Source organism: Vidua macroura, chromosome 17 (assembly GCF_024509145.1).
Source record: "Vidua macroura isolate BioBank_ID:100142 chromosome 17, ASM2450914v1, whole genome shotgun sequence".
Classification (NCBI taxonomy): domain Eukaryota; kingdom Metazoa; phylum Chordata; class Aves; order Passeriformes; family Viduidae; genus Vidua; species Vidua macroura.
Genome location: NC_071587.1, coordinates 6,425,330 through 6,561,750, shown reverse-complemented (window position 1 = coordinate 6,561,750; position 136,421 = coordinate 6,425,330). Strand labels below are relative to the sequence as shown.

Genomic DNA, 136,421 nt, shown 5'->3' with positions numbered 1-136,421 from the left:
GCTCCGCGGGATGCGGGGACGCAGCGCCCGGGGCCAGGTCACTCACACCCTGTGTAACTGGGCAGAGGTAGAACAGGGAGTTAGAGCACAGCAAACAGCTCACTCAGCCCCTCTGCTACTTCCGAAAGTGACCTCCCAGAGCTGCCTTAGGGCAATCAAAGAAGTTCAGTAGTAGTCATTTACCCCTCTCTCCCAAACAACAAACTTCCCAAATTTCCTTCTGTTTAATAGCCAGCAGCATAATTCAGTCTGTGTGGAAAAGATGGTAGACAGCTGCAGACACACGGAGTAGTGACAGGACACCTTGTGTGTAAAAATGTCATCAAATACAGATGGCAGAGGACAAGGGCTGAAAGACCAGGCTAATCCAAGCCCCCTCTTCTTCCAGCACACCCATCCCACTCCTAAAGACACTGTCCCAGCAAGACCAGGGGGAAATGCCCCTCACTTACTGACCACCACACTGAGAAGCTGCAGGAGCTGTGGGGTGTTATCAGCCCTTCCAGGGGAGATCCCAAAACCCCACCAAACTCTGGGGCAAAGCTGCCACAGACAGTGGTGGGTTCGGACTCAGTTTTTCAACTTTCAACCTCCACATTGGCATTTCTAGGAAGGAAAGGCACAGAGGAAGCACACAATATGTAACTGCAAGAGAAGCTCTGTGTAAGGACAGCACATAAACACAGAACACCTGCAGGCACAGGTGAGAAGGACCAAGTTAGAAAGTTAATTACAAGGGGCTTCACTTTTATTCAGCCACAGGAAGGAATGAGCTCTTTGGTAACGGACTCCAACATGACTCAGAAGTGCCACTTGGCAGAACCAGCCCTCTAAAGCCTTCTTTAAAAAAAGATTTTGAAATTGGCTCAAGTTAAATTTTTTTGTTGTTTTAAACTAAGTTTTTGGACTACTTAGGCAAGTTTTCAAGGTTCTTGCTGCATGATTAAGGGCCATAAATTCACATTTTCTCAAAGCAAAACCAGAAGGTTGTGCTTTACGGTTTCTGCAAAGACCAAAACATCTGAAAACAACTTGTGGTAACAGAAGAGAAAGCGTTAAGGCAGCGGTTGCAGCAACTCATGGTCTTCTATTCCACGGTGTTCCAGCACTTACAAGCCCAAAGATGTTGTAACTGTCCCAAGAGGATGCCAAGTTCAGGACTACGTAATTATTTACTTAGCAACTTTTCCTAATTACACAGCACAGTTGTGAACTGATTGCACACTTTGTTTAAACATTAATAACTTATGCAAATTTTGGCATTTAAAGAGCTTTTGTTGACCACCAACAAACCCACACAAACTTCAGAAAGCACTGATAGTCTGTGTGAACAAAGGCACCACACAGAAATAAGAGGCACCACACAGAAATAAGAGCTGCTCTTATTTCTTGGTTTTGGCAGAAAAATTCCCATTCTCCCCAAAGATTGAGCCTGCTGCAGCAGCCAGCCCCAGCCTGGGGCTGACCTCTAGTGGCACTGCTCATCTCCTTTCTCAGTCAGCACCAGCTCACATTTTTCTACTATTTTTACATCTCCTGGATTTCAATCCACTTTAATGCAGTACTGAGCAGTGGACAATGCAATCCTAAACCCTGCAGTACAGGTCTGTGGTCACTAAAGAATGAAATGGTAAAAGCAGTGCAGTCTTGAAAGGCACTTTCAGCCCCATGACAATGCTGTGGTTGGAATTTGCATTTGAGAACAGTTAAGAATAATTATTTGAGAAATAAAGTCATTCTGCACTTTGTAGCCCAGTTTTTTTGACAACAGTTACCAAAAAAATTGCCTTGAATTCAGAACACAGGTGGCAGAAATGCAGCTATTGCAGAGCACAGAAGGAGATGTGGGACACAGGTACATTCTGCATGGTGTAGGTGACACTTCAGAACTGGCAAAATAGGTAAACTTACATGGCCACCTGTTCTGAGACACCAGGTGCTGCCACAGAAATTGCAAAAAACCCCCAAGAGAAACACCAAATGATTTTGCAGGAAAATGTTGTCTCCATTCCTTCTCCACATCTTACATGTCAGAAAGTTGAGGTACCACAAATAGTAAAGACAAACCAAATGCAACTTTTCTCACCCTCAACCAATTATATTATTTGATGGGATGCTCCTTTGCTAGACACTCATAAAAGAGACACTGTGTTGATGCACACTGTGTCTGGAGAGCTGCTTGCTTCTGAAGCAGTAAATGCCAGGAGAATGCAAAGCTGGACAGGGCAGCTAAAGTGATGATGGTTTAGCAAGACTGGAGTGGAGACAGTGCTCAAGATTTCCCTACAACTGACAACTGTTCACTCCAGTCTATGGGTTTTAATGCCTGAAGGAAGGGTAATACTTGGTCCTACAGAGTAGGCTAAAAAAGAAGCTAAAAAACCCCAAAACTGATAGGCAGTGTATGAATTAAGACCACTGAAATGAGCAAGTTCTGGTTTGGTCACCATAACAAATACAGTGAGCAGAGCCCTTGCCCTCACTTTTCCTTTGGTTAACCACAGCAGCAACTCCCCTAAGGAATGCAGGGTGTTTCTCTTGCACACAAGGCTCTAAGGCCTGTTGGAAATTCAGTGAAAGGTTTGCTTTCCACTTTTCCAGTAATAGTACCTAGGGGAGGATAGGAGATGGTCACACTCCTTTATGAAATAAAATCAGAGGCACAAACATCCAAAACCACAAGCCTGAGTCTTACAACCTGAGGTCAAAGTGATTTCAAAGGAGCTTAATGACACCAGGTGTCTCACAAGAAGAGCTCTAATCACCAAGCAATCTAGGGACTCCTCTCCAACAAAGCAAAAAGAGGATTTTGGAAACAAAGTAGAGTTAAGTGTTGGGTCTCTCAAGTACAGGCAGATAGGCTCTAGGTTCATTTACCACATTATCTATTCCAAGCTTAAATTATAATGCTGAAACTAAACTGTTTGTCCAGCTTAAACAATCAACATCAGCTGAGATGCAAACAAGTGTTTTTATTGCAAGCACAGTGAGCAGGGAGTGGGTTGCATATTCACATGATGTGCCTGAGGGCAGATTTAAACCAGCTGCCCTTCTGGTTTTAGTGCTGTTGCTGTCAGGTGTACATCATTTCTGCCATGTGAGACATTTTCTTTGGAATATACAAGTAATACTCCATGTATCCCGAAAGATCTTCGATTGTCACATCATCCACAAAGGCCCTGGCTTGCTCAGAGCAAGAGCGTGGAGAACTTGAGGGAGTTCTTGATGGCAAAGGCTGGGAGTGATCCTCAGAAACCATTCTAGCAGGTGCCAGTGGGAGGGTGTTCTGCAAGCCAGAGAATTTGTACACTTCCATATCTTGCCACAGTTTGCACTGACAGGTTTTATCTGCACATGCACACGGCTCACTTGTGTTCAGCTTGGACATAGACTGGAAGTCAGAAAGCTCTGTAGTCTTTAGGCCTGTTTTGGATACTGGAGAAGCTGCAGCTGGAGAGCTCTCCTGTGTGTTCTCTGATGTCAACTGTGCAGCAGAAACTCCCAAAGACTCCTCAGCTCCCTTCTGGCCAACGTCCGGAGCGACGCTGCAGCGTTCGTGTGCACAAGCTTCCTTTGGGACTGGCATCCCAAACCCACTGCTGTCCTCCTGGCCATCAGCCTGGCTCTTCTGCACCAGCTGGCTGCACGTGGAATGTGATTTTGTGCTGCAATGGATAAACTTTGGGGGATGAAGAATTGGAGACTTGGAACGCCTGCGACGCTGGGTTCTCACAACTCCTCTTGAGGGTTTCTTCACAGACCTGCAAGGGAAAGACACAAAGGGAATGAAGATTCATCAAAATACTTATTGCTGAGTTAAAAGTAACACTGGGCAAAATCTCTCCTGCATTTATATTGCATGCATGAGCTTTAGGTTTGGAGTATTTGCTCAGATTAGTCTGCTGTCTTGGAACTTGACTTAGTTCTAGACAAGCAGTTGTATAAAATATAAAAGGAACAGCACAGAAATGCATCCGAGAGAGTGGGCTTTAAAGGTCAGAAAATGAGTAAAGCATGTGAGACATGACAAAATAATCACTACAAGAAGGACAAAGCACAAGAAAAGAGCACGAAACTAATGAATCAAGGGTAGAGGATGGTTTTGTTTCAGATGAGCATGAAGTTCTGCAGATTTCTCTAGAAATCAGTTCTTTATTTTAATCTAGTTTTCAAGGCACAACGACAGCTTCTGCAGTGTCAAACAATGATTGAAAGAGATGCATTCATGATTGTCTGATTCAAAACCAGCAGCTCACATTTGCATTGAGAAATATCTACAACGTTTAGCCACCTATGAGTGACCAGCATCTCCTTTCACTTCACCTAACTTAAAGAACTGCAGTCATATATGAAGTGAAAAAGCTGGTGTGAGTATTTTATAAAGTTCTTTGCTAAAGACAATTCAGGTCTCTTGTTTAGAGGGGCACCAACTAGAAACTGTCTACTTAATATTCCTTTTCAATGCAGTATCGTTGGAAATAGTCTGATAATCCCAAGCTTCTCTTACCCATGCCAGGTTTCCTTAGAAGCACATACATTCTTAGGTTTGGTTTCATCTGCCACTGTTCTAACTATTGCTCTGGGACTTGTCCCATCACCCACAGAGAGAGAAGTGGTACATCTGTGAGAGACAGAATGAAGAGTTAACAGCCTACACTGGTTAGCATTATGATTATGAAAATAAACCTTTGTGCATCTTATTTCCCAGAAAATACTGCTCCAAATCATTTAGAATACACCTTCAAAGACCTGCCCACAAAGACCCAAATCAGAAGGATGAGTGTTGACACGCTCCTATGCCCAAGGTTTGTGTAACAGACCCTTCGACCGAGAGATGCCGTTCACAGCTCCGCTGCAGAGCCAGCCCCACGTGTCAGTGACAAACACACACAATGGCCAAATCTCAGCTTCCCAGGAGAGGGAAGGCAGAAACACCACCACTGAAGAAACACGTCTCTTTTTCCAGAGACAAATAAGCCATTCTTTCCTAAAAATAAATGTTCTTTGGACATAAATAGACTTTGTTTAGCTGAAGAACACTTAAGCCTCTGTCTAACATAGCCTGTCAACATAAGCTAAAACTCTTCATACTCCTGCAAGTTGAATCATTTGAGCCACAGAGTTGTGTCAGACCTTCAGCTTCTATTCAAGGCAGGGGCCTTAGTAGATTTACTAAATTTTTTGGGGCTATGAATTCATTCCACATTCCCATTTTGAAGGACTCACAATAACCCAAGAACAATTCTTTCAAGTTCTGACTTCACATATTAGACTGGAAGTTCCAAGAAAATTATTTTCCAAATCCTATGCTAAATCAGTTTGTACACAGGACGGATTCCCTGAAAAGTGAAAATGAGTTCCCACACACTAATCTAGGACGGGGTTAAGAGAATCCAGACTATTAATAAAACTAATTTCCATTTAAAGGACAATGAATACAGAACATAAGATGAAAAGGACCTAAAAACTCCAAAGTAATCAACTATGCCCAGCTGGAGGATGGTACTAAAGATACTGAAGAAATGAGAGGTAATTAATTACTAATGAGTTTAATTAATATAAACAAAAGATAACTTTAGAAGCCCATCTACTCACAATCTCAGCTCTGTGCTAATTCCAGTTACCACCTTGATGCTGCCTTACCTACCCTTTCATTTCAGTGACAGTGTAATTGCATCACTAACAACAGCTTATGGGATCCCAGATTCTACAGGTAATATGCAATGGTGCACATTTGTCAGCAGAAAAAAAAGCATTATTATATGGAAGCCTTCCTTTATTGAATTTCCAGTAAAAATTATCATTACCAACAGAAGACACGTGGTGCTTGTGTTCTGCCACCTGGGACAGTGAAGGTGAGTGCCATGTGTCATATCTCCACAAACCATGACAACACAAAAAGCATTCCTTCCCATTTAGTGATTCTGATTATAAATAGAAATTTTGTGACAGCAATGAAAATAGTTTGTGTGGGAATCATGCACTGAATCTAACGCTCTCCCTTACTGACATGGAAAGAAAGTTTCTCTCCTGGGAAAAGATCTGATTTTATTCTCATGACAGGCCTTCAGAACCACGGTAATAGCCTAACTTCAACAGCAGAGTTCTAGTCCTATGGACTCTAGTACTGGTAACCTCTGGCAGCCAGATTCATGCCAAAATTCATTTCAAGCACATTGTCAGCTGATCATGATTGTGAGGTTTCTTTCAAACCTGCTGCAAGCTGACAATAACCAAACAATTTACAATTCCTTAAGAAGTGTAGTCTGCAGGTAGTGAATTTATTTCAGTCTGTTTAACTACAATGAAAGCTTTCTGTCCCAAACCTTTTGCAATTACCTCATTCCCTCAAATTTCACAGCAAGGGTGTTCCCTTTGAGTCCATTTGTAAGATGTTAGGTCTGTGTCTCCCTGTGGTGTTACTCACCCAGCTGTGTCAACTCTCAGCTTTTTGAATGCTGTCTGCAGGCTTTCCTCTTCTCCATCCTTAGCTTCTGATTTCATCATTGGGATGGCCAGGAGGTGATGGAATTACCATGTACTGCTACAATCAGAAAAAAGACACATGAAAATAAGGGCCAAGTCCTTGTTAAAAACATTAGTTGCCCAGCAGCACCATAATACATGAAAATAAACTCAAAATAGCACACTGAGCACACAAAGCTGAGGTCATTCTAGTAGAACATTTTTGAAAGCTGACTCAGAACAAGCTTTATGATACCCAAGAATGAAAGGAACAGTCTCTTGTACAACTGCAGGTGAATTAACAAGTCAAAGTCAAATTTAGTGTCAACAGCATCTTGCACATACATTACAGCCCAGCCAGACTCTTCCACTTGTCTTACAGTGCTACCAGAATAATTGTAGAAGAGGTGAAAGTGAGAAGCAAAAACACTGTTAGAAACAATCAACCTTCTACAACTCTTCTTTCCAAATTTGGGACTCAGTGTTACACATGCACTTTAAAAAAAACCCAAACCAAGAGATTTTTCTTAAAACAAGATAAAGTTTTAAGCCAAACAGAAGTTTTTGACCTTATGTCTAGGTCCCAGCAACAGTTACACAGTCCTATCAGAACATGGTTACAAATAGTTGTTAAAATTTTCCAGTATCAGCTTGTGAACAAGTACAAATGCAAACAAATACAAAAAAAACAATCAGAAAGCCTTGCTTTAAATAAAATAAAAAAATCGGCTGATGTATTTTTTTTAATCTACCTTGGCCATCATTTAATGTAGCTACAAAGGACCTCAAATCTTTCTAAATTTGATGCTCTTTGGGTTTGCTGGAGGTCAGGCCCCAGTGGTGTATCCCAGGGACAGGACTGTCCAGTCCTGTTTAACATCTTCATTAACATCTGGATGATGTGGCAGGGTACCCTCACCACATCTGCTGATGCCACCAAACTGGGATGAATGGCTGAAACACCAGTGGGACCTCAACAGGAACCTCATGAACTCCAGCAGAAGGAAGTGCAAAGCCCTGCACAAGCTGTTTTTGCAGCAAGGAAAAGAACTCTCTCCTCACTGAGTCCGTTTTTGTCGGCAGCTCTGCAGCTCAGTTACTCATGCAGAGGGATGGGGATCATCTCTGTTCCCTCATCCTCTCATTGCAGCTGGGGTGGCAGCTCTCCCTCTCACTGCTGCTCTGCTGTGATTTCACCTGGCTGCCCTGGATTGCACACAGCTATTAATGACACAGAAGGATAATGTATCATAACAATTTCAAGGCACATGGTGTCCAATGAGTCAGACAGGGAGTAAACAGGAGAGGAAGCTTAAACACTGACAACATGATGCTCATCTGAGCAAGTTACTATTTCATATTTTCCCTTAGCCAATTATTACTGCTCTGGTGAAACAGATGGTCTCTACTTCACTTTTATTCCTTGGCCCCCAAGTCATCCTCAGATAATTCTTTAAAATGAAAAAAAAAAAAAATCAGGCTATGTAAGTTTGGTTTTTTTTTTTAACAGCAAACTCCTGTATTACATAGCCTTACCAGAAAGATGAAAGTAAAAGTTTTAAAGTCACTGTACATTACTCAAAATAGAGTACCAGTTTTTAGACTAAGTATTTTATTGTGCTGCCCTTCATCACCAACACTGCAAACCCTCAAAACAATGCAGAATTTATTTAGATAAAAGTCGCACTGGGTGACAACAAAGTATAAGCTTAAGCATTTTAGATGCACGCGCCAACGAGCACACACGTAAAAAAATCAATTACTGTGAAAACCAGCTAAAGCTTACCGTGTCAAAAAACACACTGAAACTTACGGTTTTTACCTGCCAGGAAAAGACACATCTTTCCTTTTCCATTTTATTTTCGGCTGTTTCCCAGCACCACCGCACTACAAGCCCAGCGGAGCGCGGTGCGATGGGACGAGGCACGGGCACGGCAAGGGGCGGCCACGGCCCGGGGGGCAGCACACGGGCCGCGGGACACGAACTTGTGTATGTTTAATTCTCGCAGTATTTTAACTCTGCACTTTTAACCGCTCGGAGTTCCCTCCCCAGCCCTTCCCGCCCGCACCCCGGCCAGCCCCAGCAGCCCCCGCCGCTGCCCCGCGGCGCGGCTCCGGGGCTCGGCCGTGACTCAGCACCGCCCCGCGCCCCGGCGAGGCTCCCCCAGCGCCCTCCGCCCTCACGAGGGGACCGGCGGCGGGAACCGCGCGGGAAGGTCTCGCCGCGGGGAGACGGGACGGCGCTTACCGGCCCCCGGCGGGAGCAAGGAGGACCCGCGCAGGGGACTGGGCTGAGGACGCGGACGGGATAAGGAGGAGGGCGGGCGCAGGGACGGCAGCGGCACTCACCGCGCTCCGCGGGCCGGGCCCGCCGCCTCCCGCCGCCTCCCGCCGCCCCCCGGAACCGCCGCCGCTCGCGCACGCGCACCCGGCGGGGCGGGCGGGGCCGGGGCGCGCCCCCGCGGCGGTGACGTCACGTCCTGTTGTGGTGCGCGCCCCGGGCAGGCGGCGGTGGGTGAGTGGCGGCCCCGCGGCCCGAGGGCAGCCCGGGGCAGCGGAGGGGCCGCCGCAGCGCAGGGGCCGCCGCGGGTCTTCCCGGCGGGGCGGCCGGGGGAGGTCCCGGGGCGGGTGGCGGAGCGGGGCCGGCGCCGGGCGGCCGCGGCTGTGGAGCCTCCGGCGGGCGCGGGCAGCGCGGGCCTGGCTCGGGCCTGGCGCTGGTCCCGGCCCCGCGCCCGTGCCAGCGGGGGTGTCACGGCGGGCAGTGCCCGGCCGCCCCCGCGCTGCTGCCGGTGAGAAAGGGCTCGGGAGGGATCTCAGCAAGGTGCGAAATGCCTGAAGGGTGGGCTCGGAGGGGAGAGTCCGGCTTTGCTCGCTGGTGCCTGGGGACCGGACCGGGGGCCGTGGGCACACACTGGAACGTTGTCTGAGCATAAGGAAACGCTTTTCTCTGAGGGTGGCTGGGCACGCGCTGTCCAGGGAGTCCTCCTTCTTGGGGTTATTCACAGGCTACCTGGACATCGTCTGGGAAACCAGTGTGGGATGGCCCTACCTGAGCAAGAGAGTGGCACCTCCAGGGATCCCTGCCAGCCTAAACCGTCCTGTGGCTCCTGAAACCTTTCTAAAGCATTGCTGCAGGTGCCATGCTCACAGCTCAAAGTTACGCAGGTTGCCAGGATCTGTGTTCACCCGTTGATAAAAAGACACTTTGATATTTCTGACACAGGCTGTGCTTGTTCTGAAAAACTCAGACTTTGGAGTTCACAGTGAAAAGCCCAGGGTGGGTCTGGTCAGAAGGCAGTGACACTGCCCACAGAAGAATGAGCACCCATCACGCTGTCAGTCAGTTTTGTACAGAGCACCTGTGTTCAGACCTCAGTATCAAATCCCAATGTCTGTGTTTCAGTTTATTCTATATGGCACGGTTGGTTACCCACTGAGAGCACATCCATGGACTTGGAAGCTAAAGATGAAGAGGAGGAGAGTCTACAAACAGCGTTCAAAAAGCTGAGAGTGGATGCAGCAGGGTAAGTGAGCAACAAAAAAGGCAATGTAATTCGTCAGGTTTCTATTAAATATTTGTATTTTTTCTATTATTTTACATTTCAAAAAGTAAAAGCCATTTGGTGAAAGGTTCTTTGCTCTCTCTGAACTGCATCACTTCAGATGAAATACAGTCATTATAACTGTCTAGTATGCAAAGCAGTATTTTATTACAGAGTAATTTTGACTAATATCCAACTGAAATCACACAGTGGCTGCATGGAAGCATGAAAAGACTCACCTAAAGCAGTGAACCCACTTTTAACTGTCACAGCTGTAGTCACCTGGTGTGATACAGGATTTGTTTGTCTGTCCCTCTAAACACTGGTGTGTGCAGCCACATTATAAGCCTTTATTTAGTGCACAAAATTTTGCTTGGAAGGCATCTGGACAGCAGCACCAACACCTCAGAGTGTGCTGGGGTGCCCAGCACTGGGAAGGGTCAGGCTGAGTATAAGCTCTGAGCATTCTGATTTCAGGGGTCTTTGTGGAGTAAAATGTTTGCAGACATTCTTACAATAAAAATTTACTCAGTAACATACTGGGTGTGTGATAATATGTAGTGTAAGAGCTGATAAAATTATGCAGTCTAACACTCTGAGACAGTTCACTTGAAGTCTTTTGAGAATTTACAAACACAAGAGGAAGTTTTATGTCGACAGTGTTACATTGTGAATTCATCCCCACCACCATCAACACTGTGAATTCAGGCCTTCCTCTGCATGTGGAAATATATTTTGCTTTGCTGCTCCTTCCCTCTACTTCAGGAGGTCTTCTGAGCACTGTGAAAAAAATAGCTGTTCTCTATCAAGGAACTGTGGTTATTAATCATAACGCTTTTGATGTAGTACCACTGGCAGACTGTGTGGGCTTTTGGTTGATTCCTGATGACATCTTAGGCATGAAAAGATCTTGTTTTTCAGGCATGTGTTGTGAACAGCTCAGATCTTGTGACTAATCCGTTAAGATCAACTTTGGGCAGAGTATTTGGGTTCTTTGCTAGAATTTCAGCCTCATTTCTTACAATTTCCCGTGTTCCAAATCACACCTGCAGCCACCATAACTAAAAGCACAGATTCATGTGCTGAGGCGTTTATGTTTGTCATCTAGACCTCGAGGGTCAGATGCTTTTTTCATCCCATGCTTATCTCAAAAATTTAACGAGAACTAAATAAATCAGCAATCTGTCCTTGCCTGTTGTACCTCCTCCACTTCTCCACGACTCCCCCTCAGCCTGCTGCTCCAGGTGCCTGACTTAGCATTTCAGAGGAGTAGGAGGCTATCTTTAATGACTATTGTCTGACAAGAATGTTTGGAACCTGAGTTTACGTTCCTTTAATGCATCATTGTAGTACAAAGAGGGCATGACATCAACCTCTGGGCATTTTGGCTGCCTTTCATTTCATCTCACCTATCTTTAGCCACTTGATGAGGCCAGTATAGTAAGAGGGGTTGTATAAATCGCTCTAAGGCCCTGTTTCTACCCACTGACCACAGAGGGAGTAAATGCAGCAAATTTGATGGGCTTAGCTGAGCATCCAAAGCACATAGGCTGAATGTGGGCCTCTGGAGCCGTATGTTCAGGCATTTCTGTGATGTGGCATTTCCCTTTTTACCCAGATGTATTGCAGCTCTGTCCGTGGGCGACGGGACCATTCTCAGAACAACGACAAGAGCAGCCATGGATGGAGCCAAGCAGCAGACTGTCAGCTCCAAGGAAGCATGGCATGGGTAAAACATGACACATTGAACAGTTGCAGGCTGCTTTCAGTGCGAATTGTTAATTAGTTGCTTGAAGATATCTTTCCTTTCTGTCACAGAATGTTTCTATAACTGATAAGTTGTTCTTTGATTTCAGCAAAGTTTTTAAAAACAATATTGCATCTTCTCTTAGAGAGGGTTCCCAAAACTTTCTTTTCTGTTGATATCATCAGTAGTACTTTTCTGCAAGTCTTAAACCTTTGCAACCCCCTCTCACCTCACTCTTGGGTTCTTTTATTGCTTTTGAAGTACCTGGATATTCAGTGTGACTCTGCCAGCACCTCCAACTGACCCAGGTTCTGCACTACAGTTCAATTTGGGATGACAGAGTATCATTTGCTTAAGGCAGAAGACTTGGGGGGAAGCACCTTGGATAAGAAGACTTGGGGGGAAGCACCTTGACTAAGGGTTCCTTGTATGTATCTTTCCCTTGGGGGAACCCGAATTTCTTCAGAGTCCTCCACGTTTTGTGTCAGAGATTGTAAGTGTCCAGACATCTGGTATTTCCAAGCAGAAAAATAATCTTGTAAAATGTTTTTAATCACATTTTAGAGCTTACTGAGCTGTTGTGTAGATTCTGGAGTTACCCACTTGCTCACCTGTTGAACCCTGCAGGTGTGTGAGGAAGCCTTCCCGAGGATCGGCGAGGGTCCCGCGGCGCCGGCGCTCCAAGTCTCCGGTCCTGCACCCTCCCAAGTTCACCTATTGCAACATGAAAGCCAACAGCCAGCTGAAACACAAACCCCAGGCAGACACTTCGAAGGGTGTCATCAGCTCAGATGTTTTTGTCCCAGCAGAACATGGTACGAAGGACGGGCAGGATTCTCACCTTGAGGCCAGTAACGACAGAACTGAACCGTTGGAAGCTTTCACCGCTGAAGAGCCTTTGCAGAAGCTGGAGGAGAATTGCCCTTCTCTCTGCTCATCCTTTGAGAACAGCTTGTGTTCTAAGCAAACCTCAGATTTCCAGTCCTTATCCATGCTTAGCAACGGCAGGCAGTGCCCCTGTACGGACAGGAAGTGCCAGTGCAAGCAGTGGCGCACCATGGAGGTGTACTCCTTCTCCGGCCTGCGGAGCGTCCTGTCCGAGTGCGAGAAGGCAGTCCTGGGGGTCCATGCCCACTCCCTGCAGAACAGATCTCCCTCTGGGACAGCCTCAGCAAGCTCTCCCAGGTCTTGTTCTGAGCAAGCTCGAGCCTTTGTGGATGACGTGACTATTGAAGATCTTTCGGGATACATGGAATACTACTTATATATTCCCAAGAAAATGTCTCACATGGCAGAGATGATGTATACTTGACTGTAAGCAATAGAGAATCCTGAAGCAGAGTTTGATACAATGGTTGGGCTAATTGCCTTGTCAGTGCCATGTTTTCACTGTTGTGTGTTTGATTAAATGTATCTTTGCCTCATACAGTTTAGTTTTCTAATAAAATGAAAAATTAAATATAGTTTCTGAGCTTAGTTCTAAAAAGAATGCACTAAAGTCTCTGAATACCTTAACAAAAGCACTCTAGATCAAATGAGCTCTGTTTGGTTTTTGGTTTGTGCTGTGGATATTGAAGCTCTGTATGCTGTTTTCACTATGTTTTGGAAAAAAACAAACAAAACCAAAAAAACTTTTAGTTTTTTTTCTGATATTTTGACGTGTTTGGAATGTTCATTCTTAATGTATCTCTGTACTTAGAGAACAGTTTCACAGCTACAGCTCCATCCTCTTTATCCTGCTCTAGAGAGAAGGATGAGAAGGCATTCAGCATTTTGGATAGGATGAATCTCCTTTCCTTGAACACTGGCTGGCTCCTTTTTTAGTTGGATCAAGTTGTGAATGCTTCTTCCGTACAATTTTTTTGGGAGGTCCAGAACGTGCGGGTGTGTACTTGGACCCTTCCTTAATCTAACTCGCTCACTCTTAAGCAGTTCTATTTTTCTGCAGATAAGTGAAGCTCTTAGAAGTAAAAATATATTTTGTTATTTGTGCTTTACAGGTGGAATAATTTGGGGGGGAGCGAAGCAGGCTACCAGGTTTTTTGGGCTGTGCAGTCTCAGAAGTGTAGAGGGTGGAACCATCTATACAGGATGTTTCTGAGCACGTCTGATACACAGAGTGGTGTGGAAAGGGGGTGAACAGGACGTGTGTATCATCCTGGCTTTGTGCTGTAGAGCTATGACATTCCTGCTGGTTGAAAATACTGCAATAAAAAATTCTTTTGCCGAGACTTGCATTAATAAATGTTTGTCAAAACCCAGCAACTTAAAGTCTGAATAATTTGGCACATATTCATCTTCCCTCAAGACCTTTTTAGTTTAAAAAAACCTAACAAAGCTCTGGTTTCAGTGTCAGCTGTACATCCTCAACAACCATGTCTGAGTAAAGTACTGTAACTTTTACTTACATGCTGAAAAATGAGTGGTCAGCAAGCCAAGGAGTCACAAGCAGTTGTATAAAAATGGATGAAAAGCAGATGTGAATAGTTGGCCTTGTATTCTGTGCTGGAGAAGGCTCAGACATTCATCTCAGATGATAATCACTGTAGATTTTCTTCTCACCATTCCTAAAATTTACAAGTCCAGGAAGCGGAGATTTAAAATCCAAATAAATCAAAAAAACATAAGAATACAACTAAAACTCATTTTGCTCTTAAGTTTCATGTGTATATGTAGCATGCAGCATTTGCTCTTACTCAAATTAAATGTAACTGATTTCTACATTTTCTCATGCCACCTCCCTCTTCCAGCTCTATCCTGCAATACCCACACACGCTTCAGGTTTTTCCACTTTCCCTTCTTTCTCCCTACAGAAAATCTGGTATCATATGTACTTTGCTTGTAAACATAAATATTTAGTACCAGCTATCTTTGCTGCTGCTATTTTTTGGAGGGTGTTTCTGCTTCAGCAGAGAGTATCTGCTCCTATTTTTATTCATGTTTTGGTTCTGTGCCCTCTAACACCATGGGAATGGTTGTTTCCCTGCCTCTTGGTGAGCACTGATCCAGAGTCCATGTGTGTGAAGCTGAGGCACAGCTCTTCCACGTGCACAAAAATGGTTATTTAAGCCTGGTATTGGTTGTCCCCACTCCTCTCTGCACCTGGAGCCTAGTGAAGGGGCACAGCAAGGCCCTTCTGTAGAAGTGTGCAGTGGCAGCCTGCTCAAGTCACCTTGGGGCAGTTTCTGCTGTGCTGCTCTTTAATAGAGTGTGCAGAACCCCGAGAGGTGTCTGGACTGGTGTTACATAAACCCAGCACGGATGGACAGCGTTGGAAAGGCATGTTTTCAGTTGTGGAGCAGGACAATGTGCCACAGACCTGCTGTGTCTAGGGAGAGAGAGGAACTGGCCAAATCTTGTCAGTTAAACTAGTCCAAGATACACCCTGAAACTGAGGGATGAGAAGTGAATTTAGGTTGCCAGAACACCAGATGGGAGGGAAAGCCTGAGAGCAGGTTCTGAGGGCACACCTCCATTGTGTCCTGTGGAGGACTGGAGTAACTGCTAGTGAAGGAGGAAGGAAAAGGGCAAAAAAGACAGTAACTCAGTCATTTTGTTTCCTTCCTGAACCCCTGTTTTTGCTAGTGTTTAAGCACATCTAGTGCTGCCTGTGGCAGAGCAAGGGCAGATATTTTGGTTCTTCACTGCAATTGTAAGGTTTGCAGCAAATGTACTGGAACATTGCTGGTGACATTTGCACAGCACAGACCAACCCCTGGGGGTGAATGATGGGCCCTAAGAGAGGCCCAAACTTATGGTCTCCATCAAAACCTTCTCAATTCAGCTCATCCATATCACTTTGATAATGCAGTGATTTATTTTTGCTGCCTGCTTGAAACCTCAGGATTTATTGCAAAACTGCATTTTCTCTGGGAATGCCTGCACAGCACCTTTAGCCTGATTGATGAGTAGAGATGCCCTGGTACAAACAGTGCTGAATGCAGCCCTACTGCTCCCAGCTGCTGCTGTTCCTGCCCCAACAAGCCTGGGGGATTTTTTTCTGTGTGTGGATGCTCTAGGATCTGTTCCCAGTCAATCTACAGAATATGTCTGAAATATTCTGAGAAAGCACCAGTGGAATTGCAGTGCTCCCAGGACTTTAATCAGATCCCAACTCTCTACTTCCTATCTCAGCAGACCCAGCCTGGGTGTTTTCCAGCAGCACAAGTCCTTGTCCCTCTAGTTTCTGGACTAGTTAAACTGAAGCAGGAAGCAGAAGGGCACCCTGGATCAATGACATTTCTTTCTTGTCTTTCAGAAGCTAAATCAAATCTGAGCTGAGCTTTAATGGCAGACACTGAATCAGGCCACTGGGAAAAAAAAAAAAAAAATCAGTGGAGCCATTTCTAGACCCTGTTTTCCACCCTCTCCTTCTAAAACAGGGAGGGGTCTTCTGTGCCTGCGAAGTCCCATGACCGACTCCATCCTCCTGTTCTCTCATCTCTGTAACCTTTGCATCAGCTCTGAGATGAGACCTTCCCCTGGATTCAGTATTCCCAAACTGCCAGCAGCCACAATCCTGCTCCGATGGCACCTTGTGCCAGGGCTCTGCCAGTGCCGAGCGTCCCATGGGGCAGCCCCGCGCCGACCCCCTGGCACTCAGGGAGGCTGTGTTGAAGAGCTGGGGATGATCTCAAGGTCACACAAGGTCAGGGCACCCCTGAAGGGGGCTGGCACCCCTCGTGCCCTACAAGCCTTGCTCAGTTTAGCAAGCCAAAACCCAGCTAAATAAGTAGGGCCCTACAGAGGCACCGCGTACCGGCAGGACCCAGAGGGATGCAGCAACCTGTGATGTTTTACTCCCCACGGCGCAGCACTAATTCATCACAAACTGTGCCACTAGATGGGGCCTTCTGGACAGCGATCCAGGGAGAGCAGCTGCTGCCTGGCCAACCTGCTCCCTGCCTTTTCTACACCACCGTGTCCCCTTCCAGTGCAAGGAGCCCCCAAAGACGCCTGCAACGAGGGGAGGCTGTGGAGCACAGGGCAGGGTGGTGCTACATGGGGTGCCAGCTCTTCAAAGCTCAGTTTTCCCTCTTTTTTACAGCCCCAAAGCAGAGGCCAAGCAAGAGTCTGTCCCTGTGGGTGACCCCGAGGCCAGTTCAGGGACTTGGGAAGACTGGGAGATAAGTTGCTTTTAGAGGCTGTTGTCTGTGAGGGGGAGAGGACAGGAAGGAGCCAGGGCAGAGCCCAGCACTTCCCAGCTTCACCCCTCTCATCACCTTCCTGCACACCCTGAGGAGCAGAACATCACAACAACCAAAAAATTCATTTCATCTCCCAGTCCCTAGAAAACTGCTCCTTGCACTATATTTATGCAGCTGGGTACCAGTGTGGCCCTGCTCCCTCCCAGTTTTCCTGGGTGAAGCATGCCTCAGTTTCCCCACTTGAACCAGCTCTTCCAAACCTCCCTGTTTCTATCCGCCCCAGTAGTTCACAGTGAGAGCTCTCACACAGCCCTGAGACACAAGGTGGCTCCCTGTGCCTGCAGGGCCTGTCCCCTACCCTCACCAGAACCGGCCCCTACAACACCCCTAACAGGACTGGCTTTATCCCCTGGCACTGGCAGTAGTTCCAAGGGTGGGAAATTATCTCCAGGCTCCCAGATTGCTGGAGATGGAGCATGACAAAGCCAAGTGTCATAAAGCACAAGTCCAGATGTCCAGGTCACTGTATCCAGCTGCCTACACGCCTGTGCTGCAAACCTCTGTGTGATGCTCACAGGGCTTGGGGAGCAGCAGCAGCTCCAGACGCCCCAGTGCTTCTGAGTCTCCTGGCCAGTTTGGAATTGTGACACACATTGCTAATTCTGGAAGTGATGCCCAGCTGTGCCCACTTTGTCCAGTTTGGGCAGGCACCCTGGGCTCTGGTATGCACCACAGGCTCCTGGGCTCTGCCCCTGTATGGGCTACATTATACCCAATAGGCAGAAATTAATTTGTGCACTCCTAAAATAATTGAATACCTTTAAAGAGCCATTGCTGCTTCTTTCCATGAAGGTTGCAAGGCAGGCACGACACCTTCTAGGCATTTTAAAGCCAGTGTCCATCACTGTGGCTATTTATCACGCATCCGCCATATCTAAAGCAGTCAAAAAAAAAAAAAAAAATCTCTGCTGAAAAATGTTCTTAGGAAGCCGCAGGGGTTGGAGCTGCCCCGGATTGCCGAGCTGGCAGGCAGCAGGCAGGCAGGAGCCTCCGCTGCTGACTCCTCTCTTGAAGCGATGCCTGCACGTTTCCGTGGGAGCCCCGCCACGCGCGGGGACGGGCTGCGAGCCCAGCCACAGCCCCGGCGCCGCCGCCACCAGCCGGTGCTGTGACCCCGCGCCCACCGCCCCGCGCTGCCCACCGCGGCCGGGGAGCTGGAGCTGCCCGGAGCGATGGGCTGGCAGGAGCCCATGTGATGCTGGGCTAGCGCCGCTCGCTCCCCGTCCCTCTCCCGCTCGCTCGCTCGCTGTCATGGCGACTCCCAATAATGTTACTCCCACCAACTGCAGCTGGTGGCCCATCTCGGCGCTGGAGAACAGCGCGGGGAAATCCACGGAGGGGGAGGAAAATCACGACCCGACAGACCCCGCTCTCAAATCCCAGGACAGATTGGTTTTGTACCACTGGACCCAGTCTTTCAGCTCACAAAAGGTAAAGAAAACCGCTCGGCCGGGCTCCCGGGCGAGAATCACCTCCAGGTCCCAGAGCATCCCTTTGCCTCGGGAGGATGGATGGATGCACTCGGGGGAGAGCGAGGGGCTCAGCCCCGTGGCTGGCCGGGGCAGCAACGTGAGGCCAGGCAGATCTTTGTACCTCTTAACAGCATCTGCCCGGGGAGGGCATGGGGATGGCATGGGGATGAGGATTGGGGGGGGGGGGCTCGGCCAAATCTTGCCTTTGCTTTGGTATCACGGCTTGCGCCGGGAGCCGCCTCGGTGCTTTTGTGCTCGCTCCCAGCCCCACACTGGCGCGGCCGGGAGCGCAGACAAAGGCAGAGCCGGGCCCGGGACCACCCTGCTGCTGCTGCGGGAGGAGAGGCAGTCCCGAGCCGGGCTGGTGCCCAGGAGAGGATCCCGGACCCCAGCACGCAGCGATGATTCACCCCTCACACTGCAGCAGTGCCCTGGAAATTCTGTTCCCGGATTGCCCCAGCAAGAAATCCCGCTTTCCAGACAATAGTAAATGCTCATTTCGCAGCACGGCAGCTGTGTAGCAAACCCAACCTTCTCCCCCGGCCCCAAACCCCCCATCATTCCTAAGCCATTAACACCATATGGAGAATGGGCTGTTCGGAGGGGTGGGTGGTGGAACACCAAGCTCCCCGGTGCCAGGGCCTCCCCGAGCTCCGCAGCCCGGCGGGCAGGCCGGGGCAGAGGTGCCCGTTCCCGCGAGCCGACACAAAGGAGGGAGGATGCCCAATGCAGCAGGGTGGCTGCACATGGTCGGCCCCGCCACCGTCGGCAGCACGGGGCTGACGGGCTCGGGATCCGCACTGGCGGGGGATGCTCGTGCCCGGCTCCCCGCGGAATTCCCCAGGAATGTTTTGTCACCCCAGTCTGGGATCCCCCTTTTGGGGTGCTGGCAGGGGGTCCCCATGCCTTCAGGCACTGGGGTACCCTGGGACCCCGGGTTGCCTCATGCCCAGCAGCTGCCTCCTGCCAGGCCATCAGCTCCTGAAAGCAGCACAGGGAGCTTGGGGCTGGATACCCCAGGTGGTACCGGCTGAGGTTCATTTATCAGCTGGGAGGAAAAGGCCAGGAGCGAGATGCAGTTGAGGAACCCAGGCTTTCTCTTGTTTGACTTTAAAAGAAAAAATTAACTTGCCAGTCCTGTGAATAATTAATGACTAATTCCCCGAGAACTCTGAAGTACTCACAGAAACGGTTATATATGTTAAATTGTATTTTTAGCTGCTGCCAGTTGGGTGAAAACAAGTACTTTTGCCTCATTCAGTGGTTCTGTAAATCATGGCTTTCTCACATCCCCCGTGAGTTGTTGTTTTTTTTTTTCATGTTTGACATACTTAGTTCATAATAGTCAGGTTTTATAACCCAGAAGCCTAAAATGCCATCCCTGAGTGCATATTAACACCGCCTCATGGACAGAGCAGAGCAGCAGGATCTGCCCTGAGGGCTGGTGATTGGGGTGAGGATGGTGATGGTGTCCCACATCCAGCCTCACTCCTGCCTCCTCCTGCCCCTCCACAGGACTGGACTCACCTTTCCCACCCCTGAGATGTGTGGGTGTCACGCCCGCAGTGCTGCTGGTGGGCCCAGGGCTGGAGGAGGGCAGGGGAAGGGGAAGGGGGAGGCAGCAGGTTTGACACAAGAGGTGTGAAGGTGCTGGGTGATGCCCTCAAGCTAATGTCAGCATGGAGGAAGACGAGGAATGCTGTGCAGGGTCACAGGGGCTGGCTGGAACTTCCCACAGAACAGAGCCTTCATCTGGTAAAGGCAGAGTCCACTCCTGGGAGTGGGACGTACCTGAGTCAGCATCCAGGTCTTCTTCAGCCAGACAGCAGCACTCACTGGGTGCACGTGTAAGGCATAACATTGCTGCAGCCTTGCTTCCTCCTCTTCCTCATCCTTTTCTTCCTCAGGTATGTGCTGGGCCATTCTGGGATCCACAGCAGCATCACTCGCCCAGCTGGACAGCTCCTGCCTCCCTCCACCCACTGCTGAGGGATTGGCTCTCAGCCCTCCAGCTCCTCTGCCTGTCATACAGGCCACCAGGACCAGGGAGGATGGTCCATGATTCTGAGAAAACAGGATGGGTTTGGGTATCCCCTCTTTGCCAGGAAAAGAAATTCTTTTGTGGCTGCCTGGATTTTGCAGCTGTCCCATGGCAACAGCTGCTTGGCTTCTTGCAGGGCAAGCCTGTGATCATGGCATGTCACTGTGTTTAAGTTTTAGGGAAGGGTCTGGGGGTGTAATGGTGTAGGGGGGACTGGAGACCAGCTCGGTGCGTGGGGCTGAGCCCTTTTCCCTGGCTTCTTGCCCCAGGTGCGGCTGGTGATCGCAGAGAAGGGGCTGCCCTGCGAGGAGCGGGACGTCAGCATGCCCCTGATGGAGCACAAGGAGCCCTGGTTCATGCGGCTCAACCTGGGCGAGGAGGTGCCCGTCATCATCCACAGGGACAACATCATCAGCGACTACAACCAGATCATCGACTACATGGAGAAGAACTTCACAGGAGGTAATGCAAGGCTGGGCTGTGCCTCAGAGGAAATTCGTGTCTAGTCCACATTCTGTTTGCTAAATGAATCCACTTTTTTCCTTTAAAGTTTCATCTTCACCCCAGAAGATCAGCAAGCCACCAGCCCTCTTCAGAATTTTATGTTTTCCCATGAAATTGAAGAATTTCCAGCAGAAACCCATTGCTGGAGGGCTCTGGGGGGTGTGGTAGCTAAGTGCCCCCTTTTCTGTCCTGGAAGTCACGCTTCCAAACCAGACAATTTCTCTCAGTCCCCATGGTGCGTGGTGGCATTTCACCAGAGTCCCCACTGGGGCACAGCTCATGGAGCACTTCTGACTTTAGGCACATCTGCGCTTTGTCCCTGGGTAATTGTATAAAGGGCCTCTGCTGAGAGAATGTGGGTGTAAGCTGTTTGCTGCTGCTCCTCTCCCTGCTTCCTCCAGGATTCCTGGGCCATTCCATGGGCAGGGGACCCTGCTGTCCCTGCTGCTGCTGTGGCTCAGAGAAAACAGCCTCTTTAAAGTCAAAAACAGCCAGCAGTGCTGAGGACCATGGGAGGATGATGTGACACAAACCCAGAGGAAGGGACAGCCAGGAGAGGGAAGCTCATATTCCCTCGGAAAAGGGCTGCAGGCCTGCTGAGCCCAGCACACCGGGATGCTGAGACAGAGCTCAAAGTCAGCTTTGCTCGGCAGCTGTGGTGAGCAGCCTCTCCCTGGCATCTCACACTCCTTCCCCCAGTCCTGGGGGCTGCTGGGCTGGGACACCCACCGGGCAAGCTTCAAAGCTGAGCAGGGATCTCAGGCTTTGCCATCACGATGTTTGCCCCAGCATCCATCCCCTTGCAACAGAGACATCAAAAACATCTCAAAATAGCTCCCGAAGCAAGGGCGCCTTGCCAGCTCAGCTGCTGTCCTCTCCCGGCCCCGCCACTGCGCTGCTGCTCCGTGGAGGCACACAGCTCACTCCCCAGTGGGGCAGCAGGGATGGGTCCATCAGGAGAATCCCACACCAGCAGCACGTCCTAGGGAATGGCAGCTGCTTTCCTGCCTGGCAGCAGCCCCAGCACCAAGGGACATCAGGGGGTGTCAGACCCTGCACTTCTCTTGGTCTCTGCGAAGGGCAGGTGGTCTGACATATGTGACAACAGGCTGTCCCCAGCAGGAGGGGGACACAGAGCTGTCCGAGCGCTGGGAAACTCCTGTCGTTGAGATTTTCCAGCCAGGTGCAGTTTCTTACCTTTTTGCTGGGAAATGGAGAGGGGAAGCTCCAGGAAAGAGGGCCCAGAGCAACACTCCCTGCTCTGTGCTCTGCTCCATCCTATCACCCCACAGTGCAGCTGCCAAAAGCATTACCAGGATGTGGCAGTGCTGATCTGAGGAGGAATCAACCACCTTGCAGAAATGTGTACAGTTTGAAAAGGCCTTTACAAGGAATTTTTACTGAGCTATGTTTTCCCCTGGGCTAAGGGCATGACCTTTATCAGCTGCTCACACACACTGGGGGCCAGCTATCAGTAAAGGGTAGTATGTGGAGAAATGTTTTCCTTCCTCCCAAAATAGCAGTGAATAGTGCCAATAAGCCACATTTGAGGATGCTTCTCCCTAGGACACTGCCCAGCAGTGCCCAGAAACCACAGATCAGGGCAATATTTCTTCCACGCAAGAGTGTCCTCCAAGGTCTGCACCCTCTTGCACAGCCATAGAGTGCATCAGCAGCCCCTATGTGCAGGTTGCTGTGGCACGTAAAGGCAAGTCAGGCCATCCCAATGAAAAACCTCCCTGGAACATGCTGAAGGACGTGGGCTGGTGGCCAGCATGCCGCTATTTCATTGTGGTTGCTCCATCTTCCTGCGGGATGGAGCAGTCCCCCTGGTTGTGCTGTTCCCAGCCTCAGCCCCAGCCCATCAGGTGCTGGCCAAGAGCCCTGTGGAAGGAGCACACAAGCTATAGGCCAGTTATTGTTTCACTTATCTGGCCACTTTTCTCACTTTTCCTGATTTTCCACGAAGTGGGTGGAAAATCCCCACTTGGAGAGTTGGAGCCCAGGCAGTGCAGGCAGCGAGCCGCCCATGGCAGGGAGGAGCCACCAAAACCTCCCTTTGCTCAGGGGACAGTGACACTGATGCCTATCACTGGGAACAACTCTGTGGAGCCTTCCAGCAGGGGCAGTCTGGGTCAGAGCCACGAGGAGATTTCCAGTACAGGAGGTACCAAAATTTGCCTGGTTCTCATCCAGCCATGGGCACCAGCAGGCACGAAAATGGCACGGCCAGATCCCTGCCAGACTGCATTGCCTGCAGCAGGGCTGGGCAGAGCACAGCTGTCACTTCAGGCCCTGAAACAAGGGGCTGCCCTGCTCACATCTGCCAAAGTCCTTCTGCCAATGTGACCCAACTCAGGTGGGGGCACCGGCACACGGAGAGTCCAGTGCTGCAGACGGGATGTGGGCAACAGAGTCCTGGTGGTGGATTTACTCACTGCCTCTGAACTGCTTTCTGCAGACACTATAAACATTTATGATCCCTTAAAAAACTGGGAGAGTTAAAAATCTTGGGGGAGACAAGAGCAAGGTTTTGCTTCTTCTGGTGTCACCTGCCATGTATTTCAATCTGACAGTTAATAAAAGGCACGATGCAAACCGCCGTCCATGGAAAGTGAATAAACCCAACAAGGCAGGGAGGAGCAGAGCCAGCCAGGGCAAGGGATGTTTCTGCAGCTGAGACACTGGCTGAGCATGGAGGGAAGATACACTGGGCTTCTTTGGTCATCTACTCCTATTGCCCATTTTTGGGATTTTCAAGGAAGCCCAAGAAAATGAGGTACCTCACTGCCACTGGCGTAAAGAATACGTAACTCATCCTAAACTCAAATCCCCATCTTTTAGCTCTTTTCTGCAGACCAGGAAGATTTTCCTCCCATTCTAAGAGATGTGAAATTAGAGTGTGGAGACTCAGGGCTGGCTGCACTGACCCCAGGGAACATGAGGGCTGTGGGGCTGGGTAATGACATCCATACACTCCCCTGTGATCCCGTGGGTTTGCCCATCTCGGGGCATGGGCTGGCTGCACTCCTGACCGGGATGGGCAGCAGGGAGGGCGAGGGCAGAGCGTGACAGGTTTGAGTGGAAGCTCTGCCTCAGCCAGCCCCTCTGTCTCAGCAGGATTGCACCCTGCTGTCCGGAGCAGGCTGAGGAGCCCTCCCAGGTGCCGCTAACACCTTTGCCTTGGCCCTGCAGAGAACGTGCCGCAGCTGATCCCCGAGCCGGGCAGCCTGCTGCACTCGCGGGTGCTGCAGTACCGGGAGCTGCTGGACTCGCTGCCCATGGACGCCTACACGCACGGCTGCATCCTGCACCCCGAGCTCACCACCGACTCCATGATCCCAAAGTACGCCACCACTGAGATCCGCAGTAAGTCGCCTTCCCAGCGGGGCTGCCCAGGGCTCCCCAGCTCCTTTGGGCTCCACAGCCCAGCCAGCCACCGTGCCCCTGCTCATGTTCCCTTTCTGCCAAAGGACAGGGGCAGAGCTGGGAAATGGCAAAGCACAGCTTTGGGAATTGCAGGCATCCTAGAGAGACTTCCTAACTCGGGGGGTGCCCAGGCTCCCATGGGCTGTGCACGCTTCTCCTCAGCTCTTTCTGGGGCATGGGAATTTGCCCCTTTCCCTCCAATAACTCTAAGGGCAAAGGCAGGGGAGAGCAGCCAGACTGAGTTGCAGGCAGTGGATGAATCCGCATAAGTCTGTGTACCCGACCTTCAAGTGCTCATGAAACATTGACAATGCTTAATATAACTCAATGGCAGGGATTGCTCCTGGAGAGAATTCCTCGCCAGAAAAGTGACCTTGTCAGGAGGGTATTGGCATGCCCCAGGTCTCTCCCTTCCTTTCGGCTCTGGCCCCAATTTGAGCCCGTAGAAAACAGTGTTCCCACCTCCATCCGTTTGGTGTCCTGGGTCCCAGATGGTCCTGCTGAGGTGGGATGCACTTGTGCACAGAGAAATAGGCAGTTCCTGAGGTGTAGCTTGTGGTCTGCCCTGCCTCTGCTGACACCCGTCACAGACAGCTTTCCCCATGTCACCAAGTGTCACCTCCACCCCCAGACCTTGGGCTGACATAGGCCAGAGCCCATCCCTTCCCCAAAGGGTGCTGCTGTGATGGCTTCAGCCCCCATCTGCCTCACATCACCTCCCCAGCACTCTGCTGAGGTCTCTGAACACATCTCCTTGTCCAAACCTCAGCACTGGTGGCATTTTTCCCAAGCCACGGGAGGGGTACGAGCAGGTCCATGGGCTGATGGTGTCCTTCCTCCCCAGCCCATCTTCTGCACTCAGGCAATGGCTCAGCTGCCCTGCTGCGGTGGGTGCTGAGGGGAATCAATGTCGTTGTGTCCCACGGAGAGGGTGAACCGAGGTTTCCTTCCCAAGGGGAAGGAAATCAGGATGATATCCAGGTCTCCATCTGAGTTGCAGCCCCAGGAGAGCTGGTTGGCAGCCTTAACAAGCACAAGCTCACAGCAGAAAACAGGGGATTTCAGCATTCTATAGCAGTGCACAGCCTGCTGCTGGCTCCCACCCCAGCCGGCCCTGGCACCTCCTGCATCAGCACACTGGCAGAGCCAAGGCCTCCCTTGTTGGAGGGAACAAGGAGGGAAAGACAGATGGTCCCTGGCAGGAAGACATTAGCCCAACTTTGGGTAATTTATGCTATCCCTTAGGTGTTACTCTGCCTCTAGGATTCCTTTCTTCCTCTCACTCTGCTACTTTCCCTCCTTTAGCTCCTTTGCACAAAGCCCTTCCCATCCTCCCTATGCCCAGAGAGGCAGAAGGGTGAGCATCTCTCCATGCTCATGATGGGCCCCACACTGTGGAATTGCAGCCTCAAACACCAAGCCAGGGAGGGACAGCTTCAGCCAGGAGGGAGCACCCCCCCTGTGCCCCTCCCTGCCCCACTGCTCTGAGTGTACACCCAAGTGTGGGCAGCCAGCTCGGACATCCCAAAGGTTCAGCCTGCTGGGGATGGAGCTGCAGGAGCCCAGGGCTGTCCTTAAAACAGCAAGCAACAGACTGAACTTCCAGCAGCTCTAGTATGAATCCAGCAGGGGAAATGAAGAGCTGAAACTCACCCTGAAACTCCCAGGGAGGGGGATTGGCCATACCTTGGAGCCAGCACTGCCCTGTGAGATCCCTGTGTGCAGGGACAGCTGACGGAGCCACACGCCCTCAGACGTGGAAGCACAGTGCCAGCAAGCCATGCATTTGGCCCATTTTAGCTCTCTGGGATGTTTTTTGTTGGTGCTACAGCAATATTTTGGCTGCAGGATGAGGTGATTTGCTATCAGACACTGGTCATCCCAGCCTTTCTGTCTGTCCCCCCCCAGGACATTTAGCTAACGCCAGCACGGATCTGATGAAGCTGGACCATGAAGAGGAGCCACAGCTATCTGAGCCTTACCTCTCCAAGCAGAAGAAGCTCATGGTGAGTGGGTCAAAGCCACACACATCCCTGGTGCTGGGGGAACACGACCCACAGACCTGACATGGGCACCTGATGCTTTATGTCCCTGCATCCATTTATTCCACATTCTAACCCTGCTCTCCACCCAGGCCAAGATCCTGGAGCACGATAATGTGAACTACTTGAAGAAGATCCTTGGAGAACTTGGGATGGTGCTCGACCAGATTGAGGCTGAGCTGGAGAAAAGGAAATTGGAGTACCAAGGTAGGCACTGGGCTGTGTTTATGGGGTGTTTTTCCACACGAGGCTGAGGTGCAACACCAGAAACAGCCAAAAGCTTTGCACCTGATGAACAACTCCCATGGAGCAACCACTGGTGGGTCTGGGGCTGCCTCTGGGCTCTCCTGGTTTTAGGTACACTGATGTTGTTGCAGCCATGGTCTTACTAACCTCTGGCAAACCACCCCTGCACCCCTTGCCACAGGGAATAGCAGGACCCCTGTCCTCATGGGTGCTCTTTGGGAGCCCCAAAGTCATCACAGGGTGATGGCAGGAGCCCTCTACCCCAGCAAGGGACTGACAGTGACTGTTGCTCTGTCTGGTTTAGGAAGGAGCAGGCTGGCCCCAGGCACTTGCACCACGAGGAGCACTGGCTGCTGAAAGTGCACAGATGGGGACACGTGCCACAGCCAAGCCCTCACATCACCAGGCTGTGGCACATCCCAGAGGAGCATGGGCAGGGAAACCCAGCAATCTGAGGGGCCCTGGAGGGGAGAGCCTTTATAGAACTTGCGTCACATGCCAGCAGGTGGGAGAGAGGGACACCAGCCATCCCTGACAGCAAACACACGGTGCTGGGAGCCTGCCGAGAGCAGCCCTGGCAGTCAGGGGTGCCTGGGCACAGCTGGGCAGCCTTGTCCTGCCATCACCCCTGGATGACGCCGTCCTTCCTCTTCTCTTCCTCACTGCTGGCAGGGCTCAGAACCCCGGCCCTGGGAGGGCTGCCAGCACCACAGTGCCAGGTGCAGAGCAGAGCCCAGACACAGTCAATGGGGATGGTCCCACAGCTGCCCCTGCCCTCGGGGCCAGCCTCGGCCCCGGGGAGCCGTGCGTCACTCTCGGGGCCACGCTGGAGGGCCCTCGGAGGTGCCAGGGTCAGACCCTGCAGGGCATCGGGCTGGGGATTTGCCAAGAGCCCTGGTGTGCTCACAGTGGCATCCTGCCTTGCCCTAATTTCCTCAAACACCCTCATTAACCAGCGTGAGGGCTAGGACAGCAGAATTCAGCCTAATGAGGTGCCTGGAGGACATCCCAGGTGCCTGGAGCAGAGGGATGGCTGCTGCTGTTGGTGCTCCAGTGCCTTCAGTCCTTGTGTGCTGTCCCTGCCCTCTGCTCCAGAACCCCAAACTCCCACACCGTGCCCATGGCCTGGTGAGGATCTCAGCTGTGGGCATGATCACCACTTTGGCAGCTTCCCAGGAGCTGCAGTGCAGCAGCTCCACTCCCACGCAGCCCAGGCTGCCGGCGGTGCAGGCAGGAGGAGGGTGGGAGCTGCTGCAGGAGCACCAGGGGACCCCTGCCACAGGCACCCCGTTCAGCTGGGACAGGCTGATCCCAGCTGGGGCTGCTGTGGATGCAAAGGGAAGAGCTGCCTTTGCCGGTGCTTCCACCCCACTCAGTGCTGGGCAGGCGTGCAAGGGGCTGGAGCAGCCACATTGGGCTCCAGACCTCAGCAGAGGTGCAAGCCCAGGGCCAGGAGAGACAGGGATGGATCACAGCTCTCTCCCGAAGTCACCATCCTCACATGTGCCTTCTCCTTCACCTGCAGCAGTGCCTGGAGCGAGGCAGCTGCCTCAGCCCTGCTCCCCTCACCGCTCAGCAGAAGCACCCACAAGGTCCCCACCACACCCAAGAAGCTCTGGCTGCAGCACCCCCACAAGCCATTAGTCACTGAAAATATTTGTTGATTAATTAGGCACAGGCAATCTGTCCACTTGGGCAGTGCCTCCAGCAGGATTAGGCAGGCTGCCAAGCAGCTACAAATGAGGGTTGCTAATTACCCATAATTGCCCCAGCCTGGTCCTGCAGGCAGCCCTGCAGCAGCAGTGCCTGCCCTGGGGTGCTACACTGGAGCCTCTCTTCTCTTTCCTGGTACAATAGTCACAGGACAATGAAGAGCTCCAGAATCAGGAATCTGGAGCAAAGCTGACTGAGGGTGGATTTTTGTGTCCCTTCTGATGTTCTCTACCTGCACCTTCTTTCATCTCCCTCAGCTCCATCCCAGCTCCTCTGTATTGAAAGGGCACTGAGGGAGTGCTTAACAATATCCTGGCCTGAAACTGCTTTTTCCAGCCTAACAGCAGCTGGGTTTATTTTTGGATGTCTCTCTAGTGGGGTTATTTCTGGGATCACCCATTATCAGGGGCTCTCAACCCTTCAGTGTCTTTCTTCATGTCCTGCACTCACACTGAGCTCTGTCTCCCCAAAAGCCTGGCTCTGGCCACAGAGGTGCTGCCAGTTTTGGTGTCCTGGAGCAGGGTCCATGGTACAGGAGAGAGAACAAAGGCAGAACCTCCCCAGCAGCACACAAGGGAGAGCAGCCAGGCCATCCAGCAAATTGTTTTGATTCCTGAGGATTTCTCACATCCCTAAAATAGGCCAAGTTGACGTGACACTCCTGAAACAGCTCCTGGTGCAGCCAAGGGCAGACACTGCTGCTCTCTCTGCACTGGCACAGCAGAAGGGGTCACTGCACAGCATCTTCCTTCAAGGCGGGCAAAGGGCTCTTTTCCAGGGACCTCCTGGGTACAGGAGGATGCCATTTCCTGCTGCTCTTGACTTGGGGGAGAGGCAGCAGAGCTGCTTTGCAGCCAGAAATTTGTATATTCACCCAGGCTATAAATCATCATCTCATATTCCCAGCTTTTGGCAGCCCCGTACTCTCCATCATGTAACCTGGTAGATGGGCTCTGAGCTTCTGGCCCATCAAAGAGCTGGGAAAAAACACCCCAGATCTACAAATGCTCCTGCCTGTGTGGACCTTTTGAGCAAGATTTTAGTGCTCACCCAAGGCATTCTTACCTTTGCTCTGTCTCCTCTCTCCAGGGCAGAAGTGTGAGCTCTGGCTCTGCGGATGCGTCTTTACTTTGGCCGATGTCTTGTTAGGAGCCACCCTGCACCGCCTCAAGTTTCTGGGACTCTCTAAGAAATACTGGGAAGATGGCAGCAGACCTAACCTACAGTCCTTCTTTGACAGGATACAGAAACGCTTCGCCTTCAGGAAAGTTTTGGGAGACATCCACACCACGCTCCTCTCTGCAGTGGTACCCAATGCCTTCAGGCTGGTCAAGCGGAAACCTCCCTCCTTCCTTGGAGCCTCCTTCCTGATGGGATCTCTGGGGGGAATGGGATATTTTGCTTATTGGTACTTAAAGAAAAAATACATCTAGTGCTGGCTGCTTGGTGTTTAGTTTGGTGTCTCTGTGCTGTGTGAAATTATGATGAAGCCTCAGTAACTGTAATGAAATTTGAAGCAAGGTAATGAATAATTATATTGTTTAATGTAACATTCCATAGTCTAGAAGTAGAAACCTATACTGCAAGGAAATAAGACAACAACAACAACAACAAAAAAGCGTCAACTTGTAAATGCCTTTTTTAGGTTTAGGTATTCAACTCCAGCGAGAGCCTCAAGGGTTCACAGGCTCAGCCGTGCCCACCGGGAAGTGGCACTGCCTCCAGCACCAGCCAGCTCCAGTGGGACAGACAGAATCCCAAGAGGCTTCCCAACACCCAAGTTGACTACTGGGACTTGGATACTTGGTCCTGTGCGTTTGTGTTTCCAAATTGTTCACTGGCCACATTTCACACATGCAGGTAGTGGGGACTTTCTTCTTCTAGAAGGCGTTGTGTTGTCGTGCTCGGAGGCTTTCCTGAGAGCAGGGTGCAGTAGCTGGTCACAGTCAAGGTGGATTTTTGTTCTTCAAGTATCCATTTTAAAAATTATTTTCATTAAAAGGAATATTTTTTATTGAGCTGCTCTTAGAATGTATCCACTTTCTACGTCTGGTTTTGGTGGGCTTTTTTTTAAAGAATTTAATGTCTGTCTTTAACTGCCGCACTTTTTTCTTGAGATAAATCATTTTGACTTTCATCCTGAATTCTGGCACATGAAGGAGATTATTGTTTTAAGCGTTTTGGCTCTGTCTCTTGAGTTTTCTTTCACGGATTTGCAAAGCATCTTTCACCAACTGAGCATATTTGGACTCTGAAAAAGTACAACCATTTTCAGAACTTTTCAGCACTTTCCTGAAGGCGCTTTGGCTTTCTTCCATTGGGGGCTCTTTTCTGTCATTTCCTCGCTGTGTGTTTTCTTAGGGACACTTTGCACAGAATCACATTGATGACTTTCTTGTGCCTTTTGCATGCTGGAAAGAATAACAGGCCTCACTGCTACTCATGCTTTGGAAACTGAGATCCTCAATAAACCATATGGGAGGAGTAATGGCTTCGCATCTCTAAATGTGTTCCACATCCTTCTGGTCCCAGTGCAAGGCATGCCCGAGGGCAGTGGGATGTGCAGGTGGTTTGTGCTTTGCCTCATGTACTGCAGTGGTATAAAACTTGCATGGAAATTATATGTATTCCTCTTCCAATCACTAATTTCTGTCAGTGCTCAGCCTGCTGGCTTTCCAGGCACTCCAGTAATCCCTGGGAGCCATGCTGCATCTCGGGGCTTGGGAATGAATGCCAAGTGTGGCTGAAATAACAGGAATTGCATTTGCCTCTGATTCAAAGGTTATCTTTATGCACTTGAAAGCAGCAAGCTTTCCCAGGACCTTTTGATACAACCTGGCAGCCACAGAATTGGGAATATTTAGCAGGAATTAGAGGGGATGAGCACATTGAGAGTGCACAATGCACACATTTGTATGGTGCTTGTCATAAGGCTGGTCTGACAGGCTTTTGGAATACAACAGGCTGCATAGCTGCAGAGGCTCTGTCTTATCCCTGTTACCCCCCCCGTGGATGGGGCCACACTTAAAATTGGTGTGTGAGAACCCAGACCCACCTGGCTCCTGCAGCTGAGGCTTCTGAGGGAAACCTTGCAGACACACATTCTCCCAAATACATTCAGTATTTGCTTCATGGAGTCGGTGACTTCAGAAGAAATAGTTGTATTTTCCTTCTTTTTGAACAGGGAGGCAGGAGGGTGCCCTGAGCTCCTCCCTTTTGCTGAATCTGAAAGGTGTAATAAGATGAACTAGGGGTCATCCTCTCTTCAGTCAATCAATCTGGTCAAACCAGTCAATCTGGTGATAAACCCCCCAGAAAGATTTATGAAGGTATACCAACATAAAACCCTTACCAGGATTTCAGCCTTTTCCCTTTGTTTGTGGTCCTACATGTACATTCCCTGGTGATCTCCAAAAGCTGATGAAATGCACACACCAGGTGTAGAAAGGAATATTAATGGGTTACAAGGCCAGGAAACCTGGAGGGAAGGAGAACAAATACTTCCTCCATTCTTAGGATTTCAGTCCAAGAAAGATGCAAAGGAAGCTGCTTCGCAAGACTGCTGCTGGTTACTTTGCTCCTTAATTTTATTTATTTTTGTATTTTAAACCACAGAATAAATTTAAAGTCATAGAGCAAATTGGATCTCTAAACACTGGAAAGAATAGGTGTGTGTTTTGTTTGGAGTACACTGTTAAAAATGCAGCTGTTAGGAGGAAGCCGGGCAGATCCAGCAGCTGGAACAAGGCATGGACAGGAGCTGTCACCAGTGTTGCAGTGTGGGCTGCTGAGAAGCCACTGATGCTGTAGTGGTCGATTTTTTAGAGGTTCTCAGCTAGAAATAGTGAATAATAAGCCTTTGTTCTGGACCAAATTAAAAAAAAAAAAAAAATGGCACCACTCCCTGTCACTAAGCCTTGTTTTCCTGTCCTGGTAATGAAAAAGTTGCAGGACTTTGCTCCAGGGAAAAGCAATTGGCGAGAGTGATAAAAGACAATGACTGTGGCAGGCAGAGGCTGGATTGATGTGTGAGATCCCTGGAACCAATGTCAGAGCCCCGATCAATCCCGGTTTGGTCCGTGTCTGTAGCAGCCCTGGGGTGATTACAGGCTGTCATCATAAAAAGTTGCTCTTGCTCTGACTGATCTCTGCCTGATCAGACTTTTTCTGCTCCAGTTCCACTGCAAAGGGGAGCTCACTGCACGACCTGGCTGTGAGCCAGGCACTGGCCTGTTCTCTGCCCAGGACATGCTCTGTACACAGAAACATGAAAATGATGGCAAAAATCTGTTTTCTCACTCCAGGACTCTATGCTTTGCTCTCAGCAAGGTGTGGGGTAACAGCAGCACCCAAGGGGAAAGGCTGGAAGGTGAAGCACCTCAGAGATGCTATTTTATATTTTAGACAAGAGGGAATGGCTCCTGCTGCATCCTGCACCCAACACTCCTGTGTGCCTGACCCAACCCCAGCCAGGGTCCTCCTTTACTCTAGATGTACTCATTTACCCAAATTTTTATCCTTCAAAATCCTTGTGTTTTAGAGGCAAACATGCTTTGGCGCACCTCAGTGCTTTAAAATCTGTGTCTGTGCTGAGGTGTGGAACTTCTAAGTATCAGAGGGATGAAAATCAGGGGCTTTATGTCAAGTCCAAGCACCCCTGAGATGCAGCTTCATGACACAGTCTCTTCCTCCTGCCTCCCAAGCCTCTTGTTTAACAGGCTCCCAGTGGTCACATTTGCAGAGCTACAGCTTCTGAAATCTTTTTACTCCTACGGATTTGCTCAAAAGACTCGATTATGAAAATTGAAAATGTACATGTCAGCCTTACTGCTGGCTGGCAGCGTTCTCCTTTGCTTGGCAAGGGATGGAGAAGACCTCTCCATGCAGAATAAAGGATTTCAACACCAAGCTGGCCAGAGGACAGGGAACACACCACAGAGCCTCTCACAACTAGCCAAAGAAATCCAGTTGAAGAGCTGCCTAAGAATGTCTAGTGACCATTTGGTGGCCTCTGTCAAAAATTATTTGCCAAGTGTTCCTCTGTTTTTGAATAAAAAAACCATCCTTACCACCCAACTGCAATTTCAGAATCCAGGCTACAGAGTGAAGAGGGATGATATAAGAGCTGCCCCTTCCTTCCTTTCTTCTGTGAAAATAAATGAAGGATTTCCCCACATAATACCAAAACATTAAAGCTTGTGAAAATATTTAACATCAAGTTGTGTTTGGTGGCATTCACTGCCATCATTAGGATCAAAGCCAAAACCACCCAGACTGGATCCACAATGCAGGCAATGACAGCAACTAAATCCCACAGGCTGCTGAAAGGTATATGGGATTGAAATAACATGGGATAATATGAATAGAGTATTTTGAGATGGCTAGGGATAATATAAAATATGATAATATGAGATTAAAACCCCAAAGAAATAGGAAATAATGCAAAACCTAAGAGCTTGTAACCCCAAACTTGAAATTACCTGTGGCATAGCTGAGGATAAAAGGGCAATTTCTATTCACAGCAAAGCTGCTCTTGCTACACTGTAGAAAAGCTCCTTCTGCCATGGTGGCATAAAGTCCCCAGGTCAGCAGCAGTGCCCAGGGAAAAGTTCAACCCCACAGATGTGAGTGAGAGTGAAAACATCTCTGTATGTAGTGAACAGGAACAGATTTTGTACGCCTGAAAGACTTCCCAAAGCACGGCCTCAGTGGCCAAACCTCAGATGTTTCAGACCCAGCCATTTCTACTGAATCTAAAGTTACAAGCAGTAATAAAAACACACAGGAACTTTGATTCTCTGATAAAGCACATTCATGACAAATACATTTCCTGGTTTTCCCCTGGTGCTGATCCCCAAATGTGCCCAAAGGACATTTCACTGTTATTGTCTTTCATTCTTCTTTTAACTTGCTTTCCTCTGGAGGATTAAAGAGAGAGAAAACAGCCTGCACTGAACAGCTCTCAGTGGAAGAAGGAATAGCAGCTCTGCCATAAATAATGAGGATGAAGAATTGCTCTGTCAGAACACAGGTGTCCACCACTGCAGCAGTACCTGTGTGCTGCTGGCCAGGCTCTACCTGCAGAAAGGAGACCATTTCCATTTCCATGTCGCTTTGGTGCTGAAGAGCTTCAATAAGCAAAATGTCAACCTCCACCCCACTTCTCAGGAGCTCACAGTATTTTTTCTTCCTTTTTGTTCCCTCTGCATAATGATCTACTTTCAGTCTCTTTTTTTTCTTTACCTCTCCCTGCTGTCCTACCCCTTTGCTCTTTCCTGGGCTCCCTGGTGTCACTCTCCTGTCGCAGGCAGCAGGCCATGCGTGACCATCCCCCAGAGACATTCCTGTTGTCAGGAGTCCCTGGGTTGGCAGGCTCTGCATCACCTCCCATTCCCCCTGTCTGAGAAAGAACTGCTGAGAAAGGAAAGAGATGGAATCTTGCTAAAAATCTCTTAACAAACAGCACAGATCAATGACTTCTAAAACATTCCTTTAAAAATAACACTATATATATATATATATATTTATATATTTATATATATATAAAATAACTTTAAAAATAACCCTACTTGCATTGCCTCCCTTCTCAGCCCTTTCCTACCAGTGCCTCATCTCTCTTGCGACCTAAATCCTTTTTAGCTCCAGGAGAGTTATCCAAATAAAGCTACTTTGCAATCAGGACAGTGTAACCAGATTTGAGGGTGCTGTGTAATGCTGCAGGCAGTTCTTGACACAGAACCAAGTATCCTGCATAGTTAAGTGCAGTTTTGCAACACGCTCTTTACATCACAAGGTCATGTCACTCCACCACCAGCCTCCTTAACACTCTTCTATTTTTGCTTACCAGAAGCAATTTCTTTCCATTCTGTGCCCTTGGATCCAAGCACTACACAATAGCAATAGGTTTTTCTTCCCTTAGCCACAAGAAAAAAGCCCAAACAAAATAACTGAGAACAACAAAGAAAAATCCCCTGTAAACAAAATAAACCAAAAGCCGTTTTTTTTCTCCTAACTTCCAAACTATAACAATCAAGACAAAAAATACATATATTCTTAAAAACCTCAAACCTCTATCACTCCTATTCTTCTAAAAACTGAATCAGGTCAGGCTATGACAAAGCTGAAGCACCAGAGCCGTGGTCTAGAGTGACACTGTACCAAGCCCACACCAGGTCCGTGCTCTCTGCCATCACCTGTAAAACCTGCAGAGGGCAGGCCCAGGGTGCCATTCCCAACAGCACAATCCTGCTAGGTGTAGGAACAACAATTCACACATTTGGATAAGGCCAACAGGCTCTGTGGGCTGAGCACCATCCTTATTTTCCACCCCTTTTGCATGGCTTTCTCCATCACAGTCGGCTGTTGTGAGGCACAGCTATTAATGGGTCACGACGTTAAGGCTGTCACGGACACGGCCACACCACGTGTGACCTCTTGGCACAGAACCCATGAGATGGGAAGACAGGGCAGGATCCAGGGAAGGCATTTCAGAAGAGCTGACATTTACACTGAGGATGTGTCCAGTTCCTGCTCTGACATCAACTGTGACTGAGGGAATGCACAGCCCAGACCTGCAAAATTAACCCGGACTGGACATGGGAAAAGGCTTCGGAAATGTGAGGAAAAAAGTAATTGTTTGCATTTATTCTTGTTGCACATTTTCCTTTCTTCAGCCTTCACCACCAGGGAGATCCTCAATTCTGTCACAGGTCTCCTGCCACAGCATACATTGTCAGGAAGAGCACAGCAGGGAAATGGCATTTTTCCAAGGGCTGCTTTCCCGTGATATCCAACCCTTCTGAAAGGCTGGTAAAGCTCTTCCCCTACTGTTCATTTTCTGTGCCATCTTTTAGTCCCAAAGCTTTACAGAGGAGTTATTTGGCTTGTTACAAGCACATGACATTGTCTTTTGTTTTGTGATGGACAGGGGGTAGTTTAAAAATAAATAACCTTTCAGACCAACTAATACAATTATGTAATTGCCTGAGATTTCATGGACTGCACTCGATAGCCATTTCCATGTCTGCTTTTTCAGCCTTTAAACTTTATGCTCTCATTTCATCCTTCATTTAAGCACTAAGGGACTCTTCCCACATCCAAATTATTTGCTGCTAAGCACCTGGATGGAAGTACCCTCTACTGAAGTGAGCACTCGGTCCCCAAGAGAAGGACACAGGTAACTCTCCTAATGCATCGAGCTCTGCTGTCACATCACCTTTTTCCTTCCCTGAGCTCAAGCACATCAGGTGCAGTTCTGCTTAAATTAATAAATCATGTGCTTTTCTCCAGGTTTTCCACCAGTACAGTGTCAGAGCAGCTCTGTTTAACAACAGTTAAACATCAGTTCAGAGTCACAACAGCATTTTTGTGTCTATTAATTACTTTCACCTTAAGCTTTGCAAAATACCTCAAAGAAGGGAAGGCAAAATACTGAGAGAGCACACATCCAGCAGAGGTGGAGAGCATTTATTACTAATCTGTGCTCCAGGAGGGGAGATGAAGCTATGAAAAGAAATAATCCCAGGAAACAGGTTTCTGAGCTAATACAAGGTGATCAAAGAGCTGGGGAAGGCCAATTGCAGAGAAACTGTAGGGAGCTACTTTAAGTGTCCTGGTTTGAGGAACATCAAGTTACAGTGGAAAAATCAGTTACTATTTCATGAAGTGACCACAGACTTGTGTTCACAACTAAAGACTGATTTCCCAAAATATTTAACATATCACAGCAGTTTCTTCCATTAAAGTGCACTCCAGGGCATAACTGGGTGTTTCTCACTTTGTCACCAATTGCCACACACCAAAACAGAAAACAGAATTCTTTTTTTTTTTTGCAGCCACCCACAACCCAAGTTTCAGCACACACAAATAAACTGGGAAACCAGGAATATAATTTAGCACCAGTGAAGCATTCTTGGATGACATTTGCTTTGAACAAACTTGGAGGAAGAATCAAACCCTGAGTTCAGACATGTTTAAGGTCTGAACTGCACACATGGCTCTTATGAAACACCTCAACTTTCCTGTTTGCCTGATCTCGTCTGCAGGGACACCAACATTTGAAAAAGTCCCAGGTTAAGTGAAGAGTGAAATGAATCCTAAGGCAGTTTTCTCTTCCCACTGTGCTCTACCTGTTCCCAGCACAGGAAAATGTTTTAAGGCACCAGGAGCTGCCTTGGCCACACAATCAGGCCAAATGCTGCTCCTGTGAAAGAACTGTGAAACAGGGCCCACAAAACAACTCAAACACAGGAAATGAAAGATTAGCAGACAGATGTTGAAATATGTTACTAAGATGTTGGAGACAAAAATTCCCTAGGTAATTCTACAGATAGAAAGACAGCTCTGTGAGAACAGGAATACTTTAATGCAGAAAAAGCAAAAAAATCCCACCCCAACACTTGAGACAAACCAGTAATACCTGTTGACAGCTGATTTGTTCCTTTGGCACAGGATACCAAATGCAGCTGCTCCCAGCACTGTTTCTCCTTGGCTGCAAACCTATTGTGGAAAGGCTGCAATTTTTATTTTAATAATAAAATTTGTGAGAGAAAGGGAAGTCAGATAAATGTGATGGCAAGTATGTGAACAAGAAATTTGCAACCTTAAGTTTCCAGATAAAGCACAAGGAAGCAGATTCCTACTCTGGAGTAGAGTCAAAAAGCACAAATAATGTTTGGAGCACAAGGGAACCTTCTGAGACAAGAGCTGGCCCATGGAATCTGGGCACTGAAAAAGACCCCAAGATTTCCAAACTCACAAGGACTATTACAGCCTATGGGAGTTTTCCATACATGTCAATGGATTAGGCTTTCCCTCTGCTACAATAAACAAATCTCCATGCTTACAAAATGAACTGCTTGGTACAACAGGCACACATTGGGAAACCTGCTTTAGTCAGCCATGAGTTTTGTTTGGTTTTGTTTCTTTTTAAAACCCTGCACTCCTTAGAACCCATCCTCTGTTAACCTTTTCAAACAGTGCAGAACTTTCAGTGCCAATTTGATCAGACATATCTCAGTTGTCACACAAACTCTGTGGGGCTGGGTCATCCAGGGATGTGGAGAGTAACAACAGCATCTTTACAGATAGCAGGAACAGATTCTCAAAGACACAAACACTGATAAAGTTTTCAAATGTTTTTCTTTCATTGTTTAAATAAGAGAATAACCATATCCTACATTATTTCCATAAAAAAAATAATCTGCATGACATTGGTTAAAGTGGACAGAAATATCCACAGTGATTGCACAAAACATTTGTGAAAATGAACATCATTTCAGCAAGTCAGTTGGTTTAAGTAAACAGCATTTCCTGTTCCAAGGGCTTGTCTATACAGCAAAGTTACATAAAGATAACCTAAAATAGGAGCTTAATGAAATTAATCATAAAACCTTCTGGGTATATAATCCTTTTTCATGGTGAAAGTGGCTTGCAGTCTAGCTTAGCTCTATTGGGAGTAGGCTTAAATTACATCAAAAGAGTGTCTGCAAATACATTTGCATTGTTTAAACAAATTTAGTTAAACCCAATATGAGTTAACCAGTGCAATTTTCAAAGAGTCAGCTTAAAAGGCAATTTAATACAAAACCAAGAGGAGTTTGGCAGAAAATACATAACCCCGTGGACAGCTTCTTTCTGAGAGATGAATTGCTCTTTGTAAGGACACACAACTCCCACCTGCCACCACATTCAGTGGGAATTCCAGTGAATGTAGCTCTCCTCAGAGGCAGGCCACAGCATGGAACTAACACTGCTGGAGGAACTGCAAATGCTTCCACTCTCTTGCTGGAAGAGAGACATTGAGCTGGCAAAACGTGCCAAGATTGCCTGATGGGGCATCACACCCTGCCTGTATCCAGAAAAAGTCACCCTGCAGTCTGAGTGACCCCACTGTGGGGTCAGAGGAGGTGACCCACAGCCTTGCCCACAGACCTTCCTGGCTGTCCTGTCATCACTGTCAAACACACTTCATGCAACTGCATCATGAATGAGCCTCTATGAAATAATTAAAAGCTTCTGGAGATAAAAACTATGCTAAATATCTGACTGATATGATGGCAAACCCATCTCACCCCTGTTCATTATCTAATAGCAGTGTTTTGTTCAGTAGTGGGTTTACAGCCACATCAAAAGTGGCCACAGCCTTATGTGCAATCAAAATTAAATAGCTTATTGGTATTGCAAGAATAAATATTGCTTCAAGCACACTCTGCAGCTCCCAGGATAAACAATGCATTTCACTCATTACCAAGCAGACTATTTGGGAAATAGCAGGATAAGCTAGCTTGTTCACAACACCAGAATTCCACTGTTGTTCTAGAAGAAAGAACAAACCCAAGGAATTTGTTGTTGCAAAGGGTGTAGTGGATTAGATTTTTTAAAAATTAAAACCCCAATCCTCATACTAGACTTTTTAGCAAAACAGAAAGGAGTTTGGGTTTTTAGCATCAAGAATAAAATGACATCATATTATTACATCTATCTCACCTAAGGAGAAAGTTAAGGCTTGTTTTTTCAAGAGTTTCCTTTTCAGACATGGCATGAATTGAGAGTCACAGTCTGCTTCAGACACTGCACCTCAGATTTACTCTCTGTTGCAGAAGCAGCTATGAGGCATTTCTGGCAAGTTAGTGTTTTAAACACTTGAGAACATGAGATGTTCCAGTTTCACAACAGAACTGCTTTCCACAAGAATTGGTATTTTTGCAATGGTTAGTAGTGATGTGATTATTAGAGCTTTCCCATAAGGCAATACAAATAGGAACATTAAAAAAAAACCTGAGGTTTGGATCATCCACAGTATCTTGACATAATTCAAAAAGGAAGAGGGAGAATTAACTGAGATAAATCACACTATTAAAGATCAAAGGCCTCTTTTAGCCTTGGGTCTGCTTCTCCATTTCTTAGTAAGAGAAACAGATTCAGCTTCTGATTTCTTTGCTGACAATCCCAGTTGGCAGCTCCTAAACAAGAGCAGACCTCTTCCAATCCTGATTTTTTTTCTTCTCCCAGGGAAGAAGCTCATTACCACCTGCCAGCCAATGGCTAATACAGATTTGGTTTTCTCCAACCCATCACCTTGTTCCTTACAGTGGAAATACAGTAACCATTCCTACGCTCAACTACTCCAGTACTGAAAGCAAAATCCAAAACATTTCAAACCTTATTTTATCTGCTATAGCTGTATTTCTTTGAACTCAAAGGTATATTTGGAAGAGGCAGTCCAGGAGAAAAGGGCTTTAAATACCAAAACCTGTATGTCCCGTACCAAGCTGACAGACCTATCAGCACACCGAGAAGCTTTTGGCTGAAGTCATGGAAATACAGGGCAGTACAGAGGAACATGAACACCCAGATCACGGTGAGGAAACACAGGGAAACAAGCAGGACGTTGATCACCACACGCAGCTTGGAGCTGTGGTCTATGGACAGCGCTTCCAGCACGGCCAGCTCCTCCAGGATCATCATGGCACAGTAGGAGAGCAGGAAGCAGTGCCCCGAGATGTCGAAGCCGTTCCAGATGCCGCTGTCCTGGTGGCACTCGCGCTTGGAGGCGTAGAGCCGGGGGGGCTGGCCAGGTTTGCCCTGCAGGGAGCACTCCCCAGTGAGGTTCTCCACGTAGATGAAGAGCTCCGTGCACAGGTACCACACGGCCGTGCCCACCAGCAGCGCGCCCAGGCGCCGCAGCACCAGCAGCGCGCTCTTGGTGCGGCCGTACAGGAACTTGCTCCGGGCCAGCTCGTACGTGGTGAGGGTGATGAAGGGCAGCAGCAGCCACAGCGTCCAAGCCCAGGCCACCTTCACGAAGTATCTGCCAGAGGAAAGGCAAAGGAGACACCAGCATGGGTGAAACGCCACAGCAGCGGGGCAAGTGGTGGAGTAAGTGCTCAAGGTCAGTGTTCAGAACCATCTAAATTAGGGATTTGTGCCCTCCCCTCAAAATACAGCTTAGCTATGATCTTAACCCTCTCCGCAGTACTTCCCTCAAGCCCAAAACCTGAATACTTCCTCAGCCAGGTACTTGTTCCCAAGGCAGCATTGCCTTGGACCTGAGCCCTCATTCATTGCAACAGGCTTGCAGCTCAGCTTTGCAATCACTTTTACCCTACAAACCAGCTCACCTCTGCCCTACTCAAAATGCAGCTGCAAATAATGTATTTTTAGCTTGCCACCCTGACCACAGTAACCCCTTCTCTGACTCTTCCACCATCTCAATTATCCTTGCTTACAAAGCCTTTCACAACCTCAGCCTCTGAAGACAGCCAGGAGGGCTGGCTCTTTCCCCTCATCAGCCTGAGAAGCTTTTCCTCTCTCATGTCCTTCTAAATAAATGAAGCAGCTCAATGTTGTTCCTTTGCTGTCCTTTCAATTTATGAGAGCCTTCTTTAGCCATACACAAATCCTTCCATCTCTAAATTCACTCTCTGCCCTGAAAACTTTTGCTGTGATGCCCATAAAATCTTGAAACCCAGCTGACAATGTGTTGATATCTTGTTTAACAGAAAACAGCACTGTGTTAACTCATTCTCTTTTCAAATCTTAAACTGGAGCACATGTAAGTGAATTTATGAATGAGTTAAGGAGGCCACAGTCCAGGATTTTGCTTCTTTCATCAGCACCTTCCAATGGAGCTTGCTTCCTATCAGCTGGTGGGAGAGGGGAATTGTGCAGCCCCTTTGTTACGCAGAGCCCAGTTTGAAAACAGAGACAGCTGAACTCTGCTCTGTGGCTGAGCTATGGACAGACACACACAGTCATCATTTAATCCTCACCTGAGCATCAAAGGCAAAGCCAAACCAGTCTGGAGTTCTGCATCTTCCTTATGACCCTAACAAACCTGTCAGGGCCTTGCCCAGCATTTTGAGGAGTACTTCCTTCAGTCTTTTAATTTTACAGAAGTGATGCCTGCGTGGTAACTACAGCTGCTACCATGAATCAGTAATTGAAAATAAACCCCCCATTTTATTTAAAAGCAAGAAAGGCTACCAAGGTTACTTCTGACAAGTCAGGAGGCAAGTAATTTGGAGGGAAAAAATACTTGCTTCAGGAACTGTCAGTATAGATCACCTTCCTCTATTTAAAAGGGAGAACTGAACTGAAATATGCTTTTACTGTAAGATCAATTTCTCTCTAAGTGCTTCCTGTCAATGCTCTTTCAATCACACTAAAAAATGCTCCTCTCCCATGTGACCAAATGACAAATTTGAATCAGTAAAGTCCAAAGCTCCCCAAGTCACAGAGGAAAACAGCAATTTTAGTTTTTCTTTCAGACCTGTAGCAGGACAGCTCATGTGCTCCAGCCCAGCTCACTGCTTCCTTCAAAATGCTCAAACTAGTTTGACGGAATGACTAAGCCAGTTAGCTCATCACCCAAGTGCTAGAAAAGGATGGCAGCCACTCTGCTTTTAGGAAAGATGCTAAAAGACCTATTTCCTTCAGCTGGGTTTAGATCAGCTCAGTAACTATCACACACTCACAGAATATGCTGAGTTGGAAGGGACCCACAAGGGTGATGGAGTCCAACTCCTGGCCCTGCACAGGACGGCCCGAGAGTCACAGCATGTGCCTGAGAGCACTGTCAGAATGCTGTCAAAATGTCAAAATGCTGAGCCCTGTCAGCCTTGGTGCTGTTACCACTGCCCCGGGGAGCCTGTTCCAGTGCTCAGCCACGCTCCCGATGAAGAACCTTCTCCTAATACCCAGCCTAACCCCCCCGGGACACAGCGCCAGGCCCTGCCCTCGGGTCCTGTCAGTGCCTGCCACAACAAGTGAAATCAGTTTACTCAAATACGAGGAATTATCTGCGAAGTTAAGAAGGAAAAAAAAACAATAACAAAAACCTCCTTTCCCCCCTTCCAATAAAGACCGAGCCATAAACTCCCGACATTCTGAAACCTTTGAGTCAGGAAGAGGAAACCTCATCACCTGAAGCAGGGAGCCGCGGCACACGCGGCCAGCACCGACCCCCGGCGCCCTGAGGGCACCCCCGCCCGCCCGGCCCCGTCCCTCCCGCTCGCTCGCTCGACCCCCGGGCCCCTCCTCACACGTTGAGCGGGTTGCGCTTGTTCTGCAGCGGCGTGTCGGGCACCAGGTCGCTGTCCTTGAGCGCGGAGCCGAGCAGGGCGATGGCGAGCAGCAGCGCGGGGAGCCGGCGGCGCACCCGCCCGCGGGCCAGCGCGGCGCGCAGCCAGCGCCCGCTCCGCTCCAGCCGCTCCATGGCCGCCGCCTCAGCGCCCGCCCGGCCCGGCCCGGCCCGGCCCCCAGAGCGCCCCCGCGCGGACACCGCCGGCACCGCCCCGGAGCGCGGCCCCCACAGCGCCCTCTGCTGGCAGCACGCCCGCAGCGCCGCGGGGCCGTGAGCGAGGATCCGTCCGCAGGGATCCATCCAAAGGGATCTGTGCACAGGGATCCGTCCAAAGGGATCTGTGCACAGGGATCCATCCAAAGGGATCCATCCAAAGGGATCTGTGCACAGGGATCCGTCCAAAGGGATCCATCCAAAGGGATCTGTGCACAGGGATCCGTCCAAAGGGATCCATCCAAAGGGATCTGTGCACAGGGATCCGTCCAAAGGGATCCATCCAAAGGGATCTGTGCACAGGGATCCGTCCAAAGGGATCCATCCAAAGGGATCTGTGCACAGGGATCCGTCCAAAGGGATCCATCCAAAGGGATCTGTTCACAGGGATCCATCCAAAGGGATCCACCCAAAAGGATCTGTGCACAGGGATCCATCCAAAGGGATCTGTGCACAGGGATCTGTGCACAGGGATCCATCCAAAGGGATCTGTGCACAGGGATCCGTCCAGAGGGATCCATCCAAAGGGATCCGTGCACAGGGATCCGTCCAAAGGGATCCATCCAAAGGGATACACCCAAAGCGATCTGTGCACAGGGATCCATCCAAAGGGATCTGTGCACAGGGATCCATCCAAAGGGATCCGTCCAAAGGGATCTGTGCACAGGGATCTGTGCACAGGGATCCATCCAAAGGGATCCGTCCAAAGGGATCTGTGCACAGGGAGCCATCCAAAGGGATCTCTTCAGAGGGATCTGTTCACAGGGATCCATCCCCAGGGATCTGTTCACAGGGAGCCATCCACCAGGATCTGCAAGGATCCACCATCCACATGGATACGTATGGATCCATCTGCATGGAGCCATCCACAGGGATCCTTAGATCCACCTGGACCCATCCACACAGTTCCAGATGGATCCATCCACACAGAGCCATTTACAAGGATCCATTACAAGGTTTCACATGGAACCACAAGGATCCACCTACAAGGATCCCTGCCCACAGATCCCTCCCCATGGACTCATTCCCACAGGTCCATTCTTACAGATCTATCCACATGGATCCACACACACAAACCCATCCACGTGGATCCATCCATGCAGAGCCATCCACGTGGATCCACGCAGACCCTTCCCCACAGACCCATCCACAAAACCATGTCCCCAAGTGCCACATCTGCACATCTTTTAAATCCCTCCAGGGATTGTGACCCCTCCACTTTCTTGGGCACCTTCTGCTAGTGCTTGTAACACTTTTGGTGAAAAAAATCTTCCCTAATCTCCAATCTAAACCTCCCCTGGTACAACCTGAGGTTGTTTTCGCTTGCCCTATAAAAGAGCAAGCGCTACTTTTAACTAGGTTACCAGTACGTCTGAAAAGAGGGTCTTACCGTGATACTCACGAGAAAATCTGAGAATTTTCTCAATCAGAATGATTTTAATTTTTCCTAGGGCTTAGGAGGGAGGGAGAAAGTATTTCTGGAGCTGTTAAGGCTCTCATGCCTTTTCACTCTCCATGTCTATGGCTGAAAGTGGTGTCCAAACACTGGCCATCACTGTGGTATTTGAGACCTATTTCATCTATTGAACAGCTGCCGCTGTCATTTCAGCTTAGTTTTTAAAATATAAAAAATCATCGGCAAGAAAAGAAACGGCTCAATGAACAAAGAGCCTTTATTCATCCCAATGGCCTCAGTAAGAAAAATGTGAGAGTGGTGGTGGGGGGGAGAAGCAGATCCTATCTGAGACAGGGTGGGAAAGTATTTCTTGCCAGAGTATTTCAAAGCTGTTTCACCGTCATCGTCAGCAAATCTATGACAACATCTGGGCTGAGAGAGCAGAACAGCACATCAAAGCAGCCCCAGCAGATATGGAGGGTTTGGGCTAAGGAGGTTATCCAGGGTAAATGGCATTTGGCAATTTATTAGCTGTTGTTTTTAATAAGACTGCCACGGCCATGTCTAGCACTCCCAGCCCCAGCATTGCACCCCGAATTAGAAACGACAGGCAGCTGCGCTCACTCAGACGAGTGAGGACAAGTGGGGCCGGGAGCAGGTTTCACAGAGTCCCTCATTGTCTGCCTAAATCCCCTCTGCCTTTGAAACCTCGCCTCCTCTGCTTCCCAGGTTTGGGGCTGTGATCTGCAGACTGTTTGCAGTGCGGCGCTGGAGGTGGGAGCTGCTCGGCTGGCTGCTAATGAAGCGTGCTGCCGTGTCTGCCACACGCGGGGGGATTTCGTAAGCCTGGCACCTGTTCCAGATGAATGCAGTTGATGGCATGGGCTGGAAATGTTGTCTATCCTCAGCCCAGCTTGAAATGTCTGAGGATTATCTCTGTAAATCACGGATTCTCGCAAGTGCAGTGAGCAAAGCTCACTGGGTCCAGGTGTTCTGCAGATTTAGAGAAAATCTCTACTTTCAGGCCACGTATTTGCTGCCATGAGCACCAAGCCAAGGCCAGTGGACCTTCTGAGGAGCCGACTGCCATACCTCTGTAAAGAATCAGAGAAGCAGAATTTAGGTCTTTCAAAAGAGCAGATAAAGCTTTCATTCATAAACAAGGACTAAGGTTTGTTCTAAGGGAATTGCAGAAGGCTCCTAAAAAGCTCTCATGGATACTTGGTCAAGGTGTGACAGGTATAAACCATAATAACTAAACTGAGTTAATTTGTCAGGTACAGCAGATCTGGCTTTTTTACCTTCTTCCTTAACCTCATCAAATCCCTGCCTGGTTGAAACTGAAAATTTCAGACTATTTGATTTTAAAAGCTGCTTTGGGAGTAATTTCTTTTTCTGGTTTATTTTGAACCAAGACCTCCAACAAATTGCTTCTCTTTGAGAAATCCCATTTGACCTCTAAAATCCGCAGGGACAGATTCATCAGGAGCTGTAGAACAACTTCCAGAGCTGAAGAGTGGTTGCTAAGCCTTGTCCCTTCATGGCTGGTCACCCAAAACTTAGGACACTTATTTGGACAGGTAATGGGGAGATCCCAGCTCCCTGAGCAGAGATTTGAAATAGAATCCAACAGAGCTGGGAAAAGCATCCTTACTCCTGATCTGCAGCAGGCTGGGGGAAAATCTTTCCTGTTCATAGAGTTCACGTGGTATCAACTATTAATTAGAGAAAGAACAATGACACTAGGAGTTGTTAATTATTTTAAATAATTAAGTTGCTTAGAAATTTTATTTGTCTTGTTTTGGTGATTCTGCTAATTATCTGCTAATCATTTTGAGTGCAAAGAAGTCTGTCTCCTTGATGTGAGGCTGTGGTATGGATACCTTCTGCAGAACTGAGGCTCCTCATATTGAAGCAGACACCCCAGTTTCAACATAATCAGTGGAAAGACAACCTTAGCAGCCCTTTCCAGGAGCCCAGGGCAACTGTTCACCTAATTTACACGCTTAAATTTATCTGTGTCAAAATTCAGACCTTGCAAGACAGTGGCATTTTGCTCAGGTGCTACATTTGTGATCTGCTGTCCCCTCAGTGCTGAGAAAATGATGCTGCAGTGGGGTCACAGTTTCACTCCTCAATGTCACGAGACCCCTGCTCACAAGTTCTTCCTGCTGATCACTTAAAAATATTACAGGCCAGAAAGAGGCAAGATTGTTACTGAAAAGCTGATTATGCCTTAAAGCCATGACAGGATGTGTTACTGGAGTTTAATTCTTCAGTTCTGCAGGATGTTCAGCTGTCTTGAGCGTCCTGACACTTAAAAATAAATTGGCAAAAGTTGGGAGGTTTGCTGTAGAACAGGACCAAGACATTTGAACTAAAATCTCAGCTCAAACAGTCAAACTAAACCTCTTGACTGTGCTAAATAGGAATAATTTTATTTTATGAGATTTCTGGGTTCACTGCTCTGTGTTGTGGCCAGGGAGGGATGCTGTGAGGAGAAGGAGAGACAATTACACAGTTTGGTTTTTTTTCTTTTTAACAAACTCAAGCAATGGTTCTTCTCTGACCCACGTTTGGGGTAAGGTGGGCTCTCACAGCCCAGTCAGCCCCAGAGGGAAGGCATGCTCCAGGGGCACCAGGAGCAGATGGTGGGTGCCCATCCAAGCATCCAGCCTGCTGGGGCTGGCAGAGCCATCTGCCTGTGTCCCCACACTCGGTGGGGATGAGTTACCCCAGTGGTAACAACCCCTTTGGATCTGGGAGATCTTCTGTCCTCCCAGCTCATCCTCCTCCCTCCCAGCAATTCCCACAGCCTGCCAGCACCTGCCTACCCATCCCTGCCTGCCCGGGGCCCTTGCAGCCCCCAGCCTTTCCCTGGGGGAGCCAGGTGCTCATTCCCCTGCTCTCTGTTTTCCTTGGTGAGCACTGCTCACATCTCCATGATTGATTGTGTTTGAGTTTGATCCTGGAGTGTCTGGGGATGTTTGCATGAGAGGTGCTACATAAGCATAATTTGGGCCGTATTTTCTTTGCCTAATGGGAGCTTAAGCTTGAAGTTAAGATAGTTTTGGCCCTTTGCTGAGACACTGTCCATCAGCCTCAGTGCTTTGAGCTCCGCAGCCTTCTCTATTCACTGCTGGCTTAGGAAAAGAGATTTAAAAATAATATTGTGCTTTGTTCCCTTGTGCCAGTGATGCCTTTGAAATGCAGCCCAGGGTGGAGGCGTAGCAGCCTTTCTCTCATGCTGGCCTGGATCTTTGCTGCCCATCTCTGATGCTCTTCCTATCAGCCCCAGCCTTGCCATCGCTCCAGGCAGAGCCAAGGCTGGCCTGAGAGGGGATGTGTTGTTTGCAGTGGAGATGCTGAGCTGGGAAACAGAAGGGAGATGTTGGTAACTCACCTGTGTGGCTGCCCAAATAAATGGGAAAGGTCTTTCCCTGTCCTGAAACCCCAGGAATTTTAAAAAAGGTGTGGAAATTACCCCAGGGAATTTAGACAGGTTGAACCCGGCTGGTTCAACCTCTGCAGGTCACACATTTTCCCCCAACTCTCCTCAAGTGAATAGGAAGGGTATGATCTGAGCTGCAGGGAATTTGCAGTATGTTTGGTGGTTACATCCAAAGATCAAAATATTTTGGTGTATGGGGCAAAGCATAAGAAAGAACCAATTCAGTTTCAGTGGTGCAAACTTTATTAATGCTAAAAATTAATACCTCTTGCTACAAAATATTTACATTTCTTGTTTGGCACAGCTAGATCACAGCAGAGCAGACAAATGACAGGGTTTGATTTACAGGAGAGAATGGTCTTGTGACAAGCATGAGGAGCTGAGTTTAAGTTGTGGCTCTGACAAACTCCCTCCCCAGCCACAGACCCTTCGGCTCTGTATCACCACAGCCTGTGCAGAGTACAGGAGAAATTCTGTTCTTGTCCCTCCTAAATGTCTTTCAGAGAAAATGTTGAGGTTGCAGAGGGCTGCAATAATGGTCTGAAGAGCTTAAAAATAAGCAGAGTTCACAAAGATGTGAAATAGCTACTCTGCATAGAATAGAGATTAAGGAGCCCATTAGCAGATGAAGTGGGGATGAGATTACATGTGAAAAATTATATAATTCGTGTGATTAAGGGTACATGTACTTGGGCATAAAATGAGCTTAATTACTCATGTTTATCTCTAATTGTCTGATTTCCTTGAACAGCTGTGGTGGCTGCACTTGCAGCTCCTTGATGAAATACTCCTTTTTTTCCACAACACATAATTCCCACCTTCCATGTTTGCCAAAGAACCTTCTCATCCCCACACCTGTGCATTTGAATTAATTTGACTCTCGATGTGTTTTCTTTCAGGGGTAGCTGCTGAGAAGTTTTTCCCTGTAGGCTGAGTGGGCAGTGCTCTCCCAGCAGCAGTTATGGGGAATTAACTCCTGCCCAGACCAATTAACCTTCCTGTTAGCCATGCACTAAAAGTGTTATTTATTGTTCCCATTTATTCCCTTTCTATAAGGATTATCAACCATGGATTAAAGATCACACAAAACTCAATGACAACTTCCACGGAACCATTTGCTGGGTGGCCCTTGAGCTACTATACCAAAACACTACTTTTTTTTTTTTTTATTTTTAGATTAAGAGACTACCGTTTATTGCAACTGATCAAACATGGGAAGGAAACAGTCTGTGCTTATTAATTCAAATTCAGAAATATGGACTTTTCAAAATTCACTGGTGCATTTTTAGCTCATATATTTGCAGGAAAGAATCAGAGAGTAAAATTTGGAAGTGACTTTGTGTTGATTAGCTGCAGGACCACAGTTCACAGTCCTGGTTTCTTGACTGGATACCAGGTACAGCCAGCCACAAAACATGAGCTATTTCAGTCCAATATATAATTATAAATATTTAAGTATAAATCTAAAATATATACATACATAATATTTAATCTGTGCTTTACTGGCTTGGATAATGATAAAAGTGTTGGCTGGAAATGTGATTTGGAGTTTTCCTGACCACAACGACCATTGAAATGCTCTGCAGACAAAAAAAATAATAATTACAAAGACGTTCAAAGGGTGTGCTGAAGAGCCAGTGCACTCTGTTCTATCAGAGGCTTAATTTGGATGCCCAATATTATAAATTATTATTTTTTAAAGTTATTTGTTCGGTTTTTTACCTATGCATTTCCTGTGTTCAGTGAGCTCAACATCTCTGCTAACCTTGCCATGCTTTCACCACAGGCCTGCCCCATATTTCAACCTTTGGCAGAAGGAACCAGGATGCCCCAGGCCATGGGATTTATTGTTGTGGTCATCAGCCATGGGTGGCACCCGAAAGACAAGAGGGGCAGGAAGGCACCGAGGGGAGAGGATGTGTCAGTGTGAGGTGCTGAGCAATGCCCAGCTCAGCCATCCCCAGGGTGAGGGCAGGGAAGGAATGAATTTGCCTCAGGAAGAAGCTCAGAGCTGCTCTGGTGCCTGGGCTCTAGTTTTTCACACTTTTCCCCATCCAGGACTCTTCCCTTTATCATCTGCAGGAGTTTTGGAACCTCATGAACAGAAGAGTTGCCAGTAGGCTTAAAAGCTCCCAAACATCAGATTGAGCCTGAAGTGTCTGTTCTTGAGCTTCTGAACCTTCTCCAAGGCATCTCCTGGTGTTTCACTGTCAGGCTCGAGGGGCTGGCAGGACCATTACTGCTTCATTACAGTCTGGCCCAGACTTTCAGTGTGAGGTGCCCCAGCCTGGCTGCTCTTGGCTTTCACCAAGGAAGCACAGCCCAGTCTGCCAGGCACACAGCATCTCCCAAAATACAGCAACTCAGCCTGCACCTTACCAAGTGGAAGGAAGGTGTGGAGGGTGGTGAGCAGTGCACAGAGACCAGCCCCTGTCACCAACATCCCAAGGAGGAAGAGGTAGGTGATGAGAGTTGTGCTCCTCCTGCCTAGGCTATACCTGTTCTGAGAATAAACACCTTTTTTTTTTTTTCCCCTCCTCTAGCTTTAATTCTGGTGAAAAATAAAATTAAAGCCATATCCCAGTGCTTTAACTAAATCAGAGCATTTACCAACTTCACTTAAAGAAACAGGATTCTTTTCACAAGTGTTTATTTGTACAGTTCAAACAAGATATTTTTTTAAATATAAGCCCACCACATATGTGCGACTCAGCCCAATCTCTGTTGACACCACTCGAAGGTTAGGAACAAAAATACATGTGTAACATGTTCTGCCTCTTTGCTGGAACAAGGCCTTTCTTTGGGCTGATTATTTAATGTAGGCCCCAAACAAGTGGCAAAGCAGATCTTGCTCTGGGTGGGAAGATGAGCAGGACCCTGTGAGATGATGGAAAATGCCAGGACTGCACCTGGTGCCCGAGGAGGAGGATGGGGGGATGTGTTTCCCTCCTTTTAGAGGAGAGTTTCTGCATGCTGGGGAGAGCTCGATCCTCCCAAGACGTCAGCATTGCTGGGGCTTTGAACTGCACTTCAAAGCTGGGGCTGGAATGAGGTTTCTGCAAACCCAGAGGAACAGGTAAATATTTGTCAGAGTCAATTAACCCCCCTCATCACCTCAAGGGCATCGGTGCGAGACGGCTGGAGGGGTTTCAGCAGGCACAGAGGGGAGCCTTGTTGATTTACTGAACCACTTCAGGAGGTGGGCAGACACAAAACACTGCGGCCAGGAGACCTGGAGGCCTCCCCTCAGCACGGTCCATGAACTCCTGCACACACCTCATCCTTTCCATCACTGGAGCAGGCAAAGGAAAATCCTTTTCTTGTCTGGGGATAAGACCAGTCCTGCTCCCAGCACTGCTGCTGTAGCTTTATAACAACTTCATTGAAGCCAGTTACTCCAGATGGGCATCAGCTGCTCATTGTATGTCCCACCTGCTGCTGCAGGTTCAACCATGAGCACTGTGAGTCACCTATTCCAGGAGACACAGCATCACGTAACACTCCCATGTATTTATCAAGGTCTGGCTTCTGATGTCCCACCAACCCATTGCAGAGGGACTCAGGGTGTTTGTTTTGGAAAGAGGGCTTTACTGGACCACTCTGCCCAAGATGTCTGTACTGCAGCAGCTGGTGGAGGGGGAAACTCAGACACCCAGAGCTACCAAACCACCCACCAACACCCCCAGGCTTCTTCTTGCTTATCAGCACAGCATGAAAATGCAGCTTCAATAAGAAAAAGGGAAGGGAAAATGTAGAAACAACTGAGCACCAGGTGAGACGAATACAGATGGATGGGGCTGGGCTAATTGCTCACCCCCCTGCCCAAACCTGACCCTGTACCTTCACTGCTCTGACATGGCCCCTGGGGAAATGCCACCCTCCCTTTCTCTCGGCCAGAAACCCTCAGCTGGATGTTAAAAACACAAAAGGAAGTGCAGGAGCTGTAACGGGGTCCAGCTGGGTATATGCAAACCCCTGAGGGTGTCTTTGAGGGACACGGGCCGGGAAATGCTGGGGGAGGCTCTGGGGGTGCCCCCTCCCCATGCCTGGGGCACTGTACTCTCATGTCCCCTGGTTTCAGGGCAGGGGAAGCACAGGAAGGGCATCAAGACAGCATGAACCTTATCAGCCCTGGTCCTCACGGGCCACCACAAGCCCAGGTGCCCGTGGGATGCGTGCTCCTGGCACTGGGGTGTGCCCAGCTCTGCTGCTCTTTCCTCCCCGTTGCTTGTGGCTCACAGGTAAGGTCAGGCCAACACAGGTGTGTCAGCACAAGCCACTGTCAGGCCTCTGTGTCACGGTGTGGACACAGCCTGAGGGATGGACAGAGATGCCAGTGAGTTGCAGGAATCCCCCACTCCGCTCCTTCTGTCCTTCTAAAGCTGGATGCAGGGACAGTGGAGCTGCCAGCACTCACACCAGCCTCAGAGCACTTATCTTCAGATGAGGTGTCCCACTTCCAGGGCTTTCTGGGACTCACATGTCAGCATGTCCTCTGGTCAGGGAGGAAAGACCCTGAGAAGTGTGTCTCCCTTCTCAGAGAGATGTAGAGATAATCACTTCCATTTTGCAGAGCATCCCAAGAGTCTCAATTTCTGCTTTCCCAGATTTTTTCCAGCTTTGAGCAAAGTGGTTCTTGCAAACTTCTCAGCTTCCATGGTTGAACCTGAGAAATTTCATGTCTAGGCAGAGAGAAATCTGGTGGCTTGGATCCAGCCATCTGGACATGGGAAAGCTTGGAAGTTCCACGAGAAAAAGGAGATTTCTGGGCAAAGATTCACAACACATCTTTATGGGAGAGTGGAGGAGAAATATGCCCATCAAACTTGTCCATCAAACTTCTCACTTTCCGTAGGCAGAAGTCAGGAAGCCCCAAGATGTGCAGGTACAGCAGGAGACTTTAAAAGTGAGGAAAAATATCATAGGCTCCTTTCAGCTTCCATGGCAGGAGCTGGCAGATGTTGCAGAAATCCTGCTTAGTCCTGCCCTGCTCACCTGGAAGGGCAGGACTGGCTCTGGTGCAGGACAGGTCACAGGGACCCCTCAGAGCCCTCTGGTAGGTGTGAGAAATCAAGACAGGAGAGTATGGGCAGAGAAATATGTAGGGAAAGTGGTTTGCTCAGTGTCACTCGGGAGATGGAAAACTTCCAGATTTCATCCCCGTGTCACCTGTCAGGTGCTCGCTCTGCTTCAGCACTGCTGGGGAGAGCTGAACTGCTGCTGTTTCCCAGCCTTGTGCCCCGTCTGGGGGCACGTCCTTCCTGCCCAAAGCCCTGAATCACCTCTGAGAGTTCCCGTGCTCCGTCTTTCCTTCTGCACCACCTTCCTGCGCTCACCAGAGCCTGCTTTTAAATCCCCCCGGGCTTTGAATGATCATCACCCACCTAAGCTGCATCTCCACTTTCCCGCCCCAGGCAGACCCCGGGGAGAACTTACACCCATCCCAACATCCCACGGCAAGACAAAACACTGCAAACATCGCCCTCTTCCTTCAGAGGCAGGGAGGAAAAGCAGTATCTCTTTTAGCCCTAGTCATTTAATCTGAGCCAAACAAACAAACACTGGCAGCGTTTTTCTACAGCAAAAACCTTTTTCAGCTGGAGACAAGGACCCTTGCAGTGGTGGGATGGTCAGAGGGTGTTTTCTGGGGCCCCAGTGGAGTTATGGGCATGTGAGTAGTGGGGCCACCCCAAGAAGAGGAGCAATGGGAACAAGACCTCCCTGTGCAGCCACGAAAAACCTGCCTGTGAACCAGTGCCAGGTGCTCAGTTTCTATCTTAATTTTGGTCTTGGAAAAAGAGGGAATGGAGTGAATACACAGGGGCTGCAGTCAAGCCGTGGCACACCCCCGTCCAAGCAAGAAAATTACACGGTAAGGCTGCCAGGGTGTCCTGACTTCACTTCCCTGGGTCTGGGCTTTCGGGGCTGGGATCCACTAGCCCCCATCCAGCAGCTGATCCAACCCTTTGCTGGACCACTCCCAACCACTACACAGTGGTTGTGTCAGATCACGAGGAAAGACATGATCTCAGCTCACCCCAGATGATGAATTTTGTGCAGGCTGGTGAGATGGGAAATTCTCACCAGGACTCCTGGGTGTGAGCTATGGGTTTCCCACCACTGAGCCTGGAAAACAATCATGCAGAAATCTGGCAGGAGCAGAGTAAAAACCCCACCAGCACCGTGTTTACAGGGCTGTTGGTTCTGGCAGGTGTCTGTGGGCACAGCTGTGGGTGTGCAGTGGGGATGGGGGGTGGGCACAGCACTGCTGTGGGGCAGGGGGCCTCAGGCCCCAGTGTGGTTGCAGCTGGTGAGGAGCTCACAGCTGATGTTCAGCTCCAAGGTTTGGGTCTGTCTTGGTCTCAGCTGACTTGGGGTGTGATGGGTCCCTCTTCCCACTGAGCTGAGAGTTTCTTCTCACCTTGGCAGTGTGCAGTGAGACCATCACACACCCACAGCACCAGGCTAAACAACCATTTGTTAGCAAGCAGCAAATTAATATCATCCAAATTGTGCTGAGAGGAGCTTCCATGTTATTTAAGTGAATTTCTAAACTTAGCCCAGTTACTGTAAAAAAAATACCTTTGCGAGCAACTGTCCACAGAGCTTGACTTCAGAGATGTTTATTTCTAGAGCTAGTGGAAAAATTTCTCACCCTTCAAAGGTTCTAAATATATCTTGGTGCTGGCTGGAGCCATTGGCCATCAGAGTTCCCTCGCAGGCAGTCACAGGCTGATGGTGGGGCCACGGCTCTGACAGTGCCACAGGTGTTGTGGGGAGAGGTGGGGGGCTCACACCCACCTCTTCACCAAGGAGCTCATGGAGGATCATGTCAGCCTTGTTAACCTTAGTTAACACCCCAAAACAAGTGGTTTTTACTTCAGGACTCAAAAGCATTAGTCCTGGCCAGCTGCATCACTAAAAGGAGCTAATTGCAGTGCCCAGGTCGCTTTTGGAGAGGGGTCAGGAGCCAGATTGAGGGCAAGGCTGCTCTGTGCTACCCTGCTGAGCCCAGCCTGGGTGGTCAGACCCACACGTGCAGGCTCCTGCCCACACTCTCGACTGCTGGCTCCCTACACCATCACTACATATAAAATGGGAAAGGTTTTTTCACCTTAGCAAATACACAAGCAGGAACTGTGGGTTATAAGAGGACATTGCACCTGAAGCAGAGGGATGTGCTGGGCATTGTATGAAAGGCTCCAGGAGAATTCCTGTCCCTGCTGATGGTCACCTCTCCAGTGTGAGGTCTGACAGTAGCTCTTCCTCCAAGGTTCAGCTTAGCTCAGGAAGGGATTCAGCATTTACAAGAAACTGCTCCTAAATAGGAAGAAGGATGACTTTGGAGTCTTCAGACTTCAGGACTGATCTCAGTTGTGTTACACCTCAGCGGGTGTTTCACTCCTGGAAGATCACAAAAGAACATACAGGAGCTCAGCCTGGGTTTACCCAAGTCACAAGATGTGGAGATCAAATCTTCCAACCTCCAAGTCAGAAGGAAGATCTCCCTTCATGATGTGTTAGGAGGAACCAAGCTCTGGATATGTTGGACCTCTACAGGGCTCCAGAAATAAAAACATCCACCAAAAGCCCCACTTTTCTTCCCTGCCAGGGTGGGCACCAAGGTAGCTGAAGCTCTTGTTGATGTTTTGGGGTCGGACTGGGGGAAAGGAACATCTTTCTGCAAAGATGGAAAATGAGCCTTTCTGTCAGTTGATAGGAGGTGAATATTTTACTCGAGCAACAGAGTTTGTGCATTGCCTGGGGAAAGTTTTGTTCAGACAGAACCCTGGTTTGATTGTATTTTACCCCAGTAAAGAGAAGGCTCCTGCTATGGAAATCCACATCAACCTGCTCCAGGCATCAGGACGCTCAGGGAGCACAGCAGATCCTGACGTCAGCAAAGGGCAAAGCCCTGCTCAGTCCTGTATGGGCTTGTGTCACCGTCTGCCACCTTGGAATGTGGGTGATGGGTGATGCCCAAAGCCAACAGATGGGAGAAATAAACATGACAGAGAAATCCTGCAAGTCTTATTCTGGAGCAAGCTGCTGTCTGTTGGTCACAAAAGCATCAGAGGCTGTCTCTGCCAAGAGAGTGCTTGAACGCAGTGATTTATCTTTTTTGTTCCCCCTGATGCTCATTAAAATGGGAATTTGCCGGCTGTGGCTGTATCCAGCTGAATGCATGTGCTTCTTGGCTCCCAGCGAGGTCCTCGCTGCAGATACCGTGTGCTTTGGCAGCCGGGCCAGTCTGGGCTGCAGGATATTACGCCTGGCAGGGACACAAACCCCTTCCAGTTCCTGGAATTTGGATTGTCTCGCGGAGTGCTGATTAAGCAGTGCTCTCAATCTGCACCCAAGACAAAACCCTCGCCTTGCCTCTGCACAGAGGCTCAGCTGCTGCGTGGCAGAGGGAGCTGAGGTGGGTTCAATCTCCCCGAGCCCCCAGGGAGACAAAAACTCAAAAAAAATTCCCAAATTAAAAGCTTTGCAGTTCACAGTGTTGGATGAGCATTTGCTGCTCAGGGCTCTGTCTTCTGAGAAATAATAGATCATTAAAAACCACCCTCTCCACAGCCCCAGTGTCCTTACCTCAGTGTGCACTTGGCAGCAGCTGCACCTCCCAGTCTGCCCAGTTAAGATCACTGCTGCATGTCCCCATCTGCCTTTTTAATCTGCTGGGAATGAAACTGCCTTTACCAGCCTCACTAATGAGAGATTTGATACCTGGGTTTGAGCGGAGGGAGGCAGCACCAGTGCCTGCCCCCCTGGTGCAGCGCAATGTGCTGTCCTGCCGCTGGTCCCTGGAGCTGACACACCTGTCTCCATAGATGAACATAAAATAGGGGTGTCTGCAGGGCTGGCAAACTGGGGATGGCACTTTGCCCAGCACCTGCGGAGAGGTGGCTGGTGTTTTGGGGTGATCTGGTGCTGGAAGGGGAGGCTGAGCTGGTTAGACCCCTACAACCGGCAGCCCGGAAAATCAGAGGGCTATGGGAGCCACCCTGACACCCTGGCATTCCCAGTCCCATCCACAGCACAGCCCCCCACAGGATACCCAGCCCTGCTGGTTCACAGGGTGCTGCTGCTCTCTGCACTGAGGGATCCCCTCCTGCAGTGCTGCAGTGGGGGCAGAGATGCCCCAGCTGTGTTTCCCCTGTCTCCTTGCTGGCACAACCATCATCCCACCTGCTGGGTGCAGAGTGGGTGGAAATACCCCTCTGGCACACACCTCTCAGCAGCTCCCCAGGGCCCACAGCATCTTGAGTAGCTTTATGAGAGAGACAATGCCAGGAAAAATGTACAAAGGGGTCTCTTTTGTTGGAGGCTCCCAGCAGGGTGAGGCTGTATTGGTACAGCACATCAGCTCAGCACCTGGGTTATTCCTGCTCCATGCTCAGGTCTGTGCCTCCCTGAGCTCCTAGCCAGCTTCTGCTGCACAGCAGGTCTCTGGGCCAGTTGGTGCAGCCAGCCAGGCTCTGGGACATGCTTTCAGCCCCTGCACAGGCAGCAGTTGTGGGTCTGGGATCCTCAGTTCTGGTCAGTCAGAGCTGTGGGCATGAGAAGCAGTTTCCTGCTGCTGCTCTGGGACTGCCTTCTCCTCCCTGCACAACATCTCTGTGCCCCTTGCCAGCTCAGAAGTGGGAGTTTGGCCTTGGTGCTCCTCTTCATGCAACTAAAGAGCCAGATCCTGGCTCCAAAGCCACCTGTGGTGAACCCAAACCTGGTGAGGCACAGGGGGACCAGCACCTTGCTTACCTGGGGCACTGTAGCATGGCAGGATGACAGCAGCAAGCCCTGCTGCAGGTCACACATGGCCACCCGTGCTGGCTCTGAGCACGGTGGGATGAAGAGGTGACAGGCATTGCAAGCAGCCCCTCCAGCTGGCCAGGTGTCTCTGTGACCTGCAATAACTCAGTTGTCCCCTGGCGTCGTGACTGCGTGGGATGTTGTAGGGAAACACACTCGATGCTGCAGGATATGGCTTTCAGATGCTACAGCCATTTCCCCTCCCTGGGGACAGACACATGGACACAGCGGAGGGAGCACAGCCCACTGCTTTCCCCTGAGATGACCCTGGTTGGGCACTGCCAGCTCAGGTCAGCGGTGGGGCCATGGGCAGAGTCCCTGTGGGCTGTGACAAGCCCGTCCTTGGGTTACACACAGGCGGCAACGCCCAGCCCAGCAAGTGGCTCCATCTATAACGGGGAGAGCTGCTGACCCAGGGTCGTGTGTGGCCACCAGGTCCCCTCCCAGCCACCCCCATAAGGGACATCTCTGCCATCTGCTAAGCTTGCACCAAAGCGGGGTGACCCTGGGGCTCCTGGCGAGTCCCAGCCCTGCTGCTCCTTTTCCGGGGCAAACCCCCCTCTGCATCCCTCACCACCTGGATCCGCTTCTCTGCCCACTGCTTCCAGCAAGATCCCAGCTAGGGAATGAACAGGAAAGAGATGACTTCGGGAATCTCTCCCTGTGGGTAGCCTGAACAAATCCCCAGCCAGCAGCGAGGATCAGCCCCTCCGCCCGCCGAGGCACCGAGCCGTGCTCTGCTCGCTCCCCCCGGCCCCGTGCGGGGCTCCGTGTGCCTGCGTGAGCCTGTGTGCGCGGAGGCATTCACCAGCCTATAAATCTCCTGGCAGGGCTCTTTCCAAACTTCAGGACGTTCCCCGGGGGAAGAGTTAAGATGCAGCTTGTGCGTCAGCGGCCGCAGCGGGCTGCCCGCCGGGGCTAAGCCGAGCCTCCCGCATCTGCCCCAGCAGGTTGTTCCCGCAGGTCAATCCTGCCGCCGCCGGGCTCCGCCGCTCCCAGCTCAGCGCTCACGGTACGTGGTCGCGGGGACATCCTCCCGCTGCTCCGGGAAGGGCTGGCAGGGATGCTAGGAGGTGCATCGGCTGACGGATGAGGGGATATTCCAGCGTTTTCCCTTTTTTTTTTTTTTTTAATAAAATACTCGGCTTTTGCAGTGGCAATTTTTCTTTTCCACCTAAATCCTAAAGAGTCGTTAGGATTTCTCGACAATGCTTTTAAGTCTTGAGTTTCTTTATCTGTGTGAGGTTTCTGTTTGTGCTGGGGATTTATTCAATAAACCAAACTCCTAAGAAGTCACAGGGCAAGCGGCTGCAGTGACTCTCAGCATTCTCCTAACTATCCCCTGTGCCACAGGTATGTGCCATAAATGAAAAAATGGGGGAGACTTTCTATTGATTTTATCTTTTTTTAAAACAAACAAGAAAATCAATTCCCCAGGCATATCCCTGACAGTACTGGGGAATTTGTTCTGATAAATAAAGTTATTAAAGAGATTAATTTTAAATATTACTATTTTTAATAGGGGAAAACTACTATAATTAATAAGGAATAAAAAAAGAAAATTTGTTTCCACCTTGTTTTGGGAAATGGTACTTGCATGGTGTTTGCAGTCCTGAGTGGTGCCTGTGTTGTTTTCTCTCCTAGATCTGCACACCAGCAGCAGGGTCCAGCAATCCCCCTTGCTTGACTCCGTGCAGGAGCAGAAATCTGCCAGCTGATCCCACCGGGCGGGCTGGCATGGCTGTGCTCCGCTTGCACCTGTACCTCACAGCCTTGGGCTGCTGGGTGACACAGCTGTCCAGCTCCTTCCTGCTGCCCAACGCCACCGAGCTGCTGTCCCCGCCCGAGGGCACGGCCGCGGGGCTGCTGTGGGGCGAGGGGCTCCCGCGGGGCCGGCGGAAGCGCTACCTCTCCCCCCATGACATGAGTGTGATTCTGGACTATCACAACCAAGTGCGGGCACAGGTGTCCCCTCCTGCTGCCAATATGGAATACATGGTGAGTTGGGCTGTGGCAGGGGAGTTTTGGGTCCACAGCTCTGGTGGGCTCAAGGGGCTCACTTCTGATGTGGGAGCCCCAGCCGAGGAGGGATGTCAGGGTGCTGGCCAGATTCCTGGCTGAACACTGGGGGATTTTTTCTGTCCCAGGGGTTAGGCAGACCCATGCAGCCTCTGTGCAGGAGGGATGGAGTCCCAGCACAGAGACAGTTCCCCATGAGGGCAGATTTAGGATCTGTGGGCCTGTGTCTGGGACATCTGGGAGGTGGCTACAAGCATGAAAAGCTCAGGTCCCAAACCAAAGCCCAGGTAGGAGCCTCTCCCCTGATTGCATCTGTAAGGGATGATCCCATCACAATCTCCAGGGTCCCTTTCGAGTGTTCCAAGTGGCACCAGCTCCCAGAAGAAGAAACCCACAGTTGTGAGTCAAGGAGGGGATGCGCAGTCTTGACAGGCTGGGCAACTCCAGATGAGGGTTACCCTGGGCAGAGCTGTCCCCAGGTTCTGTCCACCGTGCTTGGAGCTCCTAACCCAGCCCTAAAGGTCCCCCAAGAGGAGCTATTTCCAGCCCACACAGGGCAGGACCCTCAGGGCAGGAGGTGCCACATGCTGCTCTGCTCCCAGGAAAGGGACCAGCTCTGAGGGAGCAGCTGGGTGGTCCCTGGATGTGGTTTGGAGAAGAACAGAGCAGCCCAGCTTGCTGGGGACCAGAGCAGGTCAGACATGCCCGGGAGCATCCTGCACTGCTTCTTGCTTGGCCTAAATTCCTGCCTTCCAAAGTAACTCACACAGGCATCTCCCCAGAGGCGTTCAGGATGGGTGAGGAAGCTTTAAATAATGCATGAAGGAACCAGCTGTGCTCAGCGGTCAGGCTGTGGCCAGGGCTGCACTGAGGGCTGGGACAGCTGTGAGCTGCAGCAGCAGCACAGGGCTGCAGGGTTTCACCCCTGTGCTCAGCTCCGCCTTGTGCAGGAGCTCATTCCTGGAGGGAATCACACACACAGGGCTTGCAGCGCTGCAGGGCATCCCTGCTCTGCTACACTGTGTGTCCAGAGCTGTGGCAGCAGCTGGGGAAGTCCATTCCTGCTGGACGTGCTGCCGTGTTTCCTTCCCCTGGGCATTTTCTAGCCTGATGCATGAGTCAGTAGTTTTTTGACACTCAGGGGTGCTCAGAAAGCCACATAGCACAAGGGAGCAGGTTTCTCCTCTTCCCTCCTCTGGGAAACCAAAACTCCTGCCTGCCCTTTTCCTCTCCCGTGGCCAGGTGTGGGATGAGCGGCTGGCCAGGGCAGCGGAGGCGTGGGCTGCGCGCTGCCTGTGGGAGCACGGCCCCCCCGAGCTGATGAAGTATGTGGGACAGAACCTCTCCATCCAATCGGGCAGGTGAGTGCCCTGCAGGCACCTGGGAAACCCCCACACCCCACAGTGCTGCAGGAGGAGCAGCAGCAGCCCCTCAGCCAAGGAGCAGAGGGGCCCTGAGCTGGCATTGCATGGGAGTGAGCTAGAGCTGAGAGGCACGTCAAGGACCCCAGGGTGGAGGAGGAGGGCCCAGCTCTTGCAGATGGGTAAATACAGGAAAGCAGAGGTGCCTGCTGCTCATTTGGGAAATTTGCCATTATTCCCCTCTCTGCCAGGCACCTGGATCAGGGGGATATGGGTCCTGGATCTCCTCCACGTGGCTGAGTGCTCATGTGTCTCCGGTCTTCTGGCCTCGAGCACAAGTGGGCTTGGCACAAGGATGTCCTTACCCCCTTTTTCCCAGGAATGCTTGTTCCCAATGGGCCCTGGCTCCAAACCATTTCTCTCCTCCACCTCCTCAGTGTGGAGCTTTCCTTTCCTTTCTTTCACCCATGACCTCTGATGTGGAGGAGATCCACCTTACCTGTAGCACCGTTGCAGGTACCGCTCTGTCATGGACATGGTGAAATCCTGGCACCAGGAGAAGCAGCACTACTCCTTCCCCCACCCCCGCGAGTGCAACCCCCGCTGCCCCTCCAAATGCAGCGGCTCTGTCTGCAGCCACTACACGCAGGTGAGAGCTGCAGCCCCCCGGGATCCAGATGCAAAGGGGGGGGCTTTGTGCAGCTCACAGCTCTTCTCCCAGCAGCAGCTGGGATCCAGGGTCAAACCCTGGCAGCTGCCAGCTTCAGGCAGCGGTCCTGGCAGCTGGCAGTGTGACTGCTGGACGGATGCCAGCAATGCCCTCCCACCCTGGGCTTTTCCAGCATTTGGGCTGTTGCAGGGAGGTCCCAGGGGTTCACAACCCACTGGAGGAGCAGCTGGGACCTTCTGGCTAGTTAACAAGGAGTTTTCCATTTTTAAAAAGCTTTTTTCCCCTCCTTTGGCCTTTCTCTCCTCACTGCACCTCTGAAAACTTAAAGGTGGTGAAGAGAAAAAAAAAAGCTTTGTACTTTTGCCAAGCATGAATCCTCTTCTCTGTGATGGAACAGCTTCATAGCACCCAGCTGTTTCTGGCTCCCTGGGAATGCAGCCCCTTCATCCCCTGGCACATCCCCATACAGCCTGGCCAGCACAAGGTGGAAAACTCTGTTTCTTTGCCTAGCAGCAGAGCTGTGCCAACCCCCAATTACCTCTTCTTCATGGCTCCAACCTTTACCTTAGCATCTGCATCCCCATGTGGCTCATCCATGATGATACTCAGGGATGCTCTGGGTTGCAAAAGGGCAAAATACACTTTTTATGGAAGAGATTTAACCTGGAGAGGCTTTAGGAGGAGCTTTTGTTTTTGCTCGACCTCCCTGTGTGCAGGGTAAGCTGCTGGCCATGATTCAGTGTGAGGTTTAGGAGCTAATTTGGGTAAATTGGAGCAGTGACCCAGACTCTGCTGCTTACGGATGTGAGCTTGGCAAGGCAATCCTGTGCAGGGCAGTGCAGGTTGCAGGTAGGAGAGGGAGAGCAAAAAGTCACCCTCTGGTAAGAAAGCACTGCCTGTGATGGGACAGCATCCAGCCGAAGAGATTGGGGCAGCTGGGATGAAATTCCCTGGGGGGACAGAGCCCTGTACTGGCATCCTGGGGCTATCAGCTGTGGGATGTCTGGGTGGATGCACAACAACAGTGTCTGTTCTCTGTCCTGGCACAGATGGTGTGGGCAACCTCGAGCCGCCTGGGCTGTGCCCTGGGCAGCTGTGCCAACGTGCGGGTGTGGGGCAGCACGTGGCGTCACGCCATCCTCCTCGTCTGCAACTACGCCATCAAGTAAGTGACTGGGGGAGAGCCCCCGTGCCATCCTCCCTCCCCACAGCAGTGTCACAGTGGGCTGATGATGCTCAGAGGTGACGCCCTCCTCTCTTTTTAGGGGCAACTGGCTGGGAGAAGCGCCCTACAAGGTGGGGCGGCCGTGCTCAGCCTGCCCCCCCGCCTACGGCGGGGGCTGCTCCAACAACATGTGCTTCAGCGGAGTCAAATCCAACCAAGTCAGCTGGTTCTAGGGCTGCAGCCCCAGGAGGAGCCCTGGGAATGGAGATGGGGTGAACAAGAATTATTTATAACACTGACCCCCTGGCAGCCTGGCTGTCCAACCTGCTTCATCCTAATGCCACGTAGGAAAATGCTTTTCTAACACACGTCTCCAGCAGTGTTGTCTGGCTGCTTCCCACTTTGGGGGAACTACGGACAGTTCAGGTCCCTATTTTCTGAAATGGGGATGGTTTAGGGATGCAAGGAAGGAATGGGGTTGGCTAGCATGGTCGCTGCTCTGCAGATTTGGGGGGCTTTCCCCATTTTCCCCCCTGGTGCTAAGGCAGAGGCTGGTGTAAGTGAATACCAAGATGTTCCCCTCGTGGTGAGCAGCCGGATAAGTGGGGAGCCCCGAGCATGCTCTTGCTTCACAGCAGCCCCTCTGACTGTGGGGCCCCCAGCTCTTGAGCCCCCCAATAAAGCAGCCTGGAGACCCCTATGTTTGTGTTGGTTCTCCCTCACTCGCAGCCTGAAGCCTCGGGGTAACACCGAGCCAGTGTCTTTGCGCTGGTTTTGGGTGTAAGCAGCAGAGTGGGGGCAGAAGCCCTCAGTGGGGCCACGGGCTACGGGCACAGGAGATGCCTGGGTGCTTTGCTCCATCGTGTGGGAGAAGCCAGCACTGCTGGGACACGGGGTGATGATGACGCTGAAGGACCACAAACTCACTGTCCTGCCCATGCTGTCCCACACCATCCCACTACTCTACCTCGCCCCGAGTGCCACGGAGCACCTCATTATCCACATGCCCTCTCTTTCTAAAACCTCTCAAGCACTCAGCAAACTCAGGGATTCCTGAATTACAAGTCCTTGGATTTGAGCATCCAGCTGTGGATTCCTGTGCTGCAGCCCTCTGCATCCAGCAGCACTGCATACTCCCTTGGAATGTGCTTTTCCATTCCAGAGGAGCAGATATCCTTAATTTGGCCCCCTCAGGGCTGCAGGGTTTCAATAGCTGAGGTGTTGGGAGGATCCTGAGACTGGCAAGGACCCCTCTGTGCCTCCTCCAGCCTGGCCTCTTCCTGAGATGTACAGGAGATACAGAAGGCTCTGTGCTGATGGATAATCATTTTTTCAGCTTCAGCTCTGGATTCCCCATGTACTTGGTGTCCTCTCTCTAACACTTCTTGCACACGGCCCTGCTGGCCTCAGCACAGCCCCTGGCAGCCCAGACTGCTCCTGTCACGGAGCCCCCAGCGGCACAGGGGCTGCCACAGCCTCACGGGGAGCCCACCTGCACATCTGCTACCACGAGGTCCTGGATGCAGCAGTCCCAGAGGGAGCACAGATGACCATAAGTGGCTGTGGAACCTCATGAGTACCCCCGATTTGGGGAACAGAGAGAGACAAGGAGGAGCTGCAAGCCCCCTGTGCCCAGTCCTGTGCTCAGAGTATCACCCTGCATCCACCACAGCATCCCCAAGCAACCTCTCTGGTTTGGCACCAGGTGGACAAGCCCCGACTCGTGGCCTGGGCATTTTGCCTCCTGTGCCTCAGTCAGGCTCTGCTCTGCCCTTGCCAGTCCCTACATTATCCCACCGCCCCTGGCCCCCCATGCTGTGTTTGCCCTTCGCAGTTCACAGGCTCAGACCTGGTTTTCCCATCGTGGGTGGGCGATGGCACAAAACCCGGCAGCACCTGGGGCACTGCAGAGCTGGATCCGGCTGCCCCGACTCCCCGTGGCCAGGGGTGAACCCCGGCCCGGCGGCTGCCCCGGCCTTGACACCATCTGGAAGCGGGAGCCCCAAAAGAGTCCAGTAAAAGCCGTGTTTGAGTTTCTAGCTTGGCAGCAGTTACTATAGCTACAGCAACGGCACCTTGCAGATTGGTTTCCATAAGAGCTTGGTTACTATTTAACATCTCCACCCACATTAGCCCTGATTAAGCGAATCAATAAGATAACAGGAGAGGCAGGTTTCCTCGCCCTGCCTCTCCGTGCTCCCTCCTGCCTTCACCTAGTTCCTTAGTGAGAGACATTTTTATTTATTTATTTAGATTTCTTTTTTATTCCTCTACTTCCTCTGGTTTTCGCCCCAAGTCCCCATAGCAGTAGCCGGCGAGACATGGTCAATGTAGGCACCCAGCTAAGCGCTAAGATGGAGGCTCCATATGGTGAGTACAGCGTTCCCACCGCCCGCGCTGCCGGCCTGGCGTCGCTCGCGGGAAGCGGGGCTGGCAGCGGCCAGCAGCCCCCAGCCCCACGGCCCAGCCCCGCCGCGCTCCCCCTGCCTCAGGCATCTGCAAAGGCTGGAGGTGGAGGCAGGAGAAGGGCTCTGGTTGATTTTGATATGATGTAAATCCTATATGTGTGTTTTCTCTCTTTCACTCTGCTTGACCCAAAGAGGAAGGCACGTGCCTGAGGGAGCAGAGCGGCCCCACGTGCTGGCAGAGGGGCTGCTGCTGCTGCCGGGCTCGCAGCAGGAGTGGCAGCAGTTTAGAGGAGGTGAAGCTGCCCTAGGACACACAGCCAGCCCCGATGCACAGGCTGCAGGTGGCCCGTGGCATGCCCGGGCTGTGTGAGTGGGCACAGCGGGCGCCTGCCAGCGCCGCGCTCCTGCCGAGGGCCGGCGTTACGGCTGGGCAGGTTTCCCAGCACAGTGTAGTGCCTCGACAAGCAGCAGCCTCCAGCCTCTGCGGGGCACAGCATCAGGTGGCACAACGCTGCCTGGTCACCTGGCCACAGCGAGATGCCTGCCAGGCCTGTGTCCGTGCTCCCGGCGTGGCACAGTGGGCACCAGCCTGGAGCAGTCCCGTGTTGTGCTCCTTGGCTGTGACAGATGCCAGCTGCCAAGAAATACACGTGGACCCCAGGGGACAGATGCCCTTGCCTGGGCTGACATCAGCCCATGGTTATCCTCAGGATGGGACAACTGTGCCTGTGTTGCAGCATCCCTACACAGCTGGTTGTGTCCCGTGTGTTTTGGGAGCCTTGGTTCCCTGGGCTTGGCCAGGTTGTGGAGTGAGATCCCAGCAGCTGAGGTCTCACAGTTACGAGGTTCTCCATCACATCCTCGTGGCTCTCCAGCACTTCCTTGTGGCTCTCCATCAGATATTCATGGTACTCCATCACTCTCAAGGGCTCTCCATTGCTTCCCCTGGCTTTCCATCACACCCCGTGGGGCTTCCATCATACTACTTTGATTTCCTCACTCTATTTTTCATGTCCTGCTCCTCTTCTCTTTTACAAGCATGCAGCCCCTGCCCAGCCCACTTTCCAGGTACTATGTGTGCAAACCCAGGTCCCAGGAGGGCTTGTGGTACTCCCAGAACACCCTCTTGCACTTTGCTCATGACCTCTCTTTAGATGGTTGCTTCCCTTGATCCAGGCCTGCAGCCTCCCACGGGTGTCACCTCCTGCCCTAACCCACTTCTGTTGTGGCATTCATGCTGCCTTGTGTCTCTTTGCCCCAGCCCCCAGCACTCTAGAACCCTGCAGATCACTTTATTTCAGGTCACATCACCCCACAGTGAGCCATGGCCAGACAAAGGGCATGTCAGCATTTTGGTGGGTCCATGGCCTATGGCAATGGAAACGTGTAGGAATTGTATAGGATCTGCTGTAGTCTCACTGGAGCAGGCAGTTGTGATCAAGCAGTTACAGAATGCTGAGTTTTAGCCTGCTTTTATCAGGTTGTGCATCCCCAGCCCACAGGAGCCAGGTCTCTGGAGGAGCTCTGTTCACTCCTGCCTCTGAGCTGCAGGAGCCAGCAGCAGGAAAATGCCCAGAAAACTGTCCAGGTTTTGGTCTGTTTAGTGCAGGTTGTGTCTTTGTGTCCAGCTGGTGCTGCTTGGACAAAGTGCAAGGAGCCACGTGGTGACGCACACGTGTGAGCTGGTGAAACAAAGGATTGATACCTCTGAGATGTGCAGAGGGTCGGATCCTGGAGCAGGAACTGGCCCAGGAGGAGCCAGTGCTGAGCATCCTCCACGCTGAAGCCCCTGTTGCTGGTGGGAGACGGCTCCTGACCCACCGAGCTCACAGGGACTGACTTGCAGCTCATTTGCAGGAGAAGGGGAGGTACAAGGGATGTTCCCATCAGCCTGGGAGCCCTGGTGGTGCAGGGTGGCAGGTCTGGCTGTCCCCACATCCAGGGTGCTTGCATCCAGCTTTGACCCAGGGTGCAAAGCCAACCTCATTTCTGCAGTGAGCAACCAGCTTTGCCTGACACATGCAGCACGAGGAGCTGACCAAGTCTTTAATCTCTTAGGATAAAGTTATTCTGCCCACTTGCAGCTGGCTCTAATGTGAGCAGCCACTTGCCAGCCCTGGCACATCAGTAACCTTAACACAGGCAGGTAAACATTTCTGACAATAATTTCTCCTGATTTTTTAAAATTATTTTTATTAATTACGATTTTTAAAGCTGTTTTTGTTTTAATTTTTCAGTCTGAGAGTCAGTAACTGAGCCACATGCTGAGCTTGGGCAAGTGCAGGCAGAGCCAGGTGCTGTCGGGTGGATGGGGAGGAATCACTGCCCATCCCACCTGCGGCCGCTCTCCCCATCTGCTCCCGTGGCTGAACAAAAGCAGGCTCTGGCCAGCACCCGCAGCAAGCCTGGGGCCAGGCAAGGGGGAGAGAGAAATAATAAGAATAAAAAAATGAGATGGGCCTCCCAGACTGAAGTGAGAGGAAACTCAGAGTGTTGGCAGAAGGAGGGGAGTCCTCATAAATAAAACGGGTGAAAAAGTTATCCAAATAGAGGTGAGGAAGGCTTGGTGGGATGGGGACTGGCTTCCCCAGCTGCTCTGTAGGGTTAGGTTGGGGCTGGGCAGCAGAGTGGGCACAGCAGCCAGGATGCAGCATCCTGCAGACGGCAAAGTGGTGGCCAGACCCTTCCCAGGGTCACTGGGGAGTTTATTCCCTTGCAAAGCAGTGGGGGAGCTCACACAGCAGTGGTGGTGCTGAGCCCCAGCCCTGCCCATAGTGATGCCCTTGCAGCCAGCAGCTGCCAGCCCTCAGCAGGACAGGCCACGGAGCTGGCATGCCTGATGGAGGCACACCTGGGTCCTCCAGAGGAGCCTTCAGCCTTGGAGTGGGTCACAGAGTTATTTTCAGTTTCTTTTCATAGATGGAAGGATTTTTCTGATTTTCCCTTCTCCCCATTCCTCTTAGGAGCTTCAGGATTTCAGCATCCATCTGAAGCCAGGGATACATTCTAATGGGGAAGCTTGGCACTGGCATTCAGCCTTGGGACAGCCAGCAGGTGTGGCCCTCTCTTGGCAGTGGTGGCATCAGTAAGACCATCCCCCACTGCAGTTACTGCAACCCTCCCCAGCCATCCCTGCCCCAGACTGTCACCAGCATTTTCCCTAAACAACACCTTGGGGGCACTTCTTTCCCTCCCATCAGACCTGTGCCTTGTGTAAAGGACTTGGAGGATGCCCTGCCAGGCAGTGATAAATCCGGCCTGTCCCCAGCACCCTGGGTGGGTCCCTGGGGAGAAGGGAGTGATGCTGCAGCTCTGGAGAGACGTGGAGGCACATTTGAAATCCTCACCAGCACCTGCTGAAGACAGGCTGTGAGCTGGAAAGGGCTCCACTGGTGTTAAATCCCTACAGGAAGTTGCAAATAGGTGTGTGAGAAGGTGGAGGATGGAGAAGGGACAAGGGGAACATCTCCTCCTGGGCAGCGAGGAAGGGATGAGCCCCTTGATCCACCTTTATCCTCCCACTGAGACTTGGGCAGAATCTGGGCAATTGGTCTCAATCCCAGTGCAGGCAGCACCACCCCTTCATATTTTGGATCTTCTCAGAGCCGGGGATCCCCAGGGCTGGTGGTTACAGCAGGGACCAGTGCTTGATCAGGGCTGGCCCTGATCAGTAAAGCAGCTTTGGAAAACAGCTGAAAAATGCCAGACGTCATTGCTGCTCAGGAGCTCTGGTCAGATGTGGGGAATAGTTTCAACTGAGAAACATAAGAGGGCGGCAATTTTCGGAGTATTTTTAATTTTCACTGCCAAATGCATTGAATTTTTTACAGGTTTCCTCTAGATATGACCTGAACTGAGCTTTTCCTCCTCAACTGCTCCTGTCAGCTGCTCTTTAATTCCTGTATTTACTCCTTGGCTCTGTGTCCAAGGCCTGGCAGCCATCAGGGACCGATGGTTCTTAGGACACTTGGCACAGCCCCCTCCCTTGTCCCCACTCTGGCCATCCCTGCTGGGTGTTGGGGTGGCTGTAACACTGGTGCTGGCAAGGGCAGCACTTTCCAGTGCCTGAGCAGGGTATTGGTGCAGCCAGGAATAAGCACAGGTATTTGCTGGGATGCAAAAGGGACAATCACTGTGTTAGCACCTTGGCCTGCTCCCAAGAGCTGTTTGCTGGTGATTGGTGAAGGTTTCCTTGGGGAAGAGCTGGGGATGCTGCTCAGTGTCACAGGGTGTCTGCACTTACCCACAGGGCTGTGACTTCTCCCACCTCATTTCAGCCATTTATGGGGCCAGCAGCACACCCTCAACTTCGGCTTTGCTTGAAACACAGCGGTATTTTTATAGGGGGAGTGAGCCCAGAGGGCTGCTGTCAGCAGGAAATGAGCTCCAGCTCTGGGAGGTGAGCAGCAAGAGACTCAGGAAGTGCCTGAGAAGTGCCTGAGAAATGTTCTGAGCTCAGTAGGGCCAGTGTAGGTCTGCCAGTCATACTCTGTTAGTCATCTGCTGACATTTATTAAATGGCATTAAAAATGTTTACTTAGCATGAGTGCAAATGGGTGGTGAGTGATGGTGGTCCCACAGACAGCAAGGGCTGGGTGAGTTTCTTTTACATACAGCACTATTTGCAGCAGGACCAGGGCCAGCACTGGGGGACAGCACACAGGGCAGAGCCAAGGGGAACATCAGGGGATGCCTGCAAGTATCTCTGCTGGCAGGCTTGGGGTTAGAACAGGGCAAAGACTGCAAAAAAACATCCGTGACTGTTTGTGTTCAGGCTCCTTCTTTGTTTGCTTTCCTCAAATATTCAAGCAAACAAGGTTCCTGGCAGAAATGTATGTGGAAATGGCAAATGTTGCAGAATTTTCACAGAAGGCGAATTTCAAGGTAGCGGTTGTACGGTGAACCCGGGGCTCAGGGCTCTGCTCTCCTGTCCTGGGCAGAGGCACTGGGGCTGCTGAGCAAAGCTGGGTCCCAGAAGCAATTACTCCCAGAAACAGCCCCTGTCCAAGCTTCAGCCTGAGCATCAACAGAGATTACTCAGCAAATCCCTTCAGGAAATACATGTCTCAAAAAATAAAGGCAGGCTCAGGATGCTGCACCAAAGCAATGGGAGGAGCAGCTCAGGCAGAGCAAGTGGCTGTGAAAATCCACCAGCAGTCAAGGAGCAGATTCTGGCTCTGCAAGGCTGGACCAGACTTTCTATCCCAAAATCCTGCAGTCACCAGAGGGATTCCAGCTGCATCCCCATGGTAATGGAGCTCTGGTGCTGAGATGGGGACCAGGACCATCACTGTGAGCTCAAGCCTTCTAAGCCTCCAACACCAAGGTGTCCCTGAGGGATAACTACTGCTGGCAGCTCCTGCTGGGAAGGGGATTGGAGGTAGGGAATGGGTGATAGTGTGTGTCTCCATTGTAGGTGAGCAGGCATAGCCCATATCCTCTGTGATGGTGCTCTGGGAGCATCTTCTCCTTCTCTGCACATCCAAGTTGGTTTGACAGTCTGATTTTCATCACAGCCCTACAGACCTCAGACCTTGCTCACTCCACTCCAGAATTCCCAGGGCAGCACCTTCCCTGCAGCTTTGCTCATCTATCTGTCAGGGTGGGTGGCTCATCTCCTGTCACTGAGCACAGGGAATCCAAACCCACCAACCAGTGGTGGGGACCAGCAGACACCTTTCACCTGCCTCTGCACCAGAAACCTATCCCAGCCATGGGTGTGTGTGAGATTTTATAGGTGATAACTCCTGGGAAAGTGGGAAATACAAGGAGAGACGCACACTCAGCTTCCTGGCATGGCCCAACGCTCTGCTTAGGAGAGCCAATGTCAACAGATAGACCTGAAGGAAGGAGCAAAACCAAATACATGGGCACTTCTCAGAACAAGAGCTGTAAAACCTGCACAAACCTGAACAAGTGCCACAACACTGGTTTATACGGTCAGAATCAACAGTCGAGCTCACTCAACATGTTTGCCAACACACAAACCTCAGCCACCGGGCCGGGTTTATGGCCCAGTGCCCTTCATGGAGGCAGAGCCCAGCTCCTCCTGCCCCACTCAGCCACTTCTCTCCCCCTCTGTTCATGAGGGATGCTGATCATTTTGCCACACAGTCCCCAAGACCTTCATACCCCATGGTAAGAGGCTGCTGCTTGAGCAGGTCCTGTGCCAGGGACAGGCATGCTGAGGTGGAGGTGGCCCAGCAGGGAAGAAAGGACAAAGCACTGATGGATGCCTGAGGGAACCAGCTCATGCAGAGTTTCGTTGTTGGCAGGCCAAAGGCAGCAAAAGGAAATGAAGAGTGGAATAAGAAGGCAGGAGGGACAAGGGGACAAACAGCCAGGCTACAGATCCACAGCCCTGCTACCACCCCTGCCTAGAGTCTGCTGCCACCAAGGTGGTGGGACCGAGGTGGTGGAAGCAGAGCCGAATGTTGCCTGTGGCTCATCCATGGGTGTGTGCCTGGAGGCTGCCATTGTCTGGGAGGAATGTCTGTTGACTTGGGTGTGTTTCCCTGTTACAGCCACTAAAACCTGTGTGGCAACACAGGGGTGCAGGGAGGTGTCACGGGGTTACACACAGTTCAGTCCCAGCCCTGCCCTTGATGCTGCTCCCTGCTCCACATGGGAATGTTGGGCCCCTGTTGCCAGCATACCCCTCCCTGGGCACAGAGCTGAGGGACAGAGCTGCTGCTCACTCCCCATTCCTGACCCACCAGGAGCATTCTGGAAGCTGCTGACTGTGGGCACTCCAAATTAACTCAAATATACCTCAGGCAGGCCTGAGTGGAAGCAGAAGCTTGTGGAGATAGGACAGGAATGGTTTAGGAATGCTTTTGCTCCATTAGACTAGTGCCTTCGAGGTGCTGCTTGGGGCCTGATGTTTAGAGGGCAGGAATGAGCTCTCTTCTCCTTGGCACAGCAAAAGTAGAGGTGGGCTTGGCAGGAAGAGTCATCCGAGGAGGAAGGAAAATGCGGGAAAATGGGTATTTCAGATGGGTTTGTCCCTGAGTTGGTTCTTCTGGACACAGAGGCTGATGAGACCTGGCCCTAGCTGGGTCACAGCTATGCAGCCCAAGGCTGAATTCAGAGGTGCCCCGGTCTCCCTTTCAGCAATCCAGTCACTCAGTGCCTGTGAAACCCTAGTGAAGTGCCACTCTATTCCCTCACACGATTTTCCTCCTCCATTATAAACACATATATCTTCTCCTGCAGAGAAGAAAACTCTGGGTGCTCAGCAGCCTCCCTGCTCCCCTCTGGACTGAGTCATCCTGCGCTGTGATGTTAGCTGGGAAGGGAGACCAAGGTTGTTGCTCAAGGATGTGGTGTTCTGGTTATTTATATAGAAACACTTTAAAGCAAAAGCAGTCAGCTTCTCCCTGAGGAGCCAGACCCACTCCTGCTGTTAGACACACCCAGGCACATTTTCTGGATCAGCCTCCAGGGCTGCACATATTGTCAGGTACCCCTGCCCTAAAGAAACCCAGTGGCAGGCCAGAGGGCAGGCTGAGGGACCTCAGAAAGGTGGCCCAGAAAGCAGCAGGCATTGCTGCGGGCACTGCAGCGGGGCGCAGACCCAGAGCCACCTTATAATTTTCCTCCGGGTAGTGGCCAGAACCCTTTAAAACCTGCAACTCTGCAGCACAAACTCCTGCTCCCCATCAAATCTCATTGTGACCAGCATTAAGGGATTAGCCTGCCCCTGCTTCTGCGCCACAAGCAGCTCCTGGGCATGGCTCGTGCCCCGCTGTCCACGGGGGGCTCGCCGGCTGCACAGCCCCATCCAGGGGTGAGACTTCCCTAGCTCTGCCCACGGAGCTGAGCGCCCCTGGAAGATGAATGGCAGCAGATACCACCTGTTCCAGGAAACACCAGGTACCCCCCCTGCTCCCCCAGCACTTGCAGCAGGGAGAAAAGCAGCTGCGGAGTTTATGTGGATGAAGGGCATTGACAGGGTCTCCAGTGTGGATTTGGAGCTGCTGAAATAGGCTCATTCCCACTGATATTGCTGGTTCCCAGAGGATGGGACCCCCATGTCTCTGGTTTCTGTTTTGCTTCATGCAGGGTGCACATACCAGCTTTGTGGGTGGTGATGGCTTGTGTCCACAAGCTGATTCTGGGGCTCAAGAGAGAGATATCCCAACATGGGCAGCATGGTGGGTGCTGTGACTCCTGGGGAAAGAGGTGGTAGAGTCAGGCTGGCACTCCATGGATACCCCAGTGATTGCCTGTGCTGCCTGGGAAATGATTCAGTCATTGTCAGGCCAGTTCCCAGTGCCTGGCATTACTGCCCTGAGCTGGCAGGGGACAGATCCTGCCACTTGCAGCACAGCCTCTGCTCCTGAGCCAGATCTGCAGCAGGACTTCCCAGCCCTCAGAATGAAAGCTCAGAAGCAAAAGAAAAACACTTCCAGTGCAAACTTTACTGGTTGCACAGAGTCCTTACCAGTAAGGTTTTTAGGGTTCCCCTTTGTGGCCTCCTCGAGCCAGCTTTGTGCTCAGCCCCTCAGCCCCAGCACCCATGGGGACCTCGGTGTGGAGGCCAGGAGGCTGGGTGGGCTTAGAATGCACTAAACATGTCCAAGTTCCTGCAGACTACTGCCAGCACTGTGAAGAACTTGGACATGTTTGGTGCTTCCTGAGCCCTGAACCCCTGTGCCTCACACAACCTCATCCCCAAAACACTCCAACAGCCTCCATTCCACTCCAGGACTCAGCAAAAATTGAGCTGCTCCTCTTGCTTGAGCAATTCCTCCCAAGCAGGGTTTGTGCTGGTGGTGGGGTTTGTACTTTCTGGGGTAGCCTGCACCCCCAGTCACGATCCCACAGGACAAGCTCCCCATGCCAGTGGGGAGTCACATACTGCTGGGGGCTGCTCCCAGCAGTACCTGAGCTCTTTATCAGCTGGAAATCATTTTAGGAGAGTTCATGGCTTCAGCATCCCATGATATGTTTACTAGAAGTGGTTCATTTCCTCAAATGATGTCGTTTATGGTCATAATATACTTTAATTTCTTTATGATACAAGAGGCCAATGGCACCGGGACTTACAGGAATGTAAAGGGACAAACAATAGTGTTATCCAGTCAAATGTTACCTAGATTGAATACTCACAGGCTGATCAGCAGTTCCCATGTTTGTTAGCTGGGAGCCAGGCAGTTGTCCCTGCAGTGTCCTGGCTGTGGGTTTCTGGAACTGTAGGGATGTGTGATCCCCTGCCCTTCCTGTGTTCCCATGTTCCCATCCTTTGCTTTCTGCTGTGTTTTTGTTTCTCTGGCAGTGGACAGGAGGGCTGTGTCACACAGGAGGGTGTGTGGGGGGCGTGCAGCTGCTGTGGACGTGGAGCTCCTGAGTGTTGTCTGGTTCTCACTCACTCCTTGCTGTGCTGTGGTGATTGAGGACACTGGGGACATGACAGGTTACTCAGGCACTCTGCACACTCCTGCAGAGAAAAAGCATTTTGCACTACCTTGTTTCCTTCTGTCTTCAGAAACTGGAATCTCCCAAATTTTAACTCACCACCCCTTTGTGTGGGTTTTTTTTTTTCCCATGCCCAGCCTACCTTTCCCAATTCAGACCTGCCAGTGCTCCCACCTGCAGCAGCCTCCCTCCTTCCTCGTGCTTCCTCCCATCAGGCACACATGGCCCTGTCCTGAGATGTTCCCCCAAGTCCAGCTCCCCAGCTGGGGCTGACTTTTCCAGCCCAGCCCGGGGCAGGAGGGCAGCCAGAGCTGTTGGGTCCAAGAAGATGCTTTTTGCCCATGAGGTGCTCTTGACTTGCCTCCTCCAGGGCCATGGGCTCAGACTGTCCCCTGACACCCTTGTCCTGCTGTAGCTCTCCCTCCACCCCTCATCAGCATTGCAGTCTTTTGCCTTAATTTTGAGGGAGGGCTGATCCCAAGAGCCCCAGCAGCCACTGGAGGTCACTTCCAGGCGTGGCTTGCTGATGCACCTAGCTTTGCAAAAAGATATTAAAAAAAAAAAAAAGGTAAAACTTGATGTGTAACCACTGTTGATTTTGGCTGTTCTCCTCCTTCACCTATTGCTCCACAGCTGAAACGATTCAGGGGCTGTTTCATGTGTGTATAATGAATGTATAAAGTCAATGAAACGTAAAAGGCCTGCAAACAGCTGGCAGGGCTGAAGGGAGAGACTCACTTGCCTGCCAGACTGTGAGCTCAGTAGGGATCCTTTTCCTTGGAAGCTTCAGGATTACTTCAGGCCCAAAGGAATCACATCCACCTGCTAAACAAGTTCTCCCCAGGTCCAGAGCAGGCTGGTGAGATCCCTGCCTCACTAAATGTGTGAACTGGCAAGGCACAGACAGCAATAGTGTCTGTTGCTGGCAGCAAACCCTCTCTCCAGTGCTGCTGCTCCCCTGAGGCTCCTGCTCCCCCATTTCAATGGGGCTTAAACCACTGGATTTCAGCCAAGCTTTTGCCAGTGTAGTCAGTGAACCTGGAACAGCACATGGCAAAGTCAGAGCTTTTCTGAACTTCTTCCAAAATTGGCAGGGGAGTGTTTAGCAGGAAAGTGTCCGGGTCTCCGCTGGGTTGGGGTTTGGATGGAGTGCAGTGCCTGCGGTGTAGGGTTTGAAGGGGGCAAGTGGGATCAGTGGTGGGAGCTGTAACTTGGGCAAAGTTGCAGCCTGTGGTGTAATGGAAGAAGATTAATCTATTCCCCTTTCTCCCTTGGGCTCGGGCTCATTGCTTGATTTTATATAAAAACAGAGCAGACAGATTTCAAGAGTCACAACTGCAAAACTGCAGGCCCCAGAGCCAGATGCTGCTTTCAGGGGCTGCAAGGCAGGCAGAGTGATGGCAAATACACATAAGCAAATGCCCTGGCATTTTCAAGTACAGCCACCCTTCTGGGAACAGCTCAAATTTACTGTTCTTGCATAATAACAGCTCCCAGGAGAAATAATAATTACTTCCTCAAGAGTTCAGAGCCCTTGTTAGGCAGGATAATAAACCCCTCTCCAGTCCTGGGATGAAAGGCAAGCATAGTGTTATCACCAGAGCAGTATATGCTGAAATGGTTTGTCTGTCCCCATGTTTGCAGTTCTTTCCCTACCACTTTTAGAGAGCAGTTACTTATTTTAGCTCAAATAATTGCCTCCAGGTCCAACATCATCCCAGCTTCAGCTGAAACACGCATGTTGCTTTTGGAGAGGAGTTCAGGCAGAATCTTATACCTTCTTTAGAGTAACTCTTACCCCATGCCCAAAAGCTGCCTCGATTCTCCATATGGGGATTTTGTGGTCTGGGGACCAGGACAGTATTGGTTGGTTTGGCTACTTTTTGATAACTCTGTTCAGAAACAGCCAAAGGTTGCAATGAAGCTGCCTCTGTCACCCTGAGCTGTGCTGGGGAGCCTGTGGTGCCAGCAATGTCACATGCTGATCAGTGACAGCGTGGCTGGGCTCTGCCCAGGGTTTGTCTGTCCTGGCCATTGCTCCCAGCTCCAAACAGCAAATCTGCCCCAGCCCCAGTGACAGGCATTTCAGCCCTGGGGAAAGTAAATCACCAAGAGTGATTGCTGTGGAACAGGATGATAAAACTGATCGCATCTTCCCCAGGCACGGTCTGGCACATGGCTGTGGTCTCCTCCTGCCTCTCATTGCTGGATCTTTCTGATCCACCTCCCTTGATGGAGCTAGTGGCTCATTTTCACCTCTACAAAGTGTTTTGCTCAGGCAGGGATGTGCAGTGTGCAGCTGGCAAGGGGCAAACAGGCCCTAAACAACCTCTGCTGAATCATCTATTTTCCTGGAGGCTTCTCACAGCTTCTGGGGATGTTCTGGAGAGGGACACAGGAGCAGACCCCCATCTGTGTGTATGTCATATGATTGCCCCTAGCAGAGGCAAAGATCTACCCCATGAGCTGGGGGCTTGTGCAGCTGCACTGACCTGCAGCCTTCCAGCCCCAAAAAATTCCTTGGAGCTGCTTATTAACACACTGACAACTCTGCTCTGGAGTCACAGCACGCCGAGGTAGACGGCAGGAGGGTTTGACAGTATGGCCTAAATACCCCTGTTTACAAAAAGTCTGACAAAACACAAGCCCTTGGCTTTATCTTTCCCATTTGGAAATAGTCACCGAGCAAATATACTCAAGGCATGAAAAGAGGGGGGTTTATATTGACTTTAGAAAAAGCTGTTCTTTAAAAACAGGAAAAAAAGCTCATCCTCGAGCTGTGCAGACTGGCTGCGAGACCCAAAAGAATCAGGACAGGGGCTTAAAGCATGCCTGCTAATCTGTAGCAGTTCTGTGTGAGCAAGTCATGCAGTAAACTGCTCTCTGTTAATTTTTTAATGCAGAATAAACAGGTCAAGAAATGATTAGCATGAGAATAAGTTGAGCTTAATTGAGAGAATCAGAAAAGATGAGAGGGAAGAGGCAAATTGGAGTTATCAGTTAACTATAAAGAGTAGCTCTGCCTCCACAAGCTCATGTTCCTCTAGTTTATCATCCCCTCTGAAGCTGCTTTTTTTTTCCCCCTTCCCTTACTTAAATGATGAGCTAAAATTGCTGGTACAAGCACAATGGAAGCCCTTGTTTCTCCTTCTCCTTTTCCCTCTGCAATGGCTGGCCAAATGAATTGTAGGTGATAAGGCTCCTACCTGGTTATTCCCGAGGTTCTTCCCAGAAAGGAAGCTGCTGACATGAAGTGCAAAATCCACTTTGTGCAAGTACCAGTGCTGTGCTCCAGTGCAAAATTTTCTGCATGATCCTGGGAGATCCAAGGGCTGAGCAGACACGTCCGTGGGCAGGGGGAAGAGCAGTCCTCGGGACTGCTTGAAGTGGAGTTTGGTCAGTGGTCGGAGATCTATATTCTCAGATAGGCAGGACTTTGTCCACAAACTGGAATTTGAAATTTCAAAGGGGAAAAAAAAAAAGGCAGAAGGGACCTTTGCATGTGTGGAGATGACTACGCTGGTGACGTTCCCCTGGGACTTTTGTTCTTTGTCTTGTACCTGGGCTTCCTGCTTCCCCACAGCTGGCTCGTGAAATGGCGTCGGGCCGAGCAGGGCCCTGACCGTACTCAGGGCTTGGCTGCTCTGCGGAGGTTTCACACCTGAGCCCTGCTTCGTGTGCATGTGGGGAAAAAAAAGGCCATGTGAAATATTCCAGCTCTACAGTGGCCTTGGAGCTGCGGGTGACAGGGAGCAGAGCTCTGGAGTCAGCACTGCCAGGCCAGCGATGGCATTGCCAATGACAGCTGAGGGGGGTCCTGCTGGCCCTGGGCACTGGCTTTTCTGCCGGGCACTTCTTAAGAGTGCAGAGCTGTGAGAGAGAAAAACAAAGGGCAGGAGGGCCCCTGGTCATGGTCCATGCTCAGGAAGTCTACAGGCAACCCCAGACTGGGGTGCCTGGTTGATCCACTGGCAGGCAGGGCTGTGTCCTGCGGCAGCAGGGAGAGATGGGCCAGCAGGAACTGCAGAAGCATAACACACACAGGGGCATCAAAAAGATGGGCCCAGGCTCCTCCCAGGGTGCATGGCTAGAGATCAAGGGGCATAAAAACTGGAGAGAGGTTCAGCCAGTGTCTAACCATGAGGACAGTCAAGCACCAGCTGGCTGCTGAGGCTGCTCTCCATCCTTGGAGGTGTTCAAGACCCAACTAGATAAAGCTGCAGGGAGCCCATGCTGCTCTCACAGTTGGCAGGAGTCTTGGCAGAGACTCTGAGGTCCCTTCCAACATAAATTATCTTCTGATCCTACAACACCCTGTTCAAGAAGCACCAGGGAGGAGCCCCTTGAGAGGAGCCTGCTCACCTGCTGGACATGCAGAGTTGGCAAGCACAGTAGGTGACAGCATCCTTTCCAAAAATGCCCTATTAAATACTCCATTCCTGATCCTCACCTATTGAGAAGCACAGATCTAATTTTCAGGCAATCCCCTTTAGGTTTGCATAAATTTGCCAGACGGGAATAAACAGATAAGGCAGAATTAGTGCCATGATGTGCCAGTGTGGGAAAGGATTTACTGCTCAACAGATAAAAATTAAATCATCACTTGGCACAGAACAGGTCAAACCCCAGAGCTGTCATGGTCTCCTTTGCAACCATGTCCTGACATAGAAAACAGTGGGTGGAGCGTACAGAGAACGAGGACAGGAGAGAGGAGCAGATCTGGGAGCTGAACCTTCACCTATCAGTGGGGGTCTTCCAGCTATGAGTTGTCTCTCTGTGTGCAATAAAAATGGCAAAACGTCTTCTGTAGCCAGAAGTGTTTGAAACAGCCTCACAAGCAGTTGCTCACTTGAACATCTCCCACCTAAAGCAGCTACAGAGCTGTGGTCCTGTTGGCCAGTACAAGCCTGTACAAGCAAGCTGTCCCAAAACTCACCACACAAGGATGCCAGGGGGAAACATGGACTTCCCTGGCAGAAGACACCAGGGGAGACATCATCTCCAGCAAGAGTGCCCAGGAAGCAGCCAATGCTTCCACCAGAGCCCATCTCCAGGGCAAAGGAAGTGCGTGGTGTCCTTGGCTGGTCTGGCCCTCGACCTCCACACCAACATGAGGGATTTGGGAGGGACAACTGGTGACCCACAGAGGACACTGGCAGTGAGAAAACAACAGCCCTGGGTGGAAAACACCACGTCCCATTGACAGCCCCAGCCTCGTGAGCCACCTAATGCTCTCCAAACTTCCCTGCTCCTTATCTGCCGCTCTCCTGCACACGCTGCCCCTCGGATTTCTATTCCTGGCCCTTCTAATCCTTCCTGCCTGGGAAGTAAATGGCCTTTGCAGCCCCCTTGCTCAGCAGGCTATTGAAGCAAAAGGTTTGTTTTGCTGAGCAGAGCAGAACAGGTCCTGCTTTTACGATATTTTACTAGACGCTGCGGCAAATCCTGCACATATTTGACCTGGTGTCTGTAGCATTTATCTAATCAAAGGGATCACCCTGGCCTGGCCAGGATTGAGACTGAGGTCCCTGGGATGAGGCTATGGAGGGGGCTATGCTCTACTCTTGCATCTCCATCCCAGTCTGCACATCATAAAACAAATTTTTGGTGAGGACTGTATCTGCCTAAAGGAAGAGCCAACAGCACATGAGCTCTAGCCGGTCCCTCAGGAGCACTGACAGAATGACTGTTTCCCCTGCAGCAAAGGATCATTTATCACCATTGCCAAGTGAGAAAGCAGGGGCTCTCCCCTGTGCTCAGATTGACTCCGGCAGAACTGCAGCCTCAGGGTAGAAGAGCTGTTTAGAAGTGCTATGTAGGTCATGGTTTTGGGGGGCAAAGGGCTGCTTGAACAATTCCGTGTGCTCCTAAAATGTGAATAGAAAATCATCACTAGCACAACTGCCCAAAGGCATGCACTGGTATGGAGCCAGAGACCTTGGATTCATGCTGTGGCAGTGATGGCACTGTAGCCAGGGCAGCTTGTGGTGCCAGTGGGGTTGGGGCTGCATTGGGGTGCCTGGGAAGAACAAACACAAGGCACTGGGAGCCCAGATCAGCAGCGTGTGGATTCAGTTGCTGCTGGTTGCGAAACCACGGGGCTGTTTTCAATGCAGAACAAACTGATACCAAATCATTAATTGCTGATTCTCTTGCACCATGAGCTGGTGCCATTCAGAGATCGATTAAATTCCCACTCAATGATCTTGCAATTGCACTGAAAAGTCTCAGTTCTGGCTGAAGTGAGGAGTGATGTCCCACAGGGCAGCCGGGGAGGAGAGCACAGGCAGCTCTAGCTGCCCTGCCCAGCACCAGTGGGGTCAGAGCCCAGGTCTGGGCGAGGCACAGAACCGCTGCTGGTGCTGACAGCAGACAGTGCACCCACAGAGGGAAAGCTCCTGCTGCTCTGCTGTAACCTGTCTCATGAAACTTTTATAGCAGATCAGCCAGTACCCGAGGCTGGGGGTGTCCAGCACAGAGTGATTTCAGCTGTGGGACAGGAGCCACCCTGGCCATTCCCAGGGTGTCTGTGCCACCCCTGAGCCCCGCTTGCTGTTTGGGCATGGCTGCAGAATGGGATCTGTTTATAGGGCATCCAGCCCCCTGTAAAACTTGGTTTATAGGGAAGTAAAAGGAGTCATACATTTCACTTTACATAGCAACGTGTAAATTTCCAGGCAGAAGCTGACCTTCTCTGACCATGAGGGAGAGAAAAGGAGAAGGAGTGGAAGGGATGGAGGGAGCAAGAGAAGGGAAAAACAGGGGTGTAGGCAGTCAGTGCTGAGGAGAGGAAGACAATGACAGAAGTGGCGAAGAACCTTGTACTCTTGGTAGGGTTTTTTCCAAGTTTTCCACCCCAGGTATATTTAAGAGCAACAGCAGCAGCTCAGCATCAAGGTCAATAGCCCTTGGCGAGTGCCTGCTCCTGTGGTGCTGCCTGCACCCAGGAGCCAGGATCAGAAACGCCTTGAGATTCAATAATAAACAGTCAACAAGAATCACTGCTGCTCCACCAAAAAAAAAAAAAAAAAAAAAAAAAAAAAAAGCTTAGCAGTATTCGGCAATGGGTGAGATGATTAAAGATTAACCCCCTGCCTCCTGCCTCCACCCCTCTGGGAGTATAGGCCTTGCGGCTCAGCAAATCCTTTCAGAGAAATATCTGAATTAAAAGACAACAGGTAGGGGACGCAGTGAAGGCAGAGGGAGGCAGGAGGGCCAATAGCCTGGGACAAGGGAATCGGTACAATCTGGCCCGTGTTTGCCGAGGATAATGCGCCTTTCCAAAGCCCTCATAGACATGGAGATGGCAGATTACAGCGCAGCGCTAGACCCGGCATACACCACCCTGGAGTTTGAGAACATGCAGGTGCTGGCTATGGGCAATGGTGAGTCTCCTCCACCTTCTCCCCTCTGCTGGGTAGGATGAGCTGGGGGCTGCAGGAGGAGAAGTCCCTGGGGTGGCCACAGAAATGTTCCTGGGGAGGGAAGGGGTGTCAGATGGGGAGCTCCTGGGTGGGGGAGGGAGGGGGGGTCTGTTTCCCCAGGGGAAAATAGAGGGGAGAGAGCAGAGCTGTGTTTGGTACAGGTGGGATGGTGTCCCGCAGCCCAGAGCCCCTGGCAGCAGGCACACACCAGGAGCTGGCTGGAATGAGAGGTTCTCTCCAGACATTGAGCCCAGGCAATGGGGATGGAGCTGAACTGGTGGGGGTCTCCCAGACAAAAGTTTCTGCGTGAAGTGCTGTTGATGGTTCAGACAGACAACTGACCCTGTGTCTCCAGAGCTAAGAGCCAGTCCCTAGAGCAGAAAGGCATTTAGCACCTGGGAAGGGTAAAAATCACTGTCAGAAGTGATTTAGGCACTGCCACTGCAGCTGCTGTGAGCCACAGCCCTTCCCCAGTGCAGCTCTGGGGTGTGGGGTGGCACGTCCTTTCCTGCCTCAGCCCCCAGTAAGAGGGACAAGGGGACCTTGAGAGGATAGACAAATGGTCCCATCCCTTCAGGAGGGTAGCATCACACCTAACCCTCCAGAATTCACAATGCTGGCCCACCCATTTGAGGACCAAAGGATCTTGGTGATTAAATGCTCAGAGATAACAAGAGATTCCTCTCTAAGTCCCCCCTAAAGTCTCCCTAAATATGAGGTTAATGACTAAACGAAGCCACAGAAAGTGGCCCTCTGAGCCCTTTCCTTCCAGCCCAGGTCTGCTGGGCACCTCTGTCCCAGAAGGGCTGTGCTGGCTCTGTGGACTCTTCCATCACAGCCTGTGTGGGTCTTCCCTGGGTTATGGCTCTGCTCTGTCAGGGATGGAACACTGTGATGCCAAAGTGGCTCTGCTGTGCAGTAACCCCCCACCACTCTGGGTCCCAGCCCCTTCTCCACTCCTGGGGGCTGGTCCTACCCCTTCAGGTGCCTTAGGGCCAAAAGTCACCCCCTTTGGCTCTACTGATATCCATCTGGACACTCTGGGACAAGCTCAGGCCCTGCTCCCTCCCCGTGCCCCTCTCCCATCCAGCAAGCATCTGCACAAGGGGCTGTGATTTGCCCGCCCCAGGCCCAGGGCTCCATGGAGCAGAGGGACAGGATAATTTCCTGTGACAAGATCCAGTGTGCTGTGACACTCCCGAGGTGGATGAGTCAGCTGGGGCAGGCAGCACCAACTCCTCTCCTCCTGGGCCCAGCTCCAGGCCAGGCACAGCCCTTGCCTGCAGGGCTGTTTTGGCACTGCAGCAGCTGCCCTGGAGGACACACCTCCCGCAGGACCTCCACCTGCAGAACCTGTGCCGCTTTTTCTGGCAAAGGACTGCCCAGAGCCCAGCCACTGCCTGCCACAGCTCTGCAGCTCAGCCCCAGGGCTGCTGATCAGCAGGGACCAAGTTTGCCTCTCACAGGCAAAATGCATCCTGTGCTCAGACAGGCTCAGGGACCTCTTGAGCAGCTCCTGTCCTAACACAGGGCTCAGCTGTGAGGTCTCAAAGTAGCATTTTTTTCTTTCTTCCATTTACCTTAACTCCAACCACTTGATTGTAGCAGCCAGAGCCCACATTTTTGGCACATATTTGGCAGAATAAACTTAATTGGAAAATTATCCATTAGGCAATAATTTCATTGTTGTTGACTATTAGACTGAGATGTTGCAATTTCTTTGATAAGAGTGCCAGTTTTTCCTGCTCTGTGTTCATCTGATTACAGCCTGATAGATTGCTAAAAAGGGATTTATCTGGGCTGCCACAGATATACAAGTAATGGGATTACAGGCAGATCAGCTCTTCCTCTCACATCTAAGTCCTATGTTTAGCTGGAACTGAGAATTTGACTTTCCTTCTGGAGTGAGCTGCATTTAGCTGAGCCCTCAGGATATGCATGGAGGAAGGTTCTTTTCAAGCTGCTCACAGGAACAAGAGACAGCCAGGACAGCCTTGGGAAAGCTCAGAGCTCTGGGAGTGGAGACAGGAGCTTTGCACTGGTGCTGCTGGAGCTGCGTGACAGGGTGTGCCAGGCAGGGACACAGAGAGGCAGCAAAGAGACTCACAAAGAAATACAGGAGCGACACGAGGAATTGGAAAGACAGAAAGCAGGCAGGGAAATGAAAGATGCTGCCAGAGGTAGGGAAGGCTCAAGAATCCCTGTGCTGGCTCACTGCTGGTCCTGTGCCAGTTACTCCTGCTGAGCGGTGGCAAGAGCAGGATGTGCAGCACCTGCTGAAATTCCCCTTTCTCTGCAAAATAGAAGCTAAAAATGCAGCCCTGCCCCAGCCAGACTTGCCTTGGCCCCCCACAGCACTACAGCTGGGCTACCATGGGGAGCCCAGCTGGGACCAGCCCTTCTGCTGGGTGCCAGGTGGGAACTGCTGTGGTCCTTCCAGGGTGAACCTTAACTGAGTCCCTACAAAAACCCAGAAATCAGGGGCCAATAGACTCAAACATTAAAAGTCCCAGCAGGTTTCTATGGCTTTGTAGATCCTGGGTATGATTTGTGACTGGCATTTTCACTCAGGGAGGGGGATGTGCCTGTGCTGACACAGAAAGACATACAGGGGAGGGGACAATTAGATCAACTGAATTAAGGGCTGATCCCTTCAGCCTTGAGGTTTGTTTGGCTTGCTGGAGGGGTTTAGTGTAGCCCTTGTATGGTTTTTAGCCTTTCAGATGTCCTTTCCTCCAGAGGCTGCGGCAATTCCCTATCCTCCAAAAAAGTCCTGCAAGCCCCAGTCCCCCTTGGTCTGCAAGGACCGCAAGACAAATCTATTTCCACTGTGATCCTACCAGACTCTGGAAGATACCCAGCCTACAGCCTTCTCCATGCCAGAGTGACACCTTTTTTCTTTAATCAGTCCTTCCTTGCATGGGTAGTCTTTGCCCACATGAGTTTTCCAGCTGAAGTCATTTGAGTTTGCTATTTACCTAAAGTCTTGTTTTCCCAAAGAAGGGCTGTGCAGGCTGGAGCTCCATGTCTGGACAAGGGAACTGTTCACCTCATCTGCTCAGGGCTGTCTTGGGCTCTTTCAGTGCTATAACACAAACACCTCCCTAACAAATCAGCGGCTTACCCTGAGCTGTAATACCTCTGCTTTAACTCTGCATCAGCTTTTTCTCTGGCCACACTACTGCAGCCCAAAGTGTCTGCAAATCCCCGAGGAATTTTGGCTCTGCCCTGTGACTCCTGCAAATGGGCTTCCACTTTATCTGAAGGCATTGCTGCAGCCAGGCCTTTGGGAAGAGGGGTCTCACCATGGAATACAGGGAGTTTTAGTGCACCCAAAATGCAATCAGTTAAACACTGAGAGCTTACACACTCTCTCCTTACACACCTCTCTGACTGACCCCTTCCACACAGCCAGCCTGCAGCTGCTTGGTTTCTCCAAGAGAATCCGACTGGTAGCTGAGTTAGCAAACGTTGGCTGGCTGTCTCACTGTCTTCTTCTTGCTGTGTCCTTCCCCAAGCAGACACGTCTCCGTCAGAAGCAGCCAACCTCAGCAGCTCCAGCAGCATTGGGGTGAGCACGCTGTGTGCCATCTGTGGGGACCGCGCCACCGGGAAGCACTACGGGGCCTCCAGCTGCGATGGCTGCAAAGGCTTCTTCAGGAGGAGCGTCAGGAAGAACCACATGTACTCCTGCAGGTGAGGACAGTGGGCACAGAGACCCGTGGCTCGGACAGGACAGCCCCTCACAGCTCAATGGCAAAGCCCTCAAAGTGCAGCAGCACGGCCCTTCATCCTCTTCATCCTCCCTGCATCCTCCTCCACTTTCCCTGAGCTAAGCCCTCAGCTGGGAGGGGTCAGTGAGTGCCCTGACTTTGGGACTGCCCTCCACTGATCCCTGGGGAAGGACCCTGGGAGGTCTTGCCCCATCCTTTAGGGGCCAAGCACACGTTCTTACAAATGTGTATGGTGAACCATGGATGTGGCCAGCAAGCAGCAAGATGCCAGGGGAGAAGCCTCATTTCAGGGGCTTAGCACCTCACTACTCAGTGCAGCACAAACCTTGCTCTCCCTGGGGGCAATCCTTCTCCATCACCAGATGGATGTGTGCCTGCCATCCAGCTACAATGCTGTCACTGCCTGTCACATGACACAAGAACACCCGGGGAGCACCATGAGGGGCAGCATAACATGCACTTTTCTGAGGATGAGGCACTTGTGTTGCTCCTGAAATTCATGCACTGCACCTCGTGCCACTGGGGGTAGCCCATGGCTCCCCTGTGCCATCAGCAGCTGTGACCTGCCTGCTGCTGGCTTTGAGCAACTCACATGTAGAAATCACAAAGGAAACTGAAGAATCCTCAGTTCAGTGTCTAAATCCCTTGGGCTTTTTGAGTCAGTCACTCCTGATGGCCTGACAGCCGCTTGGAGAGCATGAAGAGCAACATGACTCTAAAACCTGAGTGACAGAAGGAAGCCCCAGGTTTATGAGTGCCTGTGAAGCACACCATCATTTGCACCCCAGGGTTATTTAAGGTGGCTGCCCAGGGAGCCCCCTCCCCACAACTCCATCAGAAAAGCCAAGGTGCCCAGTTCTTTGGGAGCTGAGGCTTTTATATGCACTACAGGAATATTTTAAGAGCTGCTTTCAGGCATCTATTTGGGCAAATCATAGCTTGGGGACTTAAAATAGCACAGTAGAAGGAAGCCTTTTCAAAAACTACAGAATTCAGCATGGCTGGGAGCCCTTCTCCAGCTTTGTACTCCTTTGTCTTTACTCTGCAAATTGGATGAATCTGCTGTAAATTAAAGCAAATTTGCAAGTGAACTTCACGCTGCAAGTGGCCACCAGGCTTGTGAGTTACACACATGGGAGATCAGTTTTCCCCACCACGTGCAGGGGATTTGGTGACACAAGCCTGGAGGGAAGGAGCTGGTTCCTTCCCAAGTCCTCTCTGAAGTGCAAGTGGCAGCAGAGCAGTTTGCAGAGCAGCAATGCTGTCCAGAGGTCAGAAACAACCTCTGAGAATCCCAGACACAGCCCTGGAGAGATGCAGGGACTTACACCAACTTCTTAACTTCAAAAATGGGCTACTATAACCTTCTACCTCTTTTTAAAATTCACAATAAAGGCATTCTTCCTTCCATTCTACTGGGATCTAACTTACAACAGCAGCTTCCAAGTTGGTTCTGACCCTCCTAGATCCCACTTTTAACTTCCCTGGGGTTTGCTAGTCCACTATAAACATCCTGTCCCTAATGGTTAACGAGCAGGACCAGAAGCCTGAGCTCCTGCATGTGACTCAGTTCTAGTCTGTCCTTATTGACCATCCAGAGGCAGAGGGGAGAGCTGAGATTTCGGTGCAAAAAAAGAAACCACAGGCTAAAGCAAGAGTGGAAAAATCACAGACTGGGGCTCCTTTCTCAGGGTGAGCCCCTGGGAACCTTCTCTGAGCATGTCTTGGAGCTTAGGGCTCTGTCTTGTCCTGCCTTCAGGCTCCGTCTTGCTGGTCCTCACACTTTTCTTTCTTTCTTTCTTCCTTCCCAGGTTTAACAGGCAGTGTGTGGTAGACAAAGACAAAAGAAACCAGTGCCGGTACTGCAGGCTTAAGAAGTGCTTCCGAGCAGGAATGAAGAAGGAAGGTGGGTGGCTCTGCCTTCCCCCAGCAGCAGTCCCTCACGCTGCCTGTGTATGTTTGAGGCAGCCCTTGCAGCCAAGGCTGGTCCCTGCCAGGTGCACACTTGCCCAGCCACCTGAGCCCTGTGTTCCCTGCACTGTTCTCTCCTGGGCACAGATCCTGACCCCCGGCACAGGGGATTTAGGGAGGGTCCATGCCTGTGTCTCAGAACTGCCCGTGCTTGTGCACACAAATCTCACCCAGGGCTCTTCAGCTCATTCTTGCTCACACACAACACCTGGGCTCCTACACTGCCAGTCCATTGGAGGGGTTTGGGAATGCTCCTCCACATCACTGAGGAGCAGAAACTTCAAAGAAGGCCTGGCAATTTGGAAATACTTTGGTAAAACTGCTCCAAGTGCTGTTATCCCAGAGTGGCCACAAAACCCACAGCTGGCTAGGTGAGTCCAGCAAAAGTCACACTGACATTTTACACCTTTTTTTCCTGATAGATATATAGGTTCTTGCTGACCCTCTGCAGAGAGGCAGTGAGTTTAGTTTAGTTTCAGCCAGAAAGGATCTAGAGTAAAGTGGAGCATTTTTGCTATTTAACTGTTCGAAAAGAGTAGAGCTATCCCTGCATGGCCCATGCTCACCCCTCAGCTCCCCTACCTCCCCTGTCTCTGCAGCCCTTACAGATCCCATTGGCAGGATTCTCCCCTTGTTTAGCCCCGTTTTGAGAAGGGGCAGGAGAACCTGGTGGCCTTGATAGTGCTTCTGTTAGTGGAGGGACAAACTGCCAGGGGCAGAGGCATCCCACAGAGCTCACCCCACTCATGTCTGCAAAGGGACAACTGGGAGGCATTTGGCCCTGTTATTCCATGCAGGGAAATTAAACCCCATGCTCCTCCCAGTTCACACCACCTCAAGGAGAAACTTTGGAGTAAAAGGCTCCTTGAAGACAACAGGGAAGTACCAGTGGTACGTTGGTGGCTGCAGGAAGACTTCTGAGCAGGAACATTTATTCCCTGTAAAAGGAGATGAGGGATCACAAACAACTTTTCTTGACTTTTCCTGAAGAATATAGGAATCCTCCTCTCCATGCAGCTCATCCCCTGCCCAGAGCTGTGCTGTTGTCTGTTAATATTCAATAGAAGTTACATTAGGTGCATGACCAGCTAATACTGAGCAAACATTTGGAAAACATCGTGGCATGACTGAACTCGGGGGCCTGCTACTGATAACAAGCAGCATAACCTTGAGAGCTCCTATTTACAGCCGCTGACTGCAGGGCTTTTCTCCTGGCCCAGCCTCATTATTGCTTTTTATCAGGTGGATTTATACATTGAGAACTTATCAATCCAGAGAGCCACCAGCCCAAGGCAGGGACTGTGCTGTTTCCCCTGCCATGGATCAATAGCTTATTTGAGCAGATGGCTTTGAGTGGCGTGGCCAGGGTGAGTTACGGCCAGCCCAGGCCTCGTGACAGACAGAGGCAAATCCTCCCCCTCAAAGCCCTCAAGACTAGACCAAACAGGGAGGCACACTGGGGTCAAACCTGTCCTGGGATGCTTTTACAATAAGGTATGAGAGAGCTCTTTTGCTCTGGATGGATAAGCAGGAGCAGTTCTGCACTTCCTTATTGTAGTTGAGAAAGAAGTTTTCCAACTACACCTACCCAGTGCAACAGCTTTTCTGAATGGAGCTCACAGGAGTCATGTGGGCAAGGAAACCTCGCAGATACTCCTTCATTTCACACATCAGCTTTGGGCTGCATACATGAGCATGGCCACCATTTCAAACCCCATATCATGAAATCAAAAAACTCAGATCCTTTCCCAGGAAATTTTCCCCACTGAACTCTACAGGTGTTTGGGTTCTGAATAATCCCCATCCCTAGAAAGTCTAATAAAGCAAATAAGAAATCAGATCCACTAAATGCAGTCAGCTCTCGCTGGCATCCGTCCCAAACCAGACACAGCTGCACCTCCACCCTGCCTGGCAGGGAAGCTGGGAAACTGCAGCTAAGGAAGGGGAACGCCAAAAGTCTGTGCTAGTTTTCAGTGTGCATTGCCATGAACGACCTGCAGCTCAGCCAAAATCCTCTCTTGCAGCTGTACAAAATGAACGGGACCGAATCAGCACCCGCAGATCAAGTTACGAGGACAGCAGCGTGCCCTCCATCAATGCCCTCCTGCACGCAGAAGCCCTGGCACAGCAGGTACCTCTTCTTCCTTCTCTATCAAATACAAAAGCATCAGGCACTACCTGGCGTGTAGAGCCAGCTGAGTATTTAATAGCCAAATCTTCAAATTATCACCTCTTTTCTAAGTGGCTTATCTGCCAACTCAACACTGATTTTTCAAAAAGCATTTGTTACCTGAAACCATCCCTTTAAATCTCCTTAAAGTCCAGAAGTCAGTTGCAACAATATGCAATGATTTGTTCTGCTTTAATGGGACACAGGAAGGCTGGAGAGCCTGATGGAAGAAAGTAGGGTAGAATTATTGCAATCCAAAGAGCTGTGGCTGCCTAAGCCCATGAGGTGCTGGCCTTGCATGAGCAGCCTCCCTTCCCCATGAGCTGTTAGGAACTTTGGATTCCTGCACAGTTTCACGAGGAATCGGTTTCCTGCTTGTTTCATGCAGATACCTTTTCCAGTGCTTGCTTGAAATTCCCTGTTTCCACTTGCATACTGCCAGGATTCATTTCCTAGAGTGTTCACATTGAAAAGATGACTCTGATTTAAGAGGCTGGATACTGCAAATGGTGTACACAGCTCAGCCCTCTCTGGGAGGACACAGGAGAGGATGGGCACACACAGCCTGCAGGGAGGGTTTGTCTGTGAGAACCAGTGATGAGGATGGAGCTGTGCTGGAGGCAGGAGCTGCCACTCTTCATGGGAGCTGGGGAGAACAGAAGTCTGTGTCCTGGGGAAGATGAACAGGGGGCTGAGTTGGCAGTCCATGCTGCTTCAAGGGTCACACTGCCCTGAAGGCTGCCCTGGGAGATGCTCCAGGACAGGATGTGCTGTGCTCTGGGCTCCACATTAGGCTCAGGCTGTAAGGTCCACTTCCCCAAGGAGGGAATATGCCAGAATGGCCAAGGGCCAACCCTGTACACGAAAAGCACATCCAATCTCATCCCACATCTCACCTTGTCCTGTGCAGGCCTGAATATATTTACATACCCTATAAAAATAAGACTGATGCTGCTCCCAGAGGTGTGAGATAATGGGGTCTCGAGTCACCAAATCTACAAGGGAAGGACATTTCTGGGGCTCAGAGTCCTGCAGTGCCATCACATGAAAGCAGGGTCTGCTGATAAAAACTACAACTATCGACAAATCCAGGGGATCTCCTGCTCTCCCACAGAGCACAGAGAGATTCATTAAACAAGGCAGGCTCCAGCACGGTAATTGGTAACTTTTATGTGCCTTGCTAATTAGAACAAGATACTGCTGAGGAGCTGCTTTCTCCAAGATCTAGGGTCACTTACCCAGAGGTCTTTATTTATTTGCTAAGCCTTCCGGGCCCTCTGATTAGGGTAATACATGGTGAGATTTTTACAATCTTATTTATTCAATAATAGCTGGTGAGCTGGAAAGCCTCCAGGTAATGCAACCTGAAAAAAAAAATAAAAATGCAGGTGGCATTTGAATTCCATTTCCTTGGGGAGGCCAGCAGGGTCCGAGCTGAAAATGCTGGCAGGAATGGGACAGGAAGAGCTGATGTTGTACAAGAGCACAGAGGGCAGGCAGAGGGCAGTGATGGGGTTGAGTTAATTGCTTACAGAAGCATGAGGATAAAGTAGTGACTAAGGGCAAATTTTTAGATGACCTGGGTGAGCAGCTATGCATGAGAACCAGGCAGGAGGTTGGGTGCCTGGTTTGGGGGAGATGTTCTGTCCAGCTCTGTGTGACAGTACTTGCAGAGTTGTCAGGGTTGTCCTTTGCAAATGAAGTTGCAATCACAAATAATTTGCCATGTAACAAATGCCGCCTGTGTTGTGGGCATGTTTGCACTTGCCCAGTTTTGCCAAAAGGACCTAAAAGCCAATGGGAGGTGGGAGACTGTTATCTTTAAAGTCTGTCCTTAGCTATTCAGAGTGGATGATGTAAAATGTTAATGCCCTGGTGCTCACAGAAAGCAATGTCAGACCTAGAAAGCTGTGGCCTGGTGAGCTCATGATGACTCAGGAGAGGAGCAGAGCCTGCTTGCCCCCTGTGGAAAGCAGACACGGCAGCTCTGGCCAAGCACTGCCTCTGGAGCAGGCTGGAAGGGGGAGCAGCTCCCTGCACTTCGGTGGGACCAAGTGGCTTGTGCAGCAGGACTGGGTGGACGTGTCCTTTCTACTGGTGAGGCTGACTGCCACACAAGCCCCTCTGTTCCCTCCTGGATCTTGACTGAGCACACTTGTTCAGTGGGAGGAAGATCCTGGCTTTAGGAATGTTTCTTCTGTGCTTTCCAGTCTATTCAAGGTATTACAGTTTACCAAGATGATCCACAGCTTCTGCTCTGCAGCGTTTCATGCTCACAGACCCCAAGCTGATCTGAGTTTAAATGAGCCTTGCTGGGTCACCTGTTCTGAGAGCTGGGTGTGTGCAACAGAAAAATGTAATTGTAATTTCTGGAGTCTGCATCAACACAACCCATGGGCTGGGGATTTTCCTCTCTGTGGTTCCTCTGTGGCGCTGAAAGCTGAAGGATGGCTTCTCTCCTTCCAGATATCATCCCCAGTTCCTGTGCTCAACGGAGACATCCGAGGCAAGAAGATTGCCAATATTTCCGACGTGTGTGAGTCCATGAAGCAGCAGCTGCTGGTGCTGGTGGAGTGGGCCAAGTACATCCCCCCTTTCTGTGAGCTGCCCCTGGATGACCAGGCAAGTTCCCCCATCCACCCCACCTTGCTCTGCCCTGGAAAAGGCAGCGGGGAGCCAAAGCCAGCTGAGACCTTCAGAGAAAATGCTCATTGTGCACTCTGTTATCCTGACTGCTGCAGCTGATTGGGAGCAGCATCCATACAATGCCAGCCCGGGTCAGGCATCCATACAATGCCAGCACGGGCCACTTGCATGTGCTGCTAATCAGCCCATAAGCACAGCCAGATAACACTGAGCTTGAATTAGGTCATTATCAGATGAGCATTTTGGGGTCAGCCAGTCATTTATTAATTATGGTTTGTGCAGCATTTTGAAAACCTGAAGTGATATACAAATGCTTGGGGTAATCAGAATTAGCAGGAGAGATTTCTGGCCTAAGGTCTGCCCAAAACCTGTAATCAGCCTGTCTCTTGCTGCTTCCTGCCTAGGGGTATGTTTGTATCCATGCTCCCAGCGTGGAATTTTGAAGCTATACACTAGTTTGCTCCCAAGGCAGTAGAAAATCTTTTTCCAAGATTAAAAAGCAAGGATATATTTGCATTTAACAGAAATTACTAAAATGGCATTTGTGGGTTCCCTAATGAAGATAGGCACAGTGGGTTTGGTGTCCTCTGTAGCACTGCAGGATCTCAGGCAGCCTCAAAGAGGTACAAGGAGAGGCCTCCCGTGGATGTCTAAATATCAGAGGTCTGCAACAGGTGTTGAAGGACATGGTGTGTGCCCAGCCTTGAGCAGCACACGTGGCTGGGACAGCACTTCTGGCAGGGCCAGCACAGGTCCTGTCACAGCTAGGAAGGTATTTCCAGTCTGTCCAGTGTACAGTCACAAAACCAGCATGTGTTCTCTTCAGCTAGGACCAGTCTCCAGCCCTATTGACCTACAGGTAATTTTTATATAATGAAGAAAAAGGATATCCAGTTGAGAGTATCCAGCTGATCAAAACCCCCTAAATCCTAAATCTGAGCTCTTTATTAGCCCCCCAGCAGCACCCAGAGCTCTGGGGAATTCAGTGCTCTTAAAATGGGAGCATGTTTCCTTCTTCTCTATTGTGTGTACGTGCTAAATTGTTTAAAATTCTAAGAAATCTGTTAAATTGCTAAAGAAAATACAATTCATAATTTATGGAAACCACAATGGACTCCAATGGCAAATGCCATTGACACAGCAAACAGGCTGCAGCCCAGCACAGACCTGGGGCAGCTCTGCACAGCCCATCACATCCTCGTGCCATCTAGAACAGAGGCCCTAAACCTGGCCAATAACTCTGCAAAATACAGCAACTTCCACATGAGCTCATCTTACAGTTGGGGGGCTGCAAAGTTCCTCAAAGGAGAAAACAAAGCCAAAGATGGCACAGTTTGAGCCCTGCGTTCCCACAAGGGAGAGGCTGCTCCATGAAATAGATCTCCTTTTGTAGAAAAGATCATACCCAACCCCTCATTCTCCTTCTGCACCAAAATGTCAAAACTACCATGTTTGGTGAGGCAAAGATGTTTCATCTCAAAGTTCAAGTTCTGCTTTGTTGTGTTACAACTGTATATTTATCCTAGTTCACAATGGAATGATGAATCTTAGGTTCATCACTGCAAGAACAAATATCAAATGAGATGGTTTGGCCTTCTTGAAGTAATTCACTTTAACCCTGCTCAAACAAGGAAATTCTATGGACACAAAAAAAGGTGGTTACAAACTGAACCTTCTTGAATTTGCAATAGGCAGGAAATTTTTAGGTGAAAGCTTCACTCTCCCCTGGGACTGTTTTTTCCTTGTCAAAGTTTTGTCAGGTAGGAAAGCTCAGTTTTGTGCAGCTCTGGTAATTCCAACAGCTCAGCTAACATATCCACCCATGTTTGGACAGTGATAGGCTAGATTTTGGCATCTAGATAAAGATTCCCCAATATCATGTGTGATATCACAGTATCACAGTCTTTTTGCAAGGATCTCTGTTTATTTTGCATAACCTTTTTTACCATCTGGGGTATTAAAAAAAATAAAAAAAAAACCAACAAAAAACCAAAAAACCTCTCCTAGACATCAGCATCTTTCCTAACCAGAGCACTCTTCTATGGATGATATAATCTCCTTGCATTCCTGGTAGGGTAAGACTTCTCTTGGCTTTGACAGATGCTGAGGATAACACACTGGAAAAGGGGACCATTTCCATCAGGACATACTTTTCAGCATTTCTCTATTAATATTTAATGATTGTTTTCTCCAGCAGAAGGTCCTGGCTGGACATTAAGATGTTTCTGTGTCACGATGTCCAATTGTTAACTTCTCTTTCTGCCTAAATCTCTGAAATTTTTAACTGAAGGAGGGCAAAAGATTCAGAACATTCTCAGGAGCCACTGGAGGGTGTAAAGTGAAACACTTCAATCATTAACATCAGGGGAGAAAAACATCCCTTTGGCTTCCCTGTGCCTGGTTCCTGTGGCTGTGGAGGGGGTGAATGGCTAGGGGCTGACCCCAGTGGCCAGCTGGACATGGGTCCCCGTGGGTGTGACTGCAGTGGGAGGTGGGCACAGCCCAGAGGGACAGCAACTGCCCAACAGCAGGGGATTGTACTTCCCCCTCTTCCCTGGATGGAGTGTGGTCCCTGGTTCTGCACTTGGTAGGAGTTGTCTGCAAACAGCCCACACTGGTGGAAGGTCCTGGGACAGTCCAGCATGGTCCTGCTCACGACATGTGTCCTGAATATGGGATATTTCAGGTGCTGTCTACTACCTGCTGGTTCTGCTGGATTTATAACTGGTTTAGCACAGACCATTATTTAATCTCTTTCTCTGCCTGTGACTGAAGAGGGGCCCTCATTCCCATCCTTGAGTGCAGTACAGGAATGCTGAGCTTTCCCTCTTGCTTACATAAAATCACAGCTTTGTCTCAGTCTCTGCATCACCCAAATAACTTTTCCCTGCCCTTGCAGGTAGCACTGCTACGTGCACATGCAGGGGAGCATCTGTTACTGGGAGCTGCCAAGAGGTCCATGGTGTTCAAGGATGTCTTGCTGCTAGGTAAAAATTGCACTTCTGCTCCCAGCCCATCTGCTTCTGTGAGGCTTCCCTGCTGGGGTGAAGGAGAGGGTGGTTCAATGTTTGTGGACATCCCTTTTGCAGGGTGGTGGCTTGAGCTGTTCTGTATTTTAGCAAGTCCAGCAAAACCTTTTGGTGCAGCTAGGCTTGGCTGACATTGACATCAAGGCCATGAGGTGTGGCAAAGTTGGGGACTGTGTGAGCATTCATGGTGCACCCCCAGGTTGGTGTAAGCAGGCTGTGGTGGAATTGAGATAAAAGCTCTCACTCCTTGGTCAGCTTTTCCTCACCTGAGTGGCTCCTGTGTAATGAGAAGCTGCTCTGGCAACACAGATCAAAATTTCTGGTGTTCTGAGACAGGGTAGGGGCTGAAGGAGGAACTTCTTAACTCCTCCACCCCCAAAATTATCTCAGCATTAGTTACCTGCATTTTGAATTCCTTGTCATCCCGGCTAAGTCTTGAGCAATGACAAAGTGATGGTCTCTGTGCTGCTTGTCTGAAGGGAATGATCACATCATCCCACGGAACTGCCCCGAGCTGGTGGAGGTGAACCGTGTGGCCATCCGCATCCTGGACGAGCTGGTCCTGCCCTTCCAGGAGCTGCAGATAGATGACAACGAATATGCCTGCTTGAAAGCCATCATCTTCTTTGACCCAGGTATGCCCCAGCTTGGTGAGGGTTACCATCAGAGGGGCCTTGTCTGGATTATGCTGACTAACACTGGTTCTGAGTGGTGGAAAAGCTGCCTGGTCTCCTGTCTGGGCCAAACTGTTCTTAAAGAGGGAAAAGAGAAGTCAAAGAAAAGAATTGTCCATTGCTGCAGATGATGGGGAATCAGAGGCAGCTCACCTCAGGCTGTGCTGTCACTGACAGGCAGCCCCAGGGCAGCAGCCTGGAGGGTTTGCTGTGTGGGTCGTTGCAGATGCCAAGGGGCTGAGTGACCCGTCCAAGATCAAGCGGATGCGGTACCAGGTGCAGGTGAGCCTGGAGGATTACATCAACGACCGGCAGTACGACTCGCGGGGCCGCTTCGGGGAGCTGCTGCTGCTGCTGCCCGTGCTGCAGAGCATCACCTGGCAGATGATAGAGCAGATCCAGTTCGTCAAGCTCTTCGGCATGGCTAAGATTGACAACCTGCTGCAGGAGATGCTGCTGGGAGGTGAGTACTTGAGGGTTTGACAAGAGGCCTCTCGGCGTTCCCTGACTGGTGTCCCCTTGAGACCCTCCTTAGTCACTGCTCCCTATCTGGAAAAGTTAGAGACAGCCAGTCTGCAGGTCAGCCCTTGACTCACACAAAATCATCTCCCCTGTCCTTGACAGGGGTAACCAAGGGTCCTCTACTTCTTCTCACCTAAAGACATGCATCAGCTGTGCCTCTGTTTACAGAGAGGCATCCCCAGCCCTCTGCACACAGACAAGCTTTGCTGTGCACCTCCCAGACTCCTACCTGGCAGCCGTTTCACCAATCCTCCTCTCTCAGAAGGGACTCATCAAAACAAAAAGGTCTGAAAGCTGTGGTTGAAAGAACATCCTAGATTTTCTAGTGGGAGCATCCAATGGGACAAAACAAAACAAAAAGTTCCCACTGTGCTATTCTGCACGTGGAGGTGTGACTAAGGAACATAACCCTGTATGAGAGGACATGCAGGCAGCAGGCAGGGGTTAGTTAGTTCAAGGCATGCATGGAGGAAAAAGGGAAGGGCGTGCTCCAGTCACCTGTGCACAAGGCGATGGTGCACAAAGCCTTGGACATTTGGGTGCAGTGGGTCTGCCCATCTGAGCTGTCTCCTTCTGCCATTGTGGCACTTGATGTCTTGTGCATGTTCTTAGGCTCATCAAGTGAAACGCCGCACACCCACCACCACCTGCACCCCCATCTGATCCAGGAGAACCTGGGAACAAACGTCATTGTGGCCAACACAATGCCTCCTCAGATGCACAACGGGCAGATGTGTGAGTATATCCAGAGACAGAGAGCTCCTGGGAGAAACCAGGAGCTTTCCAGTGTGCCTGTGGAGATAGTTTCTACCTTGCATGGAAATCTGCAAGCAAGACAGAGTCTCGGGTAATGAGCGTGTGAGAAATTCCTATGCAGAAAGGAGGGAAAGACAAACAGAGAGGTGGGTTAGATTAGATTAGGCCAGACTAACTGATTCAACAAGATACTCCTTGGCAGACTGCAACTTTTACATGGCCCTTAAGGGATGAATGATCCTATCCAGAGCTTAGTGAAATCAGTGGAAAGGCTCCCCTTCCCTTGAGTGGCTCAGACACACTTCAATTTGTCCTCTGCAAAAACACAGGAGGATCTGGCCCACCACATGGGGCCACCGCTGGGGACCTTGTGCTGAGATGACCTTGGCTGACCAAAAATGTGGTTAGTACAGGTCAAAACGTCAGCAGCTCCCCGTATTTGATGTTGGTTATTGTGGTTCTCCTGGGACATCAAGCCATGCCTGCGTGTCTGGGCAGCCCTACAGCAAACACACAAGCCCTTAAGAGCCTCTGCCGTGCTGACATCTGAACCCTGCATGACTGAGGACAGATCCCAGTGCTGTCAGGTTTGTGAGGCCCTCTTTTAATTTGGTCTCTCTCTTTTCAGCTACTCCAGAAACTCCACAGCCTTCTCCACCCGCGGGCTCAGGATCAGAGCAGTACAAGCTGCTGCCTGGAGCCATTGCAACCGTGGCGAAGCAGCCCACGTCCATCCCACAGCCTGCCATCACAAAACAGGAGGTCATCTAGCAAGCCCACACCAGCCAGCCTCCTTCACAACACCGTGTGGGAGAAAAGCCCGAACTGACTCTGCCACTGTGAGAAGAGAAGCCACCCAGAGGTCCCTGGGCACGGACACACGGACTTGCTTATTGGACTGACCACCACCAGAAGGTGTCTTCCTGCAGCTACGGACAGCATGTGCCATGGGCAGCCCCAGAGTCCCAGAACTAAGGCTGAAGCCTTGCCGAAACCCTCAGTCCTTGTAAGGAGGGCCAGATTCCTGCCTCCCTCAGTGGGGAGGTGGCAGTGACTGGCTGGGGATAGGCTGTTGCCCCACTGCCACTTCAGCATTGGTTCAGCACACAGCAGACCCTCTGAACGAGCAATTCCTTGTGCTGTGGGAATGGAGGGCTTCCCTCCCACAGCCGTGCCAGCCCCCCTGACAGTCCCCAGTCCAGCCAGACTTGGTGGAGATGGAAGCTCCCCCAGAAGCATCACAGCAGGTGAAGCACATGGGGTTTGCCCAGGCAGCACTGCCAGAACTGCTCCTCAGCCTTGGCTAGTCCCAAGTCTTTGTGTGGTGTCACCCACCAGCACACTAAACCCCCCAGCCAGACCTAACAAATCTTTTCAGCTGATGCTGGGGCAAAGTCTGGCCCACCAAGATACTCCACTATTTGGATTGCTCTGCCTCTTGAGGGGTTTTGATATTTCCGTGCCATGCCTGCCCTCTCACCACAGTGCTCGGAGAGGCAACCACTGCCAAGCCCTTCCCTTGCACCACTCACTGCCTCCTGGCAATCAGAGGGACCATGGGATTCCAGAGATTTCAGCTAATGGGATGGGGTCACCCCTTTACAGGCTGGCAGCACTGCCCAATTATCACCGGCCCAACTACTGCTTGTCAGCTGTCAGAAGACCACTGGCTGCCTATTTGGAAGGAAGTGGGGGAAAGATGTAGGAAGGGGAAAGACCTATGGGGTGAGAGGAGCTTAAGCCTCACATATTGGACCAAGGTCTTGGGCTTTGTAAGTGCTGGGAGCATTGGGACCCAGGATCTCAGTTCAGACCCAACTTTAATGCTAAGATATACCACACAATCTACTTCTCTAGTGCAGTGCCACTCCTTCAGCTTAGAGTGAGTGGCTGATAACAGATTTATGGGTCTTCATAACATGGTAAGAATTCGTTGTGATTCCTTCAGGCTCCAGAGTGTTTGAGAGCACCAACCTCAAAAATACAATTCCTTGGGTCCTGCAGAGAAAAGTGACAGAGGTCAAGCAATAACCCTGTCTCACCCAAGCCCCTTGGGTCTGCCCCAGCCTCGGGTCTGCCCACCCTGCTGCGCTCCCTCCTGCCCCCGTCCCTGTTCCTCTGTGCCTGCCTGTGCCAAAACCCTGTGGATCTGACCTTTGGTTTACAGCTGAAAGCAGGAAAGGAGCCCTCCTGCACCCAGCGCCTGCTCCAGGTGCCAGCAGGGCTGGAGCTCCCAGAGCCCTGCACCACGGCAGGCCTGAGCCACTGCTGGCCTCTTGGGAGGATGAGGATGGTGGCCCCACGGCTGCCAAGGAGTGTCTGGTGGGGACAAATCTGAGCCAGCTCAGCCAGAGGAGCTGCAGGTCTGTCCCTGATTTCCAATGCAAAAATGAAACACCTCGTGCTGGCGCTGTCAGAGGTATTGTATGGTCTCAATGCTGGTGGCATCGTACCAAGTAATTTATTGCAATGATGAATCCAATCATTTTCTGTAAATTATTTTGTAAATCACATTGATTATTTATAATTGGGAGATTAAATGAAAAAAAAAAACCCAACCCTGTAATAACCAAGCTGTCTTTTCCAACTGCAGCAACCTTTTTTCCTGTATGTAGACATACTTTGTGGGGAATCCTTTTTGGTCCATTTGCACCAAGAATTCCTCGATATTGTACATTAATTTTTGCTGGTTTCTGCCTTCCAATGGAAACAGAAGAATATTTCTTCACAAGAGTTTGTATTCATAAAAAAAAAAAAGGAAAAAAAAAGAAAAATAAATGCAAAAATATTTTCTAACTTTTCCCAGACAGATGGATTTCTTTCTTCTGGGAGGATTTATTTTAAATCAAGGGGCTAACCTCCCTGTTGGTCTGAGCACAAAGCATATGTGTATGGAGCAAAAAGCCCAAACAAGTGTTTGATGCTGTTGCCAGCTGTCACTATTTCCTGGCAAGCCCAATGTGTCTGTCCTGAAGCCACGTGTGCTGGAATCATAAGATTGAATGACAATCCAAATTTTCATTAAAAGAAAAACAAACATGAAGAATAAATATTTGCTTTCATGATTCCAGGGAGCTTAAAGGCTTGAAGTAACCACATTCTGAAAGCCAAGCAAAGGAAGCTAAAATGTATTATTCACATTTCAAACATGTTCATTTTATGTCCCTCTTGTATTTCAAAGGTAATTTCTGAGCACTTTGGGGTGGGTGATTGTCCTTTGTTTCAAACACAGCCACCCTACTGCTGGCTGCAGGTGGGATCCAGACTGAGCCCATGGGGCACAGTAAGATGATCAAGTGAAAATCAATTTATCACTGGCTGTAAAGGTGAAGAAATACACTGGCAATTAGAGAAGGCTTTTAATGACCTGCTTTTCTGACCACGGGAGCCTGTGCTCAGCTGTAGCATGCCCAGGAAGAGAACAGGAAGAGAGGAGAGGGGTGTAGATGGCTGTAAAATTAGGCCTCTGGGAAGGAACAACATCCAGCATTTTCAGCTCTGGTCTGCAGGAGTTGAGCCCTCATGTTCCCCTATCTCCTGCCTCTGATGAGAATCGAGGTGGGCAGTCTCATCCTAGGTACAAGGGATGAGAAGCAGCCTGATTTTCCATCCCATTAGCACATCCAGTGGCGTCCCAGTGACAGTCATGCTGGTGAAAACTGTCAGCAGGGATGAGAGGCAGAGATGAGATCCAGACTGTGTTTGAGGACTATGTGGAGACAGCATTTAGAGCCTGTCTCCACTCTGAGTCAAGGACCTGGGAGAACAGGACAGATCTCAAATAACCTGCCCTCACTACCTGTGCACCTGTGACGATCCAGAGCCCAGCACCACTGCTGAACAAGGAAACCAAAGGCAGTCACAGGACATGTTATCCCAGCACACACAGGACTGAGTGGTTAGTCCAGTCAAGAGAAAGAAAAGGACTTCATTAATTCTTTTTAATGTGGAATAAAAAAAAACCTGGGACTCCTCTGCTGTGATTCATGGTTGGTTTTACCTGGGTATATGCCCTAAAACCTCCATATATGTAGTATCAAATCTTTGAAGCAATAAATTCTCCTGGACTCCTTCCCATAACTGCTCTATCAAGGTTGCCCTTTACCTGGTTAATCTTAAATCAGTGCAGTTCCTACAGGAGATTTCTTATTGCTGGATTCAGCTCACTTGGAAAAAAAAAACCCAAGAACTGTCCCAGAAGCAACCTTGTCCTTAGCTGGCGTCCTCGATCCCAACTCTCACCTCTTTTGTCACTCCAGCCTGGAATCACCCTGAAACATTGGTCTTGCCACTTGTGGGCTGTGTTTTATCCTGCTGGGTTGCCTGGAGCCTACAGGCCATGTCCCATGTCACAGGAGATGGCTCTGAGGATTGGCCTTCGACACACAACTTCCCTTACATTGCTTTTGAACACAAGAGCTTTCTGTGCCTGCAGCTCAGCCCAGGGATGATTTCCTGGAGAGCACCATCTCCAACTGTGGAATCTTTTCATCACATCCAAGCAAAGATCTGTGAAAGTGGTATTTTTAGGTCCTTTGGCCACTATGAAATGCATTCTTTTCATATTCCTTATATAACTTCCATCTGAAAAAGTCAGCAGGCTTTGGAGCCTTTTCCACAGCTTTCATATCTTAGTGGGAGGGGGGGAAAAAAAAGGCAAACAAGTTTTATGGCCTGCATATCATCTCTGACAAAAGCAACTATTGCTGCTATTAAACTTACAAGTGCACACACAGGCACAGATAGTCATGAACACCAAGAGGCAGCTGGGACAGCTCAGCAACGTGGCACTGCTGAGCCAGGCAATTCCATGTGCCAGGCTGGCCAGTTCCCTCTGGGCTTAATGCAAATATCACCAACCAACTGGGGAACTCAGGCCACACACTGCACAAGCCCTTTCCACTCAGAGAGGCTGGAGAAGGAATGGTAAGGTCTAAAATCCCTCTCCCCATTCCCAACTGAGGTGTGACCCTGGCAATCATAAACACACCTAGCACCTGAAAAATTGCCAGCCAGGCCAATAAAAATGGCAATATATTGTCAGCTTCGTTATGTGAGAGCGAGCAGGAGAGCTTGGCACAAACAACCCTGCAGTCACGACCTGCAGTTCAGTGTCCTGTGAGAGAGAGAAGAGGCTGCTGGGACTAACAGAGTGCACCCAGTTCAAACCCAGGGGATGCAGAGCTCTGAGTCTCACCCAGGTCTGGGAAAGAAGGTGTTTTGGGAACTGTATTTCCTAGGCTTACTCTGGCTTTGGATCTGGAGTGATGCTAGGCTTGCTTGATCATGACCAAAATCTTCCAGAGGCCTGAGGGCACCCCTAACCTGGAGTTTAGTCATGGGTTACACAAAGCCCTGGGCTCTGCTGCCAGGCTCCACTCCAGCCCCTCCCATCTGGTGCCTCTGCCTGGCTGGAACCTGCAGTCCCTTGGGATCCCATGGGTTCACAAAGACCAGGGACCCCTTGTGAGCCTGGGGGATCCCACACCAGATGAGGGGTCTGGAGGAGCTGTTGTGATTCCCCAGCTCCTCCTAGGAACTGCTCTGGGTGCAAGAAACAGCACAAGAGCTGCCTGAGGGAATGCCTGGATAGACACCCACCACAGAAAGCATCCCAAGTCAGACAGGAATTCCTCCCTGCTGCTGCCAAGCCAGGTGTCAGCACTGGCTGCAACAGGACATGTTCCCCTCACTGACCGGGAAAGTCATTACAATAAAGTAACTCATAATACTCTGCTCCTTTCCAGGACTCTCCAAAACACCACTGTGCCTTAAAAACACTTTTTAATTAATCCTGCTGATGGGTTACTTACCATTAACCACTGACATGAAGCACAAGCATATCCTGAAATCCACTCAGAGCTGATTTTCAGGGACAAGCCACTGAGAAAAAAGCTTGAGGCAGAAGCAGCAAAGAGAAACCTTAGTGCCAAACCCAGAATTCCTGACTCAGACCTACAGCACTTCCAGCACAGATAAAGCATAACCATTGGCATCCTCGCTTCTGAGTGGGTTTTAGCCCTCTCTTAACCGTATTCTAAGGTGGGATTAGAGTGCCACTTTCTCAGCTGGGAGAGCACACGGGAAGCCTGCTGTGCTGCACACCCATTGAGGAGGCAGTGGAGACAGCTCCAGCATCCCAGGCTCTTAATTTTCCATTGAAATCCTACTATTTCTTGCATGCAGCTCCTCCCCTCACAGTCCATCATGCAGCTGCACACCCAAGGATGTGCAAAGAGACAGCACTCAGGGGTTACTCTAAAACCCAGCCCTGCTTCACTGCTTCCCACTGATATATATATGGGCTTCTGATGATCCCCAGGCTGAAAGCCCCAAGAGCTGAAGCACCCAGTCCAACCCAGCAATGCTTCCCTCATTCTGCCCCTGGAAAGCATCCTCCACCATTTACCAACCGATTTCTTGCAGGAGCAAACCTGAGTGTTTCTGACAGCTGCAGCCTGTGCCATGGAGGGGCTGCAAGGAGCAGCTGCCAAAGTCCCAGGGCAGCCCCATCACAGCCCCTTTCAAGGGTTAATCCTGCCAGGGACCCATCCTGCCTCAGAGACAGCTGCTCTCTTTCCAGAGAGCATCATGAAACGCAGTGGAAGGAAATGCTCAGTTCAGAGCAAACTGGGTGTTGGACTAGATGACCTTTAAAGGTTCCTTCCAACCTAAGTTATTCTGTGATTCTATAAAATTAAACTGCAGAAATCCTGTAATATTTAAAACATTCAGAGGTCCTGCCAAGCACATTCCTCACCAAGCTTTTGCAAAAACACTGCTCATCTTGAAGCTGGTAAAGCCAAGGAGAGGGGAAGTCTTCCCTCAAAGCCTGGGCTGGGTAAGGCTGTGTGTCTGTGTCCCAGCACACACTGGGCTCTCTGGGGGTCTATCAGCACCTTAGCACAGCTTTATGTACCTGGGTGGTGGTGCCTGCCTGTGTACAGCTGCTCTGGCAGCAGATGCTACAGATTTGTGTGCATTTGCACATTAGTGCCTGTTTCCATAGCTGTGTGGGTGGGTCTGGCATGCCATCTGTGCGTGGGGAGGGCATGAGCAGAGCAGGGATGGTCCCCTGCAGCCCAGTGTGTGCTCTCCCAGCTGAGGCTCCCATCTGTGAGATCCCCTCCTCGCACCACCACACGCAGGATGACGGCAGGCACAGAAGCTTGTCCTGGAGGATGCACACTTCCAGGCTTTGAGTGGAATATTTATGGTCATTTAGGGCCTATTTTCTTAGTCACTTCATCCTCTGAGCGCAGAGCAGGGCTGTTGGATTGTATCACAGGCAGGCACCATGTCTGGAGCCTGGTATGGCCCTGCCTGGGTGATTAGTAGGGACTGCTGCTCCCCTACAGCCCTTCCCATTCTGCTGCACTGGTGCAGGAGAAGCAGCTCAGGTTTGAGATGGAAGCCCTCACACTCAAGCAGACCTTGTCCAGCACTGCAGCATGAGTGGCTCTCTGCTCTGGCAGTTCCTCGGAGGAGCTGGGGAATCACAACAGCTCCTCCAGACCCCTCATCTGGTGTGGGATCCCCCAGGCTCACAAGGGGTCCCTGGGCTGAGTTGCCCAAAAGGCTTCTTTAGTTTGTGGGGCCCAGAGGTTTCACCTGCAACCCAAGGGCCAGAGCCCCTCCTGGACTGAACTGCTCACAGATTATCTTTATTACAGGACTGTTATGTTTGCACAGTTTAGTGATTTAATATCAGTTTAAAGCCTTCTCTGTGAGCAGTGCTGTTTGAAGTCATGCTCTCGCTTTTCAGCCTCAGCTTGCCAAGACTGTAAAACGTTTATTGCTAATGGTGGAAAAGCTTAAAGAAGCCAAGATAACTTTCCCAGGCTGGGTATTAAGACTGGGATCGGATAAGTAAATAAGTGAAGAGTATTACATGGACTTCATTAAATATCAACCAACACCAACAGCCACTCATTTATAACACAACGGCAGAGCATGGGAGCACCCAGGAGCGGAGCTGAGAAAGGTATGAATCACATGTGATAGGAGAGATGAACATGAGAAGGGCTGGATTCCCCACGGGGCTCCGGGTGTGGTTCCCAAGGTCACAACACAACTCCTGACAACAACTCCTGCAAAGACTGTAGGTTTGGACCTGATGGAGTGGCAGAGTTGGTGGGGTTCATCTCCTCTCAGCTGGGGAGGGTTGTGGGCATGTGGTGCAGCACGTCCTTCTTCCTTCTGATGCAGTGGACAAGGACAAAACTCCCCTTCCTAGGAAGGAGAATTTAAATTCAGGCTACAGCTATCACGTCTCCTGGGACTGTCAGTTCCTGGATGTTTGTTTTCAGTTTTTAGCTTTTACTTCCTTATAGACATGTTCTGCCTTTACTGGTTTCTAGTCACAGGATGCCAACACCAGGAAGAGTAAATTACAGAAGCTCTTGCTACAGTTCCTGTGATTTCCTGTGCCAGTATTTTCAAACTCCCCCAACAACTTGGCTTGATGCTTGAATCCCCTCACTTCCATTCACCACCCACTGCTCTCCATGAGTTCAACATTCTCTACATAAAAAAAAGCTGAGGTAAGGCAGTCACTTCATTTGGGGGCCATCCCCAGATTATATTCCACTCCCAGCTCTTCCTCACTGTGCAGTATCCTCACTGTGCAGTATCCTCACTTCTACTTTCCTTCATCATTCTCTCTCACCTGCCTAAGGCTCTTGCTCTTATTCTAATTTAATTGTCCATATCTCTCAATTGTTACTGATTCTCCCTTATTTCCTGCCCTTTTTGTTCCCAAAACAGAGCTTCATTCACATGCCACTCCTTTCAAACATCCCTGCTCACTCCCTGTTACAGCAACCATTAACCAGTCAGGACTGGAACTGTCACCTCCCTGCTAAATTTTCCTCCCTTGTTTGAGAGGTGCAAATTCCAAGCAGATTTTGCAACCTTTAGCATAAATTTCTGTTTGCAGCTCAGTACTTCCCAGCTGTTTGGTGTTTTGAAGGCTTTTCTCAGATCAGCAATTAGGTGGATCAGGTGATCAAGGAAATTCTGTCATCCCTTCAGCTGGGAAGCCACAGATCCATGTCCACAGCATGCACCTGGGACTCCAGGTCCCACCTGGCTGCTTCTGCCACACTTGTCTCTCTGCAGGAGGAGCAGATCTCTGTGCCCAGGAGCTGTATGAACAGAAATGGCAGCAATGTAAAATCTCTTGTCCTCCTGAGGTCCCTTCCAACCTCATTTATCCCACAAATCTTCTGGAAAGGGCACGGAGCAGCATCACAAACAGGCCCAGTTTACTCAGATCCAAACTGGAACCAGCTTGAGGCACCAGCTTGCCAGGTTGCACCAGGTCTGGGCTTGACCATGAGCACAGGCTGGAATGAATGCATTCCCCTTCCCTGGAACAGCTCTCTGCAGGTGGACACCTGTGACACGCTCCACCTGTTTCCATGCTGGCATCTCTCTAACCAGGTACTGTGCCTGGTTAGAGGTTTTGGAAGGGTGAGCCCTTGGCAGAGCAGCAAATCAGAGCTGAACCTTGCATGCTGCAGAAGGGCCCTGATTCCCACTGTAGGCTCCCGGGATTCCCACTCTTTGTCCAACTATCCTTGACTCCCTCTCCTGGCTGAGAACACGGCTTACAGCGAGAGACAGGAGAAAGCAGCGCGCCCCAGGGACATCCCTGCAGGATGCTGAGGCGTTTGCAATCAACCTCCGCGTCCCTTCATCTGCGGGGTTAAAGGCGGCATTTCCCCCTCTCCAGCGAACCCTTTTTAATGCAGCAAACCTGGGAGTGACCATCTTCTTTTATTACAAATTCCATGCAGACAGGCCAGGCATCACCACCTGACCTCCTGTGGGATAATATGGTTTTCTGTCCTGTCAAAAACCAAACCGAAGCCCAACTACTCCAAAATTCTCCTTTTATTAACATTTATGTATGTCATATATATATATATATGCTTGCCTGAAGCCTGCTTTGATGCTGCTCTAGCTGTGGTCAGTGGTCCCACACCAGCTCAGGCTGGCAGGGAGAGCCATAAATATTTGTATATAAAATATATAGGATATATAGGGTATATTTGTTTTTATATATGTGTGTGTGTGCATATATATATATATATATATATATATATATATATAAAATGTATTTTTATATATGTGATTATATATTATATATAATTAGTATGTAATCTGTAGATTCTATATGTAAATATACTTGCTGTATGTTACATAATTATATATATATTACATATATACATTGTAATATTATATATTATATACACATATAAGATACATATATCCATATGTACACATTAAGTGTACACGTAAGTGTATTTAAAAGCATATGTATACATACATATGTATGTATATACACACATATATGCATAATAAAAATATATCTTATACATAATACATTCTATACATACAAAATGTATTTTTGCAAGTGTAATGTATCTATAAAATCTATAAAATGTGTTTCATAAAATATACGTATTATTTACATATATTTGAGTGTAGATATGTGTATATATATGTGTGTATATATATATATATATACACGTGTGTGTATATATATAAAATTCTGCCTTCGTGGCCTGCCGTTGTCACAGAGGATGAGGTGGAACTGAAGGACCGGTGTCCCTTCGGGGAGCGTCCCCGGGCCTCCCTCTCGCTGCACGGAGCAGATGCCAAAGTCGGAGGCAGCCCCGGCTCTGCCCCGGGCCGACCCGAACCGGCCCCGCCGCGGCCGCGGGCCCCGCCCCGGGCCATGGCGCAGGCGCGGCGGCCGCGTCACTTCCGAGCGGCCGGGGCCGTTCCGGGGCGGCGGGGCCGGGACGGGGCTGCTCCGCGGGAGCTCCGGTACGGGCGGGTGTGGGCCCGGGAGCGCCGGTACCGGTGGGCTGCGGGGCCGGGAGCTTCGGTACGGGCGGGTTGTGGGGCCGGGCGCTCCGGTACAGACGGATTGTGGGCCCGGGAGCTCCGGTACGGGTGGGTGCGGGCCCGGGGAGCGCCGGTACCGGTGGGCTGCGGGGCCGGGAGCTCCGGTACGGACGGGCTGTGGGCCCGGGGGCTGCCGGGCCGGGCGCTCCGGTACGGACGGGTTGTGGGCCCGGGAGCTCCGGTACGGACGGGTTGTGGGCCCGGGAGCTCCGGTACGGACGGGCTGTGGGCCCGGGGGCTGCCGGGCCGGGCGCTCCGGTACGGGCGGGCTGCGGGCCCGGGAGCTCCGGTACGGGCGGGCTGCGGGCCCGGGAGCTCCGGTACGGGCGGGCTGCGGGCCCGGGCGCTCCGGTACGGGCGGGTTGTGGGCCCGGGCGCTCCGGTACGGACGGGCTGCGGGCCCGGGGCTGCGCGGGGTCTGGCGGTCCCCGGCAGCCTCCTCGCCCCTGTGCCGGGGCGGGCGCTCCGCGCTCGGGTTTGGGTGCTGCCCAGCCCCGGCTGGACCCCGGTGAAACGCGTCCCGGGGGCTGTCCCGAGCAGCGGGGGAAGGTGAGGTGGGAGCGAGGCATTGAGGGCTGTGTCAGTGCAGGAGGAAGGGGGTGTGCGTGACAATGTCCCTGTGGCAGGCGGGTCCGTGTGATAGCCAGGAGCGGTGTGATGTGCTGTGAGTGCGAACAGCTCAGCAAAATAAAGCCATGTTTCCCTGCCAGCCCCAGGTCCAGCTACAGGAATTATTTTGTAATTTTTACTCATCTCTGTCCACTTGTGATTGGATTTGGAATTTCAGCTCCCAGGTCAGACATATTGACATCACACGGAAAAGTTAAAACTAGATTAAGCTAGCCTCAATTCCCACGCAGTGCTGGCATAAGAGTCTGCAATTTTCTTACCTGCTCATCCAGTCTGTGCACTGCAGCCATTTTGTATATTCCCGAGTGCTGAATTGCTCAAAACATTCCCCTGGGCAGAGGTGTTGGTAAGTGCATGTGTTTGCCAGAGAAGTTAAGGAAAACACCTGGCTGTCTGGGTTTAGATGGGGGAGCTTCTCAGAAGAGGGTGTAATTCGACCAAATGTGAGAATCTTGACAAACTGGGATGTTTGCTTTGCTTTAGTTTTCAACTGTAAATAGAAAATAAAGGTTAAAGCAAATTAAATTCTGTGTTTTGCGGTGAAGCTGTGTAATTCTGTGTTTTAACTTTAATTGGTTAGGTTTCATCCAAGGTAGCATCCTACCTGCTAGGTAGGATAAAGAGATTAGAGTAACTTGCACTTTCTAATCCTGGTAGGAGAATTAAAATGAACAGTGTGCCTTGACTGTAGCGCTGCTTCTTGGAAAGGCAGCGTCTTCAGTTAGGAAACAGAGGGATTCAGAAGATAATAAATATGTAAACAGTCACTGTGGTTGTAAGTCTGTGGGTTTGTTTGTCACGTGCAGCTCTTGTTTTTCGACAGATTCCTGCTGCATTATGTCAGGAGAGAGCGACTGCACCAGGACAAGTCCGTCAGCAGGGTCTCCATCAGACAACGAGCTCCTGCCAGACCGGCCAAAGTATGTTTGTACCCTGTCTCCTGATCTTGTTACCAAAGCCCGGGAGGAGCTCCAGGAGAAGCCTGAATGGAGGCTCCGTGACGTGCAGGCGCTCCGGGATATGGTGTGCAAGGACTATCCCTCCCTGGGGACGTGCCTGGACGATGCTTTTTTGCTGAGGTTCCTCCGAGCCAGGAAGTTTGATTACGATCGAGCTCTTCAGCTCCTGGTGAACTACCACACCTGCAGGAGGACCTGGCCAGAGGTGTTCAGTAACCTGAAGCCATCTGCAATAAAGCCTGTCCTGGAGTCAGGCTTTGTCACTGTGCTGCCTCACCGGGACCCGCAGGGCCGTCACGTCGTCTGCATCCGCCCAGGTACTCAGTTGAGTGTCTCTGTTCCCCATCCTCGAGGTGTGTGTGGGCCAAAAGCCTATTCCCTGCTCTGCTGTGAACAGTGGTGACTTGCACAGAGTATGTGGGCTCTCTCAAATTTGAAAAGCTGACTGGGGAAGGGAGGTGCTGGTCCTTGGCCAGCATTATTCCAGTTCCTTTTCCTCTGTCAGCAATAACTGCAGTCATGCCAGAATGAAAATGCAGTGAGGTGGGTCGATGAAATATTAGGCAATTCAAGGAAAATTATTATGGAGTCACTCAGATTGAAACAGGGCTGCTGGCCTACCCTTAGAAGCTCATCATTTGTTTTTACAATAAGCAGAGAGAGAAGCCTATAGCTCTGACTCCTGTGTAAATAATCAGAGTCTTTCATGTGCTTTTGGTGCTGCCAGGCTTGCTATAAATTTCTCTTCATTCATTCTCCTCTCTTCCATTTACCTGCCTTCTTTCTGAGCTGAAATTGCTATTAATGAGCTGTGCTGGGTGGAGAACGGGGTTCTTAAAACCATTGCCTTTGCTCCCTGAAGTAAACATGAGTTGCCATTTACCTCTTGCTTAAGAAAGGCTGCTCTGAACTAGAACTGTGGCTATACAGACTAACTTTTGAGTCCAGGAAAACAGAAAATCAGTTTTTTGGAATGTGTATTGTTAGCTTATCTTCACTTTCCGACTTACCATCCCTGTCTTGTAACCTCAGACAGATGGACACCCAGTAATTATCCGATTACTGAGAACATTCGTGCCATATACTTAACCTTAGAAAAACTCATTCAGTCCGAAGAGACCCAGGTGAATGGAATTGTAATCCTGGCAGACTACAAAGGAGTCAGCTTATCTAAGGCGTCTCATTTTGGTCCTTTTGTAGCCAAAAAAGTGATTGGAATTCTTCAGGTAAGACCTGAACTGGTGGGAAAATAAGTTTGTGCATTGTAAATGACTGCTTCTGTGTGTAGAGTTCTTAACTATGTCACCACAAATGTCATCATTTTGGCTTTCACTAGCAGAGTTAAATAAGTCTCTGCCCAGCCAGTTTCTCACACCCTTGCAGCCAACTTACCTCACTTGTCCCTTTTTTTGACTTTTGCATACCTAAAACTAAATTTGCATTACAAATGCAGACTTTGAGTTGGAACAGACGAAAGCAGTTTAGCTAGGTAGTGGTAAGGAAGAAAGAGAGCAGAGAATTACAGTTAGGGATGAGACAGTGAGGAAATGGCCTGATATTTAAATGGTTCCTGTCAGCCAAGATGGAGCCAATCATGGGGCAAGTGCAGCAAAAAGTGCTGCAAAAATTTTAAGAGGACTTTTGAATGGGTGTGATTTGAGGAAGATTTCCATCCATGCCCTGAAGGCAGAGGCTTCTTTAGCACGGGGGCAGCAAAAGAGACAGTAATGAAAATAGCTCTGCCTGGATGTGTGGAAGGAAAGTGTTGGAGAGCAAGTTAGAGCAAAGGTATAAACAAAGTGAAGCTGGGCAAAATGGGAAGGAGAAGGGACTCAGGAGTAGCCTGGCCAAAGTGGCAGGAAAGTCTGATAATTTCATTTGATGTTGATACAGTCTAGAGGAGTGAGATGAGAAAACTTCTCTTGAATGCGTTCATTCCATCATTTTGTTCTGGCCTGAGCTGGTTACATCCTTTATTGTATCCATGGGGGGAATCAGGAGAGTGTAGGAGATGAGATTGGTGAGTTAAGGAAGGCCTTTATAAGAACTCACTCATTTACATTATGATCTAGATGTGTCATTTAACTGGAAGCCCATATTTAATTTGTACAAATAAAGTCATGGGCATCCTACTGTTCCTACTGGAAGATATTCACAAAACAATAGCTGGACTTGGGGAAGGACATAAAGGTGTGGTGGGATAGAAATGTGTTGCATCAACCTTGCTGAGCTGCAGCTCCTGTAAAGATGAGCTAATTCACTGACGTTCCTATGGAGAAAAATATTCCAGCAGTGCCTCTTATCTGCTTTTCACTCCAAGCACTGACTTATTTGTATATGTAGGCTCGTTATAGGGGAAAGAAACCTCACTGGGTCCTTAAGTGCTGATCATGAGCTTCTGCCTATGAAAAATATTTCTGCAAATAAAGTTCTGCAGCAAAAATCCCATAATAAGCTGTTGTTTTAAACTGGCCTGTGTGGGAAACAGTGTTTCCTAGTGATATTAGATTACTTCTTCACATAAAAACACATTTTAGAGTGTCTTGGGCACCAAATCTTGTTGGACACACTTAGAAGCAGCCTGCTCTGGCACTGAGTGTGGTGCACTCCTCAGAGGCTGCAGACATCACTTTGTGACTGCATCCTTATCAAGGCTGGGAATATCCAAAGGACAGGGGTTACCTAAGTGTTTTTGTCAAGGGAGATAAATATCAACAATAGAAATGAGGATTTACTGTCAACAGTGTATTTTTTGATGGTTTTCTTGTCCCTTGATTTTGTTTTTATGCTCACAGATGTCATCCTAGGACTGCTCTCTGTAACAAGTTGAATTTCTGTTGTATTGGTTTATGTTGGTATATCAAATTAAAGTTGGGGAACCAGTGGGTTGTGCTGGCAGTCAGTCTCAGAAAATTTTAAAAAGAGAAAGATGGCAAATGTTTTTTAAACTGCATTATAAAAATCTTCTTTACCCTTCAGGATGGATTCCCCATTCGAATAAAGGCTGTTAACATAATAAATGAGCCTCGTATATTCAAAGGCATTTTTGCAATCATCAAGCCTTTTCTGAAGGAAAAGATTGCAAACAGGGTAAGGATCTATGTGATTTTAACATTAATATTTGTAAGTTCCTTGCTTGGCTACACTTAAATAAAAAAAAAGAAAAATTATAATACTTGACAGTTGGAAAAATGTTGGTGCCATTTTACTTTTTGCTTTAATTTTTAAAAATATGCTTGTTGGGAAAATTCTCTGTGAGACAGAAACTTCGAGGAACTCAATACTGGCAAAATATTAATATGGAACTTTAGTACATATGCTCTGTATCCAGGACATTATCCCTGTGGTTGGATTATTTGGGCCAGTAGCACTTAGTTCATGAGGCGGTGTCACAAGAGAACTGTGTTGCCCCTTCCTTGCTCTTTTCCCTTAAGCAAGGGTCTTATGTGGCACAAGTGTCCTCTCCACAGGACTGTGGTTGCTAAGGATGATTTTTTTTTATTGTCCACAAGGATAAGTACTTTAAATCCCATGAGCAAACTTGGGGGTGAACTGAATCTGGAACCTCAGCCCAGGCACTTGTCAAGTCTCTCTTGCTGGGATTTAGTCTGGACAAGGTGTGGATTTTGTCTCAAGACTTCTCTCACGGGTGTGTCTGACTGCACCTGCTCACTGTTCTGTGCTGCCACTTGCCCATGAACACATCAGTTCTTAAAGCTGTTCTTTAGCTCAAAATAAGCTTGTTAGCTGACTGTTCCAGCAGTTTGCTGCAAAGTGTTTGATGTGCAGTAATTTTAAAGCTCTTTTTGCTTTCTCCTTCAGTTTTTTCTTCATGGCTGTGATCTGAATTCCCTTCACCAAAACATTCCTCCAGTGATCCTTCCTGAAGAGTACGGTGGCACTGCAGGCAAGCTGGACATCTCTGCCTGGAACGAGCTGCTGCTGGCCTCTGAAGAGGATTTCCTGCATGATTTCTCAGAGCTGGTGCTCCCCTGTGACAGCTCTCCCCACGACCTGCTAGTGAGTGGGGATGCTGATGAAAAGCAGTGTGACGATTCCCTGCGAGGGATGAAACCTCAGCTCTATTACTGTTACTAACAAAGCACTGCAGGGAAGATTTCCAGCACAGTTAAGATCTGCTCTGCTAGGTGATGTTGTGAACTCTGCCTTACTCCTAAACCTGCAGTTTAGGGACAGACTGCTGAGGCACTTTACACTGTAGAACCAAAGGAAGCTGGAGAGGGCACAACGGGGGCAAGGCAGAGTTCCGGGAGAGTAAAAGCAAAAAGCAAAGTTAGGTAGAAGACTTGAGGCTCATCAACCTCTGTGTGAATAGTGCAAACTGGCCTATTCTTTCTAATGATAAAGGAAAAAAAATATTGCAGATAGGTAAGCTTGACAATTTCTTGTCCCCACCCCACACAGGTGAAAAGTGAGGATGACTTACAAGCTTTGTGATTATCTGGTCCCTTCCCCTTTTGCAAACACCAGTAATGAAAGACTGGTGAAAAAAAGAAGATGGCTTTTGAAACCTGCAAAATATAATTCTATAGTGAAGATTGCTTAAAACCATAGAAGTCTAATTTGGCCTGTCCTCTGTCACGTGGTTCACATTGTGAGTTGGTGTTTCTGAAACATTTCTTTCAAATTAATACAGAAAAAAAATTTACTCATCAATACCTGTATGGAGATCATCTCTTAAACTACTTCTTCACAGTTGGAGGAACTGTGACCGATGGATTAACTACCATAACGTCTATACCAAGGTTTATACAGCAGATGCAATCTTCATTTTCAGAAAAAAGCAAGTTTTTCAGATCATTTACTGAGGCTTTTGATTGGACAACAGCCTCAAATAATGAGGTTCAGGACCAAATAAAAGAAAGCTGTGTCAGCCACTTTCCCACATTGACAGTTCTTTTCTGGTTGAGATAAAGAATTGGGTAAGTACCTCATACCCAGGATGTGTGAGGAGGTTTTGTAGCAGTTGGCATGTGATGTATAGAAGGCAATATTTCATGTACGACAGCAAGGTGCTGCTTTAGCTTGTTACTTTGGGCTGAATTTGAGTTTTAAGTCTGTGAAACCAAATGCAGACAAGCTTTTTAAAAGCACATTCTTAAATTTCCTGATATTGTAGCATTTTGTTCACTGTGCTTGTCAGCTCTTCTGTGAAATGTTACAACCTGGTTTTTGACTTTGTTGACCTCTTTTGTCTTTGGTTTTCATGTTCCTGTATGAAGTTAGACTTGAATCATCTCTGTGATGTTTACCCATAACTTGTATGCCTGTGCTTCTAGGTCTTTGTCTAGAGACAGAACTAACATTGATGTCAAACCAGGGTAAGATACCTGTGTCTGAATAAGCTGTTCCCACTCCCCAAGTTCATTTTATTTAATGGTCTTGACTTAACTCTCAGCACACTCTTTGCACACATTTTTCTGCACTATAATGGTGTGGAGATGGGAAACCTCACGAGGACGAGGAAAGCACAGTCTGTTACTTCAAGGTGAAATAATTCACTGTTTGGTGGAAAAGAACATCCCTTCTAATTGGGAACTTATCACTAGAGCACTTTCTCTGGATGAAATCTTGATTTAGTGCCAAATGTGATTACAGGCACCAGTTACATTTCTGTAAATACAAAACTAAATTATCTTGAGGATCTCAGACATTCAGTTTTCAAAGTGCCAAACTCTGTTTTGAATGTCTTTCTTCCTCTTAGTCCCCTTGCAGCATGACTGCACTGCCAAAAGGAGACTCCTCTAGGACTGTAATGACTTCCTGACCTGGCAGAAGACCTCATCCTGGAACTCAGGGGTGGCAAATGCCATACCTGTCATCCTGACATAAAAAGAGACTCTGTTCTGAAGAGGGGTAAAACCATGAAGCTTTTTTTCTTTTCTGGGTGGCATTTCAGAATCTGTAGGAGCAGAAAACTCATCACATGAACAGTTTTAGGTTAAAGGTGGGAAGATATTATTTTTCCTCAGTGAAAGCATCTCATTTTTCTTACCTTTAGAAGTCAATTGTAACTCCTCTTTGATAACTATTACCTTTAGTGCAGGGGAAAAAACCAACTACCCTTTTCATCTACTTAAAGTAAGGTAAAAGAGTACTGCTAGGCAGCTCCTCCTTTGTGACCAGAATATGCTCTCTGTTTTGCAGAAATTAATTCAGTTTTTTTCCACCTAGAAGCCAGTAGCACACAGCACCAGGACTTGGACAGATCAGTGGTTGCCCACACTGCTGAACTGCTAGAACAGAGTGGTGCCTCTGTTGTTTCAGTGCCTCTTAATTCCAGTCACGATGTACAACTGAAAAAACCAAAATGGACCATTTTACCTAGAGATGAAGGCATCACTGGTAGTCTTTCCTTAATTGTGTTGCAGGGTTAGAAGTGGGGGTATAGTGACTGTAGGAACAGCTACTTTCATCCCCTTATGTAACTACTAGAGAGGAAAGTTGGATATTCAAAATTCTGTTTAGTGTCCTTCAAAAAGAAATAAATCTGGTGGTGTTCAGCAGAAGGCTGAGGAACCTCTACAAAACTCACACTTTTTCAGGCTTTTATATTTTCTTGCACACCTTAAATAGTAGGCAGACTAGATCCACCTCGCCCCTTTCTTTCCTCTGCTCACTAAGAATAAAGAATATGATTTAAACATAATAAATGAGGTTATAGGGTTGTGCTGGGTTTGGCTGGGGTAGGATTTTCTTCACAGGAGTCAGTGCTGGCTGAGTTTAAACCACCACAGCTGCCAGTGCTGAAAAGTCCCAGTCTTGTGCCTCCAGAACTTCTTTTTCTTAAAGCTGGCTTCTGGGCAGTGGATGTCAGGATGCTGAATTAAGCCAGGCTTTATCAGGCATCTTTTATTTCTAATTTGCTGTTCCTTGGCTTTAGAACTGAGGCAGGAATTGCAGCTTCACTGAGCTGTGTCTCTAACCCTGAAGTGTGTCTGACCAGTGCTTGGCATGTCTTACAGAAAGCACAGCTCTGGCTTATGTGTGTGCCTGGATACAGAGCTGAGAATGTTCTTTGAGCTTTAGCACTCAGTAGCAAAGACATCAGTTTGTTCCCAGAATTTCTGGGAAATTTGGAAAATAAACATTTGTGTCACATATAGCATCTCCTTATTACAGGAGGGAGTAGTTTTTTTGCTTGGGGGTTGTTTGGTTTTTTTGGATTTTACAGCACAACCACTTTTTTCCTTCTTTCCACTTGAAATAACTTTGTTTTCCATGGTTATATATGCCTTTTCCAGTGCATATGCCATCCCTGCCAAATCCAACACGGAAATCCAGTAAGGAAGGATACTTGAACTGCATTGGCTTTAGGTGGCACAAAAGGTAGCTGCAAACTGTACATAAAAGTACTTGAATTTATACTCTTGTAAATGGGTGTTACGAGCCCTGAGGTATTTTCAGGAACTGGCTGAAGTATCATTTTTGTTAAATCTCATTTTGGCTTGAGTTAATCATATTGTTATTCAAATATTAATTTTGCTTTCTGTTATATGTGAGCCTAGAGGTGTTGGGTGGTTAAGTGTACATCTTATTTTGATAAAATTTATTTTTATATTGCATTTTATAAAACAAAGTTGTCAAAAATGTGTAAGTTTATGATGCATGACTGGGTGATTAAACACATTGTAACAGCTGCTCATTTGATATTTTCAATACATTTGTCTTGTGTCATGTTGGTATCTTTTACTGTAAATGTCAATAACACACAAATTCCACATTTACATACAGCTGCTACTACACATAATCACCACAGCACTGCATTAGCAAAAGGTATTGCTTTCTGCTGGAAACAAAAATTTACTTGAATTGAGCAACTTCAAGGAACAGGATTTGACACTCACAGACTCACAAGGAAACTACTGTTTGTTTCAAAAGAAGTATGTCACTTAGTATTTACTGCATAGAGAAAACCCCCAGTCACATCCACCTGGACACTGCAGCTCTGAGCACTGCATGTGGTATTTTCCACTGCAGAAGGAACTGCTGCTTCTTAACACTTCAACAGAGCTGGGCCACTTTCAGTAGTTAGTTTGCTTTATTCAAATGAGTTTACAGTGCAAATGCCTTAGAGCCAATAATAATAATAATTCCATTTTTGTTACTTTTATTAAGCATATTGGACAACTGAAGTCAATCAATAAGCTCTATTTTCCAACATAATCATGAAGTTGATTAAGTTGCTCATACACTTACCACTCTATTTGGCAAACATCCGAAAAAAGTTACCATAGAAATTGCCTCTTAAAAAGGGCAAGTTTGTCTTAAAAAGAATTAAGAGTTAACCAGTTTTTCAACTTCAGAGTTGTTCTTTTGGTGAGGAAAAAGGGTGCTTTTTGCCACAACACAAAGTTAAGTAATTTAAATAAACTTTTACTGTAAATAAACTTTAGCAGTGGAATGTAGAAATCAAGCAGCATGGCTTACACTTCCAGAAACTGAAGCATGAGCATAGTAGTGCATTATGCTGAGTATAATTGTCCTTTAAAATATATTACTTCATATTTAACTAAATGTTAACTTCTATTCAGTAGAAGGTTGTGGCCTTTGGACAGAATAGATAATTTCTTTTGTGCTTTGACAACATATCTGTAGTGAATTTTAAAAATGCAGTAATAAGATAACCCTGGAAAAGGTTAAAATAGAAAGATAACTGATAATTTCGATGCTGCATCAAGCATTATGCAATATATAACTGTCTATCCAACTGCATTTTAATACCAACATAACAAACAGTAACTAAAGCAATAAATGAACATTTTGGCTGTCAGCAAAGAGTTCCCCACTTTTGTAAGCTCAGACAGGTGCAGGAACTTAACTGAAGTCTCTATTAGTAAGGACAAGAGGAGCCACTAAGGTCCAAAGATAAAGAAGCAGACAAACCCAGCTGGAGGTTATCTTCACCCACACGGCTGGCCACTTGCTCGTCATGGTTTTGAAATCTGCATCAGGGCTAAAAAGTAAAGAAGTTCATTAGTAAACACAGAAAGCACCTCCCCCTGTTCCTTGGTACCTCTCATGTGAATCTGAAGTGAGGGCAATCCTTTGGGGCACTCCAATGCAAGACTCTTTGTGAGAACATAGTGAGACAATTAAGCCAGCAGTTTCCTGTGGCTCCATCACAGGCTGTTCTTGGAACCCAGTTTTCAAGCCTGCTTGACCATGCTGATGTGCTGCTGTTCAAGGAAGTATTTGCTAATTCCTACAATGTCCTGGAAGCAGTGGTTCTGAGCTGCAGCAGCAGAGGGTATGTCCAAGTGTTTCCAACAGATGTAGGAAATCACATCTCTGATAAGCAGCACATACGGCTGTCCCTGCACATCTTTGCCAGGATGAAGAGCAGGCTGGCTTCTAACAAACTTTGCAGGAGGCCACCTGAAGCCAATTCCATGTCTATCCTTCCTGCTACTCCTCCAGCTGAAGAACTGCAGCCACAATTTGCCCTTGCAGCTCTAGAGTAGTGCCCTGGAACCACAGCTGCTGATTGTGCTGTGCTGCCTTCTCACATCTTAATTCAGTAACGCTACATTGAGAAGGCACAGCTCTACTGCAACTGGCACAGGGACAGCACCTTCACCAGCTTGGTAGGAGTAGGAGTCTCCTATCCCCATGGAAACACTGGCACATAGAACCATCACCTCCCCTCTGGCTCTTACCTGTACCAGTTGGTGAGTGTCATCATGATGTAAAGAGAGGCAAGGAAGAGCATGAAGTGGAAGAAGGTGTAGCTGTACTGAACCCCGTCCTTCTCATTGTCCGTGACACGGCGCACCTCTCCCTCCTCGGCTGCCCCGCTGCCTGTCCCCACGGTCTCCTCCAGGATGGCAGTGTCACTGCCAGACAGGGTCAGCTTGTTCACCTGGCTGTTACTTGAAGAGCGGATGCTGCAGTGTAACCCAAAGAGAGACCTGGTTAACAACTCCTTTTTACAGTCAGTTGTGTTTGCCAATCAAGGAAGCAATGGACCACAATGAATGCCTGGGACTAGCAAATAATATTTTTTGAAATCCATGTGGAAGCATAAGGAAATTCCTCCTTTTCATCCAAGCTTTTGTTAACTTAATTAAACAGCATTCCTAGTCCCAGATCATAAAAAGGTGTGGTTTGGAAGGAACACTAAAGATTATCTCGTTCCAATCTACCTGCTGTGGGCAGGGACACATTACACCTAGACCAAGTTGCTCAGAGCTCCATCCAGCCTGGCCTTGAACACTTCCAGGAATGGAGCATCCATAACTTCTCTAGACAACCATTCCAGTGCCTCTTAACCCTCACAGTAAAGATTTTTTTCCTAATATCTAATCTAAACTTACTGTTGCAGTTTTAATCCATGTCCTTGTAAAAGTCTCTATGTTCCTTGTAGGCTCCCTTCAGACACTGGAAAGCCACAATTAGGTCACCCCAAAGCCTTCCTTTCTCCAGGCAGAACAAACCCAGTTCTCCCAGCCTTTCCTCACAGGAGAGGTGCTCCATCCCTCCAATCATCTTGTAACACATTGTTCTGTTATCTGGATCGGGCTTACAAGGCTTATCCTCATGCACAAAGCGAAACACAGGTTTATGAGCAACACTGGCCTCGGGCCTGAGACAGCAGCTGAATGTGAATAAATGCAGGTACATTTTACACTAGACCCAGATTCAAGCAAAGGAGGCAGACCCCAATTCTTTATCACTGGATAGCAGTGCAGATCCTACCTGGAATACAAGAGGCAAAGGACAAAGATAATCAGTCCAACAACACTCTGGGCATCCCACCACTGCAGGGACTTGGGTGGCGCAGGAGTGGCAGGTGGGACAGTGGCATTGGCTGGAACAGCTGTGGGTGCAGCTAACTGGGTGATGATGTTCAGCAGACTTGGGTTACAGTTTCTTTCTGAAAGGGATTTCAAGGCAGATTAGAGGGATGAGCTTTGCCAGCATTTAGCTAAGAAAAGATGACAGGTAAGCTTGCAATTTTTCATTCTCTTTAACTGCTGATCTCTACAATTCTCCAGAGGCAGAAATTGCCTGCAATATTTTTCCTGCCTGTGAGCTAAACAAGGGTATAATAAATAAATAACATCAGAATTCCCTGACACTGTTTCTTTCCCCCCGCCCCTTACAACTCCCCAGTTTAGTTCTGCAAGGAGGCTGTTTGATGCTTTCAGTCAAGTCAGGTTTTCAGCCTCACTGGATTTGATTTGAACAGATCAGCAATTCCCACAGAGTGATCTGTAATAGCCATCAATTTCTGCTTTCACACCAAAATATGACTCAAGACAGGCAGTTGCTTACCAGGCTCATTGGACATGGCTGCCCAAGTGAGGTACATGGTGTAGAGTGTGATGACAGAGGACTGGAGGAGGCCAGAGCGAGGCTGATGTTCCTGTTCCAAAGCAGAAGAGCAAGCCAAGGTCAAAAGGACAAGTTTTACCCCACTGCCACAGATGAAACTATTACTAGCATGAAAATCATTGCTGTAGAAATGCACTGGGCTTTGTTCTATGTTCAAAAGACTGGAAGAAACTCCTTAGAGTTATATAATTTATGCAAAAAGCAACTCAAATAGAGAAAGAATAAACAAACCAAATCCTTTTTTTTTTGTGCCCAAGACTCAATTACTGAGTTAATCTCAGGGCTGTTAACTCAGTACAGGGCTGTTACTGAGTTAATCTCAGCCTTTTCAAGCAATTTTGTAGATGTGACTCTAGCATGTGATTTGAGCAATACCAGTTCAGAACCGAGTAACAAACTTTCCTCTAAAACAAGTTTACCCCTAATTTCAAAGCCACAGTATTAAGCAAATAAATCTCCAGCTATTTTGCTACTTCCCAACAGATTTCTCTGTTCTGCCAGGGCCTTCACCACTAAAACCATGCCAGCAGTCCTCCACATGGAAACAAAGTCCAAAACCATGTTCAAAAAAGCCTCTCTTCAGAAAATGTGTCACTATGTAGTGCCATGGTTTCAGAGCAAGATTTTTTTTTAAGCTCCTAACTAGCATAGCTATGTTAGCCAAGTTCTTATGTCTGACTGAACTGCTGTTACATCCTTCTCAATTCCCTGCTTTGTATGTCAGAAGAAAAGAGAAAATACCTGAACTTTTGGAAGGATAGAAACAATGGAGACAGCAATGCACAGGATCATGTTAAAGCTTATGAAGAATTTGTTCTCAGTGCAGTCATCAGGCTTCGTGTAGAAAACGTAGAAGAGAACAACAAAAACCAGGGACAAGGCATAGAACAAGCTTGTACAGGACAGCAGAACTGGAGGAAAAAAATTTTACATTACACATATAGCTTTAATAGTACATCTAAAATGGCTTAATGTCCAGCTAACACTGCAATAAGACAGTCTTTCTTCCTCACCTGGCAGTCTGGGTCACAAAACCAGACATTTTTGCCAGGTATGGCTAAATTTCTGCTTGGGCTCACTAAGCAGCATAGCTCAGAGAAAGGCCAGTGCTGCCATCAGGGAAACAGGACTTGCCTTGCAGCAGCAGTTTAATTAGTTTAACTGCTATCAGGCCACAGTGGCATAATGAGAGTGTGCTTTTGCACACTTCTCATGGACATTTACCTGCCCTGGATTCCTGTGCTTGAGGTCACCCATTTTTGTTTCCACTCTGTTGTTTGTAAGAAGCTACAAAATGCTGTTGCAGCATTCTTAGCTATGAGCTAAGAACCACAACAATTAGCACTTTGTAATTAGTGGCCAGCTGGGGAGCAGGCACCAAGGCACACTCAGAGTGGTCACTGTCACAGACACAACTGAGCTCCTGGGGACACAGCAGGGGAGGGGCAGAGCAAAGCTCAGGTTTGAAGAGAACCAGGCTCTGAGCTCTGCACATGCCCTGCAAACCAGGCAAGGGCGATTTATTAGGACCATCAGATGTGCTACTCACAAGCCTAAAATATTTTGCAATTTATTGAACAAGAAAAAGGAAACACTGCTGCTATTAACTACAGGTGTTTACAGCAGTGACTCAGGGACACTGTGCAGTTTAATTCTAGGTATGTCTGCAGATCAGTAAATGATATTCTGCAGGGTACTGGCCAGTACAAAAAGATCCTTTACAGGTTAAGACTCTTACCTGCATACCAGCATTTGGAATTCCCCTCTTCCATTTTCTCAACCCAGCTCTCATTCCAAGAGTGAGCAAAATCCACAAGTAGAACTAACTGGATAAGAATGAAGCAGAAGGCTCCAGAAACACCAATCCAAAACCAAGCTAGAAAAGGGTGCAAGAAAAAAAAGGTTAGCTTTCATCATATGCATGCTACCTCAGTTTAAAAACAAAAAAGGTCCTGATTATATTGCAGACAAATAATGAAAAAAAAACTGAAACTGTAATTAGAAATGTAGGTGCTGTTAATCACTTTGGCCTCAATCTGGCAGGAGCATGGAAGGAGTCCCAGCTAACCAGGGATGCAGCCAATGCTGGTCAAGCTGAGCATGGGAATGATCAGCCCAACACATTCAGAATGAAGGCAACATCTAACACGTGGCATCTTTGTGTACATAAGTGCCATCATGCCACATTTCTCTGAGGGTCAACAACCCTTTCAAGTTCCTCTGATGTGGCCAGACAGTAGAGGTTTCCCACACAGATTTTTCAGAGACTCTAGGAAGTATTTAACATTTGTCAGTGTCCCAGGTTACCCCAGTCTAGTGTCAGAAGACGAAGCTCAGTAGTGACTGTCCCATGAAGTAGAAAATTATTAACAACCAAAACCTATTTGGTTGAAAAGGGATTTCTTATTGCCATAACTTCAGCTGGTCACCAAAATACTGGATGGACCAAGGTACTCCAACAAAGATGGACAGAAACTGCATCTTCTACAAAGAACTTTCAGTATTGCCTGTTAATCTGTGAAAAGGTTTGAGCTTACACAAGTCAGAATTCCATGATGAACATTAACTGTACCTCTTGTGAAAGGCCCTTCGGGGATATAAAACGCTCCAACCATGATAGCCACAATGGCAGCTACCTTGAAGAACCAGAACCTTTAAAAGAAGATAGAAGTCATTAATATTGGTCTTACTCCACACACAGTCACTTCACACACAGCAGTCACGTGCTACATGATCTGTAAGCAGCTTGGTCCTGCTCCAAGCAGGGCTCTGGATCATATGATCCTGTTGACCAGGGAGGTTGAGGACTTCCCATCCCTGGAAGTGTTCAAGGCCAAGCCTGGATGGGGCTCTGAGCAACCTGGTCTAGTGGAAGGTGTCCCTGCCCACGGCAGGGGGTTGGAGGTGGATGGTCTTAAGGTCTCTTCCAACTCAAACCATTCTATAATTCTATGATCCTATGCTCTCCAAAGGTCCCTTTCCAATTAAATGACTCTATGATGATTCAGTCATCTAGCCCAAAACTAACTCAGTTAAATCAGGGAATTGGAAATCAGAAGCCAGTTTCTCCTGGCTGAGTCAGACTGGTCTTGAGAATGACCCAATATGTGCCAGAGGCAGCACAAGGTTGGAAATATAAACTAGCTGCAATCTGACATCTCTGTGAAAACACAGAGCACTGCCCTTTTGATTACCCCACCTCAGAGTGGCACCCTCAACCCAGACACTGAACATCTTACATAAGAAAGAAGCTTTTAAGGAGACCAAAGCACTACTCTGTACTGGGTCCAAAAGAAACCTGAAGCTGTCTGTGTGTGCATAAAGGAATTTCCACTGTGTTCAGCAGAGAAGCTGGAAGGAGGAAACCAGCTGGAAGGGCAGCCAGCTGGCTCACACATACCCATTGTGTATGGAAGCTCTCGGGTCGTTACTTGTTTTCACTTCTATCATGAGCAGGGAGAGCAGGAAGAAGAACACGGCCATGGCAAAGCTGACACGATAGACAGCTCTGTACCCCACAAACACATCACAGCTGACAAACCCCTCCAAGTGGGGGATCTGAGTGTGAAGCCCTTCGTCACAAAATCCAGGTATCTGCATGAAGACACATTTAATTGTAAATTTACATCTGCATTTGCAATTACATTTTTTAAGTCCTGTAACAGCCAAGGCTTTTAGTCAACAAACTTCTGAGAGATCAGAGAACAAAAGACCTTATTATCATTTGTCTCTCCCCATGTCAACACTTTTCACCCAGGAAGATTAAGATTCCACAGCAGCAGGCCTCTGATAACAACTGACCATCTCCAGGTCTGGTCAGATTTCAGAGACCAGGCATGCACTAAAAAAGGAACATTCACTGAATTTGCTGTTTCAGCCAGAAGCCATTCAGTACACGCAGCCTCTTAACTCAGGAGCAAGGACACTTGGGTGTTTGTGTGTCACACACAATCCATTCCAAGTAAAGAAAACCAATAGTCACTGGCACAAGTAATGGCATTGAAAACAGGAGGTTTTCCCCCTCCATACCTTTTTCAGCTGCTCTTCCATGCCTGGTGCCAGCATAATGCAGGCAAGTGCAGTACTGAGGAGGAGGAGGAAGGCATAGATAAGACGTGTCACTGTCGAATTCTTGCCGTTGGGGCAACATCGGCACAGCAAACACGAGGCACCGCTGCACAGACAGGGAATCTGAAGGGCAGAGACAGGAATAGTAAGGGCATTCCCCTCGAAGCTGACACCGACGCGTTAGGCGACACCGAGGGGAAAACCCGAACCCCCTTTAGAGACACTCCCGTCCCGGACCGCACAGATAAACCGCTAATCGGCGCTCCCGACAGCGTGTTTGCGAACAGCCCGGAGATAACCGGGTTTATCGGCCTGGGCTGCCCCTGGGGCCTCGCCAGGGCGGGCCCCATCCGCCAGCCACCCGCTCCGGCCAGGCGGGCCCCCGGCAAGGACAGGGGCGGCTCCAGCCGCTCGGAGCAGAGCGGTGCCCGGCTGGAGCCGCCCCGGCTCCGGGACTGCGCCCGCGGGGACGCAGCGTGGTGCCCACCCCTGGCCCGATCCGGGCCGCCAGCGAAGGCACCGCTCCGGGCCGGCCGCGCTCCCCGGGATGGAAGGGGAGGCCCGGGGTGTGAAGGGGCAGGTTTGCGGCGGGAGCGGAGCCCCGCACTCACCCAGCTGGCCAGCGAGCAGACCCCCAGCACGGCCCCCATGGCGCCGCCGCCCCTCCGCCCGCTTCCGGCTTCCGCCCACAGCCCGCGGCCTGGGGGCGGTGCCAGCCCGGCTCCGCCCCGAGCCGCCGCCGCCGCTCATTGGCTGTTTCCCAGCGCGAAGGCGGCCGCCCGCCAATGAGAAGGCGCGATGCAGCCACGCGCCAGTGGGAGGAGCGGGAGGGTCAGCGAGGGCAGGGGCGGGGCGATGTTGTTTATCAACACTTCTTCCGCCTCCGCCGAGGGGAAGGGAGGGACGCTGATTGGCCGGAAGGTCAGCGAGTGGGCGGTTCCTACAGCGTTTTAGCCAATGAGTGAGGCCGCCGCGCAGCCCGGCAGCCGTTCCATAGCAGCCCGCGGCCGCTGGGGGCGCTCGGCGGCGCCGGGGCGCGCGGCCGTTGCCATGGCAGCAGCGCGGGTGGCGGGCGCGGGCCGGCACCGGGGCTGGCACCGGGGGTGGCACCGGCCCGCCCGGCATTGTGACACAGCACACCGCCTTTCCCTTCCCTGGGCACCGGCAGCCCGCGGGGCGCCTTGGCGCGCCTCGTGCCCCGGCTAACTCTGAGCCCTCGGGCCCCACGGGGCGCGCCCGGCGCGGTGACAGGCGTCACGGCCGTGTGAGCGACACCCGCGTCACCGTGACCTCACCGGCGCCACCGCCACAACCGGGATGCTGGGAAAAGCCAGCGGGAAGCCTTCTGCCGCCTCGTGTCGAGCCTGTGCGGATCGTGGCGCGAGCAATGGCCGTGGCCCAGGGGCTGGCGACACTGCTGTCACCTGCCCTGCCGGGGGCCGCGGTCCTGCTCAGCCTCTCGGAGTTGTTTGACCGTGGCAGAATCTGTAACTCATTCCCACCATTGAGCCATCGTGGTAACAGACAAGTGCTTGTGCCCCAGACTCACATCGCACAGAACGCTCCAGGCTGGGATGGATCGATCAGGATCATGGAGTCCAGCTCACGGCCGTGCATGGACAGGCCCGGCAATCCCACCGTGTGCTGACAGGGTTGTCCGAACACTCCTTGAGCTCCGGCAGGCTTGGGGACCGTGGCCCTGGGGAGCCTGTCCCAGCCTGTCCTTTTGGATGAAGAACCTTTTCCTAATACCACTTTGCTGCCCCTCTTTTCCTTTATGACTTGCTGAGCACTGAAGGGTGTCCGTGAATTTTGCCCTGTAGTGTTAAACCGGAGCTCTGGGTGGAAGTGGGAAAGCTCAGGAGCTTTTCAGAGGTGGAGTTTCTCAAGGAGACACTTCTGCAGCAGTTCACACTAGGCTCAGTTCATGCTTGGAAGGTGCACAGCTGCAAAAGCTACAAGTGAGCTCCTTTAACGTGGAAGGAGGAAGGTGGGGGAGCTGTGAAAGGAGATGTTGTTTTGCAGCTGCCCAGAACACAGGGGCTTCCCTGGGTCTGGATTCACAGCACACTGCACAGGCTGCAGCCTGGAGGAGGTGGAGAGGGACAGCCGAGTGATTTCACTCCTCCTCACAAAAGTCTGGGAGCAAATGAAATGGATGAGAGTTGGCTGTGATGATGTAACAGCACAAGGGTTTGACAAAAGTTTGCACAGATGTTTAGGAAAGCAGTTTGCATTGGTTTTAATTGGCATTAGTGTTGCACAATATCACAGGGCAGGGGCAGAACTGGGACCAGCTGGTTTACAGCATATTTTCTGGCTCTAGCAGTTCCAGCTATTGCACATCACTTTACACTCTGTCAGACCCTTCACACAGTCCCTGTCCAAAAAACCTGCTTCCATCACAGAAAGGCGCTAATAATCAGAACGACAGCTTTACTGCCATGTAAAATTGCCAAGAAATGACAAAGAGCATCCAGTAAACCTGCCACTTATTTTCCACAGTAGTTTTAACACTCAGAATATATGAACGCTATGTTAACAGTATCATCTCTTGCAATCAGCCTTATTCATGAGGACATCCAGGCTTCTTTCAGAAAAAGGTCACTCCATAAATCATTGGAACTGTGCTTCTTTCAGATAATAGATGAGCCTTTACTTTATTGCTAATGTATTTTTATTACCCTTCTGGTTGCACCAGCTGGATCTGTAAGAAAGCTTTTGCTATATCCCTGCTTCTTCACTGTTTGTCCCAGTGAATATATGCAGAATAAAGGCACAATCACAAATTCTGTGTTCCCAGTAATCCTGGGCAAATAATTCAAATACATTGGAATATTGTGTATTAGTAATGCAGTGATGAAACTCATCTAAATCTTGAACCTGAAAGTGTTTTATTCTCAGGAAATTTATGAGAAAAATAGTTTTGTTAAGTGCTGGTGATCCTCCACTGGGTTATGCTGGGCAGAGACAAGGGATGCAGATAAAAAGCTTTTTCCTTACACTGTCCACATAACAAGAGATTTCCAAGTGCTCATTTTACTTCCCAGCATAAACCCCCTCTGATTCTGCATCACATCACCTAAACCCCTACATGCTTAACAGGAGATAAGGATGAAGTCAGCCTAAGGACTGTCAGCTCTAGGAGCAAGACAGGATATGGCAGGAGGTTATCCTGGTTTGTACAAAAATACCCTGCTCTGGTTTGTTAATCAGCTCTGACAGCAGAAAGAAATGGTGCATCCCTTCTGTATCTATACATTATATCCCATACATATGTGAGTTGAAATGCCTAGAATAAACCCCTTGGAATTAGGTAATATTTAAAGGAAATGTGTCAGATTTAGTCATTTGAAAGCAGTTCTCTGCAGTTCCTTTGTGTAACTGAGCTCATAAAAAATTGTCACTCAAGCTTGTGCGTTAGTGCTATTCTTGTTACTCTCAAGGGTCTCCTTTCTGTGTTAACAAAAACGCAGATTTTTTCCTGATGTTCCCCTGAGTATGTGAGGGTTCCTGCTTTGCATGGGCTGTTTTTCTGCAGGTAATAGATCACACAGACACATTATAATTTAAGAATCCTTTGACCATCCAGAATCTTTCAGTCAGGTGATGGGAACTGCAAATCGGAATGGCTGTGTCAAACTGTCTGTAAAAACTAAAAAATTACATTCAGACATTGTCTGTGTTTCTACAGTAGCATTGGGTTGACTCATATTCAGGTCTAAACATCTTACTGTGCTCTGGCCTGCATAAACTTCCAAATTTAGATGTATTGGCATCACCTTTCTAATATAATCCTCCTAATTATTTGACTTCTGTTTAGCTTTAAGCTACATTTACATCTGTGCTTTGATTTGAGCTCCAGAGCATAAAGAATTGCAGTTTTTGTGGAACAACTGCTTTTCCAGCTGTTTAGTCCAGAATTTGAGTTGAGCTCTGCCCAACCATTCAGATTTTAACCAGTGCTTTGAGAACAGCTGTCAAAGCCCTCATCCATGAGGAGGTAAGTCATGAGATAATGGGCAAAATACTGCTATGGCTGGCACCACCAGCGGGTTTAATTAGTCTTTAAACAATCCGAGTTAACAGCTTCTACAAAATCACCATGTACCAGCAGGGTAGGTAGTCCTGCCAAGTACAAATATTGCTAAGTTTGTGGGTGACTTTCAGTGGTGTGTGATCTCAGCGTGTGCTGTGCACACAGGGGCTCGCTCAGCGCTGCCATGCAGAGACCAAGGCCAGCTCTGCTGCCATTCCCTGGGGACTCGCAGGTGAGTGGTGCCGGGGGCCTGGCTCATCTCTGCACACAGCCTGGCTTCACGCTCACGACCTCCTGATGTGACACCAGGAAAAATCAACCGAATCCATGCCCTCGAGCCTCCAAATACACAAGCTGATTTCTCTGCAGTCCTTTGCTCATGATTTTATAAATCTCTTCTTCCCTTGACTGCATGCTCTGTGACTGTATTAGCACCTGCCTCTGCACCTCTTAGGCTCTCTATTTTCCTATCATGTCATGGATACATGAGTCATCTTATTTGTGATCTGCTGAGCTGAGTGAGAGTCATAGTAGAGTTGTGTGCTTCAAGGCCATTAGTAACGCAGCTAAAACTTGCATAATATATTCTTCTGTGTCTAAATCCCTGAGAGATTGAGTAACTGTTTTCTTTTTCACCCCAAGTGACTATGCAACTGGATGAGTCACTGCTGTTATGATAGAGGAATTGTGATCTCTCTGTCTTTCCAGTTCTGTTTGGCCAGAAATTTATTTTATAGGGCACCTTTGTTCAATCTCCTCTAAGTCTTTATATGTCACCAGAGACCTTTTCACTGTCTTCAGTTCACTTAAGATCATGTGCTCTGGTCTGGAAACTGCATTAGTTTAGGTTATTGGTGAAACAGATGGAGAAAAATGTTCACCTTAATCTAATATCCTGGAATGATATTACTGAGCTCTTTCATCTCATTATTTGTGGAAGCATTCGTGAAACTTAAATGTATTGAAAAATATTTAAATAAAATTAAATAAAAGCTTATATAAAAAAACCCATAACAATAAAACATAAACAGAGATCTGCAGTGACATCTGTGAATGAACATGGAAGGCACTAGCAACAGATGGCTGGTAAATAGGAGGAGGAAGTTTCATGATAGGTGAATGTGGTACCCTGCAAACAGCACAGGGTGCTGAGACAGGGCCCCCAGGGGTGCAGGATCTGACCCAGACGGGGTCATTGGCATCATTGGATCAGCCCCAGCCCTGTGCTGATGTGAGCTGCTGGTACCTGTCCCAGGAGGAGCTTTGGAGCCAGAGGCATTGCTGGAGCTGGCACCTTCCCCCATCCCTGCACAGCAGAGCCAGCATCAACCCCTGTTCCCCTGGCAGAGCTGAGCTGGGCTCACCTTTGGTGCTGGAGCACCTCAGGGTGTGCAGGGCATTGAGGACCATGCTTTTAAGTACCCACTTCAAGAGTGGGTAGCCACAAAGCAAGCCAATCTTCCATCTGCGCATTGCCAAAGCACACTTATAAATGTTGCAGAGTTTATAGTTTCAAATGGTTTCATGCCTTTTCCTTGCTTGATATATTATCTTTTTATTAAGGCAGGATTTATTTCCCCTGTCTCTGTGACCCCATCTCTCCCCTGAGAGCCTGCACTGAAATCCAGCTGGCCAGCCTTTGTGTATCAGCAGAACAGTTTCTAGTGAAACAACAGTGGGAGGAAAAGTCAGGAGTTTCTTGATTTCATCCTGCCTTGAGCAGCAATGAGTTGTGTGGCTTTAGGTGAGCCACAGGACTGTGTGAGTCAATATGCAATATGAGAAAATGGGCATATCCCAGAGTCAGGGCAGACTCCGTTCATTCATCTTTAAATGCAGCTTAAGATCCTGTGAGTGCCTGAACCATTTTTTTTTCTTGCACTAAAAACAGCAACACAGAACCATACTGGTCATGATAATTTCTCTTAGCTGGAGATTTTTTCCCCCTTATTTTCCATTGTCATCCCCCCCCCCCCTCCCCCAGTGCTGCTTTCCAAGATGCTCTGAAGCCAGTGAAATAGTTCTTTCTCATAAATCTTTTAAATCATGTAAATCCTCCCAGCGTACCAGCTGACATTTCAGATGTTGCATTTTTGCATTTGTGCCAGGAAGCTTTGAGCATGTTACAGTTGCTTATGTTGTTATATTTTTTAAAGAAGGCAAAACAGTTCCTTCCTCTTGTGTCTTCAGCAGAGACTGTTTCTCCTTGAGAAAGGAGTTCACATGATCATATAGATGCGTCAGATAAATCCCTTCCCACGTTTGATATTTGCTAAGTTGAATGATTGCTATTCCAAAGCCATAGCTGGGATGGTTGTGTGATTTAACATCTCCAGAGCACTTTTTTTCTCCTATTCACAAGCTTTAAAGAAATAGTCTAAAAACTAAAACTTTAACTTAGAAAGACTCAGTAACCAAACACTCTCAGCTGTGTTATCTTCACAAATATTTCTCCCTATTTGTTTGTTTAAAGTTGGCCAAGAGTTCCACAAATACTTTTAAGATAACCAAAATGGGCATCCAGCTCAGAAAGGAACTCTGTATTTAGAAACTCTGAAATACTACTGGGGGGTGGCTGTGCTGTTAACTCTTTTCTGGTTGTTCTGAACCTCTGTGACATTGGGGAATGAGTCATGACATTGTTCTTTATCTAACTGTTTTTCCCATCCTAGATGATTTAGAAGTAAAAGTGCACTGGGGACTCTAATAATACAATGCCATGCTAGTCACATCTCTGGGTTCAATAGAGTTGTTGCCCAAGGGGGTGTAAATCAAGTGCTTTGCAGAAGGCAGCGTAAGGCAAGAGCTGGCAAGGCTCAGCATTCACAGCATCGAAGTGTACTGGGGGCAGAAACATTCACAATCTTAATCCTGGAAGGGAAGGAAGGGGAAGAACTGAGGGCTGAGTGTTGGTTTATCAGGGGATCTTACAACCAGCTTCCTGCTGCAGAACACACTTGAGAAAACAGAGCTGCAAATGCACGCAGTCGTTTTAAAGCGCACGTTAAGTGTGTCGTGTTCCTGCGAACCTGAGCGTGTCCATAGGAAACCAAAGCAGGTCACAGCGCTCAGCGTGACGTACACAGGTGTTTCAGTGGCAGAAGCAGTCATTTCCCCCGTTACAAATAATAGTTCAGTTCTGAATTTGTTGGCTTTTTGAGATAATGGCAGATATTTCTTCAGACTCTACAGGATGACTTAAGATTTTTAATTTAAAGGCGTGCTGGTATAACTGTATTTCATACCTTGTTTTTCAGGGCTTGTGCAGAGCCCAATACCTGGACAGGCCCACAGTACAATTCTAGTGGATATTTTCTTTTCAAAGCTGTTTTTTTCAAACATGTACTTTGTGTCATTACAGTCTTAAACAATGTGATGCGAGATCCATCACAGCAATGCCCCTGTGTGTTTCAGTGTATGCCACCCTAACAGTGGGTTCTGGCTGAGAAATAGTCCCTGCAAGAACTGAGCTATCCCTCCAGCCAGTGAAGGTGGACAGACAGGATGAATTACTCCCTGATACCTGATCTACCACCATTCCCTTAGTCCTGGCCTATATTTACTGTCACGGGAACTTTGATGTCTTATTTTTAGATGAGCTTTTGTGGTTTTAAAATCAAAGTCTGATTATAGCTGAGTATTAATTTCAGTGAAAAAAAAAATGTGGAAAACCTGACACATGCTGGTCAGCAAGAAACATGCTGGGCACTGGGAATCTCAACTCATTTACCTGTCTGTAGGGTTTCAGATTTGCTTGGTGTTTTATGGTTAGGCACCAGCTGATGTGAAGATGTTGCTTAACTGAAGAGTCATTATTTACCATTAATAAAACTGATACCATGACAAATTCCTTACAGCGTAGATGTGCTATCATATCTTGGCAACGGTAGCAGAAGAAATTATTCTGCCTGGCTTGCAGGCTTGTCTTCATTGTAAAAAGAAAAATAATGAGGCTGTAATTACCCAGCTTGGAACTAAACGAACCCAACAGAAAGTGCTGAATGATTAAAGGTGACTCCTAAAACTGCTTTCCAAACGTGGCTTGTGTGGATACCATCACTGACAGTGCCAGCTCCTGGCTCTCGCTGGGCTGGATCCATGGCCAGCAGGCACAGCTCAGTTGTTTGGACTGTGGTGGTGTCCCAGTTGGAAGCACTGTGGAACAAATAGTGGTAAATATTCCACAAGCCTTGCCAAAAATGACCTGCTTACACGAGGAAGTCAGCATGCAGCAAATTGGGATGAAATTCACACAAGAGCACATAAACCTCTCCATATTGTTTCTTAGGGTAAAGAACCCTATCATGTAGTGGTTTACTCTAAAATAGGAATTACTGTGCACATGGGATCACACACTTCTCCCTCCAACATCCAATATTTCAATATCAAATTTATCAGGTTTCTCTAATTCTGCATCTTAATTTTCTCTAATAAACCAGTAGATTATAGAGTCTGTTTTTCTCTCGTGTGCAAATAAAGATGGGAAAAGCAGGTCTGTTATTCTATTAATTCTAGTTCTCAATTTCATACAATTTCTTGCTAACCAGTAACACAACATCTAGCAGACTTACTTCTCAAATTAGTTTAGATACTGAAAAGCTGGTGATTTTTTGTCTTCAGGACAGAAGTGGTGTGTTTGGTGGAGCTCTTGGAGAGATAGAGATGAACTTCCCCTGCAATGAAGAGGCATAAAAGAATGCTGCCAGGTGCCTAGCTGGCTACATTCTTGTGCAACTCATCCTTGAAGACAGATGAGGTTTAATTATATTATTAATGATGAATTACAGTGCCTGGAGACTTGGATAAATAATAACTCTTAGCCACAATAAAGTGGATTTTCTCTCCTAATCACTCAGTTTGAGCCCACGTTCCTGCAGGAAAGCAGGTAATGCTACAGTGGAGCACACACCTCTTGTCTGACCTGCAAGATCTCCTGCGGGTTGCCATAGAGATGGAGAGCTGAGGCCCTTTTGTGTAACAATTCTGCACGGCAAATGCCTCTTTGGTACCACGTCCCCCTTGTCAGCAGCTCAGCCCTGGCGCGGGACACGTGCAGGTGTCAGTGTGTTGTAGAGGCTTCTCCCTGGAACACACCTGTGCAGGATGGGCAGCACATCAAAGTGGGTCCAAACAGAGAAATGTGTCTGTCCATACAGAAATAACAGCAGAAATAACAGCACAACTGTCACACTGGTGGCTTGCTGCATACCTGACAGGTCACATCACTGCCACCACTGCTGTGTGAGTGAGGAGCCATTGGGCACCACAGCAATTTGGGCAAAGGGTGCTTTGGGTGGTGACTGGCATTTACTTCTCACTCAGAGGACAAGGAACCAGCCCCAAACACAGACTTTTAAAGCAAATATGAATGAAAGTTTCTGGCCCAAGAGAGCCTGGATAGTGGCTTTTATTAAAGAGTCTTCTGCAAGACCTTCCTGTGAGACATCTAACTTGGGATGCTGTGGAGCTAAGGTTTTAACATATAGCTCCAAAAAGCTGATGTCTATTTAAATGCTATTGCTAGATTATTCTTGCAATGGATAATCTGAATAAAGACCCTTGATACTTTATCAGGCCAAGTTTTACAAAGCTGAGAACAATTGCTTGAGAGATGTTATAAAAAGAAATTATTTAATCCACAAAAGTGAGTGGCAACAGGGATCTGTATGAAAACTTTTAACTCTGTCTCCAAAAAGCCATAATCCTGCATAAAAGTGAAAATTTTACACCTGTCCAGGCAAACCCAGCCCAACTCTGGGAAAAAATAAGAATCTGAAACAAATATAGTGAACTAAGAGAGTAAGAAGAACCCTTTGAAAACTGGAAATCCTGGAATAACCATAAGGGAATAGTCATGCCATAAACAGCAGTACATAAAATACTTCTCAAAACAGCAGGGAGTGAGATTGGCCATGATTAGGTGAGGAAGGTCTGTCTGCTGGCACAGATGCATGAGAGCATCAGTCCATCCATCTGTGATGGCCATGGAGGAGCTGCCAGCAACAGAGCAGACATGGTAAATGTTCTGGGCTGGGTGAAAATCAGTCCTGTAGCAGTCATTTAGCCTTCTGTCCTTCCACCAGCACCTGCCAAAAGGAGATGATCATACAGGTACCTC

General features: G+C 49.3%; 8 protein-coding genes across 21 annotated transcripts; 5 read left to right on the top strand and 3 right to left on the bottom strand.

The window, feature by feature from the left end:
- Positions 1 to 2,952: 2,952 nt before the first annotated feature.
- LOC128816102 (oxidative stress-responsive serine-rich protein 1-like) lies at positions 2,953 to 8,898 on the bottom strand. Of its 4 annotated transcripts, none has more exons than XM_053993393.1 (4): positions 8,815 to 8,898; positions 6,428 to 6,544; positions 4,508 to 4,621; positions 2,953 to 3,761 (listed from the first exon to the last, which is right to left on the bottom strand). In XM_053993393.1, the coding sequence occupies exons 2-4, from the start codon at positions 6,505 to 6,507 to the stop codon at positions 3,074 to 3,076; spliced, it is 882 nt and encodes a 293-aa protein (XP_053849368.1). In that variant the 5' UTR covers positions 6,508 to 6,544; positions 8,815 to 8,898; the 3' UTR covers positions 2,953 to 3,073. The 4 variants fall into 4 exon arrangements, with proteins under 4 accessions (XP_053849368.1, XP_053849367.1, XP_053849369.1 ...); XM_053993392.1 differs by lacking the exon at positions 8,815 to 8,898 and adding an exon at positions 8,714 to 8,807; XM_053993394.1 differs by lacking the exon at positions 8,815 to 8,898 and adding an exon at positions 8,279 to 8,486.
- Positions 8,899 to 8,917: 19 nt separating this feature from the next.
- On the top strand, positions 8,918 to 14,015 carry LOC128816099 (oxidative stress-responsive serine-rich protein 1-like). 3 transcript variants are annotated; one of them, XM_053993388.1, is made up of 4 exons: positions 8,918 to 8,980; positions 9,869 to 9,989; positions 11,626 to 11,736; positions 12,382 to 14,015. In XM_053993388.1, the coding sequence occupies exons 2-4, from the start codon at positions 9,913 to 9,915 to the stop codon at positions 13,064 to 13,066; spliced, it is 873 nt and encodes a 290-aa protein (XP_053849363.1). In that variant the 5' UTR covers positions 8,918 to 8,980; positions 9,869 to 9,912; the 3' UTR covers positions 13,067 to 14,015. The 3 variants fall into 3 exon arrangements, with proteins under 3 accessions (XP_053849363.1, XP_053849362.1, XP_053849364.1); XM_053993387.1 differs by lacking the exon at positions 8,918 to 8,980 and adding an exon at positions 9,144 to 9,254; XM_053993389.1 differs by lacking the exon at positions 8,918 to 8,980 and adding an exon at positions 9,266 to 9,286.
- Positions 14,016 to 17,929: 3,914 nt separating this feature from the next.
- Positions 17,930 to 30,896, top strand: GDAP1L1 (ganglioside induced differentiation associated protein 1 like 1). Its single transcript, XM_053993386.1, has 6 exons — positions 17,930 to 18,392; positions 20,744 to 20,936; positions 24,174 to 24,347; positions 26,316 to 26,413; positions 26,542 to 26,656; positions 29,498 to 30,896. Exons 1-6 carry the CDS (start codon positions 18,213 to 18,215, stop codon positions 29,839 to 29,841), a joined length of 1,104 nt encoding a protein of 367 aa, XP_053849361.1. The 5' UTR covers positions 17,930 to 18,212; the 3' UTR covers positions 29,842 to 30,896.
- A 7,633-nt stretch (positions 30,897 to 38,529) lies between these two features.
- On the bottom strand, positions 38,530 to 43,625 carry FITM2 (fat storage inducing transmembrane protein 2). The gene is made up of 2 exons (XM_053993390.1): positions 43,453 to 43,625; positions 38,530 to 41,219 (listed from the first exon to the last, which is right to left on the bottom strand). The coding sequence occupies exons 1-2, from the start codon at positions 43,623 to 43,625 to the stop codon at positions 40,577 to 40,579; spliced, it is 816 nt and encodes a 271-aa protein (XP_053849365.1). The 3' UTR covers positions 38,530 to 40,576.
- A 16,475-nt stretch (positions 43,626 to 60,100) lies between these two features.
- Positions 60,101 to 63,980, top strand: R3HDML (R3H domain containing like). Its single transcript, XM_053993391.1, has 5 exons — positions 60,101 to 60,361; positions 61,625 to 61,743; positions 62,260 to 62,392; positions 63,463 to 63,578; positions 63,679 to 63,980. Exons 1-5 carry the CDS (start codon positions 60,101 to 60,103, stop codon positions 63,809 to 63,811), a joined length of 762 nt encoding a protein of 253 aa, XP_053849366.1. The 3' UTR covers positions 63,812 to 63,980.
- Positions 63,981 to 65,831: 1,851 nt separating this feature from the next.
- HNF4A (hepatocyte nuclear factor 4 alpha) lies at positions 65,832 to 101,132 on the top strand. Of its 3 annotated transcripts, none has more exons than XM_053993384.1 (10): positions 65,832 to 65,948; positions 86,352 to 86,526; positions 88,376 to 88,470; positions 90,560 to 90,666; positions 93,172 to 93,327; positions 96,251 to 96,338; positions 96,860 to 97,015; positions 97,281 to 97,517; positions 98,189 to 98,311; positions 98,961 to 101,132. In XM_053993384.1, the coding sequence occupies exons 1-10, from the start codon at positions 65,900 to 65,902 to the stop codon at positions 99,101 to 99,103; spliced, it is 1,329 nt and encodes a 442-aa protein (XP_053849359.1). In that variant the 5' UTR covers positions 65,832 to 65,899; the 3' UTR covers positions 99,104 to 101,132. The 3 variants fall into 3 exon arrangements, with proteins under 3 accessions (XP_053849359.1, XP_053849357.1, XP_053849358.1); XM_053993382.1 differs by lacking the exon at positions 65,832 to 65,948 and adding an exon at positions 82,614 to 82,791; XM_053993383.1 differs by lacking the exon at positions 65,832 to 65,948 and adding an exon at positions 82,614 to 82,791 and having other exon boundaries at positions 93,172 to 93,331; positions 96,255 to 96,338.
- Positions 101,133 to 109,115: 7,983 nt separating this feature from the next.
- TTPAL (alpha tocopherol transfer protein like) lies at positions 109,116 to 118,536 on the top strand. Of its 7 annotated transcripts, none has more exons than XM_053992750.1 (5): positions 109,116 to 109,168; positions 110,703 to 111,155; positions 111,871 to 112,064; positions 113,818 to 113,928; positions 114,661 to 118,536. In XM_053992750.1, exons 2-5 carry the CDS (start codon positions 110,717 to 110,719, stop codon positions 114,934 to 114,936), a joined length of 1,020 nt encoding a protein of 339 aa, XP_053848725.1. In that variant the 5' UTR covers positions 109,116 to 109,168; positions 110,703 to 110,716; the 3' UTR covers positions 114,937 to 118,536. The 7 variants fall into 7 exon arrangements, with proteins under 7 accessions (XP_053848725.1, XP_053848729.1, XP_053848727.1 ...); XM_053992754.1 differs by lacking the exon at positions 109,116 to 109,168 and adding an exon at positions 109,193 to 109,198; XM_053992752.1 differs by lacking the exon at positions 109,116 to 109,168 and adding an exon at positions 109,262 to 109,291.
- Positions 118,537 to 118,881: 345 nt separating this feature from the next.
- Positions 118,882 to 126,961, bottom strand: SERINC3 (serine incorporator 3). Its single transcript, XM_053992748.1, has 10 exons — positions 126,876 to 126,961; positions 126,226 to 126,387; positions 125,597 to 125,790; positions 124,769 to 124,848; positions 123,935 to 124,072; positions 122,938 to 123,107; positions 122,137 to 122,227; positions 121,558 to 121,735; positions 120,519 to 120,746; positions 118,882 to 119,815 (listed from the first exon to the last, which is right to left on the bottom strand). Exons 1-10 carry the CDS (start codon positions 126,912 to 126,914, stop codon positions 119,677 to 119,679), a joined length of 1,419 nt encoding a protein of 472 aa, XP_053848723.1. The 5' UTR covers positions 126,915 to 126,961; the 3' UTR covers positions 118,882 to 119,676.
- Between the last annotated feature and the right edge of the window lie 9,460 nt (positions 126,962 to 136,421).

Excerpts from the sequence above, each read along its gene's own strand:
- FITM2 (XM_053993390.1), bottom strand. The coding sequence starts at position 43,625 with ATGGAGCGGCTGGAGCGGAGCGGGCGCTGGCTGCGCGCCGCGCTGGCC. Across the intron at positions 41,220-43,452 it reads AAGCGCAACCCGCTCAACGT|ATACTTCGTGAAGGTGGCCT; the intron begins GTGAGGAGGGGC and ends TTCCTCTGGCAG.
- GDAP1L1 (XM_053993386.1), top strand. The coding sequence starts at position 18,213 with ATGGCGACTCCCAATAATGTTACTCCCACCAACTGCAGCTGGTGGCCC. Across the intron at positions 18,393-20,743 it reads AGTCTTTCAGCTCACAAAAG|GTGCGGCTGGTGATCGCAGA; the intron begins GTAAAGAAAACC and ends TTCTTGCCCCAG. Across the intron at positions 24,348-26,315 it reads CGCCACCACTGAGATCCGCA|GACATTTAGCTAACGCCAGC; the intron begins GTAAGTCGCCTT and ends GTCCCCCCCCAG.
- HNF4A (XM_053993382.1), top strand. The coding sequence starts at position 82,677 with ATGCGCCTTTCCAAAGCCCTCATAGACATGGAGATGGCAGATTACAGC. Across the intron at positions 93,328-96,250 it reads AGCTGCCCCTGGATGACCAG|GTAGCACTGCTACGTGCACA; the intron begins GCAAGTTCCCCC and ends CTGCCCTTGCAG. Across the intron at positions 97,518-98,188 it reads GCAGGAGATGCTGCTGGGAG|GCTCATCAAGTGAAACGCCG; the intron begins GTGAGTACTTGA and ends GCATGTTCTTAG.
- LOC128816102 (XM_053993393.1), bottom strand. The coding sequence starts at position 6,507 with ATGATGAAATCAGAAGCTAAGGATGGAGAAGAGGAAAGCCTGCAGACA. Across the intron at positions 4,622-6,427 it reads CTGAGAGTTGACACAGCTGG|ATGTACCACTTCTCTCTCTG; the intron begins GTGAGTAACACC and ends TGTCTCTCACAG. Across the intron at positions 3,762-4,507 it reads TCTAAGGAAACCTGGCATGG|GTCTGTGAAGAAACCCTCAA; the intron begins GTAAGAGAAGCT and ends TTTCCCTTGCAG.
- TTPAL (XM_053992750.1), top strand. The coding sequence starts at position 110,717 with ATGTCAGGAGAGAGCGACTGCACCAGGACAAGTCCGTCAGCAGGGTCT. Across the intron at positions 111,156-111,870 it reads CGTCGTCTGCATCCGCCCAG|ACAGATGGACACCCAGTAAT; the intron begins GTACTCAGTTGA and ends TTGTAACCTCAG. Across the intron at positions 112,065-113,817 it reads AAGTGATTGGAATTCTTCAG|GATGGATTCCCCATTCGAAT; the intron begins GTAAGACCTGAA and ends TTTACCCTTCAG.
- R3HDML (XM_053993391.1), top strand. The coding sequence starts at position 60,101 with ATGGCTGTGCTCCGCTTGCACCTGTACCTCACAGCCTTGGGCTGCTGG. Across the intron at positions 60,362-61,624 it reads CTGCCAATATGGAATACATG|GTGTGGGATGAGCGGCTGGC; the intron begins GTGAGTTGGGCT and ends TCCCGTGGCCAG. Across the intron at positions 63,579-63,678 it reads GTCTGCAACTACGCCATCAA|GGGCAACTGGCTGGGAGAAG; the intron begins GTAAGTGACTGG and ends CTCTCTTTTTAG.
- SERINC3 (XM_053992748.1), bottom strand. The coding sequence starts at position 126,914 with ATGGGGGCCGTGCTGGGGGTCTGCTCGCTGGCCAGCTGG. Across the intron at positions 124,073-124,768 it reads CGAAGGGCCTTTCACAAGAG|CTTGGTTTTGGATTGGTGTT; the intron begins GTACAGTTAATG and ends ACCCTTTTCTAG. Across the intron at positions 120,747-121,557 it reads CTTTGCCTCTTGTATTCCAG|CATCCGCTCTTCAAGTAACA; the intron begins GTAGGATCTGCA and ends GTTACACTGCAG.
- LOC128816099 (XM_053993388.1), top strand. The coding sequence starts at position 9,913 with ATGGACTTGGAAGCTAAAGATGAAGAGGAGGAGAGTCTACAAACAGCG. Across the intron at positions 9,990-11,625 it reads CTGAGAGTGGATGCAGCAGG|ATGTATTGCAGCTCTGTCCG; the intron begins GTAAGTGAGCAA and ends CTTTTTACCCAG. Across the intron at positions 11,737-12,381 it reads TCCAAGGAAGCATGGCATGG|GTGTGTGAGGAAGCCTTCCC; the intron begins GTAAAACATGAC and ends TGAACCCTGCAG.